We start from the raw sequence: 144,179 nt of genomic DNA on the forward strand, positions 1-144,179 counted from the left end.
AATAGCCTTCCTGCAGAAGTGGTAGCTGCAAATACAGTGAAGGGGTTTAAGCATGCATGGGATAGGCATAAGGCCATCCTTCATATAAGATAGGGCCAAGGGCTATCCATAGTATTCAGTATATTGGGCAGACTAGATGGGCCAAATGGTTCTTATCTGCCGACTCATTCTATGTTTCTATGTTTCTAAGCTGCAAGGGTGAGTGAGATTGTAAACACAGGAAGCTGCTTTATATACAGTTACTGCTAATAGGCATATCTGTAAGCAGAGTTGTAAATGGTGTTACAGTCATATAAAGTAAGTTATGGAAAGACATGAAAGCAATTACATAGTTTAACTATTAAAATTCAATTAATTCTAAAACTTACTGGTCTCTAGTCAGTCCATCCAAAATCCTGAATGAGCATTTTTAATCAAAACATTGATTAAAATGCATTAAATTGAACTGGGAGTGCAATGTTGATTGTTATGATGAACATATGGGACTTAGCAGAGTTGCTTTAGTAGTCACATATTACCATTTTAATCAATTATGACTGATTGTTTTTTTTGTTTATATTTTAGAAATTGACTTGAACAATATTCTCAGTGCAGTCACACTTTGATTTCGTATTATATATTTTTTTTTATCTGCTGATATATTTGTGACTATAATGAGGAATTCATGGTTCCTGAAAAAGCAAGTTGAATTAAATTCCAGTAGAGGTAATGCTACTTTCACACTAGCGTTTCTATTTTCGGTATTGAGATCCGTCATAGGGTCTCAATACCGGAATAAAAACGCTTTTGTTTTGTCCCCATCCATTGTCAATGGGGACAAAACGTAACTTGTTGCATTCTCCTACCGGAGAGCAAACCTCAGCATGCTGCAGTTTTCTTTCCATCATGAGATGCGGAGCAAGATGGATACAAGTTAATGGGGACGGATCAGTTTTCTCGAACACAATTTAACACAACAGAATAAACAAGCAGTAGTAGGTAGGGATGAGCGAACCCGAACTGTATAGTTCGGGTTCGTACCAAATTTTGGGGTGTCCGTGACACGGACCCGAACATTTTCGTAAAAGTCCGGGTTCGGGTTCGGTGTTCGGCGCTTTCTTGGCGCTTTTTGAAAGGCTGCAAAGCTGCCAATCAACAAGCATCATACTACTTGCCCCAAGAGGCCATCACAGCCATGCCTACTATTGGCATGGCTGTGATTGGCCAGTGCAGCATGTGACCCAGCCTCTATATAAGCTTGGGTCACGTAGCGCTGCACGTCACTCTGCTGATACAAGTGTAGGGAGAGGTTGCAGCTGCGACATTAGGGCGAGATTAGGCAGTGATTAACTCCTCCAAAAGACTTCATTCAGTAATCGATCTACAGCTGTGGATCATTGAACTGCTGATATTCAATTGCTCACTGTTTTTAGGCTGCCCAGAGCGTTTTTCAGTCACTTTTTTCTGGGGTGATCGGCGGCCATTTTGTGGCTTGTGGTGCGCCAGCACAAGCTGCCACCAAGTACATTTAACCATCAATAGTGTGGTTATTTTTTGCTATATCCTACATCAGGGTCAAGCTGTCATCAAGTGCATTTAACCATCAATAGTGTGGTTATTTTTTTGCCATATACTACATCAGGGGCAAGCTGAGCCTGTCACCCAAGTGCATTTAACCATCAATAGTGTGGTTATTTTTTGGCTATATCCTACATCAGGGTCAAGCTGTCATCAAGTGCATTTAACCATCAATAGTGTGGTTATTTTTTGGCCATATACTACATCAGGGGCAAGCTGAGCCTGTCACCCAAGTGCATTTAACCATCAATAGTGTGGTTATTTTTTGGCTATATCCTACATCAGGGTCAAGCTGCCATCAAGTGCATTTAACCATCAATAGTGTGGTTATTTTTTGGCCATATACTACATCAGGGGGAAGCTGAGCCTGTCACCCAAGTGCATTTAACCATCAATAGTGTGGTTATTTTTTGGCTATATCCTACATCAGGGTTAAGCTGAGCCTGTCACCAAGTTATTCTCAATAACTTCACACACACGCTACAGTGCAGATCCAAGTCTAATTCCGTGATTAAACGTATACCTGTCACCCAGCGCCTAAAAAATAGGCCTCACATTTATATTCATCCAAATTTGTCATTACTGCTTTAGCTGGTCAAGTTATTTAGTGTCCGTCAAAGCACAGTTTTTGTTCTGGGTTGAAATACAATTCCCAATTTAGCAATTCTCTAAATTAGTGGTTTCTGCTGTATCAGGCCTACTGTAAATCTATCCCTAAAAAGGTATATTAGATTCAAGCTGCTGATAGGGTAATTCTTAATAACTTCACACACACGCAACTGTGCAGATCCAAGTCTAATTCTGTCCGTAAACGTATACCTGACACCCAGCGCCTAAATAATAGGCCTCAAATTTATATTCAGCTAAATCTGTCATTACTGGTGTGCCTGTATTAGTGTAATACAGTACCTAAATAGATAGCCAGATAGTGTTAGGTGTCTGTAAAAAAAGGCTTGAATTTGAATTCAATACATTGGCGCGAATAATATTTTTCTTATTGTGGTGAACGGTAACAATGAGGAAAAAATCTAGTAAGGGACGCGGACGCGGACATGGTCGTGGTGGTGTTAGTGGACCCTCTGGTGCTGGGAGAGGACGTGGCCTTCTGCCACAGCCACACGTCCTAGTGTACCAACTACCTCAGGTCCCAGTAGCCGCCAGAATTTACAGGGATATTTGGTGGGGCCCAATGCCGTTCTAAGGATGGTAAGGCCTGAGCAGGTACAGGCATTAGTCAATTGGGTGGCCGACAGTGCATCCAGCACGTTCACATTATCTCCCACCCAGTCTTCTGCAGAAAGCGCACAGATGGCGCATGAAAACTAAGCCCATCAGTCTGTCACATCACCTTCATGCATATCAGGGAAACTGTCTGAGCCTCAAGTTATGCAGCAGTCTCTTATGCTGTTTGAGACTCTGCTGGCAGGGTTTCCCAAGGGCATCCACCTAGCCCTTCCCCAGGGGTGGAAGAGATAGAATGCACTAACGCACAACCACTTATGTTTCCTGATAATGAGGACATGGGAATACCACCTCAGCACGTCTCTGATGATGACGAAACACAGGTGCCAACTGCTGCCGAGCACCCCAAAGGCAGCTTCAAGGAGTTCCCTGGCATGGCACTTCTTCAAACAATGTGCTGACGACAAGACCCGAGTGGTTTGCACGCTGTGCCATGAGAGCCTGAAGCGAGGCATTAACGTTCTGAACCTTAGCACAACCTGCATGACCAGGCACCTGCATGCAAAGCATGAACTGCAGTGGAGTAAACACCTTAAAAACAAGGAAGTCACTCAGGCTCCCCCTGCTACCTCTTCTGCTGCTGCCGCCGCCTCGGCCTCTTCTTCCGCCTCTGGAGGAACGTTGGCACCTGCCGCCCAGCAAACATGGGATGTACCACCAACACCACCACCTGCGTCACCAAGCATCTCAACCATGTCACACGGCAGCGTTCAGCTCTCCATCTCACAAACATTTGAGAGAAAGCGTAAATTCCCACCTAGCCACCCTCGATCCCTGGCCCTGAATGCCAGCATTTCTAAACTACTGGCCTATTAAATGCTGTAATTTAGGCTGGTGGACACAGACAGCTTCAAACAGCTCATGTCGCTTGCTGTCCCACAGTATGTTGTTCCCAGCCGGCACTACTTCTCCAAGAGAGCCGTGCCTTCCCTGCACAACCAAGTATCCGATAAAATCAAGTGTGCACTGCGCAACGCCATCTGTGGCAAGGTCCACCTAACCACAGATACGTGGACCAGTAAGCACAGCCAGGGACGCTATATCTCCCTAACTGCACACTGGGTAAATGTAGTGGCGGCTGGGCCCCAGGCGGTGAGCTGTTTGGCGCACGTCCTTCCGCCGCCAAGGATCGCAGGGCAACATTCTTTGCCTCCTGTCTCCTCCTCCTCCTACTCAGCTTCCTCCTCCTCTTCTTCCACCTGCTCATCCAGTCAGCCACACACCTTCACCACCAACTTCAGCACAGCCCGGGGTAAACGTAAGCAGGCCATGCTGAAACTCATATGTTTGGGGGACAGGCCCCACACCGCACAGGAGTTGTGGCGGGGTATAGAACAACAGACCGACGAGTGGTTGCTGCCGGTGAGCCTCAAGCCCGGCCTGGTGGTGTGCGATAATGGGCGAAATCTCGTTGTACCTCTGGGACTAGCCGGTTTGACGCACATCCCTTGCCTGGCGCATGTGCTGAATTTGGTGGTGCAGAAGTTCATTCACAACTACCCCGACATGTCAGAGCTGCTGCATAAAGTGTGGGCCGTCTGTTCGCGCATCCGGCGTTCACATCCTGCCGCTGCTCGCCTGTCTGCGCTACAGCGTAACTTCGGCCTTCCCGCTCACCGCCTCATATGCGACGTGCCCAACAGCACCACTTCACCACCAATGACTGGGCCTCCATGCGAGACCTGTGTGCCCTGTTGCGCTGTTTCGAGTACTCCACCAACATGGCCAGTGGCGATGACGCCGTTATCAGCATTACAATACCACTTCTATGTCTCCTTGAGAAAACACTTAGGGCGATGATGGAAGAGGAGGTGGCCCAGGAGGAGAAAGAGGGGTCATTTTTAGCACTTTCAGGCCAGTCTCTTCGAAGTGACTCAGAGGGAGGTTTTTTGCAACAGCAGAGGCCAGGTACAAATGTGGCCAGACAGGGCCCACTACTGGAGGACGAGGAGGACGAGGATGAGGAGGAGGTGGAGGAGGATGAGGATGAAGCATGTTCACAGTGGGGTGGCACCCAACGCAGCTCGGGCCCATCACTGGTGCGTGGCTGGGGGGAAACGCAGGACGATGACGATACGCCTCCCACAGAGGACAGCTTGTCCTTACCTCTGGGCAGCCTGGCACACATGAGCGACTACATGCTGCAGTGCCTGCGCAATGACAGCAGAGTTGCCCACATTTTAATGTGTGCGGACTACTGGGTTGCCACCCTGCTGGATCCACGGTACAAAGACAATGTGCCCACCTTACTTCCTGCACTGGAGCGTGATAGGAAGATGCGCGAGTACAAGCGCACGTTGGTAGACGCGCTACTGAGAGCATTCCCAAATGTCACAGGGGAACAAGTGGAAGCCCAAGGCGAAGGCAGAGGAGGAGCAGGAGGTCGCCAACGCAGCTGTCTCACGGCCAGCTCCTCTGAGGGCAGGGTTAGCATGGCAGAGATGTGGAAAAGCTTTGTCACCACGCCACAGCTAACTGCACCACCACCTGATACGGAACGTGTTAGCAGGGCGCAACATTTCACTAACATGGTGGAACAGTACCTGTGCACACCCCTCCACGTACTGACTGATGGTTCGGCCCCATTCAACTTCTGGATCTCCAAATTGTCCACGTGGCCAGAGCTAGCCTTTTATGCCTTGGAGGTGCTGGCCTGCCCGGCGGCCAGCGTTTTGTCTGAACGTGTATTCAGCACGGCAGGGGGCGTCATTACAGACAAACGCAGCCGCCTGTCTACAGCCAATGTGGACAAGCTGACGTTCATAAAAATGAACCAGGCATGGATCCCACAGGACCTGTCCATCCCGTGTGCAGATTAGACATTAACTACCTCCCCTTAACCATATATTATTGTACTCCAGGGCACTTCCTCATTCAATCCTATTTTTATTTTCATTGTACCATTATATTGCGGGGCAACCCAAAGTGGAATGAACCTCTCCTCTGTCTGGGTGCCGGGGCCTAAAAATATCTGACACTGGCCTGTTCCAGTGGTGGGTGACATGAATCCTGATTCTCTGCTATGACATGAAGACTGATTCTCTGCTGAGTCGCTGACATGAAGCCAGATTCTATGTTATGGGACCTCTCTCCTCTGTCTGGGTGCCGGGGCCTAAATTATATGACAGTGGCCTGTTCCAGTGGTGGGTGACATGAAGCATGATTCTCTGCTATTACATGAAGACTGATTCTCTGCTGACATGAAGCCATATTCTCTGCTATGGGACCTCTCTCCTCTGCCTGGGTCTAAATATCTGACAATGGACTGTTCCAGTGGTGGGTGACGTGAAGCCTGATTCTCTGCTATGACATAAAGACTGATTCTCTGCTGACATGAAGCCAGATTCTCTGCTATGGGACCTCTCTCCTCTGCATGGGTGCCTGGGCCTAAATATCTGACAATGGACTGTTCCAGTGGTGGGTGACATGAAGCCTGATTCTCTGCTATGACATGAAGACTGATTCTCTGCTGACATGAAGCCAGATTCTTTGCTATGGGACCTCTCTCCTCTGCCTTGGTGCCTGGGCCTAGATATCTGACAATGGACTGTTCCAGTGTTGGGTGATGTGAAGCATGATTCTCTGCTATGACATGAAGACTGATTCTCTGCTGACATGAAGCCTGAATCTCTGCTATGGGACCTCTCTCCTCTGCCTGGGTGCCTGGGCCTAAATAGCTGACAATGGACTGTTCCAGTGGTGGGTGACGTGAAGCATGATTCTCTGCTATGACATGAAGACTGATTCTCTGCTGACATGAAGTCAGATTCTCTGCTATGGGACCTCTCTCCAATTGATATTGGTTAATTTTTATTTATTTTATTTTTATTTTAATTCATTTCCCTATCCACATTTGTTTGCAGGGGATTTAACTACATTTTGCTGCCTTTTTCAGCCCTCTAGCCCTTTCCTGGGCTGTTTTACAGCCTTTTTAGTGCCGAAAAGTTCGGGTCCCCATTGACTTCAATGGGGTTCGGGTTCGGGACGAAGTTTGTGTCGGTTTCGGATCCCGAACCCGAACATTTCCGGGAAGTTCGGCCGAACTTCTCGAACCCGAACATCCAGGTGTTCGCTCAACTCTACTTATAATCCCTATCCTGCCATATTGCCATACATTATGTTATTTATAATTTTCATTCAGTAGACTTAGCAAAAAACTTACTTTTATGATATGCTAATTACCTTTCTACCAGCAAGTAGGGCGTCTACTTGCTGGTAGCAGCCGCAGAAAACCGCCCCCTCCTTCTGTTGATTGACAGGGCCAGCCGCGATCTCCTCCTCCGGCCAGCCCTGTCAGCATTTCAAAAATAGAGATGGCCCGAACTATCCGACGGCGAACAGTTCCCGGCGAACATAGCTTGTTCGCGTTCGCCTCTGCCGGGCGAACACATGCGATGTTCGGTCCGCCCCCTATACATCATCATTGAGCAAACTTTGACCCTGTACCTCACAGTCAGCAGACACATTCCAGCCAATCAGCAGCATACCCTCCCTCCCAGACCCTCCCACCTCCTGCACAGCATCCATTTTAGATTCATTCTGAAGCTGCAGTCTTAGTGAGAGGAGGGAGACTGTAACTGCTGCTGATTTAATTGGGAAATCGATAGCTAGGCTAGTGAATTCAGTGTCCACTCCAGTCCTGAAAGACTCATCTGATCTCTGCTGTAAGGACAGCGTCCTGACAGCACCCCAAAAAGCCCTTTTTAGGGCTGCAACATTAGTCTGCTTTTTTTTTTTCCTTTATATACATATTGCAGTTGCCTGGCCTGCCTGTGTGTGAGGAGCTGCAGGCCCACAGACTGTAGTGTGCCCACTGCCAGTGCTCACCCCTGTCATTCCGTGTGGCACAGGACTTTGCTTAAAAAAAGGCACTTAATTTTTACACTTTAATCTAAGGTTAGTTGCCTGCCAGTGTGTGTCAGGCTGACTTCCACTGACTGTAGTGTGCCCACTGCCAGTGCCCACCACTCATACCGGCTGGCACAGGACTTTGCATAAAAAAGGCATTTAATTTTTACACTTTAGTGTAATTTCAGCTGCTTGCCTGCTGCTAGTGTGTGTCAGGCCGACTTCAACTGACTGTAGTGTGCCCACTGCCAGTGCCCACCCCTGTCATCCCGTGTGGCACAGGACTTTGCTTAAAAAAAAGGCACTTCATTTTTACACTTTAATCTAAGGTTAGTTGCCTGCCAGTGTGTGTCAGGCCGACTTCAACTGACTGTAGTGTGCCCACTGCCAGTGCCCACCCCTGTCATCCCGAGTGGCACAGGACTTTGCTTAAAAAATAGGCACTTAATTTTTACACTTTAATCTAAGGTTAGTTGCCTGCCAGTGTGTGTCAGGCTGACTTCCACTGACTGTAGTGTGCCCACTGCCAGTGCCCACCACTCATACCGGCTGGCACAGGACTTTGCTTAAAAAAGGCATTTAATTTTTACACTTTAATGTAATTTCAGCTGCTTGCCTGCTGCTAGTGTGTGTCAGGCCGACTTCAACTGACTGTAGTGTGCCCACTGCCAGTGCCCACCCCTGTCATACCGAGTGGCACAGGACTTTGCTTAAAAAATAGGCACTTAATTTTTACACTTTAATCTAAGGTTAGTTGCCTGCCAGTGTGTGTCAGGCTGACTTCCACTGACTGTAGTGTGCCCACTGCCAGTGCCCACCACTCATACCGGCTGGCACAGGACTTTGCTTAAAAAAGGCATTTAATTTTTACACTTTAATGTAATTTCAGCTGCTTGCCTGCTGCTAGTGTGTGTCAGGCCGACTTCAACTGACTGTAGTGTGCCCACTGCCAGTGCCCACCCCTGTCATACCGAGTGGCACAGGACTTTGCTTAAAAAATAGGCACTTAATTTTTACACTTTAATCTAAGGTTAGTTGCCTGCCAGTGTGTGTCAGGCTGACTTCCACTGACTGTAGTGTGCCCACTGCCAGTGCCCACCACTCATACCGGCTGGCACAGGACTTTGCATAAAAAAGGCATTTAATTTTTACACTTTAGTGTAATTTCAGCTGCTTGCCTGCTGCTAGTGTGTGTCAGGCCGACTTCAACTGACTGTAGTGTGCCCACTGCCAGTGCCCACCCCTGTCATACCGAGTGGCACAGGACTTTGCTTAAAAAATAGGCACTTAATTTTTACACTTTAATCTAAGGTTAGTTGCCTGCCAGTGTGTGTCAGGCTGACTTCCACTGACTGTAGTGTGCCCACTGCCAGTGCCCACCACTCATACCGGCTGGCACAGGACTTTGCTTAAAAAAGGCATTTAATTTTTACACTTTAATGTAATTTCAGCTGCTTGCCTGCTGCTAGTGTGTGTCAGGCCGACTTCAACTGACTGTAGTGTGCCCACTGCCAGTGCCCACCCCTGTCATACCGAGTGGCACAGGACTTTGCTTAAAAAATAGGCACTTAATTTTTACACTTTAATCTAAGGTTAGTTGCCTGCCAGTGTGTGTCAGGCTGACTTCCACTGACTGTAGTGTGCCCACTGCCAGTGCCCACCACTCATACCGGCTGGCACAGGACTTTGCATAAAAAAGGCATTTAATTTTTACACTTTAGTGTAATTTCAGCTGCTTGCCTGCTGCTAGTGTGTGTCAGGCCGACTTCAACTGACTGTAGTGTGCCCACTGCCAGTGCCAACCACTGATACCGGGTGGCACAGTAGCTTGCCGATAAATAAGGCATTTAATTTTTAGACAGTAGTCTAAATTCAGTTGCTTGCCTGCTGCCAGTGTGTGTCAGGCCCGCTTCCACTGACTGTAGTGTGCCCACTGCCAGTGCCAACCACTGATACCGGGTGGCACAGTAGCTTGCCGATAAATAAGGCATTTAATTTTTAGACAGTAGTCTAAATTCAGTTGCTTGCCTGCTGCCAGTCAGTGTGTCAGGCCCTCTTCCACTGACTGTAGTGTGCCCACTGCCAGTGCCAACCACTCATACCGGGTGGCACAGTAGCTTGCCGATAAATAAGGCATTTAATTTTTACACTTTAGTGTAATTTCAGTTGCTTGCCTGCTGCCAGTGTGTGTCAGGCCCGCTTCTACTGACTGTAGTGTGCCCACTGCCAGTGCCAACCACTCATACCGGGTGGCACAGTAGCTTGCCGATAAATAAGGCATTTAATTTTTACACTTTAGTGTAATTTCAGTTGCTTGCCTGCTGCCAGTGTGTGTCAGGCCCGCTTCTACTGACTGTAGTGTGCCCACTGCCAGTGCCAACCACTGATACCGGGTGGCACAGTAGCTTGCCGATAAATAAGGCATTTAATTTTTAGACAGTAGTCTAAATTCAGTTGCTTGCCTGCTGCCAGTGTGTGTCAGGCCCGCTTCCACTGACTGTAGTGTGCCCACTGCCAGTGCCAACCACTGATACCGGGTGGCACAGTAGCTTGTCGATAAATAAGGCATTTAATTTTTACACTTTAGTGTAATTTCAGTTGCTTGCCTGCTGCCAGTGTGTGTCAGGCCCGCTTCCACTGACTGTAGTGTGCCCACTGCCAGTGCCAACCACTGATACCGGGTGGCACAGTAGCTTGCCGATAAATAAGGCATTTAATTTTTAGACAGTAGTCTAAATTCAGTTGCTTGCCTGCTGCCAGTGTGTGTCAGGCCCTCTTCCACTGACTGTAGTGTGCCCACTGCCAGTGCCAACCATTCATACCGGGTGGCACAGTAGCTTGCCGATAAATAAGGCATTTAATTTTTACACTTTAGTGTAATTTCAGTTGCTTGCCTGCTGCCAGTGTGTGTCAGGCCCTCTTCCACTGACTGTAGTGTGCCCACTGCCAGTGCCAACCACTGATACCGGGTGGCACAGTAGCTTGCCGATAAATAAGGCATTTAATTTTTAGACAGTAGTCTAAATTCAGTTGCTTGCCTGCTGCCAGTGTGTGTCAGGCCCACTTCCACAGACTGTAGTGTGCCCACTGCCAGTGCCAACCACTCATACCGGGTGGCACAGTACCTAGCACGCGTAGTACCACTTATCTAAAAAAAAAATGACAGGCAGAGGCAGGCCACCCCGCAGGGGCCGTCGTGGTCGTGGTGCTGTGATTTCCACTGTCCCTGGAATAATGCCCAGTTTTCAGAGGCCACGTACCCTGAACCCGAAAAATTCAGAGGACGTAGTTGACTGGCTTAGACAGGACACCCAATCTTCAACAGCTTCCGCTAAGAACCTTGACGCACCATCCTCCTCCAACTCAGCTTCGGTCACCTGCTCTCAAGTTACCACGCACCCGCCCGTCGCCACTACCACCACAGCCACCACAGCCGCTTCACTTGATCCGTCAGAGGAGTTATTTACACATCAGTTGGATGCAATTAGTGATGCGCAACCATTATTGCCAGATGATGTAGATTACGGGGATATGTCTCAGTCAGGCAGGATTACACACATGGACGTACAGTGTGATGATGATGATGTTGTACCCGCTGCTGCTTCCTTTGCTGAGGTGTCAGATACAAGTGAAGCGGTTGATGATGACGATGTGTCCACGGATGCCACGTGGGTGCCTGCTCGAAGAGAAGAAGAGGGGGAAAGTTCTGAAGGGGAGACAGAGAGAATGAGGAGACGAGTTGGAAGCAGGGGGAGGTCGTCGCAAGTAGTTAGTGGCACAGTCAGACAGCATGTATCGGCACCTGGGGTCAGCCAGACAGCACGCCAGTCAACGCATGCTGTTGCCACCACTAGAATGCCGTCATTGCAAAGCTCAGCAGTGTGGCATTTTTTTTGTGTGTCTGCCTCTGATAAAAGCAATGCCATTTGCAACCTGTGCCAAAAGAAACTGAGTCGTGGGAAGTCCAACACCCACCTTGGTACAACTGCTTTGCGAAGGCACATGATCTCACATCACAAACGCCTATGGGATCAACACATGAGTACAAGCAGCACACAAACTCAAAGCCACCATGCTCCTCCTGGTCCTGCATCTTCAGCCACGTCAACCACTGCTGTCCTCCCTGCCCCCTCTCAACCACCCGCCACTCCATCTCTCACCTTCAGCAGTTCCTGCTCATCTGCCCACAGTCAGGTGTCTGTCAAGGACATGTTTGAGCATAAGAAGCCAATGTCACAAAGTCACCCCCTTGCCCGGCGACTGACAGCTGGCTTGACGGAACTCTTAGCCCGCCAGCTTTTACCATACCAGCTGGTAGAGTCTGAGGCCTTCAAAAAATTTGTCGCTATTGGGACACCACAGTGGAAGGTACCCGGACGAAATTTTTTTTCAAAAAAGGCAATCCCAAACCTCTACCATGTCATTGAAAAGGAAGTCATGGCATCTCTGGCATACAGTGTTGGGGCAAGGGTCCATCTGACCACTGATACCTGGTCTGCAAAGCACGGTCAGGGCAGGTATATCACGTATACTGCGCATTGGGTCAACCTGCTGACGGCTGACAAGCATGGAATGCGTGGCTCTGCAGCGTAGTTGGTGACACCACCACGACTTGCAGGCAGACCTACTGCCACCTCCTCTACTCCTACTCCATCCTCTTTAATTTCCTCCTCGGCTGAGTCCTCTTCTGCTGCGGCGTCTGGCTGCACATCAACTGATTCCCCCAGCTCCCCAGGGGCTATTCCACATCCCGGATACGACAGTGTAACGCTATCTTGGGGTTGACTTGCCTGAAAGCAGAGAGCCACACAGGACCAGCACTCCTGTCCGCCCTGAACGCACAGGTGGATCAGTGGCTGACCCCGCACCAACTGGAGATCGGCAAAGTGGTGTGTGACAATGGAAGCAATCTGTTGGCGGCATTAAATTTGGGCAAGTTGTCACATGTGCCGTGCATGGCACATGTGTTGAATCTCATCGTACAACGTTTTGTGTCTAAGTACCCAGGCTTACAGGACGTCCTCAAGCAGGCCAGGAAGGTGTGTGGCCATTTCAGGCGTTCCTACACGGCCATGGCGCACTTTTCCGATATTCAGCGGCGAAACAACATGCCAGTGAGGCGCTTGATATGCGACAGCCCGACACGTTGGAATTCAACACTCCTAATGTTCGACCGCCTGCTCCAACAAGAAAAAGCCGTCAACGAGTATTTGTATGACCGGGGTGCTAGGACAGCCTCTGCGGAGCTGGGAATCTTTTTGCCACGTTACTGGACACTCATGCGCAATGCCTGTAGGCTTATGCGTCCTTTTGAGGAGGTGACAAACCTAGTCAGTCGCACCGAAGCCACCATCAGCGACCTCATCCCATTTGTTTTCTTCCTGGAGCGTGCCCTGCGAAGAGTTCTGGATCAGGCTGTAGATGAGCGTGAAGAGGAAGAGGAAGAGTTGTGGTCACCATCACCACCAGAAACAGCCTTGTCATCATCGCTTGCCGGACCTGCAGCAACGCTGGAAGAGGAGTATGAGGAAGAGGAGTCAGAGGAGGAATGTGGCGGCTTTGAGGAGGAGGAAGACCAACCACAGCAGGCACCCCAGGGTGCTCGTTGTTGTCACCTATCTGGGACCCATGGTGTTGTACGTGGCTGGGGGGAAGAACAGACCGTCAATGACATCAGTGAGGACGAGGAACGGGAAATGAGAAGCTCTGCATCCAACCTTGTTCAAATGGGGTCTTTCATGCTGTCATGTCTGTTGAGGGACCCACGTATAAAAAGGATAAAGGAGAACGATCTGTACTGGGTGACCACGCTACTAGACCCCCGGTATAAGCAGAAAGTGGCAGAAATGTTACAAAATTACCGAAAGTCGGAAAGGATGCAGCAGTTCAAAACCAAACTAAAAAATATGCTTTACACAGCTTATAAGGGAGATGTCACAGCACAACGGGAATCTAACAGGGGAAGAGGTGAGTGTAATCCTCCTCCTACCACGGCGGCAAGGACTGGACGATTTACAGATGTGTTGTTGATGGAGGACATGCGGAGCTTTTTCAGTCCTACTCATCGCCACAGCCCTTCGGGATCCAGCCTTAGAGAACGACTCGACCGACAGGTAGCAGACTACCTCGCCTTAACAGCAGATATCGACACTCTGAGGAGCAATGAACCCCTTCACTACTGGGTGTGCAGGCTTGACCTGTGGCCTGAGCTATCCCAGTTTGCGATAGAACTTCTGGCCTGCCCTGCTTCAAGTGTCCTGTCAGAAAGGAGCTTCAGTGCAGCAGGAGGCATTGTCACTGACAAGAGAAGTCGCCTCGGTCAAAAAAGTGTTGATTACCTCACCTTCATAAAGATGAATGAGGCATGGATCCCGAAGGGACTGACAGTGGGGGATACGTTTGACTAACAAAAGGCCTGATTACATGCCTTGGCCTCAAAATGGTCCCCACGCTGCTGTATTTAATGTCTGCATACCGGATGACTTTCGTGAATTCTCCACCACCAACTAGGGTTCAAGCCGTAATGTTTTAGTCACTTTTCTGCCTGGAAAACATAAATTTTTCCGGCCGCTGCTACAATAGCGTCTGCAACAGTGCCATTATTTTTCAGGCATGTGTACATGCCTAATTTTTCTGTCCTATGGTGCAGCACTGTGGCTGCAAAAACAAACCAAAAAAAAAAGGCACATACAAGTGTCAATTCCCCTTCGTGATCGTTACCTTGTTGTGGTGAAGGGGCTTGCGTATCACAATGAAGCAATCATCATCACCTCTATAAAAGTGTGTTGGCAATGTTGCCACACCCCAGATGATAAGGCCGTTGCTTCATTATGGTCAGACCAAAAGCGATCGGGTGGCCACGCTACTAGACCCCCGGTATAAGCAGAAAGTGGCAGAAATGTTACCAAATTACCAAAAGTCGGAAAGGATGCAGCAGTTCAAAACCAAACTAAAAAATATGCTTTACACAGCTTATAAGGGGGATGTCAATGGGGGATTCGACAATGGTTAATCAATTCGACCGGATAGGGTCCGTAACAGGGATTAAACTGATAGCAATAGTACTAGTTAAGACACCACTCATATAGGGTGTCACAGCACATTGCTCTGTGCACGCGCAGTGCCCCAATTTGGGAGTAAGAGGACCGACCAAGCTGCTTTTTCCATCTCCCGGTTCCTGAAATCAATTCAGTTTAGTGTATGAGAGTTTGGTCTGTCACTGTGAAGGCAGTCGAAGGTACCCGGCCTAAATTTTTTTTCATAAAAGGCAATTCCTGATATGGGACGTAACAGGGATTAAACTGATGAGAATAATACTACAGAAAATACCACTCATATCGGTGGAGGGAGCCAGCGTTTTTTTAACCATCTCCCCGTTCAAAAAATCTATTTAATAAATGGCCCCCAGATTGGGGATGTTAGAGGGATTAAACTGATGAGAATAGTACTACAGAAAATACCACTCATATCGGGTGTGACAGTAAATTGCACGGCGCAGATGCAGTCACCGTGGTTTAAAACAGAGTGGAGGGAGCCAGCGTTTTTTTAACCATCTCCCCGTTCGAAAAATCTATTCAATAAATGGCACCCAGATTGGGGACGTTAGAGGGATTAAACTGATGAGAATAGTACTACAGAAAATACCACTCATATCGGGTGTGACAGTAAATTGCACGGCGCAGACGCAGTCACCGTGGTTTAAAACAGAGTGGAGGGAGCCAGGTTTTTTTTAACCATCTCCCCGTTCGAAAAATCTATTCAATAAATGGCACCCAGATTGGGGACGTTAGAGGGATTAAACTGATGAGAATAGTACTACAGAAAATACCACTCATATCGGGTGTGACAGTAAATTGCACGGCGCAGACGCAGTCACCGTGGATTAAAACAGAGTGGAGGGAGCCAGCGTTTTTTTAACCATCTCCCCGTCCGAAAAATCTGTTTAATAAATGGCCCCCAGATTGGGGAGTCGGGGACGTTAGAGGGATTAAACTGATGAGAATAGTACTACAGAAAATACCACTCATATCGGGTGTGACAGTAAATTGCACGGCGCAGACGCAGTCACCGTGGATAAAAACAAAGGGGAGGGAGCCAGCGTTTTTTTAACCATCTCCCCGTTCGAAAAATCAATTCAATTGACCTTTCGGGGACCCTTGGTGTTGTACGTGGCTGGGTGGAGGAAGAAACCTTCAATGACATCACCGGGACGTGGCTAGCTTGGTATCCAACCTTGTGCAAATGGGGAGTTTGCGGTTGTGCAAATGAACTGTTTGCGGTGCATTAAAAGGGGAGTTTGGTCTGTCAATGTCTGTGATGCGGGCGTAACCCTTACACTACCTGATCGATACAACATCATACCTGATCGTATACACACACTGGATGTTTTAAAGCACGTTATTCCAAACAATTTAGGAATGTTAGTTGATTTATGCCCTTTATGGATTAAAACCCGACTCTGCGTCCACTACGTAATTTTCCATGGGAGTTTTGCCATAGATCCCCCTCCGGCATGCCACAGTCCAGGTGTTAGACCCCTTGAAACAACTTTCTCATCACTATTGTGGCCAGAAAGAGTCCCTGTGGGTTTTAAAATTCGCCTGTCTATTGAAGTCTATGGCGGTTCGCCCGGTTCGCCAGTTCGCGAACATTTGCGGAAGTTCGCGTTCGCTGTTCGCGAACTGAAAATTTTATGTTCGCGACATCACTATTCAAAAATTGCGCGCCTGTGTTGATTCGGCGCAGGCGCTCTGAGATAAGGAGGCTCGCCTCCTCAGCACTCCCTCAGTGCGCCTGCGCAGATGACATCACCGAAAGAGAAGACGTCATCGGCGCAGGCACACTGAGGGAGTGCTGAGGAGGCGAGCCTCCTTATCTCAGAGCGCCTGCGCCGAATCAACACAGGCGCGCGATTTTTGAAATGCTGACAGGGCTGGCTGGAGGAGGAGATCGCGGCTGGCCCTGTCAATCAACAGAAGGAGGGGGCGGTTTTCTGCGGCTGCTACTAGCAAGTAGACGCCCTACTTGCTGGTAGAAAGGTAATTAGCATATCATAAAAGTATGTTTTTTGCTAAATCTACTGAACGAAAATTATTAATAACATGATGTATGGCAAAATGGCAGGATAGGGATTATAGGTATACAAAAAAAAAAAAAAAAAAAAAAAAAAAAGAATTTAGTGGGGTGACAGAAGCCCTTTAAAGGGGCGAGCTCTATGAAGGTCCCTGTTAAAGGGGCGGTCACTATGAAAGTCACTGTTAAAAGGGTGGTCACTGTGAAAGTCACTTTTAACCACTTGCCATCTGGGCCATTTGCCCCCTTCCTTAATTTTGCAAATCTGACATATCTCACTTTATGTGGTAATAACTTTGGAACGCCTTTATTTATCCAAGTCATTCAGAGACTGTTTTCTCGTGACACTTTGTACTTCATGATAGCCATAAATTTGAGTCAAAATATTTCACCTTTATTTATGAAAAAATCCCAAATTTACCAAAAAATTTGAAAAATTCGCAATTTTCTAAATTTCAATTTCTCTGCTTTTAAAACAGAAAGTGATACCTCATAAAATATTTATTACTTAACATTCCCCATATGTCTACTTTATGTTGGCATCATTTTGGAAATGTCATTTTATTTTTTTAGGACGTTAGAAGGCTTAGAAGTTTAGAAGCAATTCTTCAAATTTTTAAGAAAATTGCCAAAACCCACTTTTTAAGGACCAGTTCAGGTCTGAAGTCACTTTGTGGGGCCTACATAGTGGATACCCCCATAAATGACCCCATTGTAGAAACTACACCCCTCAAGGTATTCAAAACCGATTTTACAAACTTTGTTAACCCTTTAGGCGTTCCACAAGAATTAAAGGAAAATGGAGATCAAATTTTTAAATTTCACAACGATGGTTAACAGCCAAACAAAACTCAATATTTATTACCCAGATTCTGCGGTTTACAGAAACACCCCACATGTGGTCATAAACTGCTGTATGGGCACACGGCAGGGCGCAGAAGAAAAGGAACTCCACATGGTTTTTAGATGCCATGTCCCATTTGAAGCCCCCTGATGCACCCTTACAGTAGAAACTCCCAAGAAGTGACCCCATTTTGGAAACTAGGGGATAAGGTGCCAGTTTTATTAGTACTATTTTTGGGTACATATGATTTTTTGATCATTCATTATAACACTTTATGGGGCAAGGTGACCAAAAAATTGGTTGTTTTAGCACAGTTTTTATATATTTATTTTTACAGCGTTCACCTGAGGGGTTCAGTCAAGTGACATTTTTATAGAGAAGATTGTTACGGACGTGGCGATACCTAATATGTATACTTTTTCTCATTTATTTACACAATAATAGCATTTTTGAAACAAAAAAAATTATGTTTTAATGTGTCCATGTTCTGAGAGCTATAGTTTTTTTTATTTGTTTAGAGATTTTCTTATGTAGGGGCTCATTTTTTGCGGGATGAGGTGACGGTTTTATTGGTACCATTTTGTGGGACATATGCGTTTTTGATCACTTGGTGTTGCACCTTTTGTGATGTAAGGTGACAAAAATTGCTTGTTTTGACACTGTTTTTTTTTTTTTTTACTGTGTTCACCTGAGGGGTTAGCTCATGTGATATTTTTATAGGGCTGGTTTTTACGGACGCGGCAATACCAAATATGTCTATTTTATTTAATTTTATCTATTTTTAATATTTTTTTTTATTCCTAACTTGGGGACTTTTTTTTTTTTCCATGTGAAACTTTTTTTTTATTTTATTTTTTCAACCCTTTATTATTATTATTTTTTTTATTTTACACTTTTCGTCCCCCATAAGGTCATACAAGACCTCTGGGGGACATTTACTTCACTTTTTCTTTTTTTTTTTCACTGTTGATTTCTCCTGTAACTGGGGCGGACATAGTAGCCCCAGTTACAGTGGAAATACACCCCCCAGAGAGGCTGTACAGCATAATTCAGCGCTGTACAGCCTCAGTGCAGGGCTGATCGAGGTCTGTGAAAGAGCAGGAAGCAGGAAGCGCATAGCGGTGAGCGCTGTGTATGCAGCAATCCAGAAGGCAGGGACACCTGGGCACTGTCCCTGCCTTCTCTCTGGGTTGCCCTGCTGTCACTGACGATTAGCGTGCAGCTGCAGTTTCTGAACGGACGTTCTGGAACGTCCGTTCAGAAATAGAGATCCACCCATAGGACGTTTATATCCTATGGGCGGACGGAAAGTGGTTAAAGGGGCGGTCACTGTGAAAGTCACTGTTAAAAAGGCGGCCACTGTGAAAGTCACTGTTAAAGGGGCAGCCACTGTAAAAGTCACTGTTAAAGGTGCAGTCACTGTGAAAGTCACTGTTAAAGGGGCGGTCACTGTGGAAGTCACTGTTAAAGGGGTGGTCACTATGAAAGTCACTGTTAAAAGGGCGGTCACTGTTAAAGGGGCGGTCACTGTGAAAGTCACTGTTAAAGGAGCAGTAACAGTGAAAGTCACTGTTAAAGGGGTGGTCACTGTGAAATCACTGTTAAAGGGGAAGTCATTGTTAAAGTCACTGTTAAAGGGGCGGTCACTGTTAAAGGGGCGGTCACTGTGAAAGTCACTGTTAAAAGAGCAGTAACAGTGAAAGTCACTGTTAAAGGAGCGGTAATAGTGAAAGTCACTATAAAAAGGGGTGGCCACTGTGAAATTCACTGTTAAAAGGGAGGTCACTGTTAAAGTCACTGTTAAAGGGGAGGTCACTGTGAAAGTCACTGTTAAAGGAGCGGTAACAGTGAAAGTCACTGTTAACCCCATAGGGACATATCCTTATTTCACCTTAAGGACCAGGCCATTTTTTGCAAATCTGACCACTGTCACTTTAAGTGCTGATAACTTTAAAACGCTTTGACTTATGCAGGCCGTTCTGAGTTAGTTTTTTCATCACATATTGTACTTCATGACACTGGTAAAATAAAGTCAAAATTTTTTTTTTTTTGCACAAAATAATACCTAATTTACCAAAGATTTGGAAAAATTAGCAAATTTCAAAGTTTCAGTTTCTCTACTTCTGTAATACATAGTAATACCCCCAAAAATTGTGATGACTTTACATTCCCCATATGTCTACTTCATGTTTGAATTGTTTTGGGAATGATATTTTATTTTTTGGGGATGTTACAAGGCTTAGAAGTTTAGATGCAAATCTTGAAATTTTTCAGAAATTTACAAAAACCCAATTTTTAAGGACCAGTTCAGGTCTGAAGTCACTTTGCGAGGCTTACATAATAGAAACCACCCAAAAATGACCCCATCTAAGAAACTACACCCCTCAAGGTATTCAAAACTGATTTTACATACGTTGTTAACCCTTTAGGTGTTGCACAAGAGTTATTGGCAAATGGGGATGAAATTTGAGAATTTCATTTTTGTGTCTAATTTTCCATTTTAACCGATTTTTTCCATTAACAAAGCAAGGGTTAACAGCCAAACAAGACTGTATCTTTATTGCCCTGACTCTGCCGTTTACAGAAACACCCAATATGTGGCCTTAAACTACTGTACGGCCACACAGCGGGGCGTAGAGTGAAAGGTGCGCCGTTTGGTTTTTGGAGGGCTGATTTTTATGGACCGGTTTATTTACACCGTGTCCTATTTCAACCCCCCTGATGCACCCCTAAAGTAGAAACTCCCTAAAAGTGACCCCATCTAAGAAAGTACACCCCTCAAGGTATTCAAAACCGATTTTACATACATCGTTAACCCTTTAGGTGTTGCACAAGAGTTATTGGCAAATGGGGATGAAATTTGAAAATTTCATTTTTTTGCCTTATTTTCCATTTCAACCCATTTTTTCCACTAACAAAGCAAGGGTTAACAGCCAAACAAGAGTGTATCTTTATTGCCCTGACTCTGCCGTTTACAGAAACACCCAATATGTGGCCGTAAACTACTGTACGGCCACACAGCGGGGCGTAGAGTGAAAGGTGCACCGTTTGGTTTTTGGAGGGCTGAGTTTTATGGACCGGTTTATTTACACCATGTCCTGTTTCAACCCCCCTGATGCACCCCTGGAGTAGAAACTCCCTAAAAGTGACCACATTTTGGAAACTACGGGATAAGGTGGCATTTTTTGGGGGACTATTTTTAGGGTACATATGATTTTTGGTTGCTCTATATTACATTTTTGTGAGGCAAGGTTACCAAAAATTGTAATTCTGAAATTTCATCTCCATTTGCCATTAACTGTTGAGGAACACCTAAAGGGTTAATAAAGTTTGTATAATCAGTTTTGAATACCTTGAGGGGTGTAGTTTCTTAGATGGGGTCACTTTTAGGGAGTTTTTACTCTAGGGGGGCATCAGGGGGGCTTCAAAAGGGACATGGTGTCAATAAAAAAGGCCATCAAAATCGGCCTTCCAGAAACCATGTCGGGCCTTTCCTTTTGCGGCCTCCCTTTTACTGATACAGCAGTTTACGACCACAAATGTGGCATTTCTGTAAACTGCAGTATCAGGGTAATAAATATTAACTTTTGATTGATTGTTAACCCTTGTTTTGTTACCGGAAAAAAAGGATTGAAATGGAAAAGTTCCAAAAATAGCGTTTTTGGCACCGTGTTTTTTTATTAACCGTATTAATCTGGGGGGTTAGGTCATGGGATATTTTTATAGAGGAGATTCTTACGGACGTGGCGATACCTAATAAGTCTACTTTTTTTTAACTATATTAACCTGTTTGATACAAAATAAAGTTTTTGTATCTCTAAAGTCTAAGAGTCATTTTCTTTTTTTTTGTGTGTCATTTTGAAAAAAAAAATTTTATCCGATTATCTAATGTGGGGGCTCATTTTTTGCGGGACGAGCGGACGGTTTTATTGGCACTATTTTGTGGGCTATCTGACTTTTTGATCGCTTGCTATTAAACTTTTTGTTATGTAAGGTGACAAAAAATTTCTTTTTTTGCACTTTTTTTTTTTGACCGTGTTAATCTAGGGGGTTGGGTCATGGGTTATAGGTTTTAGACTATATTATCCTTTTTGATTAAAAAATAATAATTTTTGTATCTCTAAAGTCTCAGAGTCATTTTCTTTTTTTTTTTATCCGATTATCTTATGTGACGGTTTAATTGGCACTATTTTGGGGGCTATATGACTTTTTGATCGCTTGCTATTAAACTTTTTATTATGTAAGGTGACAAAAAAACAACTTTTTTTGCACTTTTTTTTTCTGGACCGTGTTAATCTGTGGGGTTAGGTCATGGGGTATTTTTATAGAGGAGATTATTACCGACGCGGCAATAACTAATATGTCTACTTTTAATAAATTATTTTAGTTTTTTTGGGTGTCTCAAGTCTGAGAACCAGTTTTTTTATCCGATGTCAGTGCTAAATTGGGATATAAATTTAGTACTCCATGGAAGTGTGATACTCCCTGAAGCAACCAATAATGCAGAGGCCCGGATGATCGGGGCACGTGTCACATTGAGTTGTGGTGTCCTTCCGTATCCCCCTCCTGTGACACACTCTGCACCTTTTCTGGGTTCGTCCCTTCTTTCCAGTATGGGGGACCACGCCTGGAAAGTGTTGGCCATGGACGATCCGGGCGCCTACAGTTTCCGAGGTACTCCGGCCTGCTCTTTCTCGGTCCGAAAAGATCAGGGCCTTGAGGACTGCCTCATAGAACTGGAGGAATGTCCCTGTGCTGCCAGCGCTTCGGGATAGTACAAAAGAGTTGTACATGGCAACCTGTACCAAGTAGACCGAAACTTTTTTGTACCATGCCTGGGTTTTGCGCCTGGCGTTATATGGCTTGAGGACTTGATCAGAGAGATCAACTCCTCCCATATACCGATTGTAGTCGACGATACAATCAGGCTTGAGGACCGTTGCCGCGGTACCTCGCACAGGGACAGGGGTGATGCCGTTACCATGAATTGTGGACAGCATAAGGACATCCCTCTTGTCCTTATACCTAACCAGCAACAGGTTTCCAGTGGTAAGGGCACGGGTCTCACCCCTGGGGATAGGTACCTGGAGGGGGAGGGCAGGGAGGCCGCGTTGATTTTTCCGCACAGTCCCACAAGCGGACGTGGATCTGACGGCAAGGGTCTGGAACAAGGGGTTACTAGTATAAAAGTTATCCACGTACAGGTGGTAGCCCTTATCCAGCAGTGGGTACATAAGGTCCCACACAAGTTTCCCGGTAACACCCAGAGTGGGGGGACATTCTGGGGGTTGAATCCGGGAATCTCGCCCCTCGTATATACGAAATTTTTAAGTGTACCCTGAGGTACAAGTGTACCCTGAGGTTCCAAGTGGCAGCACCACTGGGGGGTCTAGGGTCACACAGCTGTGCTGTGGACCCCATACACCCTAACTTAGGGTAATGCAATCAAAGTTGAACAAACTAACTTTCCCTTTTTTTTCCCTGCCTAACCCAAACTTTCCCTATGCTTTCCCTATGTACCTGCTGTTCAGATGGGGGGTGCTGGGGCACAGATCGGGTCCTGGGTACAGATGGGGTGATGCTGGCACAGACTGACAACGTGCAGGCAGCTCCTCTCTCCTCCGGCTCCGGAACACAAAAGGAGGAGGAGAGGAGCGCCTGCATCTTTTGAATCTGCCGCTGTCCCGCCCACAGACCAATCAGAGGCGATCCTGAGTGGTGATGTCACCATCACCACTCAGGATCGCTGGATGGTGATTGATGGGGTGAAATCACACCACCATCACCATCCTGTTCCGGGTTATCGGGTCTTCAGAGACCCGAATAACCCGGAAACGCAGAAAACCGCAGGACTTAATTGACCTGCGGTTTTCTGCGATCGCCGACATGGGGGGGTCACAGGACCCCCCGGCGCTTGTAGCCTAGGTGCCTGCTCAATGATTTGAGCAGGCACCGGGTTCCGATCACCGCCCGCCCGGGGGCAGTGATCGGAACCATACATGACGTACCGGTACATCATGTGTCCTTAAGTACCAGGACATCATGACGTACCGGTACGTCATGTGTCCTTAAGAGGTTAAAGGGGGGTCACTGTTAAAGTTACTGTTAAAGGGGCAGTCACTGTGAAAGTCGTTGTTAAAGGAGCGGTAACAGTGAAAGTCACTGTTAAAGGGTCGGTCACTGTGAAAGTCACTGTTAAAGGGGTGGTCACTGTTAAAGGGGCGGTCACTGTGAAAGTCACTGTTAAAGGGGCATGCACTGTGAAAGTCACTGTTAAAGGGGCAGTCACTGTGAAAGTCACTGTTAAAGGGGTGGTCACTGTGAAAGTCACTGTTAAAGGGGCGGTCACTATGAAAGTCACTGTTAAAGGGGCGGTCACTATGAAAGTCACTGTTAAAGGGGTGGTCACTGTGAAAGTCACTGTTAAAGGGGCTCTCACTGTTAAAGGGGCGGTCACTGTGAAAGTCACTGTTAATGGGGCGGTCACTGAAAGTCACTGTTAAAGGGGCGGTCACTGTGAAAGTCACTGTTAAAGGGGCGGTCACTGTTAAAGGGATGGTCACTGTGAAAGTCACTGTTAAAGGTGCGGTCACTGTGAAAGTCACTGTCAAAGGGGCGGTCACTGTGAAAGTCACTATTAAAGGGGCTGTCACTGTGGAAGTCACTGTTAAAGGGGCGGGCACTGTGAAGGTCATTGTTAAGGGGGCAGGCACTATGAAGTTCAATGTTAAAGGGGCGGCCACTGTGAAAGTCAATGTTAAAGGGGCGGGCACTGTGGAGGTTATTGTTATGGAGGAATTTGTCGATATCTTTTTACGACACACGAAAACATAAAATTAAATAAATGAAATATATCCGTGCGAAGCCGGGTCCTTCTGCTAGTAGACAATAAATGTGGCACAGATTATTTGAATTTACGCAAAAAGACAGTCTTCGAATGATATACAGTATATGTCACTAATAGGTATTAAAGGGTTTCTACCACCTCGTTTTGTCATATTTAGCTGTCAGACACTAGCAATCCGCTAGTGTCTGCTCTACCAAACAATGCTATTATAATAGCTTTTTGTGCAGCCGTTTGCCTAAAAAACAAACTTTTATTGATATGCTAATGACCGCTCACTGCACAGACATCTCCACTGCGCCTGCGCCGATGACCAAGATGTCTGTGCAGGCAGCGGTCAGACATTCACTGCGCCAGCGCCGAATACAGACGCGCACGGCGCAGGCGCAAGAATTCGTCCGCTGGCTCAGAGGGAGGATCGCATTCCAGAGGAGATGGGCGGGCTGGAGGGACGCGCTGGGCGGCATTTTGGGTGAGTAGACCGAGCCTCTAGGTGCTGAAAAGATGCCCGCATAGCACCTAGAGGCTCATTAGCATATCAATAAAAGTTCGTTTTTTAGGCAAACGGCTGCTCAAAAAGCTATTATAATAGCATTGTTTGGTAGAGCAGACACTAGCGGATCGCAAGATATTTTTCTTTAAAGGGTTTCTACCACCTCGTTTTTTCATATTTAGCTGTCAGACACTAGCGGATCGCTAGTGTCTGACAGCTAAATATGAAAAAACGAGGTGGTAGAAACCCTTTAAAGAAAAATATCTTGCTGCTGTCAAACACACACACAGTAGTCCTTAAAAGGACTTTGGGGTCTTTGAAAAGCTTTCTTAGATTAATAACTATGAATTTTGCTCCCTACACTGCCTTTCCCTTCCTATGCTTTGCTCTCCCTGACTATGACTGATCCGAGCACGTGTCATCGGGTGCTATATAGGGTTCTGGCCAGCCAATCACTGTAATGCCAGCAGCCAACATGACTACTGGCATTGCAGTGATGGCAGTACTTACCTGCACATTTATTGGCTGCTTAGCAGCCGTGAAACGTGAGGGGAGGAGACTCGAGCATGGCCCTCGAGCACATGCGGTACTCAGCCGAGTACCGCCATGTGCCGAGCATAGCGATGCTCGAGCCAAACAGGTATTCGACCGAGCATGCTCACTCATCACTAATCATCAGCATTTTTTTTAGGCATTTTTGACCATATTGTATGTTTTAGCCACTAACACTGTTTAATGATGTTTTCTGCATGCCTAAAGTTTTACTAAAGTAAAGTATGCGCCCCATGTGATTTCATTCACCTCAAGGGTAACATCACCAGACAAAAAGTATACAGATGAAAAAGAGAATTAAAGGTTACAGATGAAATAGCAGCAAACCAAATAAATTAGCAGCACACTACTAAATGCACTAAGAATGGGTGAACAGGTGAATGTGTGAACAGGGTCAAATACATGACTCCAATACTTACTATTAAGCAGGGAAGAAGCTCTTAGCGCATATTATTGATCAAAAATATGTCGAGCCCACCTACCAGACGACAAGGTGGCTTCTTATCAGATGGGACCTACTCTAACATGGAGGGTCCAGCTCCATTGTTACTCTGATTAAAAGCACCAGGGGGTGGGCAGGGAGTGCTAAGTTCCTTAATTTGGTTTGCTACATTGTTGCCTGATAGCTTGCACCTGCATTGTCTCTGGAGGTGCTGTTTCGTTATTTGGTTATATATATATTACGGATGAAATTGAAATAATAATAAGTACACACAACCGATCAGACACAGGGCAGGGAGTCAGTGTATAAAAACTAAAGATGCCTTGCCTCACTCATAAGGAACTTAATTTATCAAAGTAAGGGACTGAATGATTTCCAGGGCTGCCAGAGTGCAAGACTTCTGAGTGGTCATGCCTATTACACAATCAGTTCTTTCCTTCTCATTAGGTGATTCACTAAGAGAGGGAAGCACCCTATTTCTCCAGTGCCTCCTCGAGATGTCTGTGATGGCCACCATATTGAGCTATTGAACCCTGTTGAGGGCGAGCTGCGTGTTTTATAATGTGCTAGGAACTTTTTCGCAGCAAATCTGCCATAAATATTCAGGGGCTGCTCCCAGAAATCTGTAAAGGGAGGAATTTCCCACCAAATATGCAGTGTAGAATCTTTCTCACATTCACATATTATGCTCAATACTATATACGTGAGATGCACATCCTCTGGACAGTAATAACATCTGAAAAAAATGTATAAATTGTAACTTTTGCTTGTGATGCCAAAGAGACACCATGAAAGAACAGTGGCTTTTTTCTCATTAGCTGGGACCTGGGTCATAAAACATTCATGGTGTATAATTGTTATTTTTTTCTGGCTGCTCAAATGTTAAAAGATGTTTAAAACAGAGATATTGCATCAAGTACATTGTTTACTTTAGGTGTTTTTTTAACAATTATTCTTCACTTATTATATATATTTTTCTGTGTTGTTAGCATTTTACCTACATTGGGTAACAGGACTTTTTGATAAGAAGTTTGGTTAATGAAAAGAGATGAGTGAATCAATTTCTATATCAACTAAATTTATCTAAACTTTTCCAAAAATTCTGAATCTATCTGAATCTTTTGCATTTTGATTAAGACATTTACAGGCCAGAAGACAGAGGAGAAGGTATCTGCTAGCGTTGAGCGTATTGATCCGGACAAAGTGGAATTCAATATGAATTTTAGGGAAATTTGATTCAACGCAAAGCTGTATTTCCTAGTGCTTCGTGATAGCGAATCGATTTTTCCTGAATGGCGGTAAAAAGTAAAAAAAAAAATCATACTGAGTGCGAAGAGCCAGCCACCATCATCTTGATTTAAGATCTCGCACAAAATCCCATGCATGCTGAAGTATGATGTCGCCGACTGCCATGTGAGATTTTAAACTAGACCTTCAATCAATATGCCAGTGGCCGGCTCTTAAAGATGAAACTAAAGCGTTAAAGAGGCTGTCCGCGCTTTTTAATGGGGGCATTTATTATCCAGAAATACACCTATATTAGGCATTTTTCTGATGCCGCATTCTGTGACTTTTCCCCACTCACGCCATGTCTAAAAAAGTGGGCTTGGGATGGGTGAGGAAGGGGGTAGGCTGAAAGGCCCACCTCATTCATCATTTTCTACTCCTCTTTTAGGTGTAGAAAATGGTCAAAATGTAAGCAGCTAGGAAGCCGACTTACATTTAGACTGGCGCTGGAAGCGCCAAAGTTATGGAGAGACCTGCACCTCTTCATAGGGCTTATTCACATGACCATTTCCCCTCTATGCCCATGCTGTGGGCCGCAAATTGCGGTCCGCAATGCACAGGCACCGACTGTGGGCCAGCCACATGCGGATTCATCCGTTCCACAAAAAGATAGATCAAGTTCTATCTTTTTGCGGTGCGGAGGCACGGAAGAGAACCCCAGGATGCACTCTGCAGTGCTTCCATGGGGTTCCATTCCGTGCTTCTGCTCCATTCAGCACCGCATCTCCGGATTTGCGGACCCATTCAAGTGATGCACATAGCTGGTGCCCCATGTATTGCGGACTCGCTGTATGGCAACGGCCGTGTGAATAAGCCCTTACTTTGGTGGAACCACCAATCTTAAATGACTCCCTTTGTTTTTAAACATTATGTTTACCACCAGCGACCATGAGTTTACTCATAGACATACTGTATATGGCATTGTGAGTTTGACTAATGCTGATTTGATAATGTGAGCACTTTCGATTTGGCTCAAATTTGTTCATACCCGAAGTGATTTTCTAGAAATTCTCTTATCTTTAGTAATAAACAAAAAAGTTTTGTGTAACACTGGTTAAGGATAGTTAAAGTTATGAAACAGTACATTCCTTCATTGCAGATAAGCTTTTAACTTATGTCACTTGAAGAATAATATATTCAGCTTCTTTCTTAACATAAATCTCAGTAGAGTCCTCCATAAAACGATACAAAATCCTTTTTATCGTTTTTTTTTTTATGTACAGGCATGGTATGCAAGGGCACCGCCAAGGGGAAATCTGTCAAAGGTGAGCAATTTCTGTCATACTGCTGTTTGAATTGTTGCTTAAATGTATTTTTTGTTTTGTTTTCACAGATTTATTCTCATCATTTTATATGTGATTGCTTAGTATTCCCTTGGGTCAGTGTTGCACATAGACTGCAGCATCTTTTTTTGTAAATCAAAAGCTGAATTCTCAGCTAGGTTTTATTAGTATGGGGAAAATGTTGTCTTCCAACCTGCACTTTGCAGGTAAATGTTCCAGGCATATGTGATATCGCACTGATTAAGGTGCCAAATGGCCTCTAATCACATTAAAATGAAATGTGACCACTGCTCACCAAAATAGGGACATAACTGTCACCTTTTTCTTTTTCTCAGTAATAGAAATATCTATCCAGTAATGTGGCTGTCTATTCATATTTCAGACACATTGAAAAGACTGGTGTTTGACAGATCTCATTACAATATGGATCAGCCTGTCTGGAATTATCCAAAACATCAAAATACGTATTCTGTACAAAGGCAGATTTCTGTCCAATATTTTCTAGATGTGGATATAACAAATATCAGACAGAAATTACAGCAGATATCCAACTAATCTACCTTATAAATATATATTTGAACACATGTATTTTCTTTCAGGTTGCCAATAAAGTAAATTGAGCCCATTTTGGCTATTAAACCAGTAAATCACAGTGCATAAGTGTCCTAATGCCAAGATCTAAATGGCCCACATTATGGTGCTTGTACTCCAAGGAAAAAAAGCCTTGAGTTATGTTTTTCAGGGCCTTTGGGACAATCCCCCCCCCCCCCCCCCGGTCTTCTAACAATACAGTTCTTTATGGATAAGAGTCCTGCCTAGGTTCTAGCCATTCAATTGGAAAAAAGATGGGACTGACCATAGCCAAGGCCCTTTATTCTGAGGGCCCAATAGAAATCTGATTGTCTGTCTCTATGGTATCTATTATTGTTAAGCGAGCATCAAAGTGCTTGTGTAGACACTTTGCGATGCTCGGGTGTTCTACCGAGCACCCGAGCACAATGGAAGTCAATGGCAGAACCCCAGGCACCCCCTGCTCTGAAGAGGGCAGGGTGTTGGGACTCTAGTTCGGCTTAGGAGTCCCTGCTCTGACTCCATATATACAGTGGGATGCGAAAGTTTGGGCAACCTTGTTAATCGTCATGATTTTCCTGTATAAATCGTTGGTTATTATGATAAAAAATGTCAGTTAAATATATCATATAGGAGACACACACAGTGATATTTGAGAAGTGAAATGAAGTTTATTGGATTTACAGAAAGTGTGCTATAATTGTTTAAACAAAATTAGGCAGGTGCATAAATTTGGGCACCACAAAAAAGAAATGAAATCAATATTTAGTAGATCCTCCTTTTGCAGAAATTACAGCCTCTAAACGCTTCCTGTAGGTTCCAATGAGAGTCTGGATTTTGGTTGAAGGTATTTTGGACCATTCCTCTTTACAAAACATCTTTAGTTCATTCAGGTTTGATGGCTTTCGAGCATGGACAGCTCTCTTTAAGTCACACCACAGATTTTCAATTATATTCAGGTCTGGGGACTGAGATGGCCATTCCAGAACGTTGTACTTGTTCCTCTGCATAAATGCATAAATGCCTTAGTGGATTTTGAGCAGTGTTTAGGGTCGTTGTCTTGTTGAAAGATCCAGCCCTGGCACAGCTTCAGCTTTGTTACTGATTCCTGGACATTGGTCTCCAAAATCTGCTGATACTAAGTGGAATCCATGCGTCCCTCAACTTTGACAAGATTCCCAGTCCCTGCACTGGCCACACAGCCCCACAGCATGATGGAACCACCACCATATTTTACTGTAGGTAGCAGGTGTTTTTCTTGGAATGCTGTGTTCTTTTTCCTCCATGCATAACGCCCCTTGTTATGGCCAAATAACTAAATTTTAGTCTCATCAGTCCACAGCACCTTATTCTAAAATGAAGCTGGCTTGTCCAAATGTGCTTTAGCCCACCTCAAGCGGCACTTTTTGTGCTGTGGGAGGCGAAAAGGCTTCCTCTGCATCACTCTCGCATACAGCATCTCCTTGTGTAAAGTGCGCCGAATGGTTGAACGATGCACAGTGACTCCATCTGCAGCAAGATGATGTTGTAGGTCTTTGGTGCTGGTCTGTGGGTTGACTCTGACTGTTCTCACCATTCGTCGCTTCTGTCTATCCGAGATTTTTCTTGGTCTGCCAGTTCGAGCCTTAACTTGAACTGAGCCTGTGGTCTTCCATTTCCTCAATATGTTCCTAACTGTGGAAACAGACAGCTGAAATCTCTGAGACATCTTTCTGTATCCTTCCCCTAAACCATGATGGTGAACAATCTTTGTCTTCAGGTTATTTGAGAGATGTTTTGAGACCCCCATGTTGCTACTCTTCAGAGAAAATTAAAAGCGGAGGAAAACTTACAATTGACCCCCTTAAATACTCTTTCTCATAATTGGATTCACCTGAGTATGTAGGTCAGGGGTCACTGAGCTTACCAAGCCAATTTGAGTTCCAATAATTAGTTCTAAAGGTTTTGGAATCAATAAAATGACAACAGTGCCCAAATTTATGCACCTGCCTAATTTTGTTTAATTAATTATAGCACACTTTCTGTAAATCCAATAAACTTAATTTCACTTCTCAAATATCACTGTGTGTGTCTCCTATATGATATATTTAACTGACATTTTTTATCGTAACAAGCAACGATTTATACAGGAAAATCATGACGATTAACAAGGTTGCCCAAACTTTCGCATCCCACTGTAGCTATGTCCATATATGGAGTCAGTGCTTGGGGACACCCCAGTGTATTTAAATCTAATTTAGCCTGTATTTCTGAAAAGTTTCTGCCGGGATTCGAACTCACAACCTTCTGTATTAGAGGCAAGGCACTTAACCAGTCAGATATAATTGCTGCATGGCCAGTTACTTAACAAAATTAAAAATAAATATGAGACTTCTACTGTACTATACTTCTACTGAGACCTATACAGTAGAAGTCCCATATTTAATTTTTTTATTTTTAGTGACTGGCTATGCAGCTATACAGTGTAGTGGTTAAAGTTATGGGCTGTGATGCAGAAGCTGTGAGTTCAAATCCTGTCACAAACTTTTTCAGAAATGGACATAGCTATATATGGAGTCAGAGCAGGGACTCCTAAGCCGCGGACTCACACTGAGGGATTCCCTCACAGTACAGTGATCTTCTGCATGGAAATAGAGGCTTAAATTAGATTTAAATACACTGACTCGAGCACACGTGGTTTTCGGCCAAGCAAGCTCGCTCAACACTAGTATCTATGAGTGACCTTTCTATCCTTGTAATCAAATTATTTTCAACTGGTAGTTTACATTTATTCTACATTTCTTGGTTTACTGTTCCTAATATTGTTTGCTTTTGTTTTACCTTCCCCAGACTTCAATATTTGGGTCACCCTCTTTATTTAAGCCTAAACCTTAGAACTTTCCATTCTTTTTGACTGCTGCTATACAGCTATAGAACTTAACAGATTAATGAGCAGTAAAATATGCATAGAGACCAGTGACATGTATGTAACTCAATGTCCAAGTGTAATGCAGATCAATCATTCCACATTAATTCCACAATATGGAAATATACAGCAGGAGAGGGCAGGTCTTTCATAACCTTAGAAATTAGAAGAGGATAATATTCAGTGAAATTTTCATCAGGTTCAGCAAATTGCTGTCTTACTAGGGGAATGGAATCAATAGAATGTGTCCCGTATTAGTAGCCAGTCCTTCTTTGTCTGGTGAAGAAGGCAGTGGGTATCCACACACTTTCCCTTATCTCCCTCCACATCAGTACTGCTGTGTCCTGATGCAGTTGGTGCTAGATAGATAAATCACAGAGAATGTCTGAGGTCAGGGATGTGTGCTTTTTGGTGCTGGAAATCTTTAAACATAAATCACCAGCGCCAGGTGTTGCATTGAAGTCTATAAGAAATAGCAAAAGGGGAACAAACAGGTATTTTTTCTGTTGTAGTGGGTATTTTTTTACCTCTGAGCTGAGATGTTTTTGTGTTAATGACTTTTCTTCAAATAACAGCATACTGTGTCTGTCGTTTTTTTTTTCTATTATTAGAATTTTTTTGCCTTTCATTTATTGCCCGGCAGTTTTATCCAGGCTCAAGCAAAAAATGTTCCCTTCATGATACATTTTCCCCCTAGGTGGTAAATCACACTATGGGGAGAATTTATCATAGGGGAAATATTTTAAGTCAGTTTTGCTTGAGTCTGAGTTGGAGTACTTTATGCCACATTTATCAAATTTCTCATGTTACTTGATAAATTTGTCTTATCCTTAGACCTAACTTTTATCTAGAGAAGTCACTCCAGTTTTCCTACTTTACCCTCCTCCTAGAGTGAGATTACGATAAAAAAAAAAAAAAAGTCTCAGTGATAAATGTGGAGTGAAACTCATTCACATAGCTAACCACACCCACTTTTCCACCCACATTACAAAACTGGAGTGAGGGGTTTAAAAGTTCAAAAAGTCGCAAAATGTTGCTTAAAGGGTTTCTATCACTTTGTTTCACCTATTTAGCTTTCAGACACTAGCGATCCGCTAGTGTCTGCTTTATCTAACCATCCTAATATAAGAGCTTATTGTCCTGCCGTTTAGCTAAAAAAATAACTTATATAGATATGCAAATGAGCCTCTAGGTGCTATGGGGGCGTGATTAGCACCTAGAGGCTCCGTCTACCTTAACAAACTGCCGCCGCCCAGCGCGTCCCTCCAGCCCGCCCATCTCCAGCTGAAGCGATCCTCTCCGTGCGCGTCTCTGTTCTGCGCATGCGCAGTGAATGTCTGATCGCTTCCCTGCTCAGACATCTCCACTGCGCCTGTTCCTCGGAGCACTATGACGTCATCGGCGCAGGCGCAGTGGAGATGTCTGAGCAGGGAAGCGATCAGACATTCACTGCGCATGCGCCGAATACGAGGAGCATCGCATTCCGGAGGAGATGGGCGGGCTGGAGGGACACGCTGGGCGGCGGCAGTTTGTTAAGGTAGACGGAGCCTCTAGGTGCTAATCACGCCCCCATAGCACCTAGAGGCTCATTTGCATATCTATATAAGTTATTTTTTTAGCTAAACGGCAGGACAATAAGCTCTTATATTAGGATGGTTAGATAAAGCAGACACTAGCGGATCGCTAGTGTCTGAAAGCTAAATAGGTGAAACGAAGTGATAGAAACCCTTTAAGCAAGTGCAAAAAAGTCAAAAATGTGCAATCACCAAATTTTTTTTGCAAGCAAGTGTAAAAGGTCATGAAAGTCCTATTTTTGCAAATTTTTTATGCCAGAATTCTGGAGTTAAGGTATGATAAATCAGGCCATGTGGGCAAAAATGCCACACAAATGCCTACAAATACACTACAAAAACGCTGATCAAATAAGGCATTTTTTTTTTTAAACAATAAAACAGTTTCCAAAGTATGAGGTTACAGTGAAATGAAATATAGTATGAATTGACAATTCAGTACACAGTTACACCTCATTCAGATATCAAAGGCAGTGCAAACAGAAAGTAGAGAGAGAGTACAATGTATGCTAGGTTGTGTAGACGACAATACAGTCATGGATCAAGGCCAAACAGTAAGGTGTGTTAATAGACAATGCAAATACCTCTAAGGGGGAAGGTATATAAAAAAGGGGGGAGGGGTACATGAGAGAACAGAGGAGTTAAGAGAAGTTTCTATATTTTCTCCATGCTGACCAGATCGAAAGAAATTTCTTTCTAGTTCTCATCTCCCAATTAGAAAGCTCCTCTAGGCGGTAGATCTGGTCTATTTTATTTTTCCAGTGATCAATTGAGGGAGTTACTGAGGAGCGCCACCCAACAGGGATTAACAGACGAGCTACTGATAGCATAAAGGATAGGAGATAGGTGTTTTGGCTGTTCGAAGCGGTTAGGCCAAGGGACAGGAGAGCAGTTTCTGGTAAGCATGGAAAGTCAGAATTGCAAATGCTATTGCTAATCTGGAAGATTTGCTTCCACCAAGCCTGTAGAGGAGGGCAAGACCACCAGATATGCATAAAAGTACCTACATCTGAGTTACATCTCCAACATGTATTGGGAACGTCGGGGTACAGGAGAGCTACTTTATCTGGAGTTCTGTACCATCTAGATAAGATTTTATATCTGTTCTCCTGTACCCGAACGCACCTAGAGAGTTTATGTGGGACAATGAATAATTGTTTGATTTCTCTATTGAAGAATTGTTTATTTAGGTCCTTCTCCCATAAACCTAAGAATGCAGGTTTGGTCTCGATAAGGGGCAGTTTCAGTTTTTTATAAATGAGGGAGATCAATTTGGGGGGGTAGCAAGTATCAGACGTGAAAGGTACAAACCAATTAGGAGAGATTTCCTTAGATATGGATTTGGTTCGCAAGTTCAGTTCCATTCTCAGGAATTTAAGAGTGAGGAAGTTAGAAGTTGGGATATTAAGAGAAGTGGCTATTTCTGGCTCTGATAGCACATTACCATCATTGTCAAGGAGGTCCATTATTAAGGTGGATGAGGACCTAACTTGTATAGGGGCTGTAGAACTGACTTCTACAGGAGCTAGAGATAGTAGGTCTTTAACCTGCAGAAGGGAGGGGGGGAGAGATGAGGGGACCTTGTAGATAGAAGAAAACCAGTTCCAGACTTTAATGGTGGAGCGTATCAATGGATTGGTACTGGAGGGTAGATCTAATAGAGGTTTGTCAGCCAGTAACAGAGATCTAAGGGGTGAGCTAAAATTTGCATTTTCAATTGGGAGCCAGAGCTTATGAGCGGGACAGCATATCTAATCAATTACTCTACATAAATGGATGGACTTCATATACATTTCGGGATCTGGGAGGCCAATGCCACCCAAGTGTTTGGGTTTGGTAAGAGTGGCGAAGGAGATTCTGGATTTCTTCCCCTGCCATAAAAACTGTCTGATAAGTGAGTTCAATTGTTTGAAATAAGAGCGAGGAATCACAATAGGTAGCACCTGGAGGAGGTAGGTAAGTTTAGGAATGATCAGGGACATCAATATATTTTTCCTGCCAAACCAGGAAAGATGGTGTCCTTCTAATGAGTCCAATTGAGCGACGATGGATTTTAATAGGGGGGTGTAATTCAATCGGAACAGGTCAGGAAGGTGGGAGTTCATTTTAATGCCTAAATAAGTTAGTCTTTGTTCAGTCCAATTAAAGGGAGAAGACAGTTGGAGAGTTCTAATGCAGGAAGGGGATTGGCCCATATGTAAGACCTGTGATTTTTGAGGGTTTATTTTGAAATTTGATAGAAGGCTAAATTGTTTAAGTAAAGAAAGTATTTTGGGCATGGAGGTGCGGGGATTAGTGGATAGGATTAAGAGGTCATCAGCAAATGCAGCCAATATGAATTCTTGAGTTCCAACTTTCAAACCATGGATAGAGCTCTCCTGTCTTAGGGCTTGCATAAGGGTCTCCATAACTAGGACAAATATTAGGGGGGAGAGGGGACAGCCCTGACGCGTACCATTGCTAATCTGAAAAGTAGCAGAATTAAGATTATTCACTAGGACCGAGGCGGAAGCGTTTTTGTACATTGCAAAGATGGCATGTATATATGGTTCCGGGAAGTTGAATTTAAGCAACGTAAGTTTTATGTAAGACCAGTCTATGCGGTCAAAAGCTTTTTCCGTGTCAGTACCTAGAAGAACTAATGGTAGTTTTTTATGGGCTGAGTAGAAGAGTGCGTCTAATATTTTAGTTGTACAGTATTGTCCTTACCCTCACAGACTTTGACGAAGCCTACTTGATCTGGATGTATCAGGACAGGGAGAAGGGATTGGATTCTTGTTGCTAGCATTTTTGCTAATAACTTCAGATCAATGTTTAGGAGGGAGATGGGGCGGTAATGAGCACACAAATTAGGATCTTTACCCTCTTTAGGTATAATTGTAATCATAGCGGTAGTCATACTAGTGGAAAGTGGGCAATTTTGGAGGGTTAAATTACATACTCGTAGCAGGTGAGGGAGTAAGATGGACTGGAAGGTGGAGTAGTAAGTAGTTGAGAGTCCATCTGGTCCGGGGCATTTGTTTTTTGGGGAGCTGCTAAGAGCTAAGGTAAGTTCTGAGATGAAAAATGGTTTTACCAGGTCTTTGCTTTGGGAAAGGGATAAGGCAGGTAAGTTCAGTGAGTCTAAAAAGGAATTAGTCGATAGGTTTATGTCATTTTTGGACAAAGTATCAGAGGGTGGAGGTAACATAGTAACATAGTAACATAGTACATAAGGCCGAAAAAAGACATTTGTCCATCCAGTTTGGCCTGTTATCCTGCAAGTTGATCCAGAGGAAGGCCAAAAACCCTGTGAGTAAGTGGGTAAGTTATAAAGATCTTTGTAAAACAGACGAAATTGCTCAGCTATGGAATCGGGCGAGAATATCTTATGGCCTTGAGGGGAAATTAATGAGGTAACGTATCTGAATGTTCTTTTACGTTTAATACGGTTCATCATAAATTTCGACGATTTGTCGCCGTGTGCATAAAATTTATGTTGGGACGAAAGATAGTATTTGGCAGATTTTTTATTGAGTAAATTTTTGAGTTGTGATCTGAGTGCAGAGAGGTCTGAAAGATGTTGAGGGTCTAAGGATTTTTTATGAATCTTCTCCATAGCATGGATATGGTCCAAAAGGGATGCTAATTGGTTATCTGCTTGCTTTTTTAGATAGATGCATTTGCTGATGAAGTGGCCTCTAATAAATGCTTTATGAGCATCCCATAATACCTGTGGGGAAATATCTGGGGTATCATTAGAAGTGAAGTATTGTTCTAAAAGGGAGGAAAAGTGGGTATCATCGCTCAATATGGACTCATTAATTCTCCAGGAAGGGGACTTACCAGACCCAGGTAAAGGACGGAAAGTACAGAAAATCGGAGAGTGGTCGGAGATGGTTATATTACCAATTTCAGGATCAAAGGTTTGGTGCAGGAAGTCTTTGGGTAAAAAAATATAGTCGATTCTACTATATGATTGACCTGGAGTTGAATAGAAAGTATAATCTTTAGATGTAGGGTTCATACATCTCCAAATATCTATTAGGCCTAGTACATATAGTTTAGCATTAAGTTTTTTCAGGAGCTTAGTAGAAGTAGAGGATTTTTTGGAGGACGTATCTACCGAGGGGTATAGGGCCAGATCAAAGTCACCAGCTAGAATAAGTGTACCTTCACGGACTGTTTCCACTAGGGAAAGGACTGATAGGAGCCATGGGACCTGATTGGAATTGGGCGAGTATATGTTTACAAATGTAAATAACTTGTGCCCAATGAGACCTTTTAGGATGATATACCTTCCCTCGGGGTCTAAAATGTGTGTAGAATATTAAAAAAGGGACGTTTTTCCGGAAGCCTATACTCAGGGCCGGCCTTTGGGGTGTGCGGGCTGTGCGGCCGCACAGGGCGCCATAGCAACAGGGGCGCTGGGCGGCTGACAGCTCGCAATGTAATATGCGGCAGGCGAGGCTGCACTTGTGTTCTCCCTCGGGGCGCCCCCTCCATCTCCCCCTCCCCTGTCTGACCTGCCTGCTGCCCCCGCCAATAAGAAGAGAGACGGGAGGAGGAGGGGAGGGGCTGTGGCCACTGCGCCACCAATGAAGATAACTGACCTGAAATACAAATACAGGAGGTGGGTGCCGGAATCAAATAGCCGGCACCCGACCTCTGTGACAGGGAGCTGCGATCAGCTGCAGTTGAGTTAACCCTTCAGGTGCGGTACCTGAGGGGTTAACTGCCGCTGATCGCAGCTCCCTGTCACAAAGGTCGGGTGCCGGCTATTTCATTCCGGCACCCGCCTCCTGTATTTGTATAAGAAACGTTGGTGGCACAGTGTGCCCCCCCCCCCCCCCCAACACCCCAGTATAAGAAACATTGGTGGCTCAGTGGGAAGTGCCAATGAGGGTTAAAAAATAATTAAAAAAATTAACTCACCTCCTCCAGTTGATAGCGTAGCTGCCGGTCTCCTGTTCTTTCTTCAGGACCTGTGGTGACGTCACTGAGCTCATCACATGATCCATTACCATGGTGATGTATCATGTGATGAGCACAGTGATGTCACCACAGGTCCTTTGACAGGTCATGAAGAAAGAACAGAAGACGATCAATTGGAGGAGGTGAGTTAATTATTTTTTTATTTTTTAACCCTCAATGGCACTGCCCGCTGCGCCACCAATGTTTATTATATTGAGGGGGGGCGCACTGCGCCACCAATGTTTATTATACTGGGGTGTTGGGGGGGGCGCACTGCGCCACCAATGTTTATTATACTGGGGTGTTGGGGGGGCGCACTGCGCCACCAATGTTTATTATACTGGGGTGTTGGGTGGGGCGCACTGCGCCACCAATGTTTATTATACTGGGGTGTTGGGGGGCGCACTGCGCCACCAATGTTTATTATACTGGGGTGTTGGGGGGGCGCACTGCGCCACCAATGTTTATTATACTGGGGTGTTGGGGGGGCGCACTGCGCCACCAATGTTTATTATACTGGGGTGTTGGGGGGGCGCACTGCGCCACCAATGTTTATTATACTGGGGTGTTGGGGGGCGCACTGCGCCACCAATGTTTATTATACTGGGGTGTTGGGGGGGGCGCACTGCGCCACCAATGTTTATTATACTGGGGTGTTGGAGGGGCGCACTGCGCCAATGTTTATTATATTGGGGGGGCGCGCTGCGCACAACGACGGGTTAGGGAAATTTCACAGCAGAGTGCACATGCGCTGGGAGCCTCGCCGGCGGTTAGGGTAGGGAAAAATTATGGGCCAGTGCACAGGTGCGGTGATCGGATGGATGTTCTCAGCTGGACACCGGCCGACACTGCGCATGCGCTGGGAGCCTCACCAGCGGTTAGGGTAGGGAAAAATTATGGGCCAGTGCACAGGTGCGGTGATCGGATGGATGTTCTCAGCTGGACACCGGCCGACACTGCGCATGCGCTGGGAGCCTCACCAGCGGTTAGGGTAGGGAAAAAGCACTGGCCCGTACGTAATTTTTCCCTTCCCTAACCGCTCGTGAGGCTCCCGGTGCATGCGCAGTGTCGGCCGGTGTCCAGCTGAGAACATCCATCCGATCACTGCGCCTGCGCACTGGCCCATAGTTTTTCCCTACCCTAACCACCGGTGAGGCTCCCGGCGCATGCTCACTCTGCTGTGAAACTTCCCTAACCTGTCGTTGTGCGCCTGCGCGGCGCTGCACACCTCCTCACGTCATGTCCGGTGCGACCGGAAGTGACGAAGGTAGGGAAATCTCACGAAGTAGGGAAGTATAACATTACACCGGCCTTTGGGGTGTGTGGGCTGGTAACTACTTGGTTGGATAGTCAGCCAGCCTATGCCATGATGCCAGCAACAAGCAGTGTTTTTTGTTTTTTTTTTGGGGGGGGGGGGCGCCACAAGGTTAGCTCGCACAGGGCGCCTGAACACCTAAGGCCGTCCCTGCCTATACTGACTCCTCTCGAGGCCGCCCCGTCTGTACCACAGTGGTACCATTCCGGAAATGTAGAATGGGATAGGTCTGGGAATTTGCCCTGTTTGTAATGGGTCTCTTGCAAGAAAATTACAGAGCAGCTCTTTCTCCATAAGAGATTTAAAATTTGACACCTCTTAGCTGGTGATCTAATACCCTTCACATTGAAGGATGCTAATTTGAAATCAGACATGAGGGTTTAAGTAAATGGAGAAAAAGAAATCCCATACCATACTGCTGGTCCCAGATGCATAAGTCAGTGAAAAGTGAGGTGCGGCCCCGAGAAGAGACAGGTCCTGGAATGACACAACTTTAAAATTAAAATCATACATCTGTATATCTCTCAAATAAGGGGATAACAAAGAAAAAATAAAACGTACAACAAACCCATAGCAAAATCGCATGGGGAAACAAGTGTCATCAAAATGTAATATGAAAAAGCATATGGTGGGGATCACAAGGGGGGAAATGGTTAATCAACCCTGTTGCGACCCCCTTAGCACTTGGAAGATAACCTCTGGCAAGAGGATTTCCGACAGACGGCATTGAGGTCAGGTAATGGTACAATGTGGGAGGGAGGTAATGATAAAGGGATAGAAAGCGTCAGCAGCTGCTGACTGATAGGGAGAGAGGGAGGAGGAGAAAAAAAGGATGAGTAGGACAGGGATAGAAGAGGGAAGGAAGGCAAAAACTTTGCATAGATGGTGGAACAAGGTGATTACTCTTATATGGTCAGACTCTATGGAGTTAACTGTGTGATCTTCCGCTTAAACTTTTGCGCTTTTGGGGTGCGCGGCAGTTCAAAGGGGGAAACCTTTGGGAGTTCTGGCAGCTCTGTGAGATCCTGGTATAGTTCCCAGTTTTCAATTTCCAGAGGAGGTATTTGAAGATGTTCATAAGCTCCAATCAGGTCACCGACCCACATGGAAGAAAGATATTCCAAATGGAAAGGTCCATCTGTATAGGATCTTGTTGGCTCTGAGCCAATCTGTAAGAGGCTTCAGATTTCTCTTCTTCTTCAGTGTTGATGGAGCTAGGTCTTGATTAGTGTTGAGCGAACAGTTCGAGCATAGTTCGGGTCCGTACCGAATTTTGGGGTGTTCGTGACACGGACCCGAACCCGAACTTTTTCGTAAAAGTTTGGGTTCGGGTTCGTCGTTCGGCATGTATTTTGGCGCATTTTGAAAGGCTGCAAAGCAGCCAATCAACATGCATCATACTACTTGCCCTAAGATGCCATCGCAGCCATGCCTACTATTGGCAAGGCTGTGATTGGCCAAGTGCAGCATGTGACTCAGCCTCTTTATAAGCTTGTGCGCACGTCGGGACGTGCTCACTCCCGATGTGAATAGAACAGGGATAGACGCAGCTGATGCTAGGGCGAGAATAGGCAGGGATAATTGAATAACTGGAAGCAAATTTCTCTCCTCCACCTGTGATTCATCTGAACAACTGCAGCTGAGCTGCTTTTTTGATAGGGATTGGCTATTTTTAGAGTGGCCAGAGTGATTTTTCCATCCACATGTACCTGGGCTGACCGCCGGCCGCCATTTTGCGACTTGTAGTGCTGCAGCAGAAGCTGCCACAGTGTGCATTCCAAAGCTCCAAACAAGTCAGACATCTACACCTGGGATTCAGACCAATAGCGATTTAGCAGCACAGTCCAAGGCTATTTTTTTTAAAGGTTGTGCAGACCATTTTGTGGCACATGTTACTGGGCTGATAGGCGGCGGCCATCTTGGGACTAGTGCTGCAGCACAATCTCTCCCAACGTCCATTAATCACTTGTAATAGTGGTCTGTGCCATAGAAATCCTACATCAGGGACTTGGGTGTGCTTGTGTCACCCCTACTAATACCAGTCCACCTGTAATCCATACAGTTAAAAGCCATAAAGTATTCCAGTGAGGGAATTTTTTTTTTATTTAAAAAAGGCCAAGTTAGTTTATCTGGCGTTCAATATACTAGATACAGTTAGGCCTGCGTTTCATACATCTGGAATTAGCAAACTAATGTGCTGGGGTTGGGAAAACATATATGTACCCATACTAGAATCTGTCAAAGAAAGCGGTACTCACATATAACAGTCATTCCATCTGTAATCCATACAGTCAAAAGACTGAAAGTATTCCAGTGAGGGAATTTTTTTTATTTAAAAAAGGCCAAGTTAGTTTATCTGGCGTTCAATATACTAGATACAGTTAGGCCTGCGTTTCATACATCTGGAATTAGCAAACTAATGTGCTGGGGTTGGGAAAACATATATGTACCCATACTAGAATCTGTCAAAGAAAGCGGTACTCACATATAACAGTCATTCCATCTGTAATCCATACAGTCAAAAGACTGAAAGTATTCCAGTGAGGGAATTTTTTTTATTTAAAAAAGGCCAAGTTAGTTTATCTGGCGTTCAATATACTAGATACAGTTAGGCCTGCGTTTCATACATCTGGAATTAGCAAACTAATGTGCTGGGGTTGGGAAAACATATATGTACCCATACTAGAATCGGTCAAAGAAAGCGGGTACTCACATATAACAGTCATTCCATCTGTAATCCATACAGTCAAAAGACTGAAAGTATTCCAGTGAGGGAATTTTTTTTATTTAAAAAAGGCCAAGTTAGTTTATCTGGCGTTCAATATACTAGATACAGTTAGGCCTGCGTTTCATACATCTGGAATTAGCAAACTAATGTGCTGGGGTTGGGAAAACATATATGTACCCATACTAGAATCTGTCAAAGAAAGCGGTACTCACATATAACAGTCATTCCATCTGTAATCCATACAGTCAAAAGACTGAAAGTATTCCAGTGAGGGGATTTTTTTTATTTAAAAAAGGCCAAGTTAGTTTATCTGGCGTTCAATATACTAGATACAGTTAGGCCTGCGTTTCATACATCTGGAATTAGCAAACTAATGTGCTGGGGTTGGGAAAACATATATGTACCCATACTAGAATCTGTCAAAGAAAGCGGTACTCACATATAACAGTCATTCCATCTGTAATCCATACAGTCAAAAGACTGAAAGTATTCCAGTGAGGGGATTTTTTTTATTTAAAAAAGGCCAAGTTAGTTTATCTGGCGTTCAATATACTAGATACAGTTAGGCCTGCGTTTCATACATCTGGAATTAGCAAACTAATGTGCTGGGGTTGGGAAAACATATATGTACCCATACTAGAATCTGTCAAAGAAAGCGGTACTCACATATAACAGTCATTCCATCTGTAATCCATACAGTCAAAAGACTGAAAGTATTCCAGTGAGGGGATTTTTTTTATTTAAAAAAGGCCAAGTTAGTTTATCTGGCGTTCAATATACTAGATACAGTTAGGCCTGCGTTTCATAAATCTAGAATTAGCAAACTAATGTGCTGGGGTTGGGAAAACATATATGTACCCATACTAGAATCTGTCAAAGAAAGCGGTACTCACATATAACAGTCATTCCATCTGTAATCCATACAGTCAAAAGACTGAAAGTATTCCAGTGAGGGGATTTTTTTTATTTAAAAAAGGCCAAGTTAGTTTATCTGGCGTTCAATATACTAGATACAGTTAGGCCTGCGTTTCATACATCTGGAATTAGCAAACTAATGTGCTGGGGTTGGGAAAACATATATGTACCCATACTAGAATCTGTCAAAGAAAGCGGTACTCACATATAACAGTCATTCCATCTGTAATCCATACAGTCAAAAGACTGAAAGTATTCCAGTGAGGGGATTTTGCTTATAAAAAATAATATATTTCATTGTGGTGCGAGTTGAATCGCAACAATGAAGAAAAATACTATTAAGGGACGAGGACGCGGTCGTGGTGGTGTCCGTGGAGCCTCTGTTGCTGGTAGAGGACGTGGCCGTTCGGCCCAGGCGCACACAGTAGGGAACGAACTCCCTCAACTAGCCGGCAGAATGTACCGCAATGTCTCGTGGGGCCCAATGCCGCTCTTAGGATGGTAAGGCCTGAGCAGGTACAGGCATTAATCGATTGTGTGGCCGACAGTGCTTCCAGCACGTTCACCACATGGTCTTCCACCCAGTCTTCTGCGGAAAGCGCACAGGTGGCACCTGAAAACCAAGCCCATCAGTCTGTCACATCACCCCCAAGCATATCAGGGAAACGGTCTGAGCCACAAGTTATGCAGCAGTCTCTTCTTCTGTTTGAAGACTCTGCTTCCAGGGTTTCCCAGGGGCGTCCACCTAGCCCTTCCCCAGTGGAGGAAGACATACCATGCACTGACGCACAACCACTTATGTCTCCAGATGAAGAGGACATGGGAATACCACCACAGCAGAGTCACCGACTCTCTGATGATGACGAAACACAGGTGCCCACTGCCGCGTCTTTTTGCAGTGTGCAGACTGAACAGGAGGAGGTCAGGGAGGGAGACTGGGTGGAAGACGATGCAGAGGACGATGAGGTCTTAGACCCCACATGGACTGAAGGTCGTGGCGATGACTTTCACAGTTCAGAGGAAGAGGTAGTGGTGAGACCGAGACAACAGCGAAGCCAAAGAGGGAGCAGGGGGCCAAAGCAGACGAGCCGCCACCCCCAGAGTTCGCCTGCTACTGGACATCGCCAACAGGGACCCAGCCCCACAAAGGCAGCTTCAAAGAGTTCCCTGGCATGGCACTTCTTTAAACAATGTCCTACCGACAAGACCCGAGTGACTTGCACGCTCTGCATCAGAGCCTGAGGCGAGGCATTAACGTTCTGAACCTCAGCACAACCTGCATGACCAGGCATCTACATGCAAAGCATGAACTGCAGTGGGGTACACACCTTAAAACCAGGCACTCGCTGAGGCTCCCCCTGCTCCCTCTACGCTGCTGCCTCGGCTTCCGCCCTCGAGAGGAATGTTGCCACCTGCCGAGCAGCAAACAGAGGATGTGCCACCGCCACCACCACCACCGCCACCGTCAACTAGCGTCTCCACTATATCACACAGCAGCGTTCAGCTCTCAATATCTCAAACCTTAGAGAGGATGCGCAAATTCCCCCCGAGTCACCCTCGAGCCCTTGGCCTGAACGCCAGCATTTCTAAACTGCTGGCCTTTGAAATGCTGTCATTCCGGCTGGTGGACACAGACAGCTTCAAACAGCTGATGGCCATGGCTGTCCCGCAGTATGTGGTTCCCAGCCGCCACTACTTCTCCAAGACAGCCGTGCCTTCCCTGCACATGCAAGTGTCCGATAAAATCAAGTGTGCACTGCGCAACGCCATTTGTGGCAAGGTCCACCTAACCACAGATACGTGGACCAGTAAGCACGGCCAGGGACGCTATATCTCACTAACTGCACACTGGATGAATGTAGTGGCGGCTGGGCCCCCGGCGGACAGTTCCTTGGCGCACGTCCTTCCGCCCCCTAGGATCGCAGGGCATCATTCTCTGCCTCCTGTAGCCTCCTCCTCCTACTCGGCTTCCTCCTCCACTGCTTCCACCAGCTCATCCGGTCAGCCACACACCTTCACCACCAACTTCAGCACAGCCCGGGGTAAACGTCAGCAGGCCATTCTGAAACTCATATGTTTGGGGGACAGGCCCCACAGCGCAAAGGAGTTGTGGCGGGGTATTGAACAACAGACCGACGAGTGGTTTCTGCCGGTGGGCCTCAAGCCAGGCCTGGTGGTATGCGATAATGGGCGAAATCTCGTGGCAGCTCTGGGACTAGCCGGTTTGACGCACATCCCTTGCCTGGCGCATGTGCTGAACTTGGTGGTGCAGAGGTTCATTCACCACTACCCCAACATGTCAGAGCTGCTGCATAAAGTGCGGGCCGTCTGTGCGCGCTTCCGCCGTTCACATCCTGCCGCTGCTCGCCTGTCTGCGCTACAGCGGAACTTCGGCCTTCCCGCTCACCGCCTCATATGCGACGTGCCCACCCGGTGGAACTCCACCTTGCACATGCTGGAGAGACTGTGCGAGCAGCAGCAGGCCATAGTGGAGTTTCAGCTGCAGCACGCTCGCGTCAGTCGTACTGCCGAACAGCACCACTTCACCACCAATGATTGGGCCTCCATGCGAGACCTGTGTGCCCTGCTGCGCTGTTTCGAGTACTCCACCAACATGGCCAGTGGCGATGACACTGTTATCAGCGTTACAATACCACTTCTATGTCTCCTTGAGAAAACACTTAGGGCAATGATGTTAGAGGAGGTGGCCCAGGTGGAGGAGGAGGAGGAGGATGAGGGCTCGTTTCTAACACTTTCGGGCCAGTCTGTTCGAAGTGGCTCAGAGGGAGGTTTGTTTAAGCAGCAGAGGACAGGTTCACAAGTCGCCAGCCAAGGCACTGTACTGGAGGACGAGGAGGATGAGGAGGAGGAGGTGGAGGGGGACGAGGATGACGCAAGTTCACAGCGGGGTGGCAGCCCAGGCCCATCACTGGTGCGTGGCTGGGGGGATACGGTGGACGATGACGATACGCCTCCCACAGAGGATAGCTTGTCCTTACCCATGGGTAGCCTGGCCCACATGAGCGAATATATGCTCCAATGCCTGCGCAACGACAGCAGAGTTGCCCACGTTTTAACGTGTGCAGACTACTGGGTGGCCACCCTGCTGGATCCCCGGTATAAAGACAATGTGCCCACTTTAATTCCTGAACTGGAGCGCAACCGTAAGATGCGCGAGTACAAGCGCACGCTGATAGAGGCGCTCTTGAGAGCATTCCCACATGTCACAGGGGAACAGGTGGAAGGTGAAGGCAGAGGAGTGGCAAGAGGTCGCCAACGCAGCTGTGTCACGGCCAGCTCATCTGAGGGCAGGGTTAGCATGGCAGAAATGTGGAAAAGTTTTGTCTCCACGCCACAGCTATCTGCACCGACACCTGATACGGAACGTGTTAGCAGGAGGCAGCATTTCACTAACATGGTTGAACAGTATGTCTGCACACCCCTCCACATCCTGACGGATGGTTCGGCCCCATTCAACTACTGGGTTTCGAAAATTGTCCACGTGGCCAGAGTTAGCATGTTATGCCTTGGAGGTGCTTTCCTGCCCGGTGGCCAGCGTTTTATCTGAACGCGTATTCAGCACGGCAGGGGGCGTCATTACTGACAAGCGCAGCCGCCTGTCCACAGCCAACGTGGACAAGCTGACCTTCATAAAGATGAACCAGGCATGGATCCCACAGGACCTGTCCCTCCCTTGTGCAGAGTAGTCCTTATTAACTTCCTAAAACATGTCTTGTTGTGCTACGGGCCACTTCTTTATTTGATACAAATTTTATGAAACCCACAGTTGAATGAAACTCTTCTCTGTCTGGGCGCCGGGGCCTAACCAGACGAAAGTGGCCGGTTAAACTAACGGGTGACATGAAGCCATAACCTCTGCCATGCTACCTCTGTCTTCTGTCTGGGTGCTGAGGCCTAAGTCAAATAAAGCGGTCTTCTGCTGTGCTGGGGGATATGAAGCTAATCTCTGACCTCTCTCCTCTGTCTGGGTCCAAAGGCCTAAATCACTGAAAGAGGCCTTCTCCTGTGGTGTGTGATATGATGCCAGAATATGTGCTGTGGGGCCTCTCTCCTCTTCCTGGGTGCAGGGGTCAAATAAACTAAATTGTGGCCTACTCCTGTGGTGGTTGATATGATGCCTGATTCTCTGATGTGGAACCTCTCTCCTCTGTTTGGGTGAAGGGGTCAAAGTAACTAAATGGTGGCTTCTCCTGTGGTGGCTGATATGATGCCAGAATATGTGCTGTGGTGCCTCTCTCCTCTTCCTGGGTGCAGGGGTCAAAGTAACTAAATGGTGGCTTCTCCTGTGGTGGCTGATATGATGCCAGAATATGTGCTGTGGGGCCTCTCTCCTCTTCCTGGGTGCAGGGGTCAAAGTAACTCAATGGTGGCTTCTCCTGTGGTGGCTGATATGATGCCAGAATATGTGCTGTGGTGCCTCTCTCCTCTGTCTGGGTCCAAAGGCCTAAATCACTGAAAGAGGCCTTCTCCTGTGGTGTGTGATATGATGCCTGAATATGTGCTGTGGTGCCTCTCTCCTCTTCCTGGGTGCGGGGGTCAAAGTAACTCAATGGTGGCTTCTCCTGTGGTGGCTGATATGATGCCAGAATATGTGCTGTGGTGCCTCTCTCCTCTTCCTGGGTGCAGGGGTCAAAGTAACTCAATGGTGGCTTCTCCTGTGGTGGGTTAGTATGATGCCAGAATATGTGCTGTGGGGCCTCTCTCCTCTTCCTGGGTGCAGGGGTCAAAGTAACTCAATGGTGGCTTCTCCTGTGGTGGCTGATATGATGCCAGAATATGTGCTGTGGGGCCTCTCTCCTCTTCCTGGGTGCAGGGGTCAAAGTAACTCAATGGTGGCTTCTCCTGTGGTGGCTGATATGATGCCAGAATATGTGCTGTGTGCCTCTCTCCTCTGTCTGGGTCCAAAGGCCTAAATCACTGAAAGAGGCCTTCTCCTGTGGTGTGTGATATGATGCCTGAATATGTGCTGTGGTGCCTCTCTCCTCTTCCTGGGTGCAGGGGTCAAAGTAACTCAATGGTGGCTTCTCCTGTGGTGGCTGATATGATGCCAGAATATGTGCTGTGGGGCCTCTCTCCTCTTCCTGGGTGCAGGGGTCAAAGTAACTCAATGGTGGCTTCTCCTGTGGTGGTTAGTATGATGCCAGAATATGTGCTGTGGGGCCTCTCTCCTCTTCCTGGGTGCAGGGGTCAAAGTAACTCAATGGTGGCTTCTCCTGTGGTGGCTGATATGATGCCAGAATATGTGCTGTGGGGCCTCTCTCCTCTTCCTGGGTGCAGGGGTCAAAGTAACTCAATGGTGGCTTCTCCTGTGGTGGCTGATATGATGCCAGAATATGTGCTGTGGTGCCTCTCTCCTCTGTCTGGGTCCAAAGGCCTAAATCACTGAAAGAGGCCTTCTCCTGTGGTGTGTGATATGATGCCTGAATATGTGCTGTGGTGCCTCTCTCCTCTTCCTGGGTGCGGGGGTCAAAGTAACTCAATGGTGGCTTCTCCTGTGGTGGCTGATATGATGCCAGAATATGTGCTGTGGTGCCTCTCTCCTCTTCCTGGGTGCGGGGGTCAAAGTAACTCAATGGTGGCTTCTCCTGTGGTGGCTGATATGATGCCAGAATATGTGCTGTGGGGCCTCTCTCCTCTTCCTGGGTGCAGGGGTCAAAGTAACTCAATGGTGGCTTCTCCTGTGGTGGTTAGTATGATGCCAGAATATGTGCTGTGGGGCCTCTCTCCTCTTCCTGGGTGCAGGGGTCAAAGTAACTCAATGGTGGCTTCTCCTGTGGTGGCTGATATGATGCCAGAATATGTGCTGTGGGGCCTCTCTCCTCTTCCTGGGTGCAGGGGTCAAAGTAACTCAATGGTGGCTTCTCCTGTGCTGATTGATATAAAGCTGATGGTTGTGCCATCTGACATGGTTGCCAGGGTCTGATTCAAAGGGGGCCTACTCCTGTGGTGGGTGATCTAAATGCCTGATTCTCTGCTGTGAAACCTCTCTCCTCCGTCTGGGTGTAGGGGTCAAAGTCTTTCAAAGTCGCCTTCTCCTGTGCTGATTGATATGAAGCTGATGGTTGTGCCATCTGACATGGTTGCCGGGGGTCCCATTAAATTGTGGCCTACTCCTGTGGTGGTTGATATGATGCCTGATTCTCTGATGTGGAACCTCTCTCCTCTGTTTGGGTGAAGGGGTCAAAGTAACTAAATGGTGGCTTCTCCTGTGGTGGCTGATATGATGCCAGAATATGTGCTGTGGGGCCTCTCTCCTCTTCCTGGGTGCGGGGTCAAAGTAACTCAATGGTGGCTTCTCCTGTGGTGGCTGATATGATGCCAGAATATGTGCTGTGGTGCCTCTCTCCTCTTCCTGGGTGCGGGGGTCAAAGTAACTCAATGGTGGCTTCTCCTGTGGTGGCTGATATGATGCCAGAATATGTGCTGTGGTGCCTCTCTCCTCTTCCTGGGTGCGGGGGTCAAAGTAACTCAATGGTGGCTTCTCCTGTGGTGGCTGATATGATGCCAGAATATGTGCTGTGGTGCCTCTCTCCTCTTCCTGGGTGCAGGGGTCAAAGTAATTAAATGGTGGCTTCTCCTGTGGTGGTTGATATGATGCCTGATTCTCTGCTGTGAAACCTCTCTCCTCCATCTGGGTGTAGGGGTCAAAGTCTTTCAAAGTCGCCTTCTCCTGTGCTGATTGATATAAAGCTGATGGTTGTGCCATCTGACATGGTTGCCAGGGTCTGATTCAATGGGGGCCTACCTCCTGTGGTGGGTGATCTAAATGCCTGATTCTCTGCTGTGAAACCTCTCTCCTCCGTCTGGGTGTAGGGGTCAAAGTCTTTCAAAGTCGCCTTCTCCTGTGCTGATTGATATGAAGCTGATGGTTGTGCCATCTGACATGGTTGCCGGGGTCCCATTAAATTGGGGCCTACTCCTGTGGTGGGTGATCTAAATGCCTGATTCTCTGCTTTGAAACCTCTCTCCTCCGTCCGGGGCGTAGGGGTCAAAGTCTGTCAAAGTCGCCTTCTCCTGTGCTGATTGATATAAAGCTTATGCTTGTGCCATCTGACATGGTTGCCGGGGTCTGATTCAATGGTGGCCTACTCCTGTGGTGGGTGATCTAAATGCCTGATTCTCTGCTGTGTAACCTCTCTCCTCCGTCTGGGTGTAGGGGTCAAAGTAACTAAATGGTGGCCTACTCCTGTGGTGGGTGATATGATGCCTGGTTCTCTGCTGTGGGACCTCTCTCCTTTGTCTGGGTGCTGTGGTCAAAATAATAGTAAGTGACCTTCTCCATTGGTGGGTGACTTGAAGCCTGATTCTGTGCTATGGGACCTCACTCCAATTAATAAATGTTTAATTTTTATTTATTTTATGTTAACTCATCATTTCCCTATCTACATTTGTTTGCAGGGATTTAACTACATTTTGCTGCCTTTTGCAGCCCTCTAGCCCTTTCCGGGTGTGTTTTACAGCCTTTTTAGTGCCCAAAAGTTCGGGTCCCCATTGACTTCTATGGGGTTCGGGATGAAGTTCGGGTCGAGTTCGGATCCCGAACCCGAACATTTTTCGAAAGTTCGGCCGAACTCGTCGAACCCGAACATCCAGGTGTTCGCTCAACTCTAGTCTTGATATATTGTGATGGCAGCCTCCTCATATGACAGATCTCCATGGTTCCTAGCAGCCTCCAGGACATCAGCTTTAACTTGGAAGTTAAGAAATCTGCATATTATATCTCTGGGGGGCACTGAGACTTTGGGCTTGAGCCTCAGAGCTCTATGAGCACGTTCAATGATTATTTCAGACTGGTATTCTGGACCCAGGAGAGAGCAGCAGATGGTGGATATTGCTCCAGGGATGTCAGCTACAGCAACAGACTCCGGTATCCCTCTAAACCGCAGGTTGTTCCTGCGGCCCCTGTTTTCTTGATCTTCTACCGCATCATGGAGCTCATTTAGGTAAGTGCGGCATCTCTGTAGAGAGGTTGAGGTCGCGTTTTGATGTTCCACTACTGCGGCCTGGCGAGTTTCTAGGGATACTACCCGGTCCCCTATATGATGCATGTCATGGCGAAGGTCCGTAATCTCACTCAGTAATGGCTCCATGGCTTTGGTGAGTGAGTGTTTTAGGAAGTGGCGAGTGATCGGAAGCGCCGTTTTACCTTGGGAGTCTTCAGCATCGCTTTATCCTTCAGAGAAGTCGGCTGGGCGTTCGTTCACCTTCTGTGGCGGGTTCGGCGCCATCTTGGGCTCTCGGGACACCAGCGAGGCAGCGGCCTTTTTGATGAATTTATCCATGTCCCCGCTGTTGTTAGCCGTTCTGCTAGTAGATGAGGGTTCCCCGGATCTAGCTTGACCTATTTTGACCATTTTGTTGACTGTCTGCTAGCTTATGCTGGTGCTGTAGGGGATCTATCACAGAGAGCTCCTGACTATGCGGCCATCACAGTCCGGCGCTAGCTCCGCCTCCCCAAATAAGGCATTATTGTGAATTATTTTAGCCCATAAAAACACCACAACCAAAACTATGTGTGATTGAACCCAAATGGAACTTATGGCTACTCTTATGTCCCAGCCTGGAGGTGAGAGGCAAAATTTGAAGAGTTTAGGCAAAAAGGAATACAGCTATTGGGCTCAATGGACCAATTGAGCAATCTTTCAGTAGGAGAATAAACGAAAGTACAGTAAGTGGCCAAACTGTAAGCTCTACTTTTTCTAAAGCATCAAATGAGTAAACCATGCACCAAATATTCATATGTCCATGTAGTTGTTTTATTGCACATCTTAAAGGCTATGTACACCTTTGGGACAATTTTTTTTATTATTACATTGTACTAATTTTGAGCTAAAATATATATATTTTAATTAGTCTTTATTAAAAAATATATCACCCGTTTTTCTGTACAGAGCTGATATGCTGTAGTAGCACCCTTTGGGTTTTCTGTCTTTACCATCAGACCAGGAGCTGACAGATCCTTTATCTCTGCTCTCTCACATTATAAACACTCATTATAGCTAAGTTCTTATCTTGTTGGTAAGAATGTATCTTAACCCCTTAGGGACGCATGACGTACCAGTACGTCATGTTTCCCGAGTCCTTAAGGACCCATGACGTACCGGTACGTCATGGCTTTAAAATGCGATTGCGGCGCTGCAGGGGTTAATAGCAACGGGATGCTGGCTGAAATCATTCATGTGACCCCCCCATATCGGCGATCGCAGAAAGCCGCAGGTCAATTCAGACCTGCGGTTTGCTGCGTTTCGGGTCCATTCGGGTCTCCGGTGACCAGATGAACCGGAAAAAGACTGTGATCGGTGGTGTGATTACACACCACCAATCACAGTATGAACATTTGGGAGAGGCGGTGCTGTCCTCGGTGCTGAATGCTGCTGTCCAGGGTGCTGATTGGTGCAGGGAGAGAGGCGCGAGATTCAAACTTCCTGCGCTCCTCTCTCCCCTCCTCTTCCTGTTCAGCACCTGCCACCCTGCAGCACCGTCCTCACCAGGCTCCTGCAATCCCCCCAATCGGCACCCATCACCCTCCTGCACCCATCACCCTCCAGGTAGGTTAGGGTCAGTGAGGGAGAGGCACCGTTAGGCAGGGATAGAAGGGAAAAGTTAGTTAGGAAAAGAAAAAAAAAAAAAACACTTTATCTAAACTTGTCCCAGCCCCCCACCAGCACTTTTTTTTTTTTTCTGCATGCGCTGACTGGCCGGCACTCTTAGCGTCCAGCCACTGTTAGCACATCGCCCGCCCCACCGCTGATCAGCGTTGTACCGCTGATCAGCAACTTTTAACTTTTTTTTCCTAACACTTGTCAATTTTTTTGGGGACTTTTTAGTACGCGAACACCCGTGCCCCCCACACACACGCGCATACAATAAAGTTTTACACGCACGCACGCACATACACACGCACACACACATACCCATGGCCCGCCGGATGTTCTCGGTGGAGGAGGCATACTCCCAGATTGCCTCCGACTCCGAGAGCCCCAGTGAGGATGAGGATGACCCCACGTTCCTCTTGTCATCCGCGTCCTCCTCATCATCATCTGATGACGGATGAGCCCCCAAGGTGGTGGAGACGCCTCCAGGCGGAGCCAGGGGCCCCACATGCTAGGGACCCTGTGGCCCCACCCTAGTACGAGCCGCCCTGGGGCTCGTACTGGTTTCCTGGCCCGCCAAATAATCACACCGGAGCCCCCTGCTGGTAAACTTAGCTGGTGTCCCCCAGTGGATTTTGAGCCCGAGATTCCAGATTTTGTTGGCAATCCAGGAATCCAGATTCCCACAGTGGGGATTTACTGAAATTGACTTTTTTAGTTTTTTTTTTTCAGTGACCCATTTGTGATCTGATTGTGGAGCAGACGAACCTGTACGCCCCAACAGTTCGTTGCTCAGCACCCAGGCTCATTTTTGGCTAGACCCGGTGGCTGGACGCCAGTCAGTGCAGCCGAGATGAGGACATTTTGGGGCCTCGTGCTGCACATGGGTCTAGTGCAAAAACCCAGTGTCAGGCAATACTGGAGTGGGGACGTCCTCTACCAGACTCCACTCTACAGTATGGTCATGACACATCCCCGGTTTGAGGCCATCCGGAAATGTCTGCATTATTCAGATAATGCAGCATGTCCCCCTCGAGGTGATCCTGCCTATGATTGTCTGTATAAGATACGGCCGGTCATCGATCACTTCGGGGACAAATTTGAGCAGGCCTATGTACCTGGAAGGGAGGTCGCAGTTGAGTTTCTCGTTGCGTTCAAGGGGAGACTCAGTTTCCGCCAATGCATTCCCACTAAGGTTCGGCGTGAATGCTGTACAAAATTTGTGAGAGTACCTCAGGGTACACTTACAAATTTTGTGTGTACGAGGGGCGAGATTCCCGTATTCAACCCCCAGAATGTCCCCCCACTCTGGGTGTTAGCGGGAAACTCGTGTGGGAACTTATGTACCCACTGCTAGATAAGGGTTACCACTTGTATGTGGATAATTTTTATACTACCATTCCCTTGTTCAGGTCCCTTGCCGCCAGATCCACGTTCGCTTGTGGGACCGTGCGGAAAATCAACGCGGCCTCCCTGCCCACCCCCTCCAGGTACCTATCCCCAGGGGTGAGACCCGTGCCCTTACTAGTGGAAACCTGTTGCTGGTCAGGTATAAGGACAAGAGGGATGTCCTTGTACTGTCCACAATCCACGGTAACAGCACCACCACCATCTCTGTGCGAGGTACCGTGGCAACGGTCCTCAAGCCCGATTGTATCGTCGACTACATCGATATATGGGAGGAGTTGATCTCTCTGATCAAGTCCTCAAGCCATATAATGCAATGCGCAAAACCCGGGCATGGTACAAAAAAGATGCGGTCTACTTGGTACAGGTTGCCTTGTACAACTCTTTTGTACTATCCCGAAGCGCTGGGCAGCACAGGGGACATTCCTCCAATTCTATGAGGCAGTGCTCAAGGACCAGATTTTTTCAGACCGGGAAAGAGCAGGCCGGAGTACCTAATTGGAGGCGCCCGGATCCTCCCTGGCCAACATTTTCCAGGTGTGGTCCCCCATACTGGAAAGAGGAACAAACCCAAAAAAGATGCAGAGTGTGTCACAAAGAGGGGGATACGGAAGGACACCACCACTCAATGTGACACTTGCCCCGATCATCCCGGGCCTCTGCGTTATGGATTGCTTCAGGGAGTATCACACTTCCATGGAGTACTAAATTTTTATAATCCCCAAAAGTCCCCTAGAGAACATAAAAAACTATGCTCTTAGACTTTGGAGACACGGAAACAATAATTTTTTTTTCAAAAAATATTAGTGTTAGTGCAGGCATCGTCAAACTGCGGCCCTCCAGATGTTGGCAAAACTATAACTCCCAGCATACCCAGACAACCTACAGCCATCAGCAGGGCATGGTGGGAATTGTAGTTTTACAACATCTGGAGGGCCGCAGTTTGAGGATGCCTGCTTAGAGTCTCCAAAGTCTGAGAGCCATACATATTGAGCATCGCCGCGTCCGTAAAATCTTCTCTATAAAAATAACATGTAACCCCCCCCCCCCCCCCCCCCCCCCCCCCGGATGACCGCGTTAAAAAAAAAAACTCCACTTGACACTGTCAGCGCTGCAGACCCACGAACCGCCGAAGCTTGGTGGAGGTCTCGCCGTCTCTACTCACCCTGGACTTACAACAAGGCCTCCAGGCTCCAGTGGGTGAACCTCTCCTAAATGCAGAGAGCAGGAACCAGGAACAAGCTCTTACAAGAGCTTATACTCAGGGGAGTATTGTGATATAGCAATCCCCAAGAGTGTAGTTATCCCATCCCCCAAACATGAGCCAAGACTTCATGAAGGTATAAAAACAGGAACTCTCTTTATTTTAACACAAACATTGATTTATACACCATCTTCCAACAAGGTTAACCACCCCACAGGGTTATGTAAAAAACAGCCCAATCACATGCATTTACAGTATTCAAACCAGCAATTGTACACAAAATCCCCTTCCCTCTGTCTGTAACGCAATAAACAAAATACAATGAGCATTGTCTGAGACGCAATTAACTAACACAATGAGCATTGTCTGAGACGCAATCCACAAAATACAATTACCAAACGTACTGGGCTAACTTAATCACTACCAGACAGAAAACACACATTTTTCCAAACACAGAAAACTCCTCAAAACCCCACACATCCCCATAATGTATACATCCATGGATAACTCTGATCTGGGTGAACAACATATCCAAAAATCACCCAGATCCGAGCAGGGGTTCCCAAATTCCATGGAAGTCACATTTGGCTGGCCGCAAGCATGGCTTTCCTGCCCAAAACAGTTCCACAGATTTAAGCTGTGCGGGCCGGTCTGTCTTCTCCCTTCAAAGTTAGTATGGCCATAATACTGGGGCAAGAGGCTAGTAGCCAGGCCCCCTCCAAAACCCAGTGGCGAGGTTGGTTTCGCCACATTTTCTATACGTAAGCCTCACAAAGTGACTTCAGACCTGAACTGGTCCATAAAAAGTGGATTTGGAAAATTTCAGAAAATTTCAAAATTTGCTTCTAAACTTCTAAGCCTATGTAACATTAACAAAAATAAAATATCATTCCAAAAATGATACAAACATGAAGTAGACATACGGGGGAATCTAAAGTCATCACAATTTTTGGCGGTATTCCTATGTATTACAGAAGCAGAGAAACTGAAACTTTGGAAATTTGCAAATTGTTCCAAAATTTTTGCGTAAATTTTGTATTTTTTTATGCAAAAAAATTAACTTTATTGACCCAATTTTAGCAGTGTCATGAAGTACAATATGTGACGAAAAAACTGTCTCAGAACGGCCTGGGTAAGTAAAGGGCGTTTTAAAGTTATCAGCACTTAAAGTGACACTGGTCAGATTTGACACTTTTGACCACTTTTTATGTGGGTAAAGTATCAAAAAATGCCAGGCGCTAGTAATTGTCTTGTTAAACATGAATGAAATGGTTAGGAGGGATTATGCACGATTTCATGTGTCATATTGTATTAAGGGTGTAACAGAATGAACGGAAGATTGCTCATGTAGGTAGTATGGGCAGACAGGATTGAAATTTGCTCAGGATGGCCTTAGGTCTCATTCACATTCCGTCTCCATGTCACGTCTGTGTTTCATCCGTGAAAATGTACGTGAAGGATCTGCGGTTGGTCTGTGTGTTCGTTTTTGCCATCCGTGTGTCATCCGTAATTCAGTGACATTGCTCAGCTGAAAATTAATTTCCAAAGAATCTCCTATTAGTTTTCAGTGAAAAACGGACGCAACATGGACACAACAGAGATGTGTGTCAGTGATTTTCACGGACCCATAGATTTCAATTGGCGTGCTTGGTCAGCATCACAAATCAAAGTAGTACAGGTCCCTGTGATTTTTTTACTGACCCATGGTCAGTAAAAACATACTGAAATATGGACAAACACATTTAAATCAATGGATATGTGTGCTGTCCTCATAAAATACGGACAGCACACATCACTGAAAAACAGAAATGTGAACAAGGCTTTAAATTGGGATTCAACTTGCTTTAATCTTTTAGTCATACAAATATATAGAAAATTAAATTACAAAAATAGTTATGTCAAGAATTATTGAATTCCATTTTCTAAACAAAGAACACAAAAAGTCAGCATTTAATGATTTTTTTTTTTTATTCCCCATTGGTAAACATTAGGGTTGAGCGAACCCGAACTGTAAAGTTCGGGTTCGTACGAACTTTAGGATTTTTGGACCCCGGACCTGAAGCCGAACATTTCAGTAAAAGTTTGGGTTCAGGTTCGGTGTTCAGCGCTTTCTTGGCAAGCGGTTAACTGTCAGGTGGGCAGCGGCCATTTTATGCAAGCTCAGTGTACTAGCTCTGCATCTGAGCTTTTGGCACATTAAAAAATATTTTTTTTTGGGCAATTTACAACATCTGGTGCATTTGCAGGCTTAGTCAGTGTGCAATTTAAGCTAGAAATACAGCCATCATTTTCTGGGTTTTTAAAAACACACTTTTTGTGCCAAAAAACACTATTTGCAGGCCTTGCAGCATCAGCACATGTGGAAATTACAGGTTTATATACTGCTGTCAAATTAAGTTAAATTAAATTAATTAAGTGTTAAATTCAAGTTTAATATATACAGCTTTCATAAATATATGGCAATCTACAACATCTGGATAGTCAGTGTGCAATTTAAGCTAGAAATACAGCCATCATTTACTTGGGTTTTAAAACACACTTTTTTGCCAAAAAACACACTATTTGCAGGCCTTGCAGCATCAGCACATGTGAAATTACAGGTTTATATACAGCTGTCAAATTAAGTTATTTAACAAACACCCGTTTGGGCAAAAAAAAAAATTGTTGGCAGCCTAGCAGGCAGATGTCGTTGTGGAGATACCTCCTTACATACTGTCTTTCTATCAGTTATTTGAAATAAAGCCATTTTGGGCAAACAAAATCTTTAATTGAGGCCTACTGTGGTCAGGCCCGTGTGATATACACATTTTAAATACAGGGGTTTGATTCAGGTATTTGAAATACAGTCTTTTTGGGCAAAGCAATCTTTAATTGAGGCCTACTGTGGGTCATTCTATTCTTTCATTAATAAAACACCCTTTTTGGGGCAAAATACGCAATATTTCAGGCCTTGCAGCATCTTGACGTTTGAAATTCCTGGGTTATATACTGCTGCCATATTCAGTTATTTAAAAAAAAACACCAGTTTAGGCAAAAAAAGTTTATTTGGCAGCCTTTGCTGCATATGTCATTGTGAGATACACCCTTTATACATTTGGGTTATATTCAGATATTTGAAATACCGCCATTTAGTGCACAAATCTTTAATTCAGGCCTACTGTGAGTCATTTCGTGTGAGATACACCCTGTATATACAGGGCTTATATTCTTTCATTAATAAAACACCCTTTTTGGGGCAAAATACACAATATTTCAGGCCTTGCAGCATCTTGACGTTTGAAATTCCTGGGTTATATACTGCTGCCATATTCAGTTATTAAACAAACACCCGTTTGCGCAAAAAAAGTTTATTTGGCAGCCTTTGAGCATATGTCATTGTGAGATACACCCTTTATACATTTGGGTTATATTCAGATATTTGAAATACCGCCATTTGGTGCACAAATCTTTGATTCAGGCCTACTGTGGGTCAGGCCGTGTGAGATACACCCTTTAAATAAAGGGGTTTGATTCAGGCATTTGAAATACAGCCATTTTGGGCAAATAAATCTTTAATTGAGGCCTACTGTGGGTCAGGCCGTGTGAGATATACCCTTTAAATACAGGGGTTTGATTCAGATATTTGAAATACCGCCATTTGGTGCACAAATCTTTAACCACCTCAGCCCCCAGTGCTTAAACACCCTGAAAGACCAGGCCACTTTTTACACTTCTGACCTACACTACTTTCACCGTTTATTGCTCGGTCATGCAACTTACCACCCAAATGAATTTGCAAAAAAATGACATTTTTCACTTTCAGTTGTAAAATTTTGCAAAAAAAACGAGATCCATATATAAATTTTGCTCTAAATTTATTGTTCTACATGTCTTTGATAAAAAAAAAATGTTTGGGTAAAAAAAAATGCTTTGGGTAAAAGTTATAGCGTTTACAAACTATGGTACAAAAATGTGAATTTCCGCTTTTTGAAGCAGCTCTGACTTTCTGAGCACCTGTCATGTTTCCTGAGGTTCTACAATGGCCAGACAGTACAAACACCCCACAAATGACCCCATTTCGGAAAGTACACACCCTAAGGTATTCGCTGATGGGCATAGTGAGTTCATAGAACTTTTTATTTTTTGTCACAAGTTAGCGGAAAATGATGATTTTTTTTTTTTTTCTTACAAAGTCTCATATTCCACTAACTTGTGACAAAAAATAAAAACTTCTATGAACTCACTATGCCCATCATGAAATACCTTGGGGTCTCTTCTTTCCGAAATGGGGTCACTTGTGGGGTATTTATACTGCCCTGGCATTCTAGGGGCCCAAATGTGTGGTAAGGAGTTTGAAATCAAATTCTGTAAAAAATGACCTGTGAAATCCGAAAGGTGCTCTTTGGAATATGGGCCCCTTTGCCCACCTAGGCTGCAAAAAAGTGTCACACATCTGGTATCTCTGTATTCAGGAGAAGTTGAGGAATGTGTTTTGGGGTGTCATTTTACATATACCCATGCTGGGTGAGATAAATATCTTGGTCAAATGCCAACTTTGTATAAAAAAATTGGAAAAGTTGTCTTTTGCCAAGACATTTCTCTCACCCAGCATGGGTATATGTAAAATGACACCCCAAAACACATTCCCCAACTTCTCCTGAGTACGGAGATACCAGATGTGTGACACTTTTTTGCAGCCTAGGTGGGCAAAGGGGCCCATATTCCAAAGAGCACCTTTCGGATTTCACAGGTCATTTTTTACAGAATTTGATTTCAAACTCCTTACCACACATTTGGGCCCCTAGAATGCCAGGGCAGTATAACTACCCCACAAGTGACCCCATTTTGGAAAGAAGACACCCCAAGGTATTCCGTGAGGGGCATGGCAAGTTCCTAGAATTTTTTATTTTTTTTCACAAGTTAGTGGAATATGAGACTTTGTATAAAAAAAAAAAAAAAAATCAGCATTTTCCACTAACTTGTGACAAAAAATAAAAAATTCTAGGAACTCGCCATGCCCCTCACGGAATACCTTGGGGTGTCTTCTTTCCAAAATGGGGTCACTTGTGGGGTAGTTATACTGCCCTGGCATTTTCCAGGGGCCCTAATGTGTGGTAAGTAGGTAAATGACCTGTGAAATCCTAAAAGTGCTCTTTGGAATATGGGCCCCTTTGCCCACCTAGGCTGCAAAAAAGTGCCACACATGTGGTATCGCCGTATTCAGGAGAAGTTGGGGAATGTGTTTTGGGGTGTCATTTTACATATACCCTTGCTGGGTGAGAGAAATATCTTGGCAAAAGACAACTTTTCCCATTTTTTTATACAAAGTTGGCATTTGACCAAGATATTTCTCTCACCCAGCATGGGTATATGTAAAATGACACCCCAAAACACATTCCCCAACTTCTCCTGAGTACGGCGATACCAGATGTGTGACACTTTTTTGCAGCCTAGATGCGCAAAGGTGCCCAAATTCCTTTTAGGAGGGCATTTTTAGACATTTGGATACCAGACTTCTTCTCACGCTTTGGGGACCCTAGAATGCCAGGGCAGTATAAATACCCCACATGTGACCCCATTTTGGAAAGAAGACACCCCAAGGTATTCAATGAGGGGCATGGCGAGTTCATAGAAATTTATTTTTTTTGGCACAAGTTAGCGGAAATTGATATTTTTAATTTTTTTCTCACAAAGTCTCCCGTTCCGCTAACTTGGGACAAAAATTTCAATCTTTCATGGACTCAATATGCCCCTCACGGAATACCTGGGGGTGTCTTCTTTCCGAAATGGGGACACATGTTGGGGATTTATACTGCCCTGGCATTCTAGGGGCCCTAAAGCGTGAGAAGAAGTCTGGAATATAAATGTCTAAAAAATTTTACGCATTTGGATTCCGTGAGGGGTATGGTGAGTTCATGTGAGATTTTATTTTTTGACACAAGTTACTGGAATATGAGACTTTGTAAGAAAAAAAAAATAATAATTCCGCTAACTTGGGCCAAAAAAATGTCTGAATGGAGCCTTACAGAGGGTGATCAATGACAGGGGGGTGATCAATGACAGGGGGAGTGATCAATGACAGGGGTGGTGATCAATGACAGGGGGGGTGATTAGGGAGTCTATATGGGGTGATCACCACAGTCATTGATCACCCCCCCTGAAAGGCTCCAGGGAGACGCCTGTATGTGTTTTGCGGATCCGATCGATCTATCAGTGGATCCGTAAAAATCATGCGGACATCTGAATGGAGCTTTACAGGGGGTTGATCAATGACAGGGGTGTAATCAATGACAGGGGGGTGATCAGGGAGTCTATATGGGGTGATAATCACAGTCATTGATCACGCCCCTGTAAGGCTTCATTCAGACGTCCGTATGCGTTTTGCGGATCCGATCCATCTATCAGTGGATCCGTAAAAATCATGCAAACATCTGAACGGAGCTTTACAGGGGGTTGATCAATGACAGGGGTGTAATCAATGACAGGGGGGTGATCAGGGAGTCTATATGGGGTGATAACCACAGTCATTGATCACGCCCCTGTAAGGCTTCATTCAGACGTCCGTATGCGTTTTGCGGATCCAATCCATCTATCAGTGCATCCGTAAAAATCATGCAAACATCTGAATGGAGCTTTACAGGGGGTTGATCAATGACAGGGGTGTAATCAATGACAGGGGGGTGATCAGGGAGTCTATATGGGGTGATAACCACAGTCATTGATCACGCCCCTGTAAGGCTTCATTCAGACGTCCGGATGCGTTTTGCGGATCCGATCCATCTATCAGTGGATCCGTAAAAATCATGCGGACATCTGAATGGAGCTTTACAGGGGGTTGATCAATGACAGGGGTGTAATCAATGACAGGGGGGTGATCAGGGAGTCTATATGGGGTGATAACCACAGTCATTGATCACGCCCCTGTAAGGCTTCATTCAGACGTCCGTATGCGTTTTGCGTATCCGATCCATCTATCAGTGCATCCGTAAAAATCATGCGGACATCTGAATGGAGCTTTACAGGGGGTTGATCAATGACAGGGGTGTAATCAATGATAGGGGGGTGATCAGGTAGTCTATATGGGGTGATAACCACAGTCATTGATCACGCCCCTGTAAGGCTTCATTCAGACGTCCGTATGCGTTTTGCGGATCCGATCCATCTATCAGTGCATCCGTAAAAATCATGCGGACATCTGAATGGAGCTTTACAGGGGGTTGATCAATGACAGGGGTGTAATCAATGACAGGGGGGTGATCAGGGAGTCTATATGGGTTGATAACCACAGTCATTGATCACGCCCCTGTAAGGCTTCATTCAGACGTCCGTATGCGTTTTGCGGATCCGATCCATCTATCAGTGCATCCGTAAAAAATCATGCGGACATCTGAATGGAGCTTTACAGGGGGGTAATCAATGACAGGGGGGTGATCAGGGAGTCTATATGGGGTGATAACCACAGTCATTGATCATGCCCCTGTAAGGCTTCATTCAGACGTCCGGATGCGTTTTGCGGATCCGATCCATCTATCAGTGCATCCGTAAAAATCATGCGGACATCTGAATGGAGCTTTACAGGGGGGTAATCAATGACAGGGGGGTGATCAGGGAGTCTATATGGGGTGATAACCACAGTCATTGATCATGCCCCTGTAAGGCTTCATTCAGACGTCCGGATGCGTTTTGCGGATCCGATCCATCTATCAGTGGATCCGTAAAAATCATGCGGACGTCTGAATGGAGCTTTACAGGGGGGTAATCAATGACAGGGGGGTAATCAATGACAGGGGGGTGATCAGGGAGTCTATATGGGGTGATCACCACAGTCATTGATCACGCCCCTGGAAGGCTTCATTCAGACGTCCGGATGCGTTTTGCGGATCCGATCCATCTATCAGTGGATCCGTAAAAATCATGCGGACGTCTGAATGGAGCTTTACAGGGGGTTGATCAATGACAGGGGGGTAATCAATGACAGGGGGGTGATCAGGGAGTCTATATGGGGTGATCAGGGGTGATCAGGGGCTAATAAGGGGTTAATAAGTGACGGGGGGGTGTAGTGTAGTGTAGTGGTGCTTGGTGCTACTTTACTGAGCTACCTGTGTCCTCTGGTGGTCGATCCAAACAAAGGGGACCACCAGAGGACCAGGTAGCAGGTATATTAGACGCTGTTATCAAAACAGCGTCTAATATACCTGTTAGGGGTTAAAAAAACACATCTCCAGCCTGCCAGCGAACGATCGCCGCTGGCAGGCTGGAGATCAACTCTCTTACCTTCCGTTCCTGTGAGCGCGCGCGCCTGTGTGCGCGCGTTCACAGGAAATCTCGCGTCTCGCGAGATGACGCATATATGCGTGACTGTGCGCAGCGCTGCCACCTCCGGAACGCGATCCTGCGTTAGGCGGTCCGGAGGTGGTTAATTGAGGCCTACTGTGGGTCAGGCCGTGTGAGATACACCCTGTATATACAGGGCTTATATTCTTTCATTAATAAAAGACCCTTTTTGGGGCAAAATACACAATATTTCAGGCCTTGCAGCATCTTGACGTTTGAAATTCCTGGGTTATATACTGCTGCCATATTCAGTTATTAAACAAACACCAGTTTAGGCAAAAAAAAGTTTATTTGGCAGCCTTTGCTGCATATGTCATTGTGAGATACACCCTTTATATATTTGGCTTATATTCAGATATTTGAAATACCGCCATTTGGTGCACAAATATTTAATTGAGGCCTACTGTGGGTCAGGCCGTGTGAGATACACCCTGTATATACAGGGCTTATATTCTTTCATTAATAAAAGACCCTTTTTGGGGCAAAATACACAATATTTCAGGCCTTGCAGCATCTTGACGCTTGAAATTCCTGGGTTATATACTGCTGCCATATTCAGTTATTAAACATACACCCGTTTGGGCAAAAACAGTTTATTTGGCAGCCTTTGCTGCGTATGTCGTTGTGAGATACACCCTTTATACATTTGGGTTATATTCAGATATTTGAAATACTGCCATTTGGTGCACAAATCTTTAATTCAGGCCTACTGTGGGTCAGGCCGTGTGAGATACAACCTTTACATACTGTCGTTCTATTTTACTATTAATTAAACACCCATTTAGGGCAAGATCCTAAATTCGAGAAATATGAAGAGCGTCAAATAAGGGACGTGGCCCAGACTGTGGTGCTGCTGGTGGAGCTCCTATTGCAGGGAAAGGACGTGGTTGATCTGTGCCAGCTACACGCACAAGTGAAAACCCTTCCTCAGGTGCGAGTAGGTGACAGAACCTGCAGTGGTATTCTGGCGGGCCTAATGCGGCTCTACGAATGGTGAGGCATGAACAAGTACAGGCGATAGTAGATTGGGTTGCTCACAGTGGATCCAGTTCCTTTACATTGTCTCCCACCCACTCTCCTGCTGAAAGACCACAGATGGCATCTGCAGCCAATGACCATCAGTCTGTCACATCACCCACTTGCAAATCAGCCAAGCAGTCTGAGCCCCAAGTCATGCAGCAGTTTCTTCTGCTTTTTGATGACTCTGTTAGCAGGGTTTTCCCAGGGCCATCCACCTAGCCCTGCCCCCAGAAGTGGAAGAGATTGAGTTCACCGATGCCCAACCACTTATCTTTCAAGATGAGTACATGTGAGGACCATCGCAGCAGGTCTTGGATGATGACGAAACACATGTGCCAACTGCTGGGGCTTTCGAATGTGTGCAGACCGACAAGGAAGGCAGGGGTGAAGACTGGGTGGAATGGACGAATGAGGTCCTCGACCCTACATGGAATCAAGGTCATGCGAGTGACTATAGTAGTTCGGAGGAGGAGGCGGTGGTCGCACAGAGCACCAGCACAGCAGAAGAGGGAGCAGGGTGCAAAAGCGGAGCGGCTGTCCTCTAGACAGTACGCCTGCTACTGCCCACCGCAGCAAGGGACCGAGCACACCAAAGCCAGCTCAAAGCAGTTCCCTGCAGTGGCAGTTCTTCAGACAATGTGCTGACGACAAGACACGATTGTTTTGCACGCTGTGCAATCAGAGCCTGAAGCGAGGCATAAACGTTCTCAACCTGAGCACAACCTGCATGACCAGGCATTTAAGTGCAAAGCACGAGCTGCAGTGGAGTAGACACCTCAAAAACCAAGAAAGGTGTCTGGCTCCTCCTGCTTCCTCTTCTGCTGCAGTCTTGGCCTCTTCATCCATTTCTGGAGTGACAGTGCCACTTGGCACACCGCAAACAGAGGATCTGCCAGCAACACCAACACCTGGGTCACCAAGCATCTCCACAATGTACCAAGGAAGTGTTCAGCTCTCCATCTCCCAAATGCTGGAGAGGAAGAGAAAGTACGCCCCTACCCACCCGGGATCCCTAGCCCTGTATGCCAGCATTTCTAAATTACTGGCCTTTGAAATGCTGTCATTCCGTCTGGTGGAGACGGATAGTTTTAAAGGCCTTATGGCGGTGTCTGTCCCACAGTACGTCGTGTCCAGCCGCCACTACTTTTCCAGGAGAGCCATCCCTTCCCTGCACAACCAAGTAGGGGACAAAATCAGGTGTTCACTGCGCAACGCCATCTGTGGCAAGGTGCACCTCACTACGGATACGTGGACCAGTAAGCCCGGTCAAGGACGTTATATCCCCATAACAGCACACTGGGTAAATGCAGTGGAGGCTGGGCCTGAGGCGGATAGCAGTTTTGCGCATGTCCTTCCACCACCGAGGATTGCAGGGTGCTTCAGTTTGCCTCCTGTTGCTTCCTCCTCCTACTCTGCTTCCTCAATATCTACCAGCCCCTCACCTTGTCAGCGTAACACCTTCAACACCAACTTCAGCACAGCCAGGGGTAAACGACAGCAGGCAGTTTTAAAACTTATCTGTTTGGGGGACAAACCCCACACCGCGCAGGAGCTGTGGATGGGCCTTGAACAACAGCCCGGCCTGGTGGTGTGCGATAATGGGCAAAATCTCATAGCAGCTCTTGGACTATCCGGTTTGACGCACATACCTTGCCTGGCGCATGTGCTGAATTTGGTGGTGCAGAGATTCCTTAAAAATTACCCCGAAATGTCAGAGCTGCTGCATAAAGTGCGGGCCACCCTGCTGCTGCTCACCTGTCAGCGCTACAGCGTAACTTCGGCCTTCCCGTTCACCACCTCATATGCAACGTGCCCACAAGGTGGAACTCCACCTTGCACATGCTGGCAAGACTGTGCGAGCAGCAGCAGGTGATAGTGGAGTTTCAGCTGCAGCGCGCACGGGTGAGTCGCTCGGCGGAACAGCACCACTTCACCAATAAGGACTGGGCCTCCATGGGAGACCTGTGTTTCTTGTTGCGCTGTTTCGAGTACTCCACCAACATTGCCAGTGCCGATGACGCTGTTCTCAGCGTTACTACCCCACTTCTATGCCTCCTTGAAAAAACGCTACTGGCGATGATGGAAGAGGATGTGGCACAGGAGGAGTAGGAGGAAGAGGGATCATTTCGTAGGGTTTCCGGCCAGTCATTCCCAAGTGGCTCCAAGGGTGGGTTCCTGCACCCACAAACGCCAGATACACAATTGTCCAGCCAGGGCACAGTTCTGGAGGATGACAAGGTGGAGGATGAGGAGATAGAGGAGAAGGAACCATGTTCACAGCAGGGTGGCACCCAGACCAGCTCATGGCCATCACTGGTGCGTGGCTGGGGGGATACAGAGGACACAGACGATACACCTCCCACAGAGGACAGCTTTACATTGCCTCCGGGCAGCCTGGCACACATGAGCGATTACACGCTGCAGTGTCTCCGCAACGACCACAGAGTTTCCCACATTCTAACTTGTGCTGATTACTGGGTGGCCATGCTGCTGGATCCCCATTACAAGGACAACGTACCATCCTTAATTCCCTCACTGGAGCGTGATCGTAAGATGTGCGAGTACAAGCGCACGCTGGTAGATGCGCTGCTGGTGGCATTCCCACCTGACAGCGGGGGTACAGTGGAAGCACAAGGCGAAGGCAGAGGAAGAGGTCGCCAAAGCAGCTGGGGCACCGCCAGCACCTGAGAAGGCAGGGTTAGCATGGCCGAAATGTGGAAAAGCTTTGTCAGCACGCCACAACAACCAGCACCACCGACTGATATGGAACGTCTTAGCAGGAGGCAGTATTTCACCAACATGGTGGAGCAGTATGTGTGCACACGCCTACACGTACTGAATGACGGGTCTGCCCCCTTCAACTTCTGGGTCTCCAAATTGAGCACGTGGCTTGAGCTTGCTCTTTACGCCTTGGAGGTGCTGGCATGCCCTGCAGCCAGTGTATTATTTGAACGTGTGTTTAGCACGGCAGGGAGCGTCATCACAGACAAGCGCAGCCACCTGTCCACAGCCAATGTGGACAAGCTCACGTTCATTAAAATGAACCAGGCATGGATCCCTCAAGACTTGTTCATTCCTTGTGCAGAATAGACATGTATACCGGCAGTTACCAGCCATTGTTATACTGCAGCGCATTTGCTCATTCTTGTATTTTAGATATTTCACACTCTTTTAGAGTGTACCCTAATTTTTTTAAATAAAATTAAAACCAAAAACCTGTGTTCTACCTTGTCCTCCTTCACCGCCGCTTCCACCTACACCTCTATGTCCACCGCCTACTCAAACTCCTACTCCATATGGAACTCCACCTCATAAATCAAAATTTTTTATTTTATTTTATATCATTTCACTACTTTGTCAGTTACATTTTCTGGTGAAATTCAAAAATTTTTGGTGTATTGTACCACTGCTATACCTAGTAGACCGGTAAAAAAATAAATAAAAAAATAATAGTCATTTACATTTTCGGGTGAAATTCACCAATTTTTGTGTGTATAGTACCACTGCTATACCTAGTAGACTGTTAAAAAAATAATAATTGTCAGTTACATTTTCTAGTGAAATTCACAAATTTTTGGGTTTATAGTACAACTGCTATACCTAGTAGACAGGTTAAAAAAATTATTGTCATTTACATTTTCTGGTGAAATTCACCATTTTTTGGGTGTGATGTACCACTGCTGTACCTAGTAGGCCGGTTTAAAAAAAATAACATTTGTCAGTTACATTTTAGGGTCAAATTAACAAATTTTTGGGTGCAATATACCCCTCCTCTACCTAGTTGACAGCTTAATAAATTTCAATAATTTTTATTTTACATTTTCGGGTGATAAACAATTTTTTTCTGTCATAGACCCCTGCTCTACCAAGTAGACAGGTTAATAAATTTCTGTAATTGTTCTGTTACATTCTTGGGTTGACATTATACAATTTTAGACGTGAATAAACCCCTGCTCTGCATTTCCGCTATACTCTTTTGGCCAACATTTGCGCCTTAATAGCTTTTCCCACATTTCTGCTCGATCCCAATTTTTTTAAATAAATTTATCTCCCTTAACTTTGGTATCTTTTTTTCTCGCTCCCTCTCCGCCCTGGAACCCTGATTCCCCGCCACCCGTGATCACCATGGTAGGCGCATACAAGAACATCGAAAGTTGATAGAGCAGAAATCAAATTGGATTGTGAACATCACGGGGATGTGCGACATGGTGGGGCAGTAAGTATATACACGCCTACATGAACTGACTGACACGAGTCAGCCCCTGCAACTTCTGGGTCTCCAAATTGGGCACATGGCCTGAGCTTGGAGGTGCTGGCCTGCCCTGCAGCCAGTGTATTGTCTGAACGTGTGTTTAGCACGACTGGAGGGTTATATTTCCCAATGTTTTGGGGTGTACCCTAATTTAAAAAATAAAATTTAAAACCAAAAACCAGTGTAGCCTACCTCCTCCTCCACCGCCGCTTCCACCTACACCGCCACATCCACCGCCTCCTCAACCTCCTACTCCATATGGACCTGGTCCTCCTAGATCAAGATTATTATTTTTTATTTTTACGTATTTTATGTTATTTAACCCCTTAAGGACATAGGACGTACCGGTACGCCCTATTTTCCGAGTCCTTAAGGACACAGGACGTACCGGTACGTCCTAACTTAAAATCGGGATTCCGGCGCCGCGGGGGTTAATCGCAATGGGATGCTGGCTGAAATCATTCAGCCGGCATCCTGTCACAACGCCAGGGGGGGTCATGTGACCCCCCCATATCGGCGATCGCCGCAAACCGCAGGTAAATTCAGACCTGCGGTTTGATGCGCTTTTTGCAGTTTCTGATCCCCGCGGTCCCTGACCGCGGGGATCATAAACTTTATAATGCCCAAAATATATATATTTCACCTCCCCCTGCACCCCTCCCCGGTGGGAGGTGCAGGGGGAGGGTTGCAGGCGGTGCGGGAGGCGGGCGGTGCGGCAGGCGGAATTGCGATCCCCCGCCCGTCTCCCCTTGAATAATCGTTGGCGTCTAGTGGGTATACCAGGGTGCCAGCACATTGCTGGCACCCTGGTATAAACGGCTGACATCAGCGATGCGATGTCAGCTGTTTAACCCTTTCCATACAGCGGTCCGTACGGACCGCTGTAGGGAAGAGGTTAACAGCTCAGGGAGCTCCCTCCCTCTCCCATCGGGGGGCTGCTGTGCCTTTGCAGCCCCCCGATGGAGAGGGAAAGAGCCCCCAGACAGCCCCCCGACAGATCCCCTCCTTACCCTTCCCCGTTTGCGCAGTTCTGGCCAGTACTGAGCAGACGGGGAAGGTTCCCATGGCAACAGGACGCCGTCTCAGGCATCCTGCTGTCCATGGTGCTGAACAGATCTGTGCTAAAAGGCATAGATCTGTTCAGACAAAGTGTAAAATACAGTACAGTACAATATATATTGTACTGTACTGTATTATACAGACATCAGACCCACTGGATCTTCAAGAACCAAGTGGGCATGGGTCAAAAAAAAGTGAATAAAAGTGAAAATAAAGTAAAAATCAAAAAACAAATTTATCATTGATTAAAAATGAAAAAAAAAAAAATCCCTACACATGTTTGGTATCGCCGCATCCGTAACGACCTGATCTATAAAACGATCATGTTACTTTACCCGAACGGTGAACGCCATAAAAAAAAAAAAAAAAACTATGATGAAATTGAAATTTTGCCCACCTTACTTCCCAAAAAAAGGTAATAAAAGTGATCAAAAAAGTTGCATGTACGCCAAAATTGTAACAATCAAACCGTAATCTCATCCCGCAAAAATCATACCCTACCCAAGATAATCGCCCAAAAACTGAAAAAACTATGGCTCTTAGACTATGGAAACACTAAAACATGATTTTTTTTTTGTTTCAAAAATGAAATCATTGCGTAAAACTTACATAAATAAAAAAAAGTATACATATTAGGTATCGACGCATCCGTATCGACCGGCTCTATAAAAATATCACATGATCTAACCCCTCAGGTGACCACCGTAAAAAAATAAGAATAAAAACGCTGTAAAAAAGGCCATTTTTTGTCATCTTACGTCACAAAAAGTGTAATAGCAAGCAATCAAAAAGTCATATGCACCCCAAAATAGATGCCAATCAAACCGGCATCTCATCCTGCAAAAAATGAGACCCCTACTTAAGATAATCGCCCAAAAACTGAAAAAACTATGGCTCTTAGACTATGGAGACACTAAAACATTTTTTTTGTTTTAAAAATGAAATCATTGTGTAAAACTTACATAAATAAAAAAAATTGTATACATATTAGGTATCGCCGCGTCCGTGACAACCTGCTCTATAAAATTACCACAAGATCTAACCTGTCAGATAAATGTTGTAAATAACAAAAAAAAAACGGTGCCAAAAAAGCTATTTCTTGTTACCTTGCCGCACAAAAAGTGTAATATAGAGCAACCAAAAATCATATGTACCCTAAACTAGTACCAACAAAACTGCCAACCTATCCCGTAGTTTCTAAAATGGGGTCACTTTTTTGGAGTTTCTACTCTAGGGGTGCATCAGGGGGGCTTCAAATGGGACATGGTGTAAAAAGACAGTTTCAGCAAAACCTGCCTTCCAAAAACCGTATGGCATTCCTTTCCTTCTGCGCCCTGCCGTGTGCCCATACAGAGGTTTACGACCTTATATGGGGTGTTTCTGAAAACTACAGAACCAGGGCCTTAAATAATGAGTTTTATTTGGCTGTTAACCCTTGCTTTGTAACTGGAAAAAAAATATTAAAATGGAAAATCTGCCTAAAAAGGGAAATTTTGAAATTGTATCTCTATTTTCCATTAAATCTTGTGCAACACCTAAAGGGTTAACAAAGTTTGTAAAATCAGTTTTGAATACCTTGAGGGGTCTAGTTTCTTAGATGGGGTCACTTTTATGGAGTTTCTACTCTAGGGGTGCATCAGGGGGGCTTCAAATGGGACATGGTGTCAAAAAAACAGTCCAGCAAAATCAGCCCTCCAAAAACCATACGGCGCACCTTTCACTCTATGCCCGCTGTGTGGCCGTACAGTAGTTTACGGCCACATATGGGGTGTTTCTGTAAACAGCAGAGTCAGGGCAATAAAGATACAGTCTTGTTTGGCTGTTAACCCTTGCTTTGTTAGTGGAAGAAATGGGTTAAAATGGAAAATTAGGCAAAAAAAATGAAATTCTCAAATTTCATCGCCATTTGCCAATAACTCTTGTGCAACACCTAAAGAGTTAACGACTTATGTAAAATCAGTTTTGAATACCTTGAGGGGTGTAGTTTCTTAGATGGGGTCACTTTTAGGGAGTTTCTCCTCTAGGGGTGCATCAGGGGGCTTCAAATGGGACATGGTGTAAATAAACCAGTCCATAAAAATCAGTCTTCCAAAAACCATACGGCGCACCTTTCACTCTACGCCCCGCTGGTTGGCCGTACAGTAGTTTACGGCCACATATTGGGTGTTTCTGTAAACGGCAGAGTCAGGGCAATAAAGATACAGTCTTGTTTGGCTGTTAACCCTTGCTTTGTTAGTGGAAAAAAATGGGTTAAAATAAAAAATTAGACAAAAAAATTAAATTCTCAAATTTCCTCCCCATTTGCCAATAACTCTTGTGCAACACCTAAAGGGTTAACAACGTATGCAAAATCAGTTTTGAATACCTTGAGGGGTGTAGTTTCTTAGATGAGGTCATTTTTGGGTGGTTTCTATTATGTAAGCCTCGCAAAGTGACTTGAGACCTGAACTGGACCCTAAAAATTGAGTTTTTGTAAATTTCGGAAAAATTTCAAGATTTGCTTCTAAACTTCTAAGCCTTATAACATCCACAAAAAATAAAATATCATTCCCAAAATAATTCAAACATGAAGTAGACATATGGGGAATGTAAAGTCATCATAATTTTTGGGGGTATTACTATGTATTACAGAAGTAGAGAAACTGAAACTTTGAAATTTGCAGATTTTTCCAAATTTTTGGTAAATTAGGTATTTTTTTGTGCCAAAATTTTTTTTTATTTTTTTTTTACTTCATTTTACCAGTGTCATGAAGTACAATATGTGATGAAAAAACAATCTCAAAATGGCCTGGATAAGTCAAAGCGTTTTAAAGTTATTAGCACTTAAAGTGACACTGGTCAGATTTGCAAAAAATGGCCTGGTCCTAAGGTGAGAAAAGGCTGTGTCCTTAAGGGGTTAAAGTCATTTCCCTATCCACATTTGTTTGCAGAGCACTTGCCATGCTCTTAACCACATTTTGATGCCTTTTTGCAGCCCTCTAGCCCTTTCCATTACATTTTTACAGCCATTTTAGTGCTCAAAAGTTCGGGCCCCCATTGACTTCAATGGGGTTCTGGGTCAAGTTCGGATCAAGCTCGAGTCCCGAACTCAAACTTTTTTCTGAACTTCGACCGAACCCATCGAAACCGAACATCCATGTGTCCGCTCAAGTCTAGTAAACATTCAGAACAATACGTGAATAGTACACTTTTTAATATAGTGTATTAGAAGCTCTAAATTACGTACCAGTAATTTGCCATATAATTTTATGCAAACTGCAAACCGCAAAAGTATAATCAGGACAAAACTATTCCTTTTACCAAGCTTTCCTTCAGAGGTAGTACAATCAATTAAAGTAAAAAGGTTCAAGAAAAATTTAGATTTTGTCATATTGAGAACATTTTGCCTTTCCTTGCTGTCACAGAAAACATTTAATTACAACATTCAGCTTTTTCTTGGAATTTGCTTTCTGTGCCACTTTCTTATCTGGTTACAAAAGGAAGAACGCTTCCAAATTGAAATAATTGAATGCCAATGCAATTTTCATTTTTATTTTTAGTGTGAGATAAACTGTATTTAACTTGGAATACTGCATTTATAGTATATTCACATAATGTAACAACTTATAAATCAGCCTATGCTACAGTCTACTGTAGAAACTATACATTGTGGTAAATGATTACCAGGACAAACCCATTCCTTATTAGTGGATATGGATGTCATGGCAGATATATAAAAAGAAAAAAATATATATAAGAAGATAGTCTTCTTATATACAGTGGATATAAAAAGTCTACACACCCCTGTTAAAATGTCAGGTTTCTGTGATGTAAAAAAATGAGACAAAGATAAATCATTTCAGAACTTTTTCCACCTTGAATGCGACCTATAAACTGTACAACTCAATTAAAAAACTAAAATCTTTTAGGTAGAGGGAAGAAAAAATATAAAAATAAAATAATATGGTTGCATAAGTGTGCACACCCTTAAACTAATACTATGTTGAAGCACCTTTTAATTTTATTACAGCACTCAGTCTTCTTGGGTATGAGTCTATCAACATGGCACATTTTGATTTGGCAAGATTTGCCCCCTCTTCTTTGCAAAAACACTCCAAATCTGTCAGATTGCAAGGGCATCTCCTGTGCACAGCCCTCTTCAGATCACCCCACAAATTTTCAATCGGATTCAGGTCTGGGCTCTGGCTGGGCCATTCCAAAACTTTAATCTTCTTCTGTGGAAGCCATTCCTTTGTTGATTTGAATGTATGCTTTGGGTCATTGTCATGCTAAAAGATGAAGTCCCTCCTCATGTTCAGCTTTCTAGCAGAAGCCTGAAGGTTTTGTGCCAATGTTGACTGGTATTTTAAACTGTTCATAATTCCCTCTAGCTTAACTAAGGCCTCAGTTCCAGCTGAAGAAAAACAGCTCCACCATGCTTCACTGTGGGTTTGGTGTTCTTTTGGTGATGTGCAGTGTTGTTTTTGCACCAAACATATCTTTTGGAATTATGGCCAAAAAGTTCAACCTTGGTTTCATTAGACTATAACACCTTTTCCCACATGTTTTTGGGAGACTTCATATGTGTTTTTGCAAAATGTAGCCTGGCTTGGATGTTTTTCTTCGTAAGAAAAGGCTCTCATCTTGCCACTCTACCCCATAGCCCAGACATATAAAGAATATGAGAGATTGTTTTCACATGTACCACACAGCCAGTACTTGCCAGATATTCCTGCAGCTCCTTTAATGTTGCTGTAGGCCTCTTGGTAGCCTCCCAGACCAATTTTCTTCTCGTCTTTTCATCAATTTTTAAGGGACGTCCAGTTCTTGGTAATGTCACTGTTGTGCCATATTTTCTCCACTTGATGATGACTGTCTTCATTGTGTTCCATGGTATATCTAAATATTCTCAAATTCTCGAAGTGTCGATATTCGCGATTAAAATTCGCAATTCGAATATTCGTGATCAACACTACTCTTCATCCCACTAGTGTTTATAGCCTGTAGGCCATGGCTTGCATTGTTAAGGCCTATAGCAGCTGTTACAAGGCCAGCAGAAATGTTGGGGGTAATTGATTTAAGGCTGCATAGATAGTCGAGCTGTCTGGCTAGAAACCAAACTGATTAGGTAGTTAGCACAGAGATGTTAACGAGGATGGGCCCGTTTGCTGGTCACCACATGACAGGAGATTGCAGACTATCTGGCACCTTTTGTCAGACCCCAAACAAGATATGCTAAACCTGTTCCCTATGGGAGGCTGCATTACCTCCTCCTCAGAGGGGATTGAGAGAGACTGAGACCCGTGCGCACTGAATGAGACAGCCCCACTGTCCTTGGGCTGAATATGACAGGAAGGAGTAGTCTCCTCTCTCTCTCTCTAAGACACCTGTCAATACGAACAGCTAGAGACATGGCAGATTCCAACGAGGCTGGTCTCTCATGAAAAGCAATTGCATCTTTCAATCTTTCCGAAAGACCATGGCAAAATTGACTTCGGAGTGCAGCATCATTTCAACCAGTATCAGCTGCCCATCTCCGAAATTCAGAACAATAAATCTCTGAAGACTGTATACACTAGCATAAAAGACACAGTTTAGATTCAGCCAGAGCAATACGATCCGGGTCATCATATATCTGCCCCAGGGCTACAAAAAAATCATCCACCGATCGGAGGGGCCGTGCCCCCACCGGCAGCGATAAGGCCCAAGACTGAGCGTTATCCCTGAGCAGCGAGATGATGATCCCCACCCTCTGCTCCTCATCACCAGAGGAATGGGGAAGTAGGCGAAAATGGAGTTTGCAAGCCTCTCTAAAGCGAACAAAATTCTCACTACCCCCGGAGAATGTATCTGGAAGCAAGATCTTAGGCTTGGAACAAACTCCATGAACACATGCAGAACCGGTCACCTGAAACTGAGACACAGTTTTACAGAGATCTGCTACCTCCAGCGAAAGCCCTTGCATGCAGTCAATCTAGGCTGAAACCGGATCCATGCTTAAGACGGTTACGGAGGTTTATAATGTCACGGATGATGTTGCAGATAGCTGTAACTTATGAATAAACGTCCGACTGGCTTGATCCCAAACTAAGGAGCATATAGGTGAGCCCTATAAAACCCTAAGAGCTCTCCCTGACTGCTATGCCCATGCAATGGTCTTAATGGTAGACGATTGCATGCCCCACTTACCTAAGACTGTGTGACACCTGAAAACCCTATAATAGTGAGGGGACACGACCACCTGCTCCCTGTACTTAATAAGAACGGAGTAAGGGTCACCTAGAATCAAGCCAGCAAGGAAACACAATACATGAAAAGACTTATATAATTAAATATGGATAGGGCACTCTCAGAAATCCAGGACCATGCAAAGATACAGAAGATATATTTTATTTATGTTAAAAGTGTGATCAACTGAATAATAGACTAATAGCAGCATAATACAATGTAACAATACACCACTCCTAAAACACCTGCTTGGTGGGCAGTGATTAAATAGCAGCAGAATAAAACAATGAAAAGGAGCAATAAAATAGTAGCAAATATCGATCGAATATATAGGTAGCCGAATATGGACAAACCCAATAGTAATGACTCGATAATAAAAATGACTCGATAATAAAAATCAGGTAAGTTGCAAAAGTTCGACCTGCAAGATAATCGACCCAAAAAATAATCGAAGGTCAAAATTGTCCACTACTAGTAATCGATGGAATAGCTTCAAAGTTCTGTACTTAGTTCCATCAAAGCCAATCTGTCCTCAAACATTGATTAAAGTTAATATCATTGTGACAACTCTCCTGAATAAAGCGGCGTCCCGCTAAAACAGGATAGGTAGCGGCGTCCCGCTACTGTGCAGCTTGCAAGCGATTATTTATTTACCTCTAATTTAGCTTCTATCGAAGCAAACTTTACCGGACCTTGGGATATTTTCGCTCCCTGAATTGTGCTGACGATTTTGTAGCACTCTGGTATCAGGAGTTTCTTATTAATGGAGACCACGCTGGTGGGCTGTTATTCAACACGTGGGCCAGTGATGTATCGAACCCTCTGTGTGTTAGCCGTCAAATCGCGTTGGTCAATTTCGAAGATATTAAATCCCACTTTTTCCGGGTCGATGGTAGGTAGATGTATCTGGTCACAAAAAGCGGGGGATGTGACACCAGATGCATTTCGGGGTACTTGCATTCACCCCTTCCTCAGTGGTAGACATCCCCCCTTTGGAACTCCTCTTTTATAGTGATCACACTATTGCGTAATTCATGATCTCAGTAGTTAATTGAAAACGTCAGTTCCAGTTTACTAAGTGTATGTATTTACTCAGATTGGTATAGAGCACGTCTGTTATTAGTTCATCTATATTGCCCAAAAAAATAAAAATGACAAATTTCATACTTTAGCAATTGCCTAAATGTGTATAATTTCATATGTTTGTTCATAATAAATACATGTATCATCTACAGAAAAAACTCACCTATGCATATTGCGTTATCAGTGCGGCATGTGTGCGGTTTTTGCTTTTATTGTCTGAAGTGTAAGGACATCACATATTCTACTGGTTAGATCAATATAATCGTAGAATATTCATGATGCAATGTCAAACAAGAATGTATTACTAATGATATTGTTGGATTATCATACAGTCAATTAAATACATATATACACTGTGTGCAGAATTATTAGGCAAATGAGTATTTTGACCACATCATCCTCTTTATGCATGTTGTCTTACTCCAAGCTGTATAGGCTCGAAAGCCTACTACCAATTAAGCATATTAGGTGATGTGCATCTCTGTAATGAGAAGGGGTGTGGTCTAATGACATCAACACCCTATATCAGGTGTGCATAATTATTAGGCAACTTCCTTTCCTTTGGCAAAATGGGTCAAAAGAAGGACTTGACAGGCTCAGAAAAGTCAAAAATAGTAAGATATCTTGCAGAGGGATGCAGCACTCTTAAAATTGCAAAGCTTCTGAAGCGTGATCATCGAACAATCAAGCGTTTCATTCAAAATAGTCAACAGGGTCGCAAGAAGCGTGTGGAAAAACCAAGGCGCAAAATAACTGCCCATGAACTGAGAAAAGTCAAGCGTGCAGCTGCCAAGATGCCACTTGCCACCAGTTTGGCCATATTTCAGAGCTGCAACATCACTGGAGTGCCCAAAAGCACAAGGTGTGCAATACTCAGAGACATGGCCAAGGTAAGAAAGGCTGAAAGACGACCACCACTGAACAAGACACACAAGCTGAAACGTCAAGACTGGGCCAAGAAATATCTCAAGACTGATTTTTCTAAGGTTTTATGGACTGATGAAATGAGAGTGAGTCTTGATGGGCCAGATGGATGGGCCCGTGGCTGGATTGGTAAAGGGCAGAGAGCTCCAGTCCGACTCAGGTGGAGGAGCAAGGTGGAGGTGGAGTACTGGTTTGGGCTGGTATCATCAAAGATGAGCTTGTGGGGTCTTTTCGGGTTGAGGATGGAGTCAAGCTCAACTCCCAGTCCTACTGCCAGTTTCTGGAAGACACCTTCTTCAAGCAGTGGTACAGGAAGAAGTCTGCATCCTTCAAGAAAAACATGATTTTCATGCAGGACAATGCTCCATCACACGCGTCCAAGTACTCCACAGGGTGGCTGGCAAGAAAGGGTATAAAAGAAGAAAATCTAATGACATGGCCTCCTTGTTCACCTGATCTGAACCCCATTGAGAACCTGTGGTCCATCATCAAATGTGAGATTTACAAGGAGGGAAAACAGTACACCTCTCTGAACAGTGTCTGGGAGGCTGTGGTTGCTGCTGCACGCAATGTTGATGGTGAACAGATCAAAACACTGACAGAATCCATGGATGGCAGGCTTTTGAGTGTCCTTGCAAAGAAAGGTGGCTATATTGGTCACTGATTAGTTTTTGTTTTGTTTTTGAATGTCAGAAATGTATATTTGTAAAATGTTGAGATGTTATATTGGTTTCACTGGTAAAAATAAATAATTGAAATGGGTATATATTTGTTTTTTGTTAAGTTGCCTAATAATTATGCACAGTAATAGTCACCTACACACACAGATATCCCCCTAAAATAGCTAAAACTAAAAACAAACTAAAAACTACTTCCAAAAATATTCAGCTTTGATATTAATGAGTTTTTTGGGTTCATTGAGAACATGGTTGTTGTTCAATAATAAAATTAATCCTCAAAAATACAACTTGCCTAATAATTCTGCACTCCCTGTATAATCATTATAAGTTCGATAGAAAGTACAAATGAAGGATACAATAAAAATCAATAAAATGCAATATAATATAGAAATACAATTTAAAAATTCGGAATAGTTTGATGTAAAAAGTCAATAACAGTAATGTAGAGGGGAGCCTATCTGCAAAGGAGAAACCGGGCCAAGTAAAAACAAAAGCCCGGTTAATCATCAACAGATAAGTGCCCACTCTGAAGTCATAAAAATCCAAAAAGCTCAAATTCAGCATTAAGGCCATTGGGTAACAGGGTATCAAGTTTGAAGATCCTCTTAGTCTCAAGCCTGGACATCTTTTCGATATGATTACCACCCCTCCACTCTTTTTCCACTTTATCTATTGCTAGGAATCTCATTCCCGAGGGGTTCTGATCATGACTAATTTTAAAATGGTTAGACAGGGAATGATTCTCAAAACCTTTTCTTATATTGTTTATGTGCTCTGATATCCGTTTTTTCAGGGATCTTTTAGTCCTCCCTACGTATTGGCGTTTGCACGGGCATTCTATGACATAAATCACATTCTCAGAGCTGCATGTCAGGCAATCTTTAATTACATAGTGATGACTATTAGTAGTTGATACTAATTCTTTCATTCTTTTTTGAAAGGATGTAATCTTGCAGTTCCTACAGCTTCCGCACCTGAAGAAGCCCTGTAGGCCCATCCAGCTGGAAATAGTGAGTTCCTTATTTAGATGTTTTTTAATTGTTGGTGCCATTTTCAAACCTAAGTTGGTGTCAGGGAACCAGGGGGGCCGTTTCGCATCGGGTTCGCAGGCGCGGGCGGCGGGCGCAGATAGCTCCTCCTCTTCCTCCTGACAGGACACCTGACGTCAATGTGGCCAGTGCGCCTGCGCGAGTCGGACGCCAGGTGCGCGCACGCGGTACACAAGCCGCGTGCGCAGGGATACAAGCGTAGTGCACATGCTCCACTCCAGACCACAAGTGCTACTCAGGCTGGGGGAGGGCTTCAGCCTCCGTCACCGCCCTCAGCCTTATGATTGGCTTCTGACTAAGGAAGCCTCCTGGTTGCCCGGCAACCAGGGGGGCGGTCATGGGTTCACTGTGTACTTAAAGCCAGTCAGAGCCTTGACTCATTGCTGAGTTATTCAACCTTATGGTGAACACCCAGCTCCCTCCTGTGAACCTGTTGTTTAATCTGACTTCCCAGCTACTGACTCCTTGCCTGTTTCCTCGATTACGAATTCTGCTGCCCGCCACGACCTGGAACTGGAACCGACTACCCGATTGGATTGACCTTTTTTGTACTACGCTAATTTTTGGGATTATTTCGTCCCTGCCAAAGGATTCCATACCTGATCCACTATTCCAGTCCTGACATAATAACTCAGCCAAACCATGGAATCCGCGGGACCTGCAGACGGTGCCCCTTCTTTGTCCGAACAACTGACGATGATGGCGCAAGCCCTTCAGGACATGCAGGCCAGCCATGCACACCTATTAGGGAGAATGCGTGCCCAGGAGCTGCGCCAGGCCCAGTTCACTGCACTACCACCCTCACCTCCTCCCGCTCCACGCACCTCACTAGAAGTGGTGACCAGTGAACCAGCCGTAGCTCTACCAGAACGCTTTTCTGGAGACAGGAAGAAATGCCGTTCGTTTATTATTTCCTGCGAGCTACTGTTCTCCTTGAAACCCTGCACTTACTCCTCGGACTACGTCAAAGTACGGACAGCTATCTCCCTGCTCACGGGACCCCCACAGACCTGGGCCCATCAGCTCCTGCAAACTGATAGCCCAGTGCTGTCCTCTTGGGGCTCCTTTGTTTCCGCCATGCAGGCACTCTTTGACGACCCCCTGTGTGCTTCCACCTCTAGGGACACTCTCCGTTCCCTGCGACAAGGAAGGCGTCCAGTGGAGGACTACATTACGGAGTTCCGGGAGATCGCACCAGATACCGGACTCAATGAAGTGGCCCTTATCGACCAGTTCCGGATCGGACTGTGGAACCAATTAAAAGACGAACTCACCCGTATCGGGGTCCCGGAGGTCCTGGAAGGGCTGATGAGCACGGTTACCCAACTGGACCGCCGTTTCCGGGAACGAAGGGCGGAGAGACAGCACACTTTGCCTCCTCCTGCACGGCGATCCATTCCTCTTCCCGTTCAGTCCTTGGGCAATCCTCCACAGTGGGAGACCTCACCCCGGACGAACCAATGCAGGTTGAAGTAGTCAGGGGTCCACTCTCAGCAGTTGAGAGGTCCAGAAGGCGGACTCTCAATCTCTGCCTCTACTGTGCCAAATCCGGGCATATGTTGAGAGACTGTCCTGTCAAACCACCTACAGGTAAGACTGTCAGTTCCGCTGTGTTCTTGAACATACCTGTATACCACGGTTCTTCACATCTAACTCTATGTGTTTCTCTGCAGCTGAACGGAACTGGCCATGAACTCACGGCCTTAATCGATTCGGGCGCAAGCAGCTGTTTTTTTGATTCCAAACTTGCCACGCAGCTAGGAATACCCTTGCGCCCCAAGGAACACCCATCCCGACTCCACATGGTGGACGGCAGTACATTAAAAACCGGACCTGTCTCTTTGGAATCACACCCTCTTACCCTTTCCATTGGTCACCACCACCGTGAAGAGATCGTGTGGGACATCGTACCCTCTCCTTTATTTCCTGTTATCTTGGGCATCCCATGGCTTAGAAAGCACAACCTCCAAATAGACTGGGCCCTGGGACGTGTCACATTTCAGTCCTCTTATTGCATCTCCCACTGCATCTCCTCCGCTCCTGGCTCTCTGCTGGTCCTGGCCTCATCTTCCCGGGTATTACCTGCTAAATACAAAGAATATGCGGATGTCTTTGAGAAAGCAGGGGCAGACACCTTACCTCCCCACAGACCTTATGACTGCCCCATTGATCTACTCCCCGGGGCCCCGCTGCCGTACGGACGGTTATACAACTTGTCTGAGCCCGAGACCCAGGCGCTGAGGGATTACATTGAGGAAAGCCTGGCGAAAGGCTTCATCCGCCCGTCCACCTCCCCAGTCGTTGCAGGTATCTTTTTTGTGGGGAAGAAGGACAGGGGTCTTCGGCCCTGTGTGGACTACCGGGGCCTTAACAACATCACCAGGAAAAATAAATACCCTCTCCCTCTCATCCCTGATCTCCTGGACCGAGTGAAGGATGCCAAAGTCTTCTCCAAGATCGACCTCCGGGGGGCCTATAATCTTGTGCGGATCCGTGAGGGCGATGAATGGAAGACGGCTTTTTCGTTCCAGATTCGGCCATTATGAGTATCTGGTGATGCCCTTCGGGCTTTGCAACGCCCCAGCTACCTTCCAAAGCTTTATCAACGATGTCTTCCGTGACCTTCTGGACACATATGTGGTAGTGTATCTGGATGACATCCTTATTTTTTCCCACACACTCCAGCAGCATGAGAGACATGTGAAGGTAGTCCTCCAGCGCCTTCGGACACACCAACTCTATGGGAAGCTGGAGAAGAGCATTTTTGAGGTTCCTTCTATTGAATTCTTGGGATACATACTGTCCCCCGGAAAAGTGGAGATGGACCCCAAGAAGGTTCAGGCCGTCCTAGAATGGCCTATCCCACGAAACCGACGAATGGTCCAACAGTTCATCGGTTTCGCGAATTTTTACCGTCGCTTCATCCGGAATTTCTCGGCCATATGCGCTCCTATTACCGTCCTAACCGGGAACAAAGTTCCATTTGTATGGACCCCTGCCGCTCATAAGGCCTTCCAAACCCTCCAAAGGCTTTTCACACAAGCTCCGGTACTGGTGCAGCCTGACACTGCTCTCCCCTTCTACCTGGAGACAGATGCCTCAGAGAAAGCCGTCGGGGCAGTTCTCTCCCAAAGACAAGGGGAGAAACTCCTACACCCAGTGGCGTTCTACTCCCGCAAGTTAACCAAGGCGGAACAAAACTACGATGTGGGCGAGAGGGAACTACTGGCCATAAAAAATGCGCTGCAGGAGTGGCGGCATCTGCTGGAGGGAGCCAAGCACCCGGTAACTGTCTATACTGATCACCGTAACCTAGAATACCTTCGTACTGCTAAGAGGTTACGGCCCCGGCAAGCCAGGTGGGCCCTCTTCTTTTCCCGCTTCACCCTCCAGATAACATATCATCCTGGATCAAAGAATGGGAAGGCCGATACCCTCTCCCGTCTTCACGACACTGATGCCGTGTTTTCACCTCCAGAAACCATCCTTCCAAGCACCTACTTTTTGGCCACACAACATTCATTACTCGAAGAGATCCGACAAGCCAGGGTGACCGTACCGTCAGAAGCAGCACACCTTCCACAAAGGCAGGGTCTACGTTACCATCAGGGTAAGATCTACGTGCCTACTTCCCATCGGGTGCCGATCCTGCAACATCATCACGACCACCCAACCGCAGGTCACAGGGGAATACGCAATACCTTAGAGTACGTGCAAAGGCAGTTCTGGTGGCCTTCCCTAGCGGCGGATGTACGTTCCTTTGTGGGCTCATGCACCATCTGTGCCATGCACAAGAGACCGCACACCCGGCCAGTCGGCCCACTACAACCTCTACCCGTGGCAACAGTGCCCTGGAGGGACCTCGCCATGGATTTCGTGGTGGACTTACCTCCTTCACAGGGCCACACTACGATCTTGGTTGTAGTAGATAGATGCACCAAGATGGCCCACTTTATTCCAACGACCGACCTTCCAACAGCCCAACATACCTCAAAATTGTTTTTACAGCACGTGTTCCGCCTACATGGACTCCCCACCTCTATTGTATCTGATCGGGGTTCGCAGTTCACCTCCCGTTTCTGGAGCCAATTTTGCCGCTGCCTCCACATCACCCGCAACCTGTCCTCTGCTTATCATCCCCAGTCCAACGGCCAGACAGAGAGGACGAACCAAACCTTGGAGCAATATCTCCGCTGCTATTCGTCATACCTACAAGACGACTGGGTGGACCTTCTCCCTCTGGCAGAATATGCATACAATCAACAGCAGCATACCTCTACGGGACTCTCGCCCTTTTATGCGAATTACGGGTACCATCCCTTGACTCTTCCAGACCTTCCGGTGGACATTCCCGTACCTGAAGTGGCCCAGCGCCTCCGTCGTCTCCGGGGTTTGCTACGTATCCTAGTGCGGAAGCTCCGCACTACCCAGCAACAGCAAAAGACTCAGGCCGATCGGAGACGCACCGAGAGCCCCAAGTACAGAAGTGGGGATAGGGTATGGTTATCTTCTCAGCACCTTAAACTGACCTGCCCGTCCAAAAAATTGGGCCCTCGCTGTTTGGGACCATTCACCATCGCCTCAATGGTCAACGACGTCGCGGCGAGACTAAACCTGCCTACTTCATTTACCATCCATCCAGTGTTTCATGTATCACTACTGAAACCCTACCGTGCCAACACCCTTGTGGGCAGAGTGCCGGTGCCACCTGCTCCCATTCAGGTGGATAACAATGATGAATATGAAGTCCAGGGGATCTTGGACTCCCGCAGACGCCGTGGAGTCTTGGAATACCTTGTCCACTGGAAGGGATATGGGCCAGAGGAGCATTCCTGGGAACCAGCAGGTAACCTTCATGCAGACGCCAAGGTCTGCGCATTCCACAGGGCTCATCCTGATCGGCCATCCCAGGTTCGCGTCCGGCGGCCGCTCCTTGGTGGGGGGCTCTGTCAGGGAACCAGGGGGGCCGTTTCGCATCGGGTTCGCAGGAGCGGGCGGCGGGCGCAGATAGCTCCTCCTCTTCCTCCTGACAGGACACCTGACGTCAATGTGGCCAGTGCGCCTGCGCGAGTCGGACGCCGGGTGCGCGTACGCGGTACACAAGCCGCGTGCGCAGGGATACAAGCGTAGTGCACGTGCTCCACTCCAGACCACAGGTGCTACTCAGGCTGGGGGAGGGCTTCAGCCTCCGTCACCGCCCTCAGCCTTATGATTGGCTTCTGACTAAGGAAGCCTCCTGGTTGCCCGGCAACCAGGGGGCGGTCCTGGGTTCACTGTGTACTTAAAGCCAGTCAGAGCCTTGACTCATTGCTGAGTTATTCAACCTTATGGTGAACACCCAGCTCCCTCCTGTGAACCTGTTGTTTAATCTGACTTCCCAGCTACCGACTCCTTGCCTGTTTCCTCGATTACGAATTCTGCTGCCCGCCACGACCTAGAACTGGAACCGACTACCCGATTGGATTGACCTTTTTTGTACTACGCTAATTTTTGGGATTATTTCGTCCCTGCCAAAGGATTCCATACCTGATCCACTATTCCAGTCCTGACAGTTGGAGGCCTTCGAAAAGGTAATGTTAGGTACATTAATACCACCGTATCCTATCATTTTGTCTTTTTGTAATAGATACCAATGTTTTGTAATAATGTGCCGTATCTTTCTATAGTCCTCACTGAAGGGTAGGATCATCCTCAGGACCTCCTGGTCAGATTCAGGTTTATATGTCCCCTTCTGCTCAAAGAAGTTCTTTCTGTCCATATCTCTAACCCGTTGTAATGCTGTATCTAAAATCGCAGCAGGGCAGTCCTTTTCTAAAAATTTGTCTTTCATTTTGTCCGCTTCTGTTTTGAATTGTGACTCTAGTGTACAGTTGCGTTTGATCCTCCGAAATTGTTCCTGAGGGATATTGGTCAACCAACTTGGGAGGTGGCAACTGTTGAACAAAATGTAGCTATTCCTAGCTGTAGGTTTCACAAAGGTACTACATATAAAAATTTCTTCTTTAATGGTAATATTTAAATCTAGATATTCAAGTGTCTCCTGACTTGTAGTTCCTTGTCCGTCCCCATCCTTGGTAGGATAAATTCTCTCTCCCAATCCACCATAAATAAATTGGCATAGCTGGGGCGAACCTGGTGCCCATGGCAGTCCTCTGTATCTGCAAGTAAAAGTCACCCTCAAAGTTAAAATAATTATGAGTTAGAATAAAATCTATACCTTCAATTAAAAAATTAATCTGTTCCTCACTTAACCTATTTTCCAATATTAATTGGGATCTCACGGCCTTCTTTCCTTTTTCATGATCAATTATTGTGTAGAGAGATTGAATATCCAGTGATCCCATAATCCATGTTTCTTTAAATGTTAATCTCTCCACTGTCTGGATAATTTGGGTTGTGTCTTTAGTATATGATGGAACTTTCTGGACCCTGGGTTGCAATAGTTGATCAATATATTGGGACAGATTTGACGTGAGTGATCCAATACCCGACACAATTGGTCGGCCTGGTGGATTATGTTGGTCCTTATGTATCTTTGGTACACAATAAAACATTGGTATCCGTGGGGTTTTGTTAAGTAGGAACTTGTGTTCTTCATCATTTAAAATACCCTTCTTTTTACCTCTATCACAAAAAGCTAAAAATTCAGCATAAAATTGGTTGGTGGGGTCATTAGGCAATTTTTGGTAAGTGCTACTATCTAATAACTGTTGCAGACATTCTGTATTGTATTTGAGAAGGCCTTGTATCACAATGGAACCTCCCTTGTCTGCCGGGTGAATGACTATCTCATTTTCTTTCTGTAATTCTTTTAAAGCTTTAATCTCATCATTGAACAGATTATTGCTTTTAAATCTAGTATTATTTTTAACCTTCCGTATATTGTTCTATACACTTTTCTTAAAACATGCCATTTCTTGACAAATTAAATTTTTGGGGTATTTGTTTGACGTTTTATTGCAGGATGTATGTATAAACTAATCCCCATTGGTGATGTCTCTAATTGCCGGATTTTTAAGAAAATAATTTTTCAAAGACAGCCGTCTTATAAATTTCTCCACTCCTATAAAATTTATTAAGAGTGACTGTTGGGGCAAATTTTAGGCCCTTATTAAGTAGTTGTTTTTGTGACTCTGTTAATGTTTTAGAGCTTAAATTAACAATGGAGTCATTTTCTATTGTGCCCGATGTTATCTGTAATGTGCCCTTCTTCCTGCCTCTTCTTCGTGTTTTGGTCTGTCTCCTTCGTATCTTCTTGTCCTTAATGGATAATTCTGATATTTGTGGTGTGTCTGTTGAGGAGTGTAATATTCCTGGTGGGGAACGTGATATTCTTGTTGTGGTCTCTCTAACCTCTGGTGTAGCATGGTGTGTGAAGCTTGTGGTCTGTTTCTTAAATTGTATTGATGATCTACATGGTGATTGATATTTTGTGTTTGTGTCTCTTCCTGTGATGGTATCCGTCTCGTGCGTGTCCTGTGATGGGGTGGAGTTCTGTCTAAAAAAGCCTGTCTTTCTTCCAGTACTTCAAATCGATTGTGTACTGGTTTAGTAAATTTAGTTCCATGTGTCATCTCATTATTGGCTAAAGTTTGTGTTCCCTCTGGAAAAACTACTGTGTTAAGAATGTCCGCATTTTTCCCTTCCGTGTTGGTGTTTTTAATGTATCCACTTTTAGGAATATAATTAAGTTTTTTAATTTTTTTCTCAATTATCTCTTGTTCCACTTTGTCTAAATTGCTGCATAATCTAGACTGCCAAAGATTGTATTCATAATTTTTTGGGAATTTCCCAATGTTGTTTTTCATCTCATAAATTTTGTCTGTAACCTCGTTCAAAATATTCATTCTCCTTTTAATATTCAAATCTACAAGTGAAAGGAAATGTTGTTGTAATAATTTCTCCCATTCCCCACTAAATGTGGGACTCTTGGTTAAGGTAAAAACCTTTTGGGACCTTTCCACATTCTACAAATCTTTTTAACGTCTTAATCTCCCATCTTTGTCTCAATTGTTTCACCAGTAGACTCACTAGATCTTTGAACGTATTTCTAATCGACATACTGTTTTCCACATTATCCGTATTGCTATTGAATATGAAATTTTCTACTTTCAATCTTTTGGTCTCTACATGGTCCCAAATATCTATGGTGTCCAGAGTCTCCTGTGCAGATATCGTGAGTGTCATTGAAATGGATGTATTACGGGATAAGATGTCGCACTAAGAGACCTGAACTCCAAAAAGAGGTTGTCACCGCCAGCTCTCTGAGAAGGTCTGGCAGACATTCTTCTGTACCTCTTGCATGATGTTCTTCGTTTTGGTTTCACTTTGTCATCTCCTTTCCTTCTCCCAGCTGTCACCTATTTACACTAATTGCCTCCCTTTATATTCCCTCCCATACTGCCTCACTTTGCGGTTTATACTACTTCCTGGATTGTGTTCACTGTTGGGGCTGCTGCTGATTCCTCAAGATAAGTCTTTTTCCTTTATTGTGTTTCCTTGCTGGCTTGATTGTAGGTGACCCTGACTCCGTCCGTATTAAGTGCAGGGAGCCGGTGGTCGTGTCCCCTCACTATTATAGGGTTTTCAGGTGTCACATAGGATAAGGTACGTGGGCATGCAATCGTCTACCATAAAGATCTTTGCATGGGCATAGCAGTCAGGGAGAGCTCTAGGGGTTTTATAGGGCTCACTCATATGCTCCTTAGTTTGGGATCAAGCCAGTCGGATGTTTATTTATAAGTTCCAGCTTTCTGCAACACCATCCGTGACATTATAAACCGCCATAACCGTCTTAAGCATGGATCCGGTTTCAGCCTTGATTGACTGCATGCAAGGTCTTTCCCTGGAGGTAGCAGATCTCCGTAAAACTGTGTCTCAGTTTCAGGTGACCGGTTCTGCTGACGTTCATGGAGTTTGTTCCGAGCCTAAGATCTCGCTTCCGGATACGTTCTCCGGGGGTAGTGAGAATTTTGTTCGCTTTAGAGAGGCTTGCAAACTCAATTTTTGCCTACTTCCCTATTCCCCTGGTGATGAGGAGCAGAGGGTGGGGATCATCATCTCGCTGCTCAGGGATAACGCTCAGTCTTGGGCTTTTCTCGCTGTCGGTGGGGGCACGGCCCCTCCGATCGGTGGAGGAATTTTTTGTAGCCCTGGGGCAGATATGTGATGACCCGGATCGTATTGCTCTGGCTAAATCTAAACTGCGTCTTTTATGCCAGGGTAAACAGTACGCAGAGATATATTGTTCTGAATTTCGGAGATGGGCAGCTGATACGGGTTGGAATGATGCTGCACTCCGAAGTCAATTTTGCCATGGTCTTTCAGAAAGATTGAAAGATGCATTTGCTTTTCATGAGAGACCAGCCTCGTTAGAATCTGACATGTCTCTAGCTGTTCGTATTGACAGGCGTCTTAGAGAGAGAGAGAAGACTAGTCCAAGGAAAGTGGGGCTGTCTCATTCAGTGCGCAGGGGTCTTAGTCTCTATCAATCCCTTCTGAGGAGGAGGCCATGCAGCTGGGTTTGCTTGCCTCTGATAGTAGAGAATTCAGCTCTCAGAGGAGGGTTTGTTTCTGTTGTGGGGGTATAAATCATTTGGCTAATGTTTGCCCCTCTAGGAGATTCATGGAGTTTTCTGAGGGTAATAAAAGAAAAAGAAAAAGAAAAAAAAACCCTCTAAAAACGTTCCATTTGCTACTATTGACAAGGTTGATGCGAAAATTGAAGGTTTGCCATTTACTTGTAGTTCCCGTTTTCTCCTACCTGCCAGGGTGGCGCTAGATAGCAAGGACATTGTTTGTGAGATTTTTGTAGATAGTGGAGCAGCTGTCAATCTCATTGATAATCAATTTGCAATAATGCATGGTTTCCAGGTATGCACTTTGGAAAAGGATATACCTGTTTTTGCTATTGATTCCGCTCCACTTTCTCAAAGATCGTTAAAGGGCTTAGTTCACAATATCCGTTTGACTGTAGGTGACGCTCATGTTGAGGATATGTCATGTTTCGTCTTAAGCGGATTACCTACTCCTCTAGTGTTGGGGCTACCCTGGCTCACTAAACATAACCCCACCATTGATTTGCAAGCAAGGCAAATAAATGGTTGGAGTGAGTTTTGCAGAGAGAAGTGTCTCACTGCGTCTATTTCAGAGGTTTCTACCAAGACTGTGCCATCTTTTCTCTCTGAATTTTCGGATGTGTTTTCCGAGAGTGGTGTCCAGGAGTTGCCCCCGCACCTGGAGTACGACTGCCCTATTAATCTCATCCCAGACGCCAAGCTGCCAAAATCACGTTTATACAATCTCTCCCAACGTAAAAGAGTCGCTATGCATACTTATATCTCTGAGAGCCTGAGAAAGGGACACATCCGACCCTCGAAGTCACCTGTTGCCGCTGTTTTTTTTTTTGTTAAGAAAAAAGATGGTTCTTTAAGACCTTGTCTGGATTTCAGGGAGCTGAACCGTATCACAATTCGTGACCCATATCCGCTTACTCTGATCCTGGACCTGTTTAACCAGATTGTTGGGGGCTAAGGTTTTTTCTAAGTTGGATTTAAGAGGAGCATACAACCTAGTCAGGGTCAGGGAAGGGGACGAATAGAAGACGGCCTTCAATACCCCTGAGGGTCATTTCGAGAATTTGGTTATGCCCCTTGGTTTGATGAATGCTCCGGCCGTCTTTCATCATTTTGTGAACAGCATTTTTTATCATTTAATGGGGAAATTTGTACTGGTGTATCTAGATGACATTTAGATTTTTTCTCCTGATTTCAAGACTCATCAGGACCACCTATGTCAGCTCTTGCTCATTCTGCGGGAAAATAAATTGTACGCTAAACTGGAAAAATGTGTGTTTGCGGTTCCGTAGATTAAATTTCTTGGTTTTCTTCTCTCTGCTTCTGGTTTTCGCATGGACCCTGAGAAGGTCAGCGCTGTGCTTGATTGGGAGCTTCCTGAGAATCAGAAGGTGCTGATGCAGGTTTTGCGTTTTGCCAATTATTACAGAAAGTTCATTTTGAATTATTCCTCTGTTGTTATGCCACTCCCAGATATGACTAAAAAGGAGGTAGATTTTTCTTCGTGGTCGGTAGATGCGCTTAAAGCCTTTTCTAGTATCAAAGAGTGTTTTTCTTCCACTCCCATTTTGGTACAACCTGATGTCTCTCTACCTTTTATTGTTGAGGTGGACGCTTTTGAGGTGGGTGTGGGTGCGGTCTTATCTCAGGGTCCCTCTCCTGCTAAATGGCGACCGTGTGCCTTTTTCTCAAGGAAACTCTCCTCTGCAGTGAGAAATTACGATGTGGGAGATAGGGAGCTGTTGGCCATCAAATTAGCTTTTGAGGAATGGCGCCATTGGTTAGAGGGAGCCAGACACCCTATGGTTGCAGACCATAAGAATCTGGCCTACTTGGAATCGGCCAATCGTCTGAACCCTCGTCTGAACCCGAGACAGGCCAGATGGTCTTTGTTCTTTTCTAGGTTTAATTTTGTTGTTATGTTCCACCCTGGGGTTAAAATTGTGAAGGCGGATGCCCTGTCACGTTGTTTTCCGAGAGGGGGGAACTTTGAAGACCTGGGTCCCATTTTGGCTGAAGGGGTGGTCGTCTCTGCTCTTTATCCTGATTTGGAGGCAGAGGTTCAGGCAGCCCAGGCAGAGGCTCCTGATCTTTGTCCTCCTGGGAGGTTGTTTGTGCCTCTCGCTTTACGACACAAGGTTTTTAAGGAGCACCACGATACTGTCCTTGCTGGGCACCCGGGAAGTAGAGCCACAGTGGATTTCATTGCTCGGAAATTCTGGTGGCCGGCTCTTCGTAAGACGGTTGAGGGTTTTGTGGCAGCCTGCGAGACCTGCGCTCGTGCCAAGGTCCCTCATTCACGGCCATCGGGTTCTCTCCTCCCATTACCCATTCCTTCCCGTCCTTGGACGCATCTGTCCATTAACTTCATTACGGACCTGCCTCGTTCCTCGGGGAAGACTGTGATTCTGGTAGTAGTTTTAGCAAAATGGCGCATTTCATTCCCTTTCCTGGGTTGCCCAATGCTAAGACGCTGGTGCAAGCATTTGTTGATCACATTGTTAAATTGCATGGCATTCCTTCAGACATCGTTTCTGATAGGGGCACACAATTTGTTTACAGATTCTGGAAGGCCTTCTGTTCTCGCTTGGGGGTTCGGTTGTCGTTCTCTTCTGCTTTTCACCCGCAGTCGAATGGTCAGACCGAATGCGTCAATCAGAATCTGGAGACATATCTGCGCTGTTTTGTGGCAGAGAATCAGGAGGATTGGTGTTCTTTTCTGTCCTTGCTGAGTTTGCTTTAAATAACCGTCGCCAGGAGTCCTCTGATAAGTCACAATTTTTTGGTGCATATGGGTTTCATCCGCAGTTTGGGACATTCTTTGGAGAGGGGTCTTCTGGTTTACCCATTGAGGAGAGATTTTCCTCGTCTTTGTCATTTATTTGGCAAAAGATTCAGGGTGATCTGAAGAGGATGAGTGAGATATATAAGCGTGTGGCGGATAAGAGACAAGTGCCTGGTCCGGACCTGAATGTGGGTGATCTGGTGTGGTTGACTACAAAGAATATCAAACTGAAGGTTCCCTCCTGGAAGTTGGGTCCTAAGTTTATTGGGCCTTACAAGATCTTGTCCGTCATCAATCCCGTTGCCTTCCGTCTTGATCTTCCTCAGACTTGGAAGATCCATAATGTTTTTCACAGGTCCCTATTAAAACCTTATGTCCAACCCACTGTACCCTCCTCTTTGCCTCCTCCTCCGATTGTTGTTGATGGTAATCTTGAATTTCAGGTCTCTAGTATTGTGGATTCTCGCATTATCCGCAGTTCTCTTCAGTACCTCGTTCATTGGGAGGGTTATGATCCTGAGGAGAGGATGTGGGTCCCAGTGGCGGACATTAAGGCCACTCGTCTCATTAGGGCTTTCCATAGGTCTCATCCTGAGAAGGTGGGCTCTGAGTGTCCGGAGTCCACCCGTAGAGGGAGGGGTACTGTCACCGCCAGTTCAGTGAGAAGGTCTGGCAGACGTCATTCTCTACCTCTTGCATGATTTTCTTTGTTTTGGTTTCACTTTGTCATCTCTTTTCCTTCTCCCAGGTGTCACCTATTTAGACTAATCGTCTCCCTTCATATTCCCTCCCATACTGCCTCACTTTGAGGTTTATACTACTTCCTGGATGAAGTGTTCACTGCTGGAGGCTGCTACTGCTGTTTACTCAGATAAGTCATTTACTTTATTGTGTTTCCTTGCTGGCTTGATTCTAGGTGACCCTGACTCCGTCCGTATTAAGTGCAGGGAGCCGGTGGTCGTGTCCCCTCACTATTTTAGGGTTTTCAGGTGTCACAGTCTTCGGTACGTGGGGAATGCAATCGTCTACCATTGAGACCCTTGCATGGGCATAGCAGTCAGGGAGAGCTCTTAGGGTTTTATAGGGCTCACCTATATGCTCCTTAGTTTGGGATCAAGCCAGTCGGACATTTATTCATAAGTTCCAGCTATCTGCAACATCATCCGTGACAGTGCATTAGTTTGTGTCATTGATCAAGCCGTTGAGGAGCAGGAAGATGAGGAAGTTGAAATGCTGAATGAATTCCCAGGGGGGGCTACTCCATCTGAGAAAAGTTAACAGTAGTCTGAAAAGGAGTCAGACGAGGATGGTGCTGGGGCGGTGGAGAAGCAAGAAGAGCATGCTTCAAACTTTTCTGGGATCTCTGGTGTCCGTGGCTGGGGGGAGGAGAACGAGGACGACATTATCCTGGATGATGAGCAGAAGCCAGGCCACTACACCGCTGCCAGTTTAGTGCAAATGGGGGCCTTCATGCTCCAGTGTTTGAAAAGGGACCCCCGTATAAAAAGCATAAAGGGCAAGGACCAGTACTGGGTGGCAACGTACTTAGACCCCCGTTACAAAAACAAAATGGCGGATATGTTACCAGCATCACAGAGGGCTGTCAGAATGCAGCACTTCCAGGCCTTGCTTCGAAAAATGCTGCATTTTGCTTTTACGGGTGCTGGCAGAGGAAATTCCACCCACAGAGAAACAGTTGCGGCTACCAATCTAACAGTGCATGCAAGAGGAGGGCGGTTTGAAGATGTATTGGTCACTTCGGATATGAGATCATTCTTGCAGCCAACCCATTAACAGCCGCCATCCGGATCCAGCCTCAGGGAAGGCCTAGACTGACAGGTGTCCGTCTACATCGGGTTGACGGCCGATGTGGACGCTATGAGAAGCGAGGAACCCCTGGACTACTGGGTGTGCAGGCATGACCTGCGGCTAGAACTGGTACAATTTTCCATCGAGCTCTTGGCTTGCCCCTCGTCCAGTGTCCTGTCCGAAAGGACGTTCAGCGCAGCAGGGGGAGCATAACCAATAAGCGCACCTAGCTCAAAACAGTGTGGACTACCTCATATTTCTAAAAATTAATGAGGCATGGATCTCGGAGGAATTCAACACCTGTGACGACCAAGTTTAATTTAATTTCTTCATGTCAGCTCACACATATCCTACAACACAATGAACAAAGAATGGTCCATGCCTTATGTAAATAATGAGGCATAAAAGGCCTTTTCTGTCCGTTGAATGCCTAATGTTTTGGGCCTCAGAGGAATTCAACACCTGTAACGACCACTTGTTTTAACTATTATTTTTTCAAGGGGGATTTTGTTAGCCATGTTTTTAATCCAATTTTATATTGTTAGTTCTTTTAAACATATGTATTTGACCTGTATTTGTACAGGCCTTCAGTAAAATTGATATCCATTGACCGTCTAATATACCTCCAGCCACATAATCACTTGATCTTTTCTGCATGGTGAATGCATCATTTTTGGAGCCTATAATTCACTGGCCTGCAGTAAAAAATTGATATCCATTGACCGTGTAATCTACCTTCAGCCACATACTTGTTCTTTTCTGTCCGCTGAATGCATAATTTTTGGAGCCTGTAATACACCGGCCTGCTGTAAAATTGATATCCAATGACCGTGTAATCTACCTCCAGCCACATACTTACCGTATTTTTCGCCCTATAAGACGCACTCCCCCCCCCCAAAATGGGGGGGGAAAGTTAGTGCGTCTTATGGGGTGAATATAGGTGAAACCTGGGGTAAAACATATCCGGCGCTTATATTTGACTGTATATTTGACTGTACCTGCAGCGCTTGCAGCCCTCACATGTCCAGCGGGTGGCGGGCAGTGGTGCGGGTGTCCGTTGCTGCGATCCGCTGCAGATGGCGATGGTGGTATGAAGGGTCTGTTCCTGGTATGGGCCGGCCAGCCTCAGTAAGTGCTGGGTTATAGGGGCCGGCCGGCCCGAATAGCTGTTATGGAGGAGGAAATGGAGCGCAGGAGCAGGAAGACAAGGGGCGGAGCTGGCATGTGTGGGAAGTCTGCTCCGCCCCTCGTCTCAGTCGTCATTTCCTTCCCCCCACTTTACATTTAAAATGCTGAAAGACATCCCTAAGGAATCAAAGTGTTAATAAAGTGCCACCCATAATAATAAAGTGGTGTGCCATGCCAGAAAGTCATCCCTAAGGACCCCACTGTTAATAAAGTGCCCGCCTCCTAATAAAGTGGGCACTTTATTAACAGTGGGGTCCTTAGGGATGTCTTTCTGGCCGGGCACACCACTTTATTATTATGGGTGGCACTTTATTAACACTGGGATTCCTTAGGGATGTCTTTCAGCATTTTAAATGTGAAGTGGGGGGAAGGAAATGTGCATAACACCAATATTGACAGCCCCCCTGCTAATAAAGTAACCCCCCTCCTAATAAAGTGAGCTCACTCCTAATAAAGTGAGCTCCCTCCTAATAAAGGGAGCTCACTTCTAATAAAGTGAGCTCAATCCTAATAAAGTGACCCCCTTATTAAGGCGTCATGCAGACATGTGGAGCACTGTCCATGATATCCCAGCCTGCCGTCCTGCTGAGTGCATGAAGCGCATGGCGTCATTGGTTGCTATGAAGCTGTGCCCTTCGTGCACTCAGCAGGATGGGATTTCACGGACCATGCTCCATGGATGTCTGCATGATGCCTTAAAGTGTCATTGGATCCCCCCTTTCCCAATAAGTACGGTACCGTATGTCAGCAGCATATCCCCCCCATAACATTGTCATCCACTGATGTTCTTAGCTACTGTACCCCCATAATTGTAGTGCTAACAGAGCATGGAAACAGGGCAGCGGAGAGACATTTTGGGCCGCCTCCAACTGAAAAGATGATTTGTGCATGGAGGAAACAAGAGGATCGGTTGGAGAAAGCGGAGAAAAGTAAACACACTTTTCGTGGGTGTGCTGCAAAGTGGCCACAGCTAGACGTGGACATGAAAGAGTGGATCACATGTCACCGGAACAACGGCTTCTCAGTATCCTCAAAAATGATCATCTATCTTGCTGCAGAGAAAGGCATTGACGACTTCACTGGATCAGCATCACGGTGCTACAGATTCATGAGGAGATATGGCCTTGCTATGCGCACCAAAACAAGAAATGCACAAAAAATGCCCAAAGAATATGAGTCCAAGATTCTTTCTTTTCATAAATTTGTGCTGGATTCAAGAAAGAAACATGGCTATGAAATAGGCCAGATTGGGAACATGGATGAAGTTCCGTTAACCTTCGATGTTCCATCAAATAGGACCGTCAATCTGAGAGGCGCAAAAACCGTAACTGTGAAGACCTCTGGACACGAGAAAACGCATTACACGGTTGTCTTGTCCTGCTGCGCAGATGGCACCAAACTGCCACCAATGCTGATTTTTAAAAGGAAGACCATGCCAAAAGAGGTGATCCCATGAGGAGTGATTGTCCATGTTCACGACAAAGGGTGGATGGACGAAAATGGCATGAAAGTATGGATCGAAAAGGTGTGGTCCAAACGCACTGGAGGACTTCTGAAGAAACCTGCCCTACTAGTGCTTGACCAGTTTAGGGCACATATCACCGAATCCACAAAAGCAAGATTTAAAGAAGTGAACACCCATCTAGCGGTAATTCCTGGGGGGGCTTACCAGCCAGCTACAACCTCTGAACGTTTCCATTAATAAGCCATTTAAAGTGTTCATGAGGGAGGAATGGAACAAGTGGATGGCAGCCAGGAACCATGACCTGACTCCCACTGGACGGATGAAGAGGCCCACCATCACCGAAGTCTGCGAGTGGGTGAAAACATCATGGCAGGCAGTCAACGATGAAATCGTCGTCAGATCCTTTAAAAAGTGTGGCATTAGCAATGCCTTGGATGGCACTGAGGACAATATGCTGTACGACGAATCTGAAGGCAGCGATACTAGTGATACTGAACCACAGAGTGCGATTAACCTTGACAGTAGTGATGAGGAGTTTTTGGGGTTCCCTGATGAATAGAGGAGTACTGTACCTGGACATTTAAGTCAATAATTATGGTTATTAATGCTGCTGGTTACTACTGTTAATGTTTACATTGTTAAAATATTGGTGTTATTTTATTAAAAGTTTTGACACACCTTTTGTCAAAAATATATTTTTTTCCTATTTTAACCCTCTAAAACCAGGTGCGTCTTATGGGCAGGTGCGTCTTATAGGGCAAAAAATACAGTACTTTTTCTTTTCTGTCCGGTGAATGAATAATTTTTGGAGCCTGTAATACACTGGTCTGCTGTAAAATTTATATCAAATGACAGTGTAATCTACCTTCAGCCACATACTTGTTCTTTTCTGTCTGATGAATGCATAATTTTTTGAGCCTGTAGTACACTGGCCTGCTGTAAAATTGATATCCATGACCGTGTAATCTACCTCCAGCCACATACTTGTTCTTTTCTGTCCACTGAATGCATAATTTTTGGGGCCTGTGGTCCACTGGCCTGCTGTAAAATTGATATCCAATGATCGTGTAATCTACCTCCAGACACATACTTACTTGTTCTTTTCTGTCCGCTGAATGCATAATTTTTGGGGCCTGTACTCAACGGTGAATGAATAATTGTTGGGGCCTCTGGGGAATTCAACACCAGTGAAGACCACGTGTTATCAAATTTCAACTATTATCATTAGTGTTTTTTCAAGGGGGGGGGATTTCGTTAGCCATGTTTTTAATCCAATTTTATATTTTTGTGTTCTTATAAACATATGTATTTGAACTGTATTTGTACTAGCCTGCATGACCACCTAATATACCTCCAGCCACATAATCAATTGAACTTTTCTGTCCGGCGAATGCCTAATGATTGTGGCCTGTACTCTACTGCCCTGCAGTAAAATTGATATCCAATGACCATCTAATATATCTCTAGCCACATAATGACTTGATGTTTTCTGTGCAGCGAATGCCTAATGTTTGGGGACTGTGCTCCACTGGCCTGCAGTAAAATTGATATCCAATGACCATCTAATATACCTCCAGCCACATAATCACTTGATCACTAGGCTCCAACAAGGCTCATTTAAGAGAATTTCCCTTTAAGATGCATATAAATGTGCCCTGATTAAGACACATATTTTTTGTTGGAATTTTTCTCATTGATCCCCCTCTAGTATGTCACTGTCCTTGTTGTGGGTCTATTTTAGCACTTCTACTAAGTATTTGGTGGCTGCAAATATGAGCTGAAGGTTTTTTAAGTTCGCCTGCCATTAAAGTGAATGGGGCCCGACTTGCGGTTTGCGAACATTTGATCGCGTTCGCGCGATCGCATTCGCGAACCGTCCTGGTCAATATTCGTCCATCACTAATTAGCACTGTAGAATCGAACATTTTATAGACAGATATTTACAGGACACTAGAAAGGGCAATACTAAGTTAAACATCTATAGCTAATCCATAGGACATGAAAAATCACAGCTAAGACTATAACCCGTCAGATGGTAAAGTTACTACAGGCAATTGCGGATAAGAATAGGACATGTTCTATATTTTTGCGAAACGGAAGTGCGGACCCGGAAGTGCAGATCCGCAATTCCGGATCCGAGCGGGACAAAGTCTGTCCCCATAGAAATGAATGGGTCCGCAATTCCGTTCCGCAAAATGCGGAACAGAATTGCGGACGTGTGAATGAGGCCTAAGGGTCCCTTATCACCGCCAGTTAGTTAGCTACTTGTTAGGTAGTTAGCGCCCAGCCCACTGCACAGCAGTTACTGATTAGTCGCTGATTAGCGTCATCGCTGTCGCTAATCAGCACTAGTACTATATAGTATCTGTAAGTGATCAAGACTGATCGCAATCAGATCTATATCAGTACATTAGGGTCACCTTAGGCTCTACAAAAAACGCTGTGTTTTTGGCAGAGATTTTTTCATCCACATTGATCAATGCGAATGAAGAAATCTATGCCGTTCATTTTTTCTTTCAGCCCAGAGGTTGAACGAAAAAAAAAAAGCTCATTACCCGTATGCTCAATATAAGGCTTCATGCACACGACCGTGCCGTTTTTTGCGGTCCGCAAACCGCAGATCCGCAAAAAACAGAAGGCGCCCGTGTCCGCAATTTGCGGAACGGAACGGGCGCCGGCAATATAAATGCCTATTTATTTTTACGCATTTGGATTCCAAACTACTTCTCACGCTTTAGGGCCCCTAAAATGCCAGGACAGTATAAATACCCCACAAGTGACCCCATTTTAGAAAGAAGACACCCCAAGTTATTCCGTGAGGGGTATGGTGAGTTCATGTAAAATTTTATTTTTTGTCACAAGTTAGTGGAATATGAGACTTTGTAAGAAAAAAAAAAAAATAATCAATTTCCGCTAACTTGTGCCAAAAAAATAAATCTTCTATGAACTCGCCATGCCCCTCACGGAATACCTTGGGGTGTCTTATTTCCAAAATGGGGTCACTTGTGGGGTATTTATACTGCCCTGGCATTTTAGGGGCCCTATAAGCGTGAGAAGTAGTTTGGAATCCAAATGCGTTAAAATGCCCTGTGAAATCCTAAAGGTACTCATTGGAATTTGGGCCCCTTTGTGCACCTAGGCTGCAAAAAAGTGTCACACATTTGGTATCGCCGTACTCAGAAGAAGTAGGGGAATGTGTTTTGGGTTGTATTTTTACATATACCCATACTGTGTGCGAGAAATATCTCTGTAAATGACAACTTTTTTTTTTTTTTATACAAAGTTGTCAATTTACAGAGATATTTGTCTCACCCAGCATGGGTATAGGTAAAAATACACCCCAAAACACATTACCCTACTTCTTCTGAGTACGACAATACCACATATATGACACTTTTTTGCAGCCTAGGTGCGTAAAGGGGCCGAAAGTCCAACGAGTACCTTTAGGCTTTACAGGGTTGCTCACAATTTAGCCCCGCACAAAATGCCAGAACAGTAAACACACCCCACAAATGACCCCATGTCGGATAGTAGACACCCCAAGGTATTCACTGAGGGGCATAGTGAGTCCGTGGGAGATTTTTATTTTATTTGCCAGAAGTTTGCAGAAATGGAAACTTTATTTATTTATTTTTTTCCTCAGAAAGTGTCATTTCCCACTGACTTGTGAAAAAAAATTAAATCATACATGAACTCACCATGCCCCTCCGCGAATACTTTGGGGTGTCTTCTTTCTAAAATGGGGTCATTTGGAGGGTATTTTTACTATCCTGGCATTCTAGCACCTCAAGAAACATGACAGGTGCTCAGAAAGTCAAAGCTGCTTCAAAATGCGGAAATTCACATTTTTGTACCATAGTTTGTAAACGCTATAACTTTTGCGCAAACCAATAAATATACACTTATTGAATTTTTTTTATCAAAGACATGTAGCACAATAAATTCTGACACAAACTTGTATAGAAATGTAATTATATTTGAACAATTTTACCAGAAAAAGTAAAAAATACACTTTTTTTTTTGAAAGTTGCGGTCTTTTTTGATTAATATCAGAAAAACTAAAAATTTCAGCAGCAATCAAATACCAGCAAAAGATAGCTGTATTTGTGAGAAGAAAAGGAGGTAAAATTCATTTGGGTGCCAAGTTGCATGACAGAGCAATAAACCGTTAAAATTGTAAAGTGCCGATTTGTAAAAAAAAGGGCCTGGTCACAAGGGTATAAACCTGTGGTCCTTAAAAAAAAAATCATCATTTTCCGCTAACTTGTGACAAAAAATAAAAAGATCTATGAACTCACTATGCCCATCAGCGAATACCTTAGGGTGTCTACTTTCCGAAATGGGGTCATTTGTGGGGGTTTTCTACTGTCTGGGCATTGTAGAACCTCAGGAAACATGACAGGTGCTCAGAAAGTCAGAGCTGCTTCAAAAAGCGGAAATTCACATTTTTGTACCATAGTTTGTAAACGCTATAACTTTTACCCAAACCATTTTTTTTTACCCCAAATTTTTTTTTTATCAAAGACATGTAGAACAATAAATTTAGAGAAAAATGTATATATGGATGTCGTTTTTTTTGCCAAATTTTACAACTGAAAGTGAAAAATCGTTAAATTTCGATTAATAACAAAAAAAAGTAAAAATGGCAGCAGCAATGAAATACCACCAAATGAAAGCTCTATTAGTGAGAAGAAAAGGAGGTAAAATTCATTTGGGTGGTAAGTTGCATGACCGAGCAATAAATTGTGAAAGTAGTGTAGTGCAGAAGTGTAAAAAGTGGCCTGGTCATTAAGGGTGTTTAAGCTAGGGGGGCTGAGGTGGTTAAAGAGCAAATGACCTGCCCACTGTGGCAAAATACACTCACCTAAAGAATTATTAGCAACACCTGTTCTATTTCTCATTAATGCAATTATCTAGTCAACCAATCACATGGCAGTTGCTTCAATGCATTTAGAGGTGTGGTCCTGGTCAAGACAATCTCCTGAACTCCAAACTGAATGTCAGAATGGGAAAGAAAGGTGATTTAAGCAATTTTGAGCGTGGCATGGTTGTTGGTGCCAGATGGGCCGGTCTGAGTATTTCACAATCTGCTCAGTTACTGGGATTTTCACGCACAACTATTTCTAGGGTTTACAAAGAATGGTGTGAAAAGGGAAAAACATCCAGTATGCGGTAGTCCTGTGGGCAAAAATGCCTTGTGGATGCTAGTGGTCAGAGGAGAATGAGCCGACTGATTCAAGCTGATAGAAGAGCAATGTTGACTGAAATAACCACTCGTTACAACCGAGGTATGCAGCAAAGCATTTGTGAAGCCACAACACGCACAACCTTGAGGCCGATGGGCTACAACAGCAGAAGACCCCACCGGGTACCACTCATCTCCACTACAAATAGGAAAAAGAGGCTACAATTTGCACGAGCTCACCAAAATTGGACTGTTGAAGACTGGAAAAATGTTGCCTGGTCTGATGAGTCTCGATTTCTGTTGAGACATTCAAATGGTAGAGTCCGAATTTGGCGTAAACAGAATGAGAACATGTATCCATGCTCTGATGGCTACTTCCAGCAGGATAATGCACCATGTCACAAAGCTCGAATCATTTCAAATTGGTTTCTGGAACATGACAATGAGTTCACTGTACTAAAATGGCCCCCACAGTCACCAGATCTCAACCCAATAGAGCATCTTTGGGATGTGGTGGAACGGGAGCTTCGTGCCCTGGACGTGCATCCCTCAAATCTCCATCAACTGCAAGATGCTATCCTATCAATATGGGCCAACATTTCTAAAGAATGCTATCAGCACCTTGTTGAATCAATGCTACGTAGAATTAAGGCAGTTCTGAAGGCAAAAGGGGGTCCAACACCGTATTAGTATGGTGTTCCTAATAATTCTTTAGGTGAGTGTATGTCGTTCACAGCCCACTAGATAAATGTGGTTCCAGACCAGGGATATTGGCAACTTGGCTAGGTGATGGCAATGCCGCCTCCTAATTGTAATGCTGGGATTTCTGCGCCAATGTCCTGTTCTGCCTCCTTATCCTCCACCTTATCATCATCCTCCCCTCTAGGCACAGTTCACAGTGGTCCTCCAGAATATCACCTATGCAAAGCTGCCGTTGTCATGAACACTGGCTTTCTCCTCGCCAACTGGAGGTAGGAATCATGGTTATTGATAATGGGCAGAACATTTTGTCTGTACTGTGTCAAGGATGGCTGACCCATAAACCCTGCATGCCTCATGTCTTCAATCTCATTGTCACCTGCTTCCTTGAGTCTTCCACTGAACTGCAAGAGCTGTCAAAAATGTCAAGGAAACTGTGCATGCTCTTCAGCCAATCTTACCATGCAAAACATGCTCTCCATGAGTTGCAAGGCAAAATACTCTACCCCAACATCACCTGGTATGCAACATTTCCACCCATTGGAACTCCATGCTAGATATGGTAGACCACCTGTACAAGCAAATTAATGCAGTCAATGGTTTCCTAATGCTGCAGATGGACAGGTTTACTTCCTGGTGTAACTACCTTGTTAGCCAGTGGCAGCTCATGCGGGACACATTCCGTTTGCTCAGGCCTCTTGAGGAAGCCCTTTTATTTGTTAGTCGGCAGAACTACGGGATGATTGATGTCATTCCACTACTTCACATCCTGGACTGGATACTGAGAAATATGATAGGCGATGGGACAGAAGATGTAGTGCCAGAAGACATGGCAAAGGAGGAGGATGAGGACGAGGAGGAGGACATAAATGACCAGGAATTTTATACGCATCTAGACGGTTATCTGCCCAAGCAATAGAAGATGAGCAGAAGGAGCATGAGGCCTAGCATGAAGAGATGGAGTGCGACGATGAAGATGACTCGGATGACCCCGACAGACCATGGAAGCATGCAGTGGAGATGTCGGCCCTCCGAGTCCCCTGCATAAATTGACAGATGCATGCTTTCTTGTTTTCATAGTGACAGCCGAATTTTCAAGATTCAGCAGAGGGATGACTACTGACTATTCACATTGTTAGACCCCTACTACTGGTCAAAAATGGGTCCATGACTCGGCGCTCCATTAGTCAGAAACACTAGAACCTTCTGAGAGGGATGCAAAAATGGACTACTATAAAGACATACTGTGTAGTCTGTTGGTCACTGCCTATAAGTACTATCGCCTGTCCTCAGAAAGGTCTGACTGGGGGGACCCTCTGTGCTCATACTCCACTGCCTTGACTGGTGGGGTCGGGAAGGAGCAGTACTAGCTCCATAAACAGTCAGTTAAGTCTGGAGTCTCTGATGAGCAGATTTCAGAAGAAACCACCCAGCAGCAAGACAAGCAGCAGAATCTCAACCAGCAGGTGGTGGCATACACTGCGTGCAGAATTATTAGGCAAATGAGTATTTTGACCACATCATCCTCTTTATGCATGTTGTCTTACTCCAAGCTGTATAGGCAACTTCCTTTCCTTTGGCAAAATGGGTCAAAAGAAGGACTTGACAGGCTCAGAAAAGTCAAAAATAGTGAGATATCTTGCAGAGGGATGCAGCACTCTTGAAATTGCAAAGCTTCTGAAGCGTGATCATCGAACAATCAAGCGTTTCATTCAAAATAGTCAACAGGGTCGCAAGAAGCGTGTGGAAAAACCAAGGCGCAAAATAACTGCCCATGAACTGAGAAAAGTCAAGCGTGCAGCTGCCAAGATGCCACTTGCCACCAGTTTGGCCATATTTCAGAGCTGCAACATCACTGGAGTGCCCAAAAGCACAAGGTGTGCAATACTCAGAGACATGGCCAAGGTAAGAAAGGCTGAAAGACTACCACCACTGAACAAGACACACAAGCTGAAACGTCAAGACTGGGCCAAGAAATATCTCAAGACTGATTTTTCTAAGGTTTTATGGACTGATGAAATGAGAGTGAGTCTTGATGGGCCAGATTGATGGGCCCGTGGCTGGATTGGTAAAGGGCAGAGAGCTCCAGTCCGACTCAGACGCCAGCAAGGTGGAGGTGGAGTACTGGTTTGGGCTGGTATCATCAAAGATGAGCTTGTGGGGCCTTTTCGGGTTGAGGATGGAGTCAAGCTCAACTCCCAGTCCTACTGCCAGTTTCTGGAAGACACCTTCTTCAAGCAGTGGTACAGGAAGAAGTCTGCATCCTTCAAGAAAAACATGATTTTCATGCAGGACAATGCTCCATCACACGCGTCCAAATACTCCACAGCGTGGCTGGCAAGAAAGGGTATAAAAGAAGAAAATCTAATGACATGGCCTCCTTGTTCACCTGATCTGAACCCCATTGAGAACCTGTGGTCCATCATCAAATGTGAGATTTACAAGGAGGGAAAACAGTACACCTCTCTGAACAGTGTCTGGGAGGCTGTGGTTGCTGCTGCACGCAATGTTGATGGTGAACAGATCAAAACACTGACAGAATCCATGGATGGCAGGCTTTTGAGTGTCCTTGCAAAGAAAGGTGGCTATATTGGTCACTGATTTGTTTTTGTTTTGTTTTTGAATGTCAGAAATGTATATTTGTGAATGTTGAGATGTTATATTGGTTTCACTGGTAAAAATAAATAATTGAAATGGGTATATATTAGTTTTTTGTTAAGTTGCCTAATAATTATGCACAGTAATAGTCACCTGCACACACAGATATCCCCCTAAAATAGCTAAAACTAAAAACAAACTAAAAACTACTTCCAAAAATATTCAGCTTTGATATTAATGAGTTTTTTGAGTTCATTGAGAACATGGTTGTTGTTCAATAATAAAATTAATCCTCAAAAATACAACTTGCCTAATAATTCTGCACTCCCTGTATTTGGACTGCACCCTGTCACTCATGATCCAAGATCCCCTGGACTACTGGGCATGCAATCTTGAAGTGTGGCTGCAACTGGCCGAGTTTGCCTAGAGTGTGGCATCAGATAGGGTGTGAGAGGGCATAGTTACCTCTAGGAGAACTCGACTTTCATCCCAAAATGTTGGGAGACTAACCTTCATAAAGATGAATCAGGTGTTTCCAGGATTTCCAGACACTGGTGCATGCTGCAAAAGAATAGATCATTCTGCCACTAATGATCACACTGTAGCATGCTGCCACACTGGAATATTCAGAAAAATGGGCCATTACCGCTTGCCACGTGCTGCTGCCACCATTCTGATTCTGCCACCCGCCTTCTTGGCCTACTGAGATATAAATGTTACATTTTTACAAGGATATGCATACCACTGGCCCTTGCTTTCACACTCCTGTTGTTGGGTTCTGATACTACTGTAATCTGCCACCATCTTGTGCTGTATGCCACTGCTGCTGCTGCTGCCACTGTCCCCACTCTGTCAAGGGGCCACTACTATCACTGGAGATGTACGTGTATAGGTGCTTGTTTTTTGCCAGACTAAGGCCCCTTTCACACGGGCAAGTTTTTTGCGCGGGTGCAATGCGTGAAGTGACCGCATTGCACTCGCACTGAATCCGGACCCATTCATTTCTATGGGGCTGTGCACATGAGCAGTGATTTTCAAGCATCACTTGTGCGTTGCGTAAAAATCGCAGCATGCTCTATTTTGTGTGTTTTTCACGCAACGCAGGCCCCATAGAAATGAATGGGTCTGCGTGAAAATCGCAAGCATCCGCAAGCAAGTGCGAATGCGGTGCGATTTTCACGCATGGTTGCTAGGTGACGATCAGGATAGGGACCCGATCTTTATTATTTTCCCTTATAACATGGTTATAAGGTAAAATAATAGCATTCTTAATACAGAATGCTTAGTAAAATAGGGATGGAGGGGTTAAAAAAATAAAAATTAAACTCACCTCATCCACTTGTTCGTGCAGCCCGGCTCGTCTTCTTTCTTCTTTTTTGAGGACCATGGTGATGGACAATGTGATGAGCGCAGTGACGTCACCATAGGTCCTTTTTCCACTAGGTCATCAAAGAAGAAGAAAGAAGACGAGCCGGGGTGCGCGAACAAGTGGATGAGGGGAGTTTAATTTAAAAAATAATAATTAACCCCTCTATCCCTATTGTACTATGCATTCTGTATTAAGAATGCTATTATTTTACCTTATAACCATGTTATAAGGGAAAATAATAAAATCTACACAACACCTAACCCAAACCCGAACTTCTGTGAAGAAGTCCAGGTTCGGGTGCCAAACATGCCAAATTTTCTCATGCGCGTGCAAAATGCATTAAAAAGTGCATTTTCCCGTGACGCACCCGCATCCTATCTGGCCCTCACACGAGACTCCTGTGTCAAAGAGGCCTAACTGTAGTTTTTATTAGTACCATTTTTGTGGTACATATGACTTTTTGATCACTGTTATACATTTTTTTTAGGGGAGGAAGGTAACTAAAAAACAGCGAATCATGTGTTTTTCTTTTTTTGCCGTTACAGAATTCACTGAATAGGACATTTTTTAAAATATTTTAATAGTTCAAACTTTTTTATATGCGGCTATACCAGATGTTTATTTTTTAATTGTTTATATATTTTTAAATGTAAAATTGGGAAAAGGGGGTGGTGATTTAAACTTTTAATATTTTAATGTTTTTTTTCATGTTTTATTTTGCTTTTTAACAATAACGTTTAGCCCCCTTGGGGGCTAACAACCTGGGATTCATTCTAATAGTGATATATAAGCATGAATTACATTATACCACAATCCCTGCTGAACTGTGCGTTGTGCACAGCGCAGCATGGAGCTTACTATGGCAGGCCTTGAAAGTTTCAGAAGTGTCTAGACTTCCATGGTAACTAATTGGGGCCCTGCAATTTTACTGCGGGGACTATATTCAGAAGGCAGTGGAAGCTGCAGTGGGAGCTGCATCCCTCTGCTTTACTGCTTAGATGCCACGATCGACGTTGATTGTGGCATCTAAGGAGTTAAATGATGGGGTTCGGCGGGATCGCCTTTTCCTGTCATTGCGGCCGGGTGTCTGCTGTATGATAAAGCCAGCACCGGTCATGTATGAAGTGGGATTACTGCAGCAGGCCGCCCCGTACCTTCCCTCAGCCACCGTAACGTACAGGTATACCCGATTTAAAGCGATTTATGACAAAATAATATAGAACAAATCAAATTTCTTGACCAACTTTAGCAAAGTTGCAGAATCAAATTTTTCAAAAATCCACTCATCTCCAGTGAAGTCAGTCCTCTTTATTATTATGCTATTTTTCCTGATTTTGGAAACACCCTACATTTGGCCATCTTCTTTTGCCTGGGCTTACAGCAGGGCATAGGAGTAAAAAAAAAAGCACCATGCACATTTTGAGACCCAATTTGAGGATTTACACCATTTGTGATAATAACTGTAGATGGGGTAAAATGATAAATGGAACCCCTGAGAAGTAAACACATTTTGGAAGGTATTAAGAGTTGGAGTGAGCATTTTGACACCACAGATATTTTGCAGAAATTAATACACAGCGGATAATGCAAAATAAAATTTGCAATTTTTCCACAGATATGGCATTTCAGTGCCCAATATGCTGCACCGAGCTGTTATCCTCCAGAACTCACACCCCACTTCTTAAATTGTTAGGCAGATACTTCTGGGTATGGAAATTCTATAAATGTCAATGTAAGCTGCTGTATGTGCATGTGGCAGGTCTCAGAAGGGAAGGAGTGCCATTTGGCTTTTGGAGTGCAGATTTTGCTGGAATTGTTTTTGGATGCTATATCACAATTGCAGAAACCCTGAGGTACCCATACAGTGGAATTCTCCCAATAAGTGGCCTCATTTTGGAACCTAACCCCCAAGTTATTTATCATTGGATGAAGTAAGTATTTTGACCCCACAGGTGTTTTGCATAAATTAATGAGCAGGGGACTGTGCAAAATGAGAACTGCAAGTTTTCCACAGATATGGCATTTCAGTTTCCAATATGTTGTGTCCACCATGTCCATCTGAAACATACCTTGCCCTTTAAACTGTAAGGTGGGTTCTACTGGGTACAGAAATGTCATAAATGTGGATATAAACTGCTGTTTGGATATTCTGCAGAGTTCAGAAGGGAAATACCACCTTTTGGCTTTTGCAGCACAGATTTTGATGGATTGGTTTACAGGTGCAATGATGCTTTTAAACAGCCTCTGTGGTACCAGTACATTTTTTTTTTTCTGTGAACAAAACATTTTTTATTTTTCTCTCAACTGAGCTGTGTGAGGACTTATTTTTGAGTTGTCATTACCTTTGGAACTATTTTAGGGTACCTATGACTTTTTGATTGTTTTTTATTTTGCTTATTGGGAAGCAGGATAAAGAAAAATCAGCAACTGTGAAAATGCATTTTAGGTGCTGCTATTTGCGTACACTGTGCAGTAAAATGACATATTCACTTTATTGTGCTGGTCAGTACGAATACAGAGATACCAATTATTTGCTATTTTTATGCTTTGAAGCCATTTTTAAAATAATTGTTTCTGTATCGCCATTTTCTGAGAGCCATATTTTTTAAATTATTCTGATGATAATCTTGTGTTAGGGCTTGTTTTTTTGCAGGATGAATTGACATTTTCATTGGTAATATTTTGGGGCATAAGACTTTTTGATATTATGTTTTTTGGAGGCGAAGAATCAAAAAAATGGCTATTCTTACATAGTTTTTTTATGGCATTCACCTGATGGGGTATGTCATGTGATATTTTCATAGAGCAGATCTTATGGACACGGCGATACCAAATATGCTGTTCTTTATTTTTTACAATAACTAATGGCTTGATGATGGGAGTTATAAAATTTTTTTTACACTTGAAACTTTTTATTTTTTATAAAACATTTCATTTTTTTACACTTTGTGCTGCATATAAGGTCATATAAGATATTTTGGGAACATTTACCATTTACGCAGTGAAAGAATTGGGTGAGGGCTTGTTTTTGCAGAATGAGGTAATTTTTTCATTGGTACCATTTTGGGATACACATGACATTTTGATCACTTGATATTATGTTTTTAGACAGCGAGGTTACCAAAAAATGTCTGTTTTGGCTTTTTTTTTTTTTTTACTGTATTCATCTTACGTGGTAGAACATGTAAGATTTTTATAGAGCCAGTCACTAAAGATATGAAATATGTCTTTATTTTTTTGCAATAATAATTATGTTTATGTTGGAAAAACTTTTTTTTTTTTTTTACACTTTACAAAACCTTTGGGGGACATTTATAATTTAATTTTTTTGTTGCTGATTTCTCCCGTAACTGTGGCTCATATACTAAGCCAAGTAACAGTGGGAAGGCAAGGCAGTCCCCAGAGATGTTATAAAGGGCCTTACAAGCTCACTGCAGAGCTGATCTACTAAGACCCAACAGATTATGCAGACTGCCACCCCCCATCAATCATATGACTTGTGGGACCAGATCCAGGAAGTGGCATTGCACTTCCTGATCTATATACATAGTGCTTGTTAAGCACTGTGTATACAGTAATCAGAAAGCCAGGGATGGTCACACCAACCTTCTCTGTGAGGAGCTTTGGTGTCAATGACATGGGGCTCATTGCTCCAGCAGCTGCAAGATTAGCATGCATCTGTGATCTCTGAACTAAGGTCTTAAAACAGCAGTGTAAAGATATGTCCTGACCACCCAGGGTGGTCTGGAACTGATTAAAATACTGTGCGGTTTCGCTCTAGTAGATAGGGTAAGAGGGCCCAGTACAGAAGCAAAATACAAGTTCTTAACTGAAAATGTCAGTGTTTATTCGCATTGTAAAACGCAAAATTATTATCAAGCATGTTGAATACCAATGCCTATTCAGTACATCTTGTATGTGTCATTATAGAAAATGATAAACTTGACCTTCTTTGCAATCCTTTGTTCTCCGTCTTATCTGTGCTGCATTGGTAGTCTATTGTACTTGAAACGCTTAGATTGTAAGTGAATTTGTGAACTGATTTCATCTTTGTAATTTTTGCCATGAAACATTTCAAGGAGAACTAAACATATTGTAAAGATATCTTCTACATTGCTGAATGTAAGTGTTTCTTTTAATTTCCATCTTTTTTTGTGTACAGTGACACCTTTTTATCTACAGAGAAAAGCAAAAGATAAAAGGTCAAAAGTACTGAAAAAGGATTAATCAGACCCGTCTATTCATGTCCCTTTAACAAACATTGTCTAACACCATTGTATTCAGTTACCTGATCAGTAGACCATTGTAGAGGTAATTGTGTACACCACAGTTTTCTTAGCAAGACAATATGCAAATAATGGAGCTTTCCAGAAAGTCCCAAATTTTCATTAAAAAAAATCTAACCAAACACAAAATCATGAGTTGCAATAAATACATCCTCAGCTCTAACTAAACTTGTCATGCATGCATCTTTTGTGGTCATATGTATAGTCTAGACCAGTGGTAGCTAACCTCCGGCACTCCAGCTGTGGTAAAACTACAACTCCCAAGGTGTACACTTGCTTGACTATTTTCATAACTTCATACAAATGAATGGAGCATGCTGGGAGTCATAGTATCACCACAGCTGGAATACCAGAGGTTAGCCATCACAGGTCATTGTTTTGGCACATAAAGCTGTACCTCAACTGCAGATCAAAGACATACCAAAAAGTCAAGTACAACTCTGCATTTTGGGTTATCGTACAGTGTACAATATAGAACTGCACTGCATCAGTTTGCACTGTTTTGTACTGGGTGGTGCATATTCCATAGCATTCATCCATAGAAACACTGATTAGAGTGCTTTTAGAGGAACTTAAGAATGGAAATATCAGATGGGAATTGCAGATTTGTTTTCCTGAGATTTCGACCTCCATATACGGCATGCCACTTCTGTAAAGCACATGGATTCCAAATATCCTTAATATCTCTTCAAAGTATGGGGCTTAATGATGATAATCTTGGCAGCTGCAGTCACGTACTATATCAAGTCTGTACAGGTGGGAGCTGTCTCACTAGCAGACACTACATAGTAACATACTGTATATACTCTATAGCAGTAAGGGACTACAGTACACCTCAGTACACAATATTCAAAGAATATTTATATTCTGTATATACACTATAAGGACCAAAGCGCACTTACATTATTATACTCAGTGTCAATGAGTACACCTCAACAGATTTGTCAGAAAACCTTTTGTTTCCTTTCAGAATCAACATTTTCTATGGAATACCATACTACAAAATACTCCCACAAATGTGGGCCATTGATTACATTACAACAAAATTCTAATCAATAAAAATTCAATCACTGGTGAGTCTAATTATCCATTAACACTGCAAATGCTAGACAACCCACCTTTTATTCCTATGGAAGCACCGGAAATATCTATTTTCGGAAGTCCCTTTGAAATGAATGGGAGGCGCACCAAGCAAGCGTGGTCACCACTCCATTCACTTCTATGGGGCTGATGGAAATAGCCGAGCCAGCACTCGGCTATTTCCAGCAACCTCAAAGGAATGAATGGAGGGCAGCCGCACATGAGTGGTGTGCCCTCCAAGACTTTGAGGGCTCTGTTCTAAGCAAAGGTTTGGGTCCCAGAGGTGGGACCCACACCTATCAGACAGTAAGGCAATATCCTACTGATATGCCCGCCATATCTGAGATGGGAATAACCCATAAAACAAAGAAAACCCCTTCCCATTTCATGCTGTCAGCAATGGTCCACATAGAAGAGAAATGTCACAAGACCCGAGAAAGAAAATAATTTCTTTACACAAGAAAGGTGAAGGTTACAAAATCAGCAAAGCTTTACTTATCAGTCAAAATAATGTGTCAAAATGTATCCAAAATAAAAAAAAAATTAGAACTACAACCAACCACCTCACAGAAACAGCAGGAGTGTCTTCTAATGAGAAGAGTTGAAGAAAATAGCCATGAAAGTTCACTGCAGTTAGCTAAAGAAGTAGAAATCCAAATTGAGGTGAGTATTTCCTGTGACACAATTTGGTGTACACTGCAAAGAAATGCATTCATGAGTGTTGTCCAAAAAGGAAGGCCCTTCTAAAGCCTATGCACAAAAAAGCCAGCCTAAAATTTGCCATGGCCCATGCTGAAAAAGATGAAGACTCCTATGACTCTATACTCTGGAGTGATGAGACCAAGTTAAATATTTTTTTTGGAACTGATGGCTTCAAAACTGTATAGTTTTGTAAGGTGAGTAGTGCAAATAATAATGCATAGCACCTACAGTGAAACAGTGGTAGCAGTGCCCTTATGTGGGGCTGCATGAGTGCTGATGGTATGGGGGCTGCATGTCATTGATGATATCATGAATTCACATATGTACTGCTCTATATTGAAAGAAAAGATGCTACGATCACTTTGTGCCCTTGGTTGTCGTGTATTTTCCAACATGACAATAATCCAAAACACACATCCAAGGCCTTAAAAATCATGGATGTAATACAAAATAATAGAATATTATGAACCTTACTTTCATGTTAAGGGTTAAACAAATGTTCTATGAAACTTAGACTTGTCAAAATTTTGGAAATTGTTCTTGTGTTCAGTGAGATATTGATTAAAATCTTACTTTTCAAAGGGGGTGTACTCACTGGCCTAACTATAGGGGTTGCAGTGGTCACAACCGGGCCCCTAAGCCCTTGCCAGTGTTACTGTACTTTTCCCTTTATAAGATGCAGTGCATGCACCTTATAAAGGGAATACTAGCGAGCGCTTCCATAATGCGCTGTACAGTACTTACCCCTCCTCCTGCTCGCTCTTCTCAGGGCTCGCGCTGCTGTGTCCTGGCTGCCTGCAGCATCAGGACATACAGAGCGCACTCTGACCTGTCTCTGCAGGAGGTCAGGTGACTGCAGCGCGGGCCCTGAGAACTGAAGACAGCCAGGACAAGGAGAGTGGTGGCAGGAGAGGTAAGTTACTTAATTATTTTACAGTCTGATCTGAGGTCTGATATGGAGGTCTAATGGGGGGTCTGGAGAGGTCTCACTGGGGGTCTGGAGAGGTCTAATGATGGTTTGGAGTGGTCTATCGGGGTCTGGAGGTCTGACTTGGGGGGTCTGGAGGTCTGACTGGTGGTCTGGAGGTCTGACTGGGGGTCTAAAGTGGTCTAATGGGGGGGTCTGGAGGTCTGACTGGGAGGTCTGGAGGTCTGACAGGGGGGTATGGAGGTATGGCAGGGGGGTCTGGAGAGGTCTAATGGGGGTCTGGAATGGTCTATGGGGTCTGGAGGTCTGACTTGGGGGGTCTGGAGGTCTGACTAGGAGTCTGGAGGTCTGACTGGGGGTATAGAGGTCTGATTGAAGGGGCTGGGGGTCTGACTGGGGGGTCCGGAGGTCTGAGTGGGGGGCCTGGAGAGGTCTGACTGGGGGGCCTGGAGAGGTCTGACTGGGGGGTCTGGAGAGGTCTGACTGGGGGTCTGATTGGGGGTCTAGAGGTCTAATGGGGGTCTGATTGGGGGTCTAGAGGTCTAATGGGGGTCTGATTGAGGGTCTGGAGGTCTAATGGGGGTCAGATATAAGGGTTTGGAGGTCTAATGGGGGTCAGATATGGGGGTCTGGAGGTCTAATGGGGGTCTAGAGGTCTGATATGGGGGTCTGGAGGTCTGATATGGGGGTCTGGAGGTCTAATGGTGGTCTTATCTGAGGTCTGATATTGGGTCGGGGTCTTACATGGAGATCTAATGGGGGTCTGATCTGAGCTCTTAAACTGGGGTCTTATATGGGGTCTAACATACAGGTCTAAAGGGGGTTTGGTCTGAGATGGGAGGATCTCATTTAGGGTTTTATATGGGGGTCTAATGTGAAAGGAAAGGGGGATTTTTTTGTACTAGCACACAATATAAAGGGGTGTTTTTGTATTGTATGGTACCAAATGCTATGGCAAGCAGGTGAACAGAACAGAGAAAGCAGCTCTCATATAAGCGCTGCCTTGTCTTCAAATAGCTGATTGTCGGGGGTGCCGGAGGACCCCGGCTGATCTGATATTGATGACCTATCCTGAGGATAGGTCATCAGTAGTGTTGATCGAGCATGCTCGGCCAAACAACAGTTCGGCTCGAGCATCGTGATGCTTGGCACATCGCGGTATTCAGCCGAATACCGCTTGTGCTCGAGCGCGATGCTATGCAGCCAATAAACGTGGAGGTAAGTACTGCCACTCATTGTAATGCCGTAGCCATGTTGGATACTGGCATTACAGTGATTGGCTGTCCGGAACTCGTCATCGGGTGCTATAAAGCACCCGATGACACGTGGTTTGGCCAGTCTTAGTCAGGGAGATCTGTGCTGTAAAAGTGACAGTTAGTGTAGGGAATTGAATTTTATTTTTTTGTTAGGCAGGGTTGATGTTAGAGACCCAAAAGTCCTTTTAAGGACTATTGTTGTGTCTGGCAGCAATATATATTTTTAGTGCAACCTGTCCTAAATTGCGTGCTATTGTAGACACCAAAAATTCCTATTGTATCGGGCAGCAATATATATTTTTAGTGCAACTTGCGCTAAATTGCATACTATTGTAGAGACCTATAAGTCCTTTTAAGGACTATTGTTGTATCTGGCAGCAATATATATTTTTAGCGCAACCTGCGCTAAATTGCATGCACTTGTTTGGCCGCTGCATTACCGCCACAACATTAACTGCGCTACATCTCCAGTATAACGCTAGCACATTCAAAATATCAGTGACATTCCGTGTAATTTTTTTGCCGCTGGTGACACCGACATTACCTGCGCTACATCTCCAGTATAATGTTAGTGCATCCGAAATATCAGTGACATTCAGTTTAATTTTTTCGCTGCTGGTGGTAGCGACATTACCTGTGCTATATCTCCTGTATAATGTTTGCTCATTCTAAATATCAGTGACATTCAGTCAAATTTTTTTGTTGCTGGTTGCAGCGGCATTAACTGTGCTACATCTCCTGTATAACACTAGCGCATCTGAAATATCAGTTACATTCAGTGTAATTTTTTTCGCCGCTGGAGGCAGCGACATTACCTGCCCTACATCTTCAGTATTACTTTAGCGCATCCGAAATATCAGTGACATTCAGTAAAAAATTTTCATTGCTGGTTGCAGCAACATTACCTGCCCTACATCTTTAGTATTACTTTAGCGCATCCGAAATATCAGTGACATTCAATGTAATTTTTTCGCTGCTGGTGGCAGCGACATTTTACCTGTGCTACATCTCTTGTTTATCGTTTGCCCATCCTAAATATCAGTGACATTTAGTCAAATTTTTTCATTGCTGGTTGCAGCGACATTACCTGCCCTACATCTCCAGTATAACTTTAGCGCATACGGAATATCAGTGCCATTCAGTGTCATTTTTTCGCTGCTGGTGGCAGTGACATTACCTGTGCTACATTTCTTGTTTATCGTTTTGCCCATCCTAAATATCAGTGACATCCAGTGCAATTTTTTTGCCACTGGTGACAGCGACATTACCTGTGCTTCATCTCCTGTATAACGTTAGCGCATCCGAAAGATCAGTGACATTCAGTGTAATTTTTTTGATGCTGGTGTCAGCGACATTACCTGTGCTACATCTCCTGTATAAAGTTTGCCCATCCTAAATATCAGTGACATTCAGTCTAATTTATTTGCACATACACTTACAAAACCTGCGCTACTGTACGTGTGACATAGTTGCAAGCATATACAGTACAGACCAAAAGTTTGGACACACCTTCTCATTCAAAGAGTTTTCTTTATTTTCATGACTATGAAAATTGTAGATTCACACTGAAGGCATCAAAACTATGAATTAACACATGTGGAATTATATACATAACAAACAAGTGTGAAACAACTGAAAATATGTCATATTCAAGGTTCTTCAAAGTAGCCACCTTTTGCTTTGATTACTGCTTTGCACACTCTTGGCATTCTCTTGATGAGCTTCAAGAGGTAGTCCCCAGAAATGGTTTTCACTTCACAGGTGTGCCCTGTCAGGTTTAATAAGTGGGATTTCTTGCCTTATAAATGGGGTTGGGACCATCAGTTGCGTTGAGGAGAAGTCAGGTGGATACACAGCTGATAGTCCTACTGAATAGACTGTTAGAATTTGTATTATGGCAAGAAAAAAGCAGCTAAGTAAAGAAAAACGAGTGGCCATCATTACTTTAAGAAATGAAGGTCAGTCAGTCAGCCGAAAAATTGGGAAAACTTTGAAAGTAAGGGCTATTTGACCATGAAGGAGAGTGATGGGGTGCTGCGCCAGATGACCTGGCCTCCACAGTCACCGGACCTGAACCCAATCGAGATGGTTTGGGGTGAGCTGGACCGCAGCGTGAAGGCAAAAGGGCCAACAAGTGCTAAGCATCTCTGGGAACTCCTTCAAGACTGTTGGAAGACCATTTCAGGGGACTACCTCTTGAAGCTCATCAAGAGAATGCCAAGAGTGTGCAAAGCAGTAATCAAAGCAAAAGGTGGCTACTTTGAAGAACCTAGAATATGACATATTTTTAGTTGTATCACACTTGTTTGTTATGTATATAATTCCACATGTGTTAATTCATAGTTTTGATGCCTTCATAGTCATGCAAATAAAGAAAACACTTTGAATGAGAAGGTGTGTCCAAACTTTTGGTCTGTACTGTATACCATTTAAAATTCGGAAGGCGAGCAGTAAGGGACAGGGAAGTGTCCATGCTGCTGATGGTGCACGCAGAGGCCGTAGCCCTGGGTAGGGTGAAACTGTGCCTGCTGCCAGAGCACAATAAACACACTCATTAACGATAACTAGCTTCATGTCCCAGTTTGGAGGGCGGCGCAGGACACCACTCTCAAAGTCACACCAGTGCGACCAGGTGGTCGGTTGTATTGCAGCAGATAATGCTTCCAGTCGGTTAAGCACCACCCTGTCTTCCACAAGTCCAGTCTCCGTAGCAAAGAGTCTGGTCAACCGAATCCTCGCCCTGATCCTCCTTCCTCCCACCATGGAGAGTCTTTGAAAACAAGTGATACCACAGATATTCAGAGGAGCTCTTTTCATCACCATTCCTTAATTTGGGCCTCTCGCTAAGCCTGCTTGAAGAGGGACATGAGGAGATCTTGTGCCCTGATTCCCAAACTCTTGAGCATCCACAGTCAGAAGAAGATGGCGGTGGGGAACGGCAATTAGTGTTTCACGAGGTAGATGATGAGACACAGTTGCCAATAAGTCAACCGCAATTAGTGTCTCAAGAGGTTGAGGATAAGAATGAGACACCGTTGTCAATAAGTGAGGTTGTTGTTTGGTCATCCTCCTGACTTGTTGACCTGAGTGAGAAAGTGGAAGAGGAGGTGGTGGACAATAAAATCACTGACCCAACCTGGGAAGGTGGCAAGCCGAGCGAGGACAGCAGTACATAGGTGGAGGGATCCGTGTCACCGCAACAGGCTGGAAGAGGCAGTGGGGTGGCAAAAGGGAGAAGATGGGCCACACTAAACAGGCCTGCAACTGTTACCCAGAGCACCCCCTTGCAGAAATCTCCCTTGCCAAGGAGTAGGTTTCCCGCAGTCTGGCGCTTTTTTTATGAAAGTGCGGACAATGTAAGAATTGTCATTTGCAAACTGTGCAGTACTAGCAACTTCACCACCACCAGCATGATCCGCCACATGGCATCAAAGCACCCTAATAGGTGGGCCGAACGCCTGGGTCCACAATCTGTGTCTGCGGGTCACACCACTGCCTCCTCTTCCCCTGTGTTACGTGCTGACCAACCCCCTGTCCAAGATGCAGGCCCGGATGCCTCCCACCCTGCACCTGGACCTTCGTAAGCACCATCAGCTAGCACATCCACTACTGTTTTCCAGAGCATACCCCAGGCATTTGAACGAAAGCGCAAATACCCACCCACCCACAGGCCATAGCACTAAATGCGCACCTTTCCAAAATGCTGGCCCTGGAAATGTTGCCATCTAGGCTTGTGGACACTGAGGTTTTCTGCAGCCTGATGGCGGCGGCCGACCCTCGCTACTCAGTCCCCAGCCGCCACTATTTTGCCGGTGTGCCGTCCCTGCCTTACACCAGCATGTGTCCCGTAACATCACCCATGCTTTGACTAGCGCAGTTATTGGGAAGGTCCACTTAACGACTGACACATGGACAATTGCTTTTGGCCAGGGATGCTGCATTTCCCTGACAGCACACTGGATGAATGTTGTGGAGGCCAGGAGCGAGCCCTGGGAAGGCACAGGTGCTACTGCTGCCAAGGATTGCGGGCCCTACTTCCATCAGGATTTCCGCCACTACCTACATAAGTGGCTGCAACCCCCCTTCTCCTCCTCCACCTCCACTTCACCCTTTGAATTGTCATCTTGCAGCACCAGTCAGCCATCAGTCAATAGCTGGAAGCAGTGTAGCACTGAAGTGGGGAAGCGACAACAGGCCGCGCTGAAACTTATTTGCTTAGGTAACAAACAGCACACCACCGCAGAGCTGTGGTAGGGTATAAGGGACCAGATTGAGCTGTGGCTCTCGCCATGCAACCTACGGCCGTAACTTGGTGGCGGCTTTGGAGCTCAGCAAGCTCACACACATACCATGCCTAGCCCACGTGTTAAACTTAATGGTTCAGCGGTTCCTCAAAACCTACCCCAATTTGCCTGAGCTACTGGCGAAGGTGCACAGCATGTGTGCCCATTTCCGAAAGTCATCTACAGCTACCGCCAGTCTGGCATTGCTGCAGCAGCGCTTGCAACTGCCAGCTTACCAACTGTTGTGCGACATGAGCGCGCGCTGGAGCTTCACGTTCCACATGTTGGCCAGGCTTTGTGAGCATAAGAGGGCAGTATTGGAATACCAGCTGCAACATGGTTGTCGCCTTTGCAGTCAGCTGCCGCTCTTCACAAGCGACAAGAGGGCATGGATGTCTGACCTCCGTGAGGTTTTATGCAACTTTGAGGAATCAACACAGATTTGAGCGGCGATGCCGCTATTATTAGCGTTACCATCCCACTTATGTGTCTACTGAAACGCTCACTGCTCACAATAAAGGGGGATGCCTTGCATGTGAAAGAGGTGGAAATGGGGAAGACAGTACACAGGATGATAGCCTCATCCAATTTGCGCTGAGAAGATGAAATGAGGGTGGTCTGGCTGAGGAGGAGGAGAAGCAGGAGATGGTTGCCTCCGCTACAGAGGGTAGTATCCATAGCAGGTTTATTTTATCGGTTCAGTGTGGATGGGCAGAAGAGAAGGAAGAGGATGAAGAGATTGAGAGTCAACATCCTGATGAGGACAGCACAATCTTGTCTGTTTGGACTCTGGCACATATGGCTGACTTTATGTTATGCTGCTTTTCCCGTGACCCTCGCGTTGTACTCATTTTGGCCAACATCGATTACTGGTTGTTCACCCTTCTCGACCCCCGCTACAAAGAGAACTTCTCGTCTCTCATTCCTGTGGTGGAGAGGACTAGCAAAATGGTGCAATACCAGAAGGTCCTTGTGGAAAAATTTCTCCAAAAATTCAACGCTGGCGGGAGAGTACGTAGTTCCTTGGGCAACCGAGGAGGGGTGACGAAGGGAACACATATCAGTTCCAACAGAGGCAGGGCATTACTCTCCAAGGCCTGGGACAGTTTCATGACATCCCGCCAGCACCCTCACCCTGATGTGCGGCCTACTGTCACAAGGAGGGAAACATTTTGGAAGATGGTGAAGGAGTACATAGCAGACCGTGTCTGCATCCTCAATGATCCCTCTGCCTTACAACTATTGGGTGTCCAAGCTGGACACGTGGCATGAACTGGAGCTCAACACTTGGAGGTGCTGGCCCGACCTGCCTCCAGCATTTTGTCCGAGCGGGTATTTAGTGCTGCTGGGGGAATAATAACTGATAAGCGCATCCGACTCTCAACTGAAAATGCTGATCAGTTCACTCTTATAAAAAAGAACAAGGCCTGGATTGCCCATGACTTTTCTACTCCACCAGAGGAAAGCGGCTGAACATAAAGGCACTTTAAATGTGGCTTTTATGGTCTATTGAAATCACTGTATTACCATGCACCCCTTCCACCACAAAAAAGGGAATATGGTTCAAACTTCTTTTTCTCGTCCTCCTCCTCCATATTAACATGCTAATATATTACAGGTTCAGCTCAACAGCAGGCCCTCGCACATAATTTTTTCCATGGTCAGATCAGCAGCAGGCACTCACACCTAATATTTTAGAGAGTCAGCTCAGCAGCAGACCCTCACCCCTAATGTTTTAGATGGTCAGCTCAGCAGCAGCCCCTTGCCTATAATTTTTTCCATGTTTAGATCAGCAGAAGGCCCTCACCCCTAATGTTTGAGAAGGTCAGATCAGCAGCAGACCCTCACCCCTAATGTTTTAGAGGTTTATCAGCAGGCTCTCACCCCTAATGTTTTAGATGGTCAGATCAGCAGCAGACCCTCACCCCTATGGTTTTAGAAGGTCAGATCAGTAGCAGACCCTCACCCCTAATTTTTTTTAGATGGTCAGCTCAGCTGCAGACCCTCACCCCTAATTTTTTGATGGTCAGTTCAGCAGCTCAGCAGCTCAGCAGCTAGGTGCACCAGTGCTGAGTGAAGGGGGGGGGAGGGCAAGCTGAACTCTTGCACCAAGGCCTATGAGCCTTTAGCTATGCCCCTGGGTGTTCTCATTTACTAATGTATACTGAGCACTGTGTATATATATATATATATATATATATATATATATATATATATATTATAAACCAAATCACCCTGTCATTATGTACTCATGGTCGTTGTAGTCATTGTAAGGAATTCTTTAACATGTTTTCAGAGTATGCTGTACTTTTTGGAAAACCGTGCTGTAATTGTGCCATGTTTTTGAATTCTGCCCTCTTTCAGTTCAACAAGGAAACCATAATTGAAATGGAAACCTTATGTAGAACTTTATTTGTATATAATGAGCTAATGAATTCTGAATTAAATTTATAAAAAAAAGTCTGATTTTAACTAATCTAAGTTTTATATGATTCAGTTTGGGAGATTCAAGGAAGAGAGAGCGAGACTCAAATCAAATCGTACAGCCGATTTTCTAATCACAATATCTAAATGTAGTTTTTCATAGATAAAATTCCCAAACTGTAACACGACAATTTTGCAATGACATTTCATGTACTACTCTCAGTATTTTATTTGGTAATAGTGATGGATGAACATCGGTTGGGACTATTCGCGAGCACGGGCCCCATTCACTTTAATGGCAGGCGAACCTGAAAACCATTTAGGTCATATTTGCAGCCACCAAATACTTACTAGAAGTGCACAAATAGTCATGTACAGTGACATATTAGAGGGGGATCAATGACAAAAATTTCCTCCCAAAATATGTATTTTAATCAGGGGCCATTTTTATGCATCGTAAAGGGAAATTCCCAAAAATGTGCCCTGCTGGAGCCTAGAAGAATTTTATTTTCGGCCACGGGAGTACAGGCCCTAAAAATTAGGCATTCACCTGACATAAAATAAATTGTGATTATGTGGCTCGAGGTACATTATGCGGTCACTGAATAACAATTTTAACTGTAGCCCACTGGAGTACAGGCCCCAAACATTAGGCATTCACCAATCCCTTCTCTTGAATAAACCGCAAATGATAATAGGTGAAATTTGATAACACGTGGTCATCACAGGTGTTGTTGTTGAGGTCCTAACAATTAGGCATTCACTGTACAGAAAAGATCTAGCCACATAATCACTTGAGGTATATTAGATCATCATTGGATATAAATTTTACTGCAGGCCAGTGGAATGCAGCATCTCTCACAGCAAGGCCTGGAAATGCTGCATTCTGACAGCCCTCTCTGATGCTGGTAACATTTTGTGTTTGTACCGGTGGTCTAAGTATGTTGCCACCCAGTACTTGTCCTTGTCCTTTATGCTTTTTATACGTGGGTCCCTCGTCAAACACTGGAGCATGAAGGCCCCCATTTGCACTAAATTGGAAGCGGTGCAGTGCCCTGGCTTGTGCTTATCGCCTAGGAGAATGTTGTCCTCGGTCTACTCCCCCCATCCACGGACAACACCAGGGATCCCTGAAAAGTTTAAAGCCTTCTTGCTCCTCCTCCTCCTCCCCCCAGCTACTATCCTCCTCTTCACACTCCTGCTGACTTGTCTCAAATGGAGAAGCCCCCACTGGGAAATCATTCAGCATTGCAACTTTCTCTTCTTCCAGCTCCTGCTCCTCGATGGCTTGATCAATGACACGACGCAATGCATGCAACAGAAAGAAGGCGTAAGATATGATGTCACTGATGGCGCCCTGTCTGCGACTGACCAGTCTGGCGATCTAATCAAATGGACGCAGAAGTCTGCATGCGTCGCGCATGAGCAGCCACTGGCGCGGCGAAAAGAAAACAAGTTCCCCAGAACCGGTCCTGCAGCAGAGTTCGTACAGGTAGTCATTAATGGCACATTGTTGCTGGAGCAGCCTATCAAGCATATACAAGGTGGAGTTCCAGCGCATCAGGCTGTCACAAATCAGACGTCTAAATGGGCAAGTGGTGTCGCCGCTGAACGTCAGAAAGGCGAGCCATGGCAGTATAAGTTTTTCAAAAATGGCCAGAGATTTTCCTGGCCTGCTGCAAGATGTCCCAGACCCCGGGGGAATTTGGCTATTAATCGCTGCACAACTAAGTTCAGGCATGGGTGTCATTTTGCCCAGTTTCAGCACGCTCTGCAGATTGACACTATTGTCGCACACCACTTTACCAACTGTCAAATTGAGCGGGGTTAGCCTCTGGTCGGCCTATGACTGCAGAGCTGAAAGGAGTCTCACTTGGCACATCAAATAGGTTCTGGGGAGCTTGGGGGGTGCAGCGGAAGAGGCGGTAGCAGTGGAAAAGGAGGAGTCAGCCGAGAAGGAGGATGGAGTAGGAGGAGAAGAAGAAGAGGCAGGCCTGCATGCAATCTGTGGCAGTAACCCCAAATCCACAGGGGTACCACGGGTTGCATACTTGACAGCCGTAAGAAGGTTCACCCAGTGGGCAGTACCGTGTTTGCTAGACCACTTGTCTGTGGTCAGATGTATGTTGGCACTGATACTGTGTGTCATAGATGCATTCACTTGTCGCTGAACGTGGCCATATAACTCTGGGATGCCCTTCTGGGAGAAATATTTCCTTATGGGGACCTTCCATTGCGGTGTGCCAATAGCCACAAATTTTCTAAAGGCCTCAGAGTCCACCAGTTTATATGTCAGTAGTAGGCGGGCTAGCAGTTCCGACAAGCCGTTTGGCAAGAGGGCTATCCGGCGTAATGAACATTTTCGATTCGAACATTTGGGCCATGGAAGCCTGCCTTTTGCCAGATAAACGCGATGACGGCGCGGTGGGAGGTGGAGTGGAGGAAAAATGGGAGGAGAGAGGAGAAGGAGAAGAGGCAGGACGTGAAGCGCCGGGAGTGTGGATTTGTGGGTTCCAATGGTGTTGCTCCCACTGGGCTCGGTGATGGGAGGCCAGGTGCCTTCTTAAGGCGGTCATCCCTAGGTGAGCGCTGGGCTTACAACACTATTGTCAGCAGCTTACACGTTAAAAAAAAGCACTCACTGCGGAGCCATGTGTTGGCATCCTGGGAGCTCCAGATATGACCGTGCATGGTGGATGGCTCGCTCCAGATACATTTGCTGTCTGCTTTTTGCCTCCTGTGCACTGCAAGTTCTGCCTGCGTCTCCTCCTCATACCCCTATCTACTGCTCTGTCTCTCCCTCTGAACTTGGGCACTGATGTGACATCCATCGACACGTCATCGCCTTCACCACCACTGGCATTAGAGATCTCGGAGAAGACAGCAACAGTGGGGACCTCAGTCATTGGGCTGATCTGGGTACTGTCGTCAGACCGCTGGGTGGCGGCCGTTGCTACCTCCTCTTCCTGATCCGATACCAAGAATGGCTGCGCATTAGTACTGTCAAGGAATGGATGGGAAAATGGTGGTGATGTTGTCTTTGGGGGTGCGCACAGCAGAGAGTAAGAGGGTGCAGATACAGAGGATGAGAAGGGTGCAGAAGTCAAAGGCTGAGTGAGCCACTCAACCAACTGTGGTGCGTCCCTTGATGTAATCGCACGCACATTCTACAACGTCACACTTAGCCTCCGGCCTGCTGCACCTGCCCGACCCCTGCCACCATTACAGAATGTTCTGCCTCTTCCTCTGCCTGTCATTTTCAAAATGATCCTGTGAAAAAGTCCCTAAAGAAAAGCAGGTATATTGCAGGCCTCAATTAATATTTTGTGGAAAAAGGTATATAGATCCCCTTAACCCCTTAAGGACCGGGCTCATTTTCACCTTAAGGACCAGGCCATTTTTTGGAAATCTGACCAGTGTCACTTTAAGTGCTAATAACTTTAAAATGCTTTGACTTATCCAGGCCATTCTGAGAATGTTTTTTCGTCACATATTGTACTTCATGACACTGGTAAAATGAAGTAAAAAAAAAATATTTTTTTTGCACAAAAAAATACCTAATTTACAAAAAATTTGGAAAAATTTGCAAATTTCAAAGTTTCAGTTTCTCTACTTCTGTAATACATAGTAATACCCCCAAAAATTGTGATGACTTTACATTCCCCATATGTCTACTTCATGCTTGAATTATTTTGGGAATGATATTTTATTTTTTGGGGATGTTATAAGGCTTAGAAGTTTACAAAAACTCAATTTTTAGGGACCAGTTCAGGTCTGAAGTCACTTTGCGAGGCTTACATAATAGAAACAACCCAAAAATGACCCCATCTAAGAAACTACACCCCTCAAGGTATTCAAAACTGATTTTGCATACATTGTTAACCCTTTAGGTGTTGCACAAGAGTTATTGGCAAATGGGGAGGAAATTTGCGAATTTCATTTTTTTGTCAAATTTTTCATTTTAACCCATTTTTTCCACTAACAAAGCAAGGGTTAACAGCCAAACAAGACTGTATCTTTATTGCCCTGACTCTGCCGTTTACAGAAACACCCAATATGTGGCCGTAAACTACTGTACGGCCACACAGAGGGGCGTAGAGTGAAAGGTGCGCCGTTTGGTTTTTGGAAGGCTGATTTTTATGGACTGGTTTATTTACACCATGTCCCATTTGAAGCCCCCTGATGCACCCCTAGAGTAGAAACTCCCTAAAAGTGACCCCATCTAAGAAACTACACCCCTCAAGGTATTCAAAACTTATTTTACATACGTCATTAACCCTTTAGGTGTTGCACAAGAGTTATTGGCAAATGGAGATGAAATTTGAGAATTTCATTTGTTTGCCTAATTTTCAATTTTAACCCATTTTTTCCACTAACAAAGCAAGGGTTAACAGCCAAACAAGACTGTATCTTTATTGCCCTGACTCTGCTGTTCACAGAAACACCCCATATGTGGCCGTAAACTACTGTATGGCCACACAGCGGGGCGTAGAGTGAAAGTTGCGCCGTTTGGTTTTTGGAGGGCTAATTTTGCTGGACTGTTTTTTTTACACTATGTCCCATTTGAAGCCCCCCTGATGCACCCCTAGAGTAGAAACTCCATAAAAGTGACCCCATCTAAGAAACTACACCCCTCAAGGTATTCAAAACTGATTTTACAAACTTTGTTAACCCTTTAGGTGTTGCACAAGATTTAATGGAAAATAGAGACACAATTTCAAAATTTCACATTTTGGCAGATTTTCCATTTTAATATTTTTTTCCAGTTACAAAGCAAGGGTTAACAGCCAAACAAAACTCATTATTTATGGCCCTGATTCTGTAGTTTACAGAAGCACCCCATATGTGGTCGTAAACCGCTGTACGGGCACACGGCAGGGCGCAGAAGGAAAGGAATGCCATACGGTTTTTGGAAGGCAGGTTTTGCTGGACTGTTTTTTTTGACACCATGTCCCATTTGAAGCCCCCCTGATGCACCTCTAGAGTAGAAACTCCATAAAAGTGACCCCATATAAGAAACTACACCCCTCAAGGTATTCAAAACTGATTTTACAAACGTTGTTAACCCTTTAGGTGTTCCACAAGAATTAATGGAAAATAGAGATTCAATTTCAAAATTTCACTTTTTCGGCAGATTTTCCATTTTTATATATTTTTTCCAGTAACAAAGCAAGGGTTAACAGCCAAACAAAACTCAATATTTATGGCCCTGATTCTGTAGTTTACAGAAACACCCCATATGTGGTCGTAAACTGCTGTACGGGCACACGGCAGGGCGCAGAAGGAAAGGAACACCATATGGTTTCTGGAAGGCAGATTTTGCTGGATTGTTTTTAGACACCATGTCCCATTTAAAGCCCCCTGATGCACCCCTAGGTTAGAAACTCCAAAAAAGTGACCCCATTTTGGAAACTACGGGATAAGGTGGCAGTTCTGTTGGTACTATTTTACGGTACATATGATTTTTGGTTGCTCTATATTACACTTTTTTGTGAGGCAAAGTAACAAAAAATAGAAATTCAGAAATTTCATCTCCATTTGCCATTAACTCTTGTGGAACACTTAAAGGGTTAACAAAGTTTGTAAAATCAGTTTTGAATACCTTGAGGGGTGTAGTTTCCAAAATGGGGTCATTTTTTGGAGTTTATACTCTAGGGGTGCATCGGGGGGGCTTCAAATGGGACATGGTGTCAAAAAAACAGTCCAGCAAAAACTGCCTTCCAAAAACCATATGGCGCTCCTTTCCTTCTGCGCCCTGCCGTGTGGCCATACAGCAGTTTACGACCACATATGGGGCATTTCTATAAACTAAAGAATCAGGGCAATAGATATTGAGTTTTGTTTGGCTGTTAACCCTTGCTTTGTTATGGGAAAAAATGAATTAAAATGGAAAATTTGCCAAAAAATAGCTGTTTTGGCACTGTTTTTATTTTTTAGTATTTACAACGTTCATCTGACAGGTTAGATCATGTGCTATTTTTATAGAGCAGGTTCTTACGGACGTGACGATACCTAATATGTATACTTTTTTATTTATTTAGGTTTTACACAATAATATCATTTTTGACACAAAAAAAAAACATGTTTTAGTGTCTCCATAGTCTGAGAGCCATAGTTTTTTCAGTTTTTTGGCGATTGTCTCAGGTTGGGTATCATTTTGCGGGATGAGATGACGGTTAGATTGGTACTATTTTGGGGTCCATATGACTTTTTGATTGCTTGCTATTACACTTTTTGTGATGTAAGGTAACAAAAAAATAGCTTTTTTGACACCGTTTTTATTTAATTTTTTTTTACAGTGTTCACCTGAGGGGTTAGGTCATGTGGTATTTTTATAGATCAGGTTCTTACGGACATGGCAATACCTAATATGTCTACCTTTTTATAATTTATCAGGGTTTTACACAATAATATCATTTTTGAAACAAAAAAAAATCATGTTTTAGTATCTCCATAGTCTGAGACCCATAGTTTTTTTATTTTTTGGGCCATTGTCTCATGTAAGGGCTCATTTTTTGCGGGATGAGATGACGGTTTGATTGGTACTTTTTTGGCGTACATGCGACTTTTTTGATCACTTTTATTACCTTTTTTGGGAAGTAAGGTGGGCAAAATTTAAATTTCCTCATAGTTTTAATTTTTTTATTTTTATGGCGTTCACCGTGCGGGGAAAGTAACATGACCGTTTTATAGATCAGGTCGTTACGGATAAGGCAATACCTAATATGTGTAGTGTATTTTTTTTATTTTTTTTTTATTCAGTGATAAATGTGTTTTTTTGAAACTTTACTTTTTTCACTTTTTTTCACTTTTTTTTTTGACCCAGACCCACTTGGTTCTTGAAGATCCAGTGGGTCTGATGTCTGTATAATACAGTACAGAACAATATATATTGTACTGTACTGTATTTTACTTACACTGAACAGATCTATGCTTTTAGCATAGATCTGTTCAGCACCATGGACAGCAGGATGCCTGAGAGGCGTCCTGTTGCCATGGGAACCTTCCCCGTCTGCTCAGTACTGGTCAGAACTGCGCAGACGGGGAAGGGTAAGCACAGGGCTGAGGGGGGCTCTCTGGGGGCTCTCTCCCTCTCCCATCGGGGGGCTGCAAAGGCACAGCAGCCCCCCGATGGGAGAGGGAGGGAGCTCCCTGCGCTGTTAACCTTTTCCATACAGCGGTACGTACGGACCGCTGTATGGAAAGGGTTAAACGGCTGACATCGCATCGCAGATGTCAGCCGTTTATACCAGGGTGCCAGCAATGTGCTGGCACCCTGGTATACCCACTAGACACCAACGATCATTCAAGGGGAGGCGGGCGGGCGGGGGATCGCGATCCTGCCTGCCGCACCGCCCGCCTCCCGCACCTTACCGCACCTCCCGCACCCCTGCGACACCCCCCCTGCACCACCCGCCCACATAATATTATTCAGGGGTGCAGGGGTGGTGAAAAAGCTTTATTTTAGACATACTAAAGTTTCTGATCCCCGCGGTCAGGGACCGCGGGGATCAGAAACTGCAGAAAGCGCTACAAACCGCAGGTCTGAATTGACCTGCGGTTTGCAGCGATCGCCGACATGGGGGGGGGTCACAGGACCCCCCTCGGCATTGACCCAAGGTGCCCAGCTGTGTGTGACATCAGTGCGCCATGACGAGTATACTCGTCATAGATTGGGAATATTTTCACACTATCTCCTTCTCTGATCGCTTCCCTGACAGGAATTGGGGCGATCAGAGAAGGAGAAGCACATAGTCCCTCCCTAACCCCCCCTTACCTTCCCCGATGCGCTGCGATTGGTCCCTCTGCAGTAATGGACCAATCACAGCGATCGCGGGCGGGTCAGAGCGCCTATACAGTGCCTGCCGGCTTCTCTGGTTGCCTAGCAACCCCAGCACGCCGGCTTCACTGAAGCTTCAGCGCTTCGCTCCCTGCGCTGACAGTGAAAGCCGATCACGTACATGCACGTGGGGATGCGGTGAGGCACCACATTCCCCCACATACATGTACGTGATGTTGCGTGAAGGGGTTAATAAGTATTTGCTGGAAGCTGGTATATCAAACCCTTTAATCAATATTTGGTGGAAGCTGGTATATCAAACCGCTTAATCAATATTTGGTGGAAGCTGGTATATCGCAGGCATCAATCAATATTTGGTGGAAGCTGGTATATCAATCCCCTCTATCAGTATTTTGTAAAAACATGAATATGGAACCACTTATTGAGTGATTTCTGGAAGCCGGAATAGCAAACCCCTTAGTCGATATTTGGTGGAAGCCCATGTATTGCAGGCTTCAATAAATATTTGCTGGAAGCCGATATATCTATCCCCTCTATCAGTATTTTGTGGAAACAGGAATATAGAACCCCTAAATGAATATTTGCTGGAAGCCTGTATATCAAACCCCTTTATCAATATTTGGTGGAAGCCGGTATATCGAAGGCTTCAATAAATAATTGGTGGAAGCTGGTATATTAATCTCCTCTAACAGTATTTTGTGGAAACAGGTATATGGAACCCCTTAATGAGTATTTTCTGGAAGCGGGTATATCAGACCCCTTAATCAATATTTGGTGGAAGTCGGTGTATCGCAGGAATCAAAAAATATTTGGTGGAAGCCGGTTTATCAATCCCCTCTATCAGTATTTTGGGGAGACAGGTATATAGAACCCCTTAATGAGTATTTGCTGGAAGCTGGTAAATCAAACCACTCAACCAATATTTGGTGGAAGCCGGTGTATTACATGCCTCAATCAATATTTGGTGGAAGCCCGTAGATCAATATCCTCTATCAGTATTTTGTGGAAACAGGCATATAGAACCTCTTAATGAAAATTTGCTGGAAGCCAGTAAATCAATCCCCTTAATAAATATTTGGTTGAAGTAAGTTTATCGCAGGCCTCAATCAATATTTGGTGGAAGCTGGTATAATAAACCCCTTAATCAATATTTGGTGGAAAACGGTGTATCGCAGGCATCAAAAAATATTTGGTGGAAGCTGGTATATCAATCCCCTCTTTCAGTAATTTGTGGAAACAGGTATATAGAACCCTTTAATGAGTATTTGCTGGAAGCTGGTAAAATAAAACCCCATAATCAATATTTGCTGGAAGCTAGTAAAATAAAACCCCATAATCAATATTTGGTGGAATCCGGTATATCAATCCCCTCTATCAGTATTTTGTGGAAACAGGTATATAGAACCCCTTAAAGGGGTTTTCCCACTTTGCTAAATCAGCCTCACCTGCAGTCACTTTGCTGGTAACTTCCTGGTTTTCTGCAGCTAAGGCTGGGCGGGCTTAGGCAGCTAGAGTGAAGGCCGGCCACACCTCCTTATGACATCACACTGAGAACTGATTCCTGCGTGCTAGTTCATGTGAAGACTATGACTCATCAGGCTCACTGGCTCCCGGCAGTGTCTGTGAAGCTTATATCTCCTGGTGTGGATTGCTATCACTCAGCAAGCAATGCTAAATGATCTTAGAGAGTTGCATTTTGATGTCCTGAATACTATCCACACAAAACTTTCCAAATATATTCAACACTATATCTGTGCATCAAAAACTGTAATTTACTACAGCACAAATGCATGACACCTTGTATAAATATGATTTTTGTTTTTTACTCCCCTAAAACAACCACTGAACAGCACAGATGCTGTAATTCTTACCATTATAGCTGTACTAAATTGAGTAATAACATTCATATCCAACTTTTCTATATATCAGTGTATTCCCCTCCCTCCATGTCATCTAGATTTCCACTTTTCTCTGTCATACCTTGCTAATCCACTCCCCTGCTATCCCTGTGGATGCTTGCAACACGATTAGCTCAGCTACATTTTATGGTTTTCCATACAATTCATAAACTTGCCCCCAGTTTCCATACAATTCATAGGGAAAATTCTTACCGGGATTTTACTTTCCTTGAGTCCGAAGGCAGCACAGAATGGGTTAACCTCGTCGTCATCTTTTCCAGGACCGCCCACCTAGAATATATTAATTGACAATTAATCAGTCAATTTACTCCCCTATAAGGTCTCCTCCCCCACAATGCATCCTTGTGTTTTAAAAAATCGACTCCAACAAATAGTGGATGCCAAAAAAAAGAATTTATTAGGGAGGGTATACTTGTGCTGCCTTCGGACTCAAGGAAAGTAAAATCCCGGTAAGAATTTTCCCTTTCCCATCTCGTCCTCCGGCAGCACAGAATGGGATTTTTATAGATCTCAAAGGGGGGGATTTTCAGAAAGAGCTGCCGACAATACGCCAGTGCCAAAGGCTGAGCTCCTAGCGTTGATGTCCAGACGGTAGTGTTTCACGAAGGTGAGAGATGAAGACCAAGATGCTGCATTGCAAATTTCTTCTATTGGAACTTGTGCCATCTCTGCCCAGGAAGTGGCTGTGGCTCTGGTGGAGTGAGCTCTGACAGGAAATGGAGGAGGTATGGCCTCAAGTGAATACGCTTCCAGGATAGTGGACTTTATCCATCTTGCGAGGGTATCTTTGGAAGGTGAGAGTCCTTTCCTTGGACCAGAGAAAAGAACGAATAGGTTTTCACTGCCTCTGAATTCTCCTGTTCTTTGGAGATAAATTTCTAATGCTCTTTTCACATCCAAGGTATGGCAGAGATTCTGTTCTTCATTGAGAGGCTCAGGACAAAACACTGGAAGGAACGCTTCTCTATTTTTGTTTACCGAAGACGGGACCTTGGGCATGAAGAAACGTAAGTATGGAAACTTGGATGATAAGGCTTGGAGTTCCCCCAGTCTTTTTGCAGAAGTGATGGCTGTGAGAAAAAGAGCTTTGTAAGACAGCCACTTGAGGTCAGCTTCTTCCAATGGTTCGAATGGAGAGAGGGTCAGTCTTTTCAGAACCAAGGAAAGATCCCAGACCGGAAACGGGTTCCTATGCGTAGGATAAAGTCTTCTGACCGCCTTAAAAAATCTGAAAATTAACGGATGATGGAGGTATTTATTCTCAGTCATGGAATTAATAGCGGTTATGTGTGATCTTAGGGTATTGGGCTTCAGCCCTTTCTGGAATCCATCTTGGAGAAACTGAAGGATGGAGGAAACATTAATGTTTTCATGGCCAGTCTCCGACATCCAGGACATAAACCTTCTCCAGACTTTACCATATTTTCTATTCGTAGAATCTTTCCTGGAAGAAAGCAGCGTATTAACAACTGATTGTGAGAGGCCTTTTCCCTCTAATCTACTTCTTTCAGCCTCCAAGCAGTAAGGTGTAGACTAACCAGACTTTGGTGATGCAGCCCATTCTGAATTAGAAGATCCGGACGTAGGGGAAGTCTCCAGAAGTTGCCTTTGGACAGCTGGAATAGGAGCGGGAACCATGACCTCCTCGGCCAAAAAGGAGCTATTATTATGGCTTGAGGTTTCTCCTCTACTATTTTCCTCAGGACTCTCGGGATAAGGGGGACTGGAGGGAAAACGTAGACCGACAGATGTTTCCATTTCATAGAAAATGCGTCTACTACAGTGGGGTCGTCTTGACTGTTTAGAGAGCAGAACCTGTCCAGCTTCTTGTTTCTTGCTGATGCCATCAGATCCCAAGTCGGTGTCCCCCATCTGGCTATGATCTGGTGAAAGACGATTGGGTTGAGCTCCCAGTCGGCTTGATTGATCGTCTTCCTGCTCAGATGGTCCGCTCGCGTATTGTAGCAAGCTCTGATATGCGTTGCTTTTAATTCCAGCAGGTGTAACTCTGCCCACTTGAATATTTCCTTGCAGAGTTCCAGAAGACGAGAGCTTCTTGTCCCACCCTGTTTGTTTAGATAAAATACGGTCGATAGGTTGTCCGACCGAATCAGCACAGGCTTCCCTGATATATAGGTTTTGAACCGGTAAAGGGCTAACAGGACTGCTTTCATCTCTTTGTAGTTTGAGGACTCTTTCCTCTCCTTGGAAGACCAGAGGCCCTGCACCCATTTGTCCTGGAGGTGAGCCCCCCATCCTTGACCGGAAGCATCCGTGGTGATAATCACTGGGGTAAGAAACTGAAATTTTTTTCCTATAGTCAGATGACTCGTGCGTAACCACCATCTGAGGCTCTTGATAGTAGAGGGTCTCATCCTCATTCTTGCGTCCAATTTGAACCTGTTCCGACGCCAGGCATGTAGCATATCCTGTTGCAGATCTCTGCTGTGAATATTCGCCCAGGGAACAGCATCTGAGACTGATGTGAGATGTCAGAGTGTCTTCATCACTCTGCGGACCGATGGGAATTGAAGAGACATCAATATTCTTATTTCTTTCTTCAGCGTCCCTATTTTCCCAGGGGGGAGATAGAGCTTCATGGCCTTTGTATCTATTGTGAAGCCCAAGAAGGTCTTGGAGGTAGCTGGAACGATATCCGACTTCTCCCAGTTCACTAGGAATCCCACTGACTGTAGGAGTTCTATAGTTTTCTTTAGATGGAAACGTAGTAGGGCTTCCGACTTGGCCGCAATTAGCCAGTCGTCCAGGTAGGGGAAGATCTGGATCCCTTGGAGGCGAAGTGCTACTGCAATTACAACAGCTATCTTCGTAAAGACTCTTGGGGCTGAACATAGTCCAAATGGCAGGGCTTTGAACTGGTAGTGGAGTGTCACCCCATTTCTCCTGATGGCCACTCTTAAGAACTTTCTTGACTCTAGACTTATTGGGACATGGAGGTACGCGTCTTTTAGGTCTAACGACGCCATAAACACCTTCCTCCTGAGAACCGCCGTGATGGATCTTATCGTCTCCATTTTGAAGTGGATTTTCTTCATATAACGGTTCAGGTAGCGGAGGTCTATAATCAACCGACTTTTGCCATCTCTTTTTGGAATACAGAAGATCCTGGAATATACTCCCAAATTTTTCTGAGAATTTGGGACTTCCTCCAGAACTCCTTTGCCCAGGAACTCTTTTAGCAGTAGAAAGACTTGTGGATTCTCTCCCTTGCTGAGTACAAATCTGTTTCTTGGCAAGTAATCGAGTTCTAGTCGGTAACCTCTTCTATAATCCCTAGGACACAGATGTCTGACGTGATGTGACACCAGCTTTCGAAGAAGAGAGATAACCGACCTCCTACTTTCTGTCTTCTGGCGTCAAAACTCGGATTTTGGGGGTCTGTTGTCCTCTCCCTTCCTCTTAGACTTCTCCGAGGAGGCCCAGGCTCTTCGATCAGATCTCCCACGTCCAGGACGTCCTCTGAAGTTTGATCTTCCTGAATCTTGTCCCCTATAGGGTCGAAAAAATCTGGTTTTGTCCCTGCGTCTGGGTTGCTGAAAGTTCAAAGCTTTATCTTCTTTGTTAGCTTCCAGCAATTTATCCAACTGCGATCCAAACAGCTTCCCAGGTTCAAAGGGAAGGGCGCATAGGTTGTTTTTTGAAGAGGAGTCACCAGACCAAATCTTCAGCCAGAGAGATCTACGGATCGAGTTGGCCAATGCCATGTTCTTGGCACACAATCGTATCGTATCAACCGGGAAGTCACAGAGAAATTCTGCTGCTGATTTAAGTGTAGGCAATTGCTTGAGGAGTTCCTCTCTTGGTACTCCATCCTCAATGTCCCTGCCCAGATGGCTGAGCCACACTCTAAGTGCTCGAGCAACAGGAACGGTCGCCATTGCAGCCTTATTAAGGGAGGCTAGATAGGTATGTTGTCTTTTAAGGAGACCATCCGCCTTTTTCTCCATGGGATCCTTCAACAGGGCTGAATCGTCAGAGGGAAAAAAAGATCTTTTTGCTAATCTAGCTACAGCCGGGTCCACTTTAGCCGGGGTTCCCCAGGAGGATGATTCTGCAGGATCTGTTTTGTATACACTTCTAAACCTGGACCCTAGGTTTATTCTTCCTACCGGACGCTCCCATTCTTTAGACATTACGGCATCCAGGACTGGGTGCCCAGGGAACACTGACGCCTTCTTTTTAGGAAAATAAAAAAGATCCTTTTCATTATGTTTGCTGCATTTTTCCTTATTAGCTTTCATAATATTCTTGACCTCTTTAATCAGCTGATTTGTATCTGCTTTGTCAAACAAAAAATTATCTTCGATAACGGGAGAATCCGAAAAGGATGAGACTTCTCCTTCCAAGCGCGACGATTTCTCAGACGAGGATGGGGAACGCGGTCTCCTCTTAGTACCCTTCTTCTTTGCCTTGGATTTTTTCAGGAAGGCTTTAAAGAGGGAAACCATCTTGCTCGTTTCGTCATCCGAAGAATCAGGGTGAGAACATTGCTCACATATATTAGTGGCGTGATTATCCGGTAGGGGTTGAAGACAGGAAATGCAGAGGGGAGCGCTAGACCTCAGTTTTTTCCTTGGCGGAGAGGGTTCCTGGGTATCCCGATGGCACCTTACACAGAGATCCTGAGGGAAGTCATCTGGGAGTGGCTGCTCACATGACTGGCACATCCTGTGCCTGCTTTTGCGGGAACTTTTTTCTCCTCTGCCGGACGCGCTGGACATCTAAATGGAGAAGCAGAGCATTAAAACATAAAATATGCTGCATATTTCAGAACACCCAGGTTCCCATAATATTAGAAGGTTTGCCTGACAATAGGACAGGCCTATACCTTTAAAACGCTAGAGCTCGGCTGCCAGGCACAACAGGCACCGAGGCTCAGCAACACCGCTCTTTTAAATTCAAATTTGGCGCCAGATCGGGGGAGAGGCCGCTTCAGATGACGTCAGACGCACTGCGCCTGCGTCTGCGTTCCACATGAGTTCCACCAAACCGGAAGTATCGGCATCGGAGCTTCCTACAGCAGGTACTTGCGGCTCTTCCTGATAGCTCACTCCCCGATCCGAAGGGCGCTTAGCGGGTCAGACATGGAGCCAGGAGACACATGGCTATCCCCATTCTGAGGCCTCTGCACCTTGTCACAACAAGGTATAACGGCCGGACGATACAGGTGGGCTTCATCCTCAGATGAGGACAAAAAAAAACACAAGGATGCATTGTGGGGGAGGAGACCTTATAGGGGAGTAAATTGACTGATTAATTGTCAATTAATATATTCTAGGTGGGCGGTCCTGGAAAAGATGACGACGAGGTTAACCCATTCTGTGCTGCCGGAGGACGAGATGGGAAATAGTTGCCCCCAGTGTCCATACAATTCATATAGTTGCCCCCAGTGTCCATACATATAATATAGTTGCCCCCAGTGTCCATACATAAAATATAATTGCCCCCAGTGTCCATACATATAATATAGTTGCCCCCAGTGTCCATACATATAATATAGTTGCCCCCAGCGTCCATACATATAATATAGTTGCCGCCAGTGTCCATACATATAATATAGTTGCCCCCAGTGTCCATACATATAATATAGTTGCCCCAAGTGTACATAAAAATGCCCCCATTGAATTCACTATGAACCCCCTTTATTGCCGAATATTCAATAATCGTTGGTGGATTAGTGGGCCAGTAGATATTATACTTACAGTATCCCGTTCCTCCGACGTCCGTCCGCTCACTCCGCTGACTCGCCCGAACTGTTCGGATGCCCGCGCATGCGCAGCTCTATCTCAGACGCGCTGGATATACTGCGCGTCTGAGATAGAGCGCGTTCATGTAAAAGTGGAGAGGCCGGCCGATGAATTTCTTAGCCTGTGGTGCGCAGGCGCGGCACATGGATGCGGCCGCCGAAATGAGGCAGTATCCATGGGAGACCTGAGTAAACAAACGATTCTAATAGAACCAGTTTTAGGAAGATTGAGACGTTTTTTTAACACACATATATAAGAAGAAATGTTTAATGGGGGGAAATCATTTAGGATAAACCTATTTAATGAAGTGGGACAACCCCTTTAATGAATATTTGCTGGAGACTGGTAAAATAAAACCGCTGAATCAATATTTGGTGGAAACAGTTATATAGAAAACCTTAAAGATTATTTGTTGGAATCTGGTATTTTAAACCCCTTAATCAATATTTGGTGGAAGCTGGTGTATCACAGGCCTCAATCTGTATTTGGTGGAAGCTGGGTATATCCATCCCCTCTATCAGTATTTAGTTGAAACAGGTATATAGAACCCCTTAGGGTCCATTCACACGTCCGTTGTTTCTTTCCTGATCTGTTCCGTTTTTTGCTGAACAGATCTGGACCAGATCTGGACCCATTCATTTTCAATGGGTCCTGAAAAAAAATCTGACATTGAGCTGTCCGTTTTTTTCCAGGACCCATTGAAAATGAATGGGTCCTTAATGAGTATTTGCTGGAAGCTGGTATATCAAACCCCTTAATATTTGGTGGAAGCCTGTATAACGCAGGCCTTAATAAATATTTGGTGGAAGCTGGTATATTAATCCCCTCTATCTGTATTTTGTGGAAACATGTCTATATAACCCCTTAATGAGTATTTGCTGGAGCCTGGTAAAATAAAATCAATATTTGGTGGAAGCCAGTTTATCGCAGGCCTCAATCAATATTTGGTGTAACCGGTATATCAATTCCATCTATCAGTATTTTCTGGAAACAGGTATACAGAACCCCTTAATAAGTATTTGCTGGAAGTCGGCAAATCAAACCCCTTAATCACTATTTGGTGAAAGCTGGTGTATTGCAGGCCTCAATCAATATTTGGTGTAACTGGTATGTCAATCCCCTCTATCAGTATTTTGTGGAAACAGGTATATCGAACCCCTTAATGAGTATTTGCTTGTAGCAAGAATTTCAAAACCCTTAATCAATATTTGGTGGTAGCTGGTGTATCGCAGGCCACAATCAATATTAGGTGGTAGTCGGCATATCAATCCCCTTTATCAGTATTTTGTGGAAACAGGTATATAGAAACCTTCAATGAGTATTTGCTGGAAGCTGGTATTTCAAACATCTTAATCAATAATTGGTGGAAGCTGGTATCACAAGCCCATCTATCGATATTTTGTGGAAACAGGTATAAAGAACCCCTTAATGAGTATTTGCTGGAAGCTGGAATATTAAACCCCTTAGTCGATATTTGTTGAAAGCCAGTTTATCGCAGGCCTCAATCAATATTTGGTGTAAACTAGTATATTAATCCCCTCTATCAATATTTTGTCAAAACAGGTATTAAAGCCCTTATTGAGTATTTGCTGGAAGCTGGAAAATCAAACCACTTAATCAATATTAGTTGGAAGCCGTGTATCGCAGGAATCAATCAGTAATTGGTGGAAGCCGGTATATCAATCCCCTCTTTCAATATTTTGTGGAAACAGGTATATTGAACCCCTTAATGAGTATTTTCTGGAAGCTGGCATATCAAACCCCTTAATTAATATTTGGTGGAAGCTGGTATATCTATCCCTTCTGTCAGTATTTTGTGGAAACAGGAATATAGAACCCCTTAATGAGTATTTGCTGATCGCCAGTATATCAAACCCCTTAATCAATATGTGGTGGAAGCCCGTGTATCGCAGGCCTCAATCAAAATTTTGCGGAAGCTGGTGTATCACACCCCTCAATCAATATTGTTTGGAAGCTGGTGTTTCACACCCCTCAATCAGTATTTTGGGATAGCAGGTATATCAAACCACTTAATCAGTATTTTGTGGAAGCAGGTATATTTCATCCCTTAATCAGTTTTTTTGGGGGGCAACAGGTATATCACAGCAGTTGCAATTAGTTATTACAATAGCGTGTTTCCCATTATCTAGCTTCAGTATCTCAGCAGAACTGCACACAACTGTTGCAAATGCAAATGCACTAAAATATACATTCAATGTTAGAAGGTATATTATAGGTATATCACACCCCTCAGTCAGTTTTTTTTTTTTTGGGGGGGGGGCAACAGGTATATCACACACCAGTTGTAATTAGTTATTCGAATAGCGTTTGTCCCTCTATTTAGCTGCGGTATCTCAGCAGAACCGCACACAACTGCTGCACAATACAAATGCACTATAATATACTTTCCGTAAGGCTACTTTCACACTAGCATTCGGAGCGGGTCCGTCTGATGTTTCATCAGACGGATCCGCTCCTATAATGCAGACGTTTGCATCCGTTCAGAACGGATCCGTCTGCATTTCTAAAGTGTGAAAGTAGCATGAGCGGATCCGTCCAGACTTTACATTGAAAGTCAATGGGGGACGGATCCGCTTGAAGATTGAGCCATATAGTGTCATCTTCAAGCGGATCCGTCCCCATTTACTTCCATTATAAGTCTGGACGGATCCGCTCGCCTCCGCACGGCCAGGCGGACACCCGAACGCTGCAAGCAGCGTTCAGGTGTCCGCTCACTGAGCGGAGCGGAGGCTGAGCGCTGGCAGGCGGATGCATTCTGAGCGGATCCGCCTCCACTGAGAATGCATCAGGGCTGGACGGCTGCGTTCAGGGCCGCTCGTGAGCCCCTTCAAACGGAGCTCACGAGCGGACACTTGAACGCAGGTGTGAAAGTAGCCTTAGAAGGTATATTATAGGTATATCACACCCTTCAATCAAATTTTTACAGTTGCAATTAGTTATTCCAATAGCGTTTGTCCCACTGTATAGCTGCGGTATCTCAGCAGAACCGTTCATAACTGCTGCACAATACAAATGCACTATAATATACTTTCTATGTTAGAAGGTATATTATAGGTATATCACACCCCTCAATCAGTTTTTTTTTTTGGGGGGGGGGGGGCAACAGGTATATCACACATTGATAAAAAGTGTACTGGGCACACTCACTTATGCAGAATCATACATTTTATTAATATACATATAAAATACAATCAATTACTCTAAGAACGCATATAAAATACAATCAATTGGTATATGAACACATTAGTACACAAAAATGGGATAAATATATACTAGATTTCTGGCAATAAATACAATGTATCTAATAAATAAATAAGGCCAGCCGTAATAGGGCTGGAGATGGAAATGATCAGTCCATATGAAGCGAAAAAACGGGAGATCCCGACTGGTGGCTTATGCTAGTTTAGTAACCAGCCTCACAATGTCATATAGAATTCAGAGTCCTGACTAGTTGGAGGTGAGTAAAAGTACTGTGGTCAGAGCAATTTACTTGGGTGAGTATATTCGCGGCGTCCCGCTTATACTCACTGTGCAGTGCAGTTCTTTGTGCTGATAGACTTGGAGACCAAAACGTTCTCGGCTACTCCTGTAGTGGCTGGATGATGCTGTGCTTTTCTTCTCGTGTCCTTACAGTCCTCTGGCTACCGCTCCGTAACGGCAAAGAGCCGGTCAGCACTGGGACTCAAAGTTGCTTTTCCCCAAGTCGGCTGATCTGAGACACACTCCTGTGTATCCTCGTGTGTTGCGCTTGTAACCGCCGGCGTGTCAGGGTTGAGTAAAACACGGGATCCTCAATAGGTTTAAATTACCGCACAGCTTTTTTTTAAAAATCCAGCATATACTTCTTGAGATTCCTCTGGGGTAGGGATGAGCGAACCCGAACTGTATAGTTCGGGTTCGTACCGAATTTTGGGGTGTCCGTGACACGGACCCGAACCCGAGCATTTTCGTAAAAGTCCGGGTTCGGGTTCGGTGTTCGGCTCTTTCTTGGCGCTTTTTGAAAGGCTGCAAAGCAGCTAATCAACAAGCGTCATACTACTTGCCCCAAGAGGCCATCACAGCCATGCCTACTATTGGCATGGCTGTGATTGGCCAGTGCAGCATGTGACCCAGCCTCTATTTAAGCTGGAGTAACGTAGCGCCGCACGTCACTCTGCTATGATCAGTATAGGGAGAGGTTGCAGCTGCGACGTTAGGGCGAGATTAGGCAGATTAACTCCTCCAAAAGACTTCATTCTGTGATCGATCTGCAGCTGTGGATCATTGAAGTGCTATTATTGACTTGCTCACTTTTTTGAGGCTGCCCAGAGCGTTTTTAGATCACTTTTTTTCTGGGGTGATCGGCGGCCATTTTGTGACTTGTGGTGCGCCAGCACGAGCTATCACCAAGTGTATTTAACCATCGATAGTGTGGTTATTTTGTGCTATATCCTACATCAGCTGCAGGCTGAGCCTGTGTCACCGAAGTGCATTTAACCATCGACAGTCTGATTATTTTTTGGCCATATACTACATCTGGTGCAGGCTGAGCCTGTGTCACCCAAGTGCATTTAACCATCAACAGTGTGGTTATTTTTTGGCCATATATTACATCAGGGGCAAGTTGAGCCTGTCACCCAGCGCCTAAAAAATAGACCTGACATTTCTATTCAACCAAATCTGTACTGTTTTAGCTGGTCAAGTTATTTGTAGTGACCGTAAAAGCACACTTTTTTTTCTGGGTTGAAAAACCATTCCCAAATTTGCCATTCTCAAAATAACTAGTTTCTGGTATTTGAGGCCTACTTGAAATCTATCCCAAAAAGAATATCTTACATTGAAGCTAGTGATAGTGTCATTCAGAAAAACCTAAGACACACGCTAGCGTGCTGATAGAAATCTGATTCTGTGATTAAACCTATACCTGTCACACAGCGCAAAAAAAAACAGGCCTCACATCTCTATTTAACCAAATCTGTACTGTTTTAGCTGGTCAAGTTATTTGTAGTGACCGTAAAAGCACACTTTTTGTTCTGGGTTGAAAAACCATTCCCAAATTTGCCATTCTCAAAAAAAAATAGTTTCTGGTATTTGAGGCCTACTTGAAATCTATCCCAAAAAGAATATCTTACATTGAAGCTAGTGATAGTGTCATTCAGAAAAACCTAAGACACACGCTAGCGTGCTGATAGAAATCTGATTCTGTGATTAAACCTATACCTGTCACACAGCGCAAAAAAAAACAGGCCTCACATCTCTATTTAACCAAATCTCTACTGTTTTAGCTGGTCAAGTTATTTGTAGTGACCGTAAAAGCACACTTTTTTTTCTGGGTTGAAAAAACATTCCCAAATTTGCCATTCTCAAAATTGTGGTGAACGGGAACAATGAGGAAAACATCTAATAAGGGACGCGGACGTGGACATGGTCGTGGTGGTGTTAGTGGACCCTCTGGTGCTGGGAGAGGACGTGGCCGTTCTGCCACAGCCACACGTCCTAGTGAACCAACTACCTTAGGTCCCAGTAGCCAGCAGAATTTACAGCGATATTTGGTGGGGCCCAATGCCGTTCTAAGGATGGTAAGGCCTGAGCAGGTGCAGGCATTAGTCAATTGGGTGGCCGACAGTGGATCCAGCACGTTCACATTATCTCCCACCCAGTCTTCTGCAGAAAGCGCACAGATGGCGCATGAAAACCAAGCCCATCGGTCTGTCACATCACCCCCCATGCATATCAGGGAAACTGTCTGAGCCTCAAGTTATGCAGCAGTCTCTTATGCTGTTTGAAGACTCTGCTGCCAGGGTTTCCCAAGGGCATCCACCTAGCCCTTCCCTAGGGGTGGAAGAGATAGAATGCACTAACGCACAACCACTTATTTTTCCTGATGATGAGGACATGGGAATACCACCTCAGCACGTCTCTGATGATGACGAAACACAGGTGCCAACTGCTGCGTCTTTCTGCAGTGTGCAGACTGAACAGGAGGTCAGGGATCAAGACTGGGTGGAAGACGATGCAGGGGACGATGAGGTCCTAGACCCCACATGGAATGAAGGTCGTGCCACTGACTTTCAGAGTTCGGAGGAAGAGGCAGTGGTGAGACCGAGCCAACAGCGTAGCAAAAGAGGGAGCAGTGGGCAAAATCAGAACACCCGCCGCCAAGAGACTCCGCCTGCTACTGACCGCCGCCATCTGGGACCGAGCTCCCCAAAGGCAGCTTCAAGGAGTTCCCTGGCATGGCACTTCTTCAAACAATGTGCTGACGACAAGACCCGAGTGGTTTGCACGCTGTGCCATCAGAGCCTGAAGCGAGGCATTAACTTTCTGAACCTTAGCACAACCTGCATGACCAGGCACCTGCATGCAAAGCATGAACTGCAGTGGAGTAAACACCTTAAAAACAAAGAAGTCACTCAGGCTCCCCCTGCTACCTCTTCTGCTGCTGCTGCCTCGGCCTCTTCTGCTGCTGCCGCCGCCTCGGCCTCTTCCTCCGCCTCTGGAGGAACGTTGGCACCTGCCGCCCAGCAAACATGGGATGTACCACCAACACCACCACCTGCGTCACCAAGCATCTCAATCATGTCACACGGCAGCGTTCAGCTCTCCATCTCACAAACATTTGAGAGAAAGCGTAAATTCCCACCTAGCCACCCTCGATCCCTGGCCCTGAATGCCAGCATTTCTAAATTACTGGCCTATGAAATGCTGTCATTTAGGCTGGTGGACACACACAGCTTCAAACAGCTCATGTCGCTTGCTGTCCCACAGTATGTTGTTCCCAGCCGCCACTACTTCTCCAATAGAGCCGTGCCTTCCCTGCACAAAC

Source organism: Bufo bufo, chromosome 1 (assembly GCF_905171765.1).
Source record: "Bufo bufo chromosome 1, aBufBuf1.1, whole genome shotgun sequence".
In the NCBI taxonomy this organism is placed as follows: Eukaryota; Metazoa; Chordata; class Amphibia; order Anura; family Bufonidae; genus Bufo; species Bufo bufo.